This window comes from Oryx dammah, unplaced genomic scaffold (assembly GCF_014754425.2).
Source record: "Oryx dammah isolate SB20612 unplaced genomic scaffold, SCBI_Odam_1.1 HiC_scaffold_17, whole genome shotgun sequence".
Lineage (NCBI taxonomy): Eukaryota > Metazoa > Chordata > Mammalia > Artiodactyla > Bovidae > Oryx > Oryx dammah.
This window is the reverse complement of record NW_024070201.1, coordinates 52,295,635-52,436,142: the sequence shown is the minus strand read 5'-3', so window position 1 is coordinate 52,436,142 and position 140,508 is coordinate 52,295,635. Positions and strand designations below refer to the sequence as shown.

Below are 140,508 nucleotides of genomic sequence, written 5' to 3'. Positions count from 1 at the left end.
TGAAACAAGTTGGAGAGCACTTTGAGAACTGCACGACGTTAGGATCTCTGCTCACCTCTTCATCACCTGGTCAAATCCTTCCTAACTTTGGTCTTCCCTGGTGGTCCAGTGGCCAAGACTCCGTGCTCCCAATGCAGGGGGACTGGGTTCAATCCCTGGTCAAGGAGCTAGATCCCACACACCGCAACTAGGACCCAGAGCAGGCAAATAATTAAAAAATAAATAAAATTTAAAAATCCTTCCTAACATTAAGAAGCCACTTGGGACCATTCCGGCTCTGTCCAGCCTGTCATTTCCACTCACACCTGGCCTTGCACAGACACAAGAGGGTAGCAAAGGGCTGGAATGGGGCCTTTCAGGGGAGACAGAGGCTGAGGTGGCAGCCCAGCAAAGGAGGAAGTACCCAGCCCGGAAGTCAGGAAGCCTGGGTGCCGCCTCTCAGCCAGTGACCTTGGAAAGCCACTGCACCTCTCTGTGCCTTTGTTTCCTCACCTGTAACATGAAGAAATGAGCAGGATCTGGAAGCATCTGAGGGATTTCATTTTAAACAGGAAGAAGGTTTCCTCCGGGTGTTGGCTTGAGGAGAAATGGGTACACTCTTTCTAGAAGGCAGTTTACACTGGGAGCTTTAAACAGTGTACTGAATAACTCCCTGCAGCATTGTTTGCAATTGTGAAGCTTGGAAACAACCTTACTTTCCATCAGTAGGAGGTGGGAAGACCAGGAGAAACAAAAAGTGAGGAAGTTATTTATGTCTTGATGTTGATTCTGATCTCAGAGCTGAAGTGAAGGCAAGTCTTACTTAGATCAGTACAGACTGTCCCAGTAGTCCGGTAGAAACTGGTAACATTCCTTGATGGCCGGGGAAGGACTGGATGTGAGAGGGAGGGGTAAGGCTGTCTGCCATCCGGTATGAATTCGGAGGCTACGTGAATGCATTTCCTATTCACAAATGTTAAAGTTTTATTTGTTCTTTAGAAAATTTTTATTAAAAAAAGTAACTATATTGAAGCATAGCTGATTTACAATGTCATGTTAGTATCAGGTGTACAGCACAGTGATTCAGTGAGATGTATATCGGGATGCAGTTTTCCCTGGTGGTTCAGATGATAAAGAATCCGCCTGCAAAGCAAGAACCCCTGGGTTGGGAAGATCTCCTGGAGAAGGGGATGGATACTACTCCATAATTCTTGCCTGGAGCAGGCAGAGCAGCCTCGCAGGGACTACAGTCCATGGGATCACAAAGAGTCAGACATTATTGAGCAACTGAACACACACACATATGTGTATGGAATATACATTCTTTTTCAGATTTTTTCCCTTGTAGATTATTGCAAAATATTGAGTACAGTTCCCTGTGCTACACAGTAGGTCCTTGTTAGCTATCTATTTTACAATATATATATACTAGTAGATACCTGTTCATCCCAACCTCCTAATTTATCCCCTGCCCTTTCCCCTTTGGTAACCATAAATTTGTTTTCTATGTCTGTGGGTCTAGTTCTGTCTTGTTAATAAGTTTATTTGTATCTTTTTTATTTGTTCTTTGGGGAGAAAAAAACACTTTTGAGGAACATAGTATAAGGAAATTATTTTTTAAAAATGTGAGCGTAGATACATGTACAAGAATGTTCATTATGGCCTTATTTGTGCGTGCTAAATCATGTCTGACTCTTTGTGACCCCGAGGACTGTAGCCCTCCAGGCTCCTCTGTCCATGGGATTCTCCAGGCAAGAATACTGGAGTGGGTTGCCACGCCCTCCTCCAGGGGATCTTCCCGACCCAGGGATGCACCACCCGTGTCTGCTGTATCTCCTGCACTGCAGGCAGATTCTTTACCCACTGGCCCATCTGGGAAGGCCTGGCCTCGTTTGTAAGAGTGAGACCAGAATTAGAGACAATGTCAGTAAGGGAGGGAAACTGGCAGCCGAAATAAAGGTGGAAGCCATGTTAATCCTTAAGCAGAAGAAGAGAGATTAATGGACTGGTGGATAAAAAAATGGAACAGATTATAAAACAGCATGTTTGTGAAAATTCTATATGCAGAGGCACAGAACTGTGAAAGGGTGTTCACATTTATTTCACCAAAAAGTCAACTTCTGTTATTAGGTAATTTCCATCTGATTTTTCAACCATTTCTACTCTTTGGAGCTTTTTTCTCCATGAAAGTGAAAGTCGCTCAGTCATGTCCGATTCTTTGCAATCCCATGGAATTCTCCAGGCCAGAATACTGGGGTGGGTAGCTGTTTCCTTCTCCAGGGGATCTTCCCAACCCAGAGATCAAATCCAGGTCTCCCACGTTGCAGGCGGATTCTTCACGAGCTGAGCCACCAGGGAAGCCCATTTCTCAATGAATGTGTATTTAAAAAGGAGAGAGAGAGATGCGTAATATTCACTTAAAAAGGCCAGAAGGAAATACTCTTAAATGACTTAATACTGTTTATCTTTGGAGATGGAAATACCTTTTATTTCTGTTTTCAATTCTCTGTTTCTCTGAATTTTTTCAATAGCATATATTACTTTTATAATCAGTTTTTAGCTATCAGTAAATAGAGGGTTTCCTTGATGGCTCAGTGGTAAAGTATCTGCCTGCCAATGCAGGAGACATGGGTTTAATCCCTGAATTGGGAAGATCCACTGGAGGAGGAAATGGCAACCCACTCCAGTATTCTTGCCTGGGAAATCCCATGGACAGAGAAGCCTGGTGGGCTACAGTCCATGGGGTCGCGAAGAACTGGACGTGACTTAGCAACTAAACAGCAACGACAACAAAGTAAATAGACAAGCAACACTCAGTGGGAGATCAAGCTAGGTCTGAAACCATGTCTGTAGCCGCTGTGACAGGGCCTGGGCTCAGCCCCCCTGTTGCAGCTCTGTGGAAGCTGGGAGGCTGGGGCTGGAGCCCATCTGGGCAGCCAGGCATTTTCTACCCCCACAGGCTTTTGGCCCCAGGCTAAAATAAGCTGAACTGTAACAGGCTTTCATGGCATGCAGCCAGAGCAGGCAAAAGAGTCCTGACAAAGGTAACCATGTATGGGGACAGGAGTGTGTGCTAAGTCACTTTAGTCATGTCTGATTCTGTGTGACCCTGTGGACTGTAGCCCCCCAGGCTCCTCTGTCTGTGGGATTCTCGGGGCAAGAATACTGGAACGGGTTGTCATGCTCTCCTCCAGAGGATCTTCCTGACCCAGGGATCAAACTCATCTCTTATGTCTCCTGCATTAGCAGGCGGGTTCTTTACCACTAATGCCACCTGGGACAGAAGTGCAAAGCTGCAGAAAATGGCCAGGCCAGTCTCACAGGAGCTTGGGAGCCCCCCCCACCACCGGAAGGGAATTTAGTAGGACAGTGACAAGGTCATATTGGAGTGTTTAAAGGAGTTCTGTATCTGGTGAGCGGAGAGGGACAGAGGGAGGCCCGAGAGGAAAATGTCACAATAACCCAGCACAAAACGCTGGTGCATCCTTGGAACTTTGCTCCATGTTACGTAGCATCTTGGATGGGAAGGGAGTTTGAGGAGAATGGATATATGTATATGTATGGCTGAGTCCCTTCACTGTTCGTCTAAAACTATCACAACATTGTTAATCGCCAATATCTCAATGCAAAATAAAAAATGAAAAGAAAAAGAAGATGCTGATGCCTGGATCCAGGGAGGGGCCACGGGGCTAAGAGCATCCAGCAGTGGACTGGGGCATGGCGGCCCAGGGAGAAGGAGGCAGGGGGGCTCCCAGGGGTCTGGCCTGGGTCTGCAGGTCCTCTCTGAGATGGAGACTCTAGGCAAAAGCAATGAACTCCAATGAACTCCGTGGTCTGCAGACTGGAGGTGCCCAGGAGGCCATAGCATTGGTGAGTCTGGCCCTGAGGGGAGGAAGCCAGGCTGGAGAGGATAGTTGGGAGTCAGGGCACAGGAGAGTGACGGATGCCGTGGGATGGTCAGTGTCGGGGAGGGCAGGCACAGAGCGGGAGAAGAACGGAGGCTGGGGAGAAACAGGCCCTGCCAGGCAGAGCGTGGAATCCCTGCCACCGTCAGGAGGGAGAATCAAGGAGGAGTTGGCAGGGCCTAGGTATACAGGGAGGAAGGCCATGCTGGATGCAATAGAGCCAAGATGCCCTCCATCCCCTCCTCCCTCACAGAGAAAGCCGAGGGAGGACCAGACCATGCGGTGATTCCGTGGCGGGTGGGGTGGGTCAAAGCCGGGATCTGTACACTCGGCTGGACCCCATTGGCTGGCGGGCAGGAGCTGGCTCAGGGACAGGACCAGCTGATGCAACGTGGGCCTATCGTTGCAGGCCCTGCCGAGGGGATGCAGCTGTGCTGGCCACTGCCCAGAGGTTCCAGCGGGGAGAGCAGGGGCCGGCTCTCAGGGAAGGCTGAAGCTGTCTGTTCTGGGTCTGCTCTAACTCAGGAGGGAAATACGCCTTTCATGGAAGCACCAAGAGCCCTGGGCTCTCTGCCGGTGCCTGAGGTGGGGGAGGGGCCCCAGAGGATGCTGCTGCTTAGATGTCCTTCTCAGGCTCCGCGTTCTCCAGGCCAGATGGGGAGATGGGAGCCCAGGCTAGGCGAGCATCAGGCCCCGGGGTTTCAGTCTGTGCTAAGCCTCTGACGCTGTATGTGACTTTGGGCCAGTCCCAGATCCCTCTGAGCCTCAGCTTCCCCATCTCTTTTGCCAAGACAGAAAGTCGGGGAAAAGAACTCAAGGCTTGGGAGCTGGAGCGGGGGTGGGGGTCACCAGGGGCACAGCTGACCAGTCTGGGCACTCAAACTTGGCACAGAAGAAAGAGAATTATCATTTATTGATGCCCACTTTGTGCAGGGGGCCACTTCCATATGGCTCAGATGGCAAAGAATCTGCCTGCAGTGCAGGAGACCTGGGTTCGATCCCTGGGTTGAGAACATCCCTGGAGAAGGAAATGGCAGCCCACTCCAGTATTCCTGCCTGGAGAATTCATGGATAGAGCCTGGTGGTTTCTCTGGGGTCCATGGGGTCACAAAGAGTCGGACACAACTGAGTAACTAACACTTTCACTTTGTACAGGGAACTCTTGCATTCTCTGTTAACTCCCATATCCCTGCTAAGAGGCAGGCATTTTAACTCCCAATTTGTAGATCAAGAAACTGAGCCTCAAAAAGCCCAGGAATGATAGAGCCTGGATTTGAAGCCAGGTTTCCCTGCTTGGGGTCCAGGTTCTGTTTACTGCAGCCAACCAAGGAGTCTCAGACTAGCATCACTGACACCCATCAGAGCTGTTCCAGGCTGCTACATGCCTCCTCTTTGTTAACCCTGCCCAGGCCCCAGGGTCAGGCCCACTAAGAAGGGGGATTTGGACAAGTGATGGCCAGGTGCAATGGGGTCCCAGGATACAGTTGGTGATCTACAGAAGGGGTCCTCAACCTTTTTGGCACCAGGGACCAATTTCATGGAAAACAGTTTTTCCACAGACCAGGAGTTGGGGGACAGTTTCAGGATGATTCAAATGCATGACATTTCTTGTGCACTTTATTTTCTAATCTAATGCTGCCGCTGATCTCAGGAGGTACTGGTCCGTGGCCCAGAGGTTGGGGACCCTTGATCTAAAGGGATAGGCTTCAAGCTCAGGGACACGTAGGCAGTTCCCTCAAACTCCCTGACTCAGAAGCCCTGCCCTGAAAGACTGGCAGGAATGGGGCTGAGTGTCAGAAAGGGTCTCAGCTATAAATCAAGGCAAGCTTGGTCCCAGGAACAGGGCAAGAAGCCTGGTTATAGGAGCAAAACCATGAGCCCCTGAGGCCAGATGCCACCCAGCAGCTCAGCGTGGCTTGTACAGAGAACGATGGGTCAGGGACAGGCCACAGGCAGGGGCCATCACAGGGCAGAGACGAGGCTGCCCTGATAGCGAAGTCCCAATTGTGGGCGCGCACTGCCTTCCTCCATGTCAACAGCACTGGCCCATACCCACCTCCTGCCAGAGGTCTGCCCTGCCACCTGGAATGGGGCTGGGTCTCCCACAGTGTCTCGGGGGAGAGGTGTGGGGGACCAGCAGGCCCAGCATCCACACAGCTGGCTCTGCCACCACTGAGCATTTCCAGAGGGGTTTACTAAGGTCCTTCTCAAGACAGAAGGACTTGACAAAGGTATCCTATTGACATAGAATACCAAACTCCTCAGGTCACTCATTTTCACTGAAAACCAATTTTTCCGGAGCAACTCTTCTGAGCCAGGCCTTGTGCTGGGAACATGGAAACAAATCAAATCTTCTCCCCATCCTTAAGCAACAGAGCCCACATAGGGTGATCTGGGGTGTGACACAGGGGAGAAGGCAGAGAGCTGCCAGAGGCTATGCAGGGACGGGAAAGCAGGGAAGACTTCCTGGAGGAGGCAGCCTGGGGTGAAGAAGGAGCTCACATCAAGCAGAGAAAGCTTGGGGAGGGTGAAAAAAGGGAGGGGCTCTCCCCAGGTGCACAAAAGCCACAGAAATAAAGATAAGTAATATTTTCAAGCAATATTTTTAGAAGTCAATGTTAAAAAATAAAAGATGAACAAAATATCAACATTTTAATAAAGACAGGATCAGGGCCAACTTCATGGGCGTACAATCTGTGCAGTGTGACAGAGTTTGTTGCCATCTTGAAATTCAGAATAAATTTTGAAGGAGGGGCCCCACACACCACATAGCCAGTCCTGGATAAGAATAAAACAATACCGTGTCAAGTCATGTTGGAACCTGATAAGAAAAAAACAAAACTACTTATTTAAAATGTTGATATTTCATTCATCATGGATTTTTTAGTATTAATTTTGATTTTTTTAAAAATATTGCATAAAAAGATTTTTTTTATTATTGAGGTTTGGGGTGCCCCTTTTAATTTGCAGCCAGGGTGAATGCCTCACTCACCTCTCCCTGGTCCAGCTTTGAGAGCAGATGAGAAGGAAAGGGCATCAGACAACTAGAAAGAGGGCTGTCCAGCAGCTGGAAGCCTGCGGGGCCTGTGTCGGGAGGGAGAGGGGACAGGACAGCCTCAGGCACCTCTCAGATCCCACGATCCCTTGCCAGAGATGCACCTGGGTGTCTTCCCATTGTCAAATCACTGTCCAGAGACTCCATGCCCCCATCTGCAAAGTGAGAACAATGGTTCCTTTCGGCAGCCTGTGTTCCAGGTTGAGGGACAAAAGAAAAAGTTGCTGAATTTGAAACTGGAGAGCCGCGTCCACTAGAAAGTTCATGCACGAGTTCTGTGGTAGGGACCCTGCAGCGCCCACGGAAATGCAGGGATCTGGTCTCCCACCTCCATACCCCTCATTCCATCCTCCAAGCTCCCAAGACCCCTTCTGCCTTTTCATAGCCTCCCCCCGCCAGTCACAGCTTCTCCCCGCCCTTGCCTTCAATGTGCACAAGAGGGAGAGAGCATATTACGCCTGCTATTTTTTTGGAGGGGGTGCTGCATCGGGTCTTATTTGCAGTATGTGGATTTAGTTCCCTGACTGGGGACTGAACCTGGGCCCCCCTGTATTGGGGGTGTGGAGCCTTAGCCATTGGACCACCAGGAAAGTCCCTTAAGCCTTTTATTTTATTTATTCCTTCTTTCATGCAACCACCTTTTATTTTATTTATTCCTTCTTTCATGCAACCAATATTCATAAGGACTCAGGGTGCAAGGACAAAGGAGGGAACAAAAAGGACTTTGCTCTCGGGGAGACGCACATGCGGCTGGAGGAGGCAGGCTATACACTCAGAAACAGATCTGATCATTCCAGATAAAGGTAAATGCTATGAAGAAACCAAAGCTGGTGGTTGCAGGCAGGGAGCTGAGTACTTTACCACAGGGCCTGAATGATGAGAAGCTGTACTGGTTTCCTATTGCTGCTGCAACAAATTATCATCAACTTAGTGACTTAAAACAGTAAAGGTGTTATCTTCTTATAGTTCTGGATGTCAGAACACTAGAATGGATCAGCAGGGCTGCGTTGCTTCTGGAAGCTCTGGGGCAAGTCTGTTTCTTGTCCTTTCCAGTTTCTAGGAAGCTGCCTGCACTCCTTGACCCAAGGCCCCTTCCTCCATGCTCAACGCCAGGAGTGTATCATCTTCACAACTGCCCCTTTCTCTGATCTCTGCTTCTTTCCTCACATCTCTGTCTCTGACCCCTGTCCCCTCCTTGCTCATATAAGGACCTTTGTGTTTACACAGGGCCACCAGGTAATCTCTCTATCTCCAGACCCATCATTTAATCACATCTGCCAAGTGCCCTTTACCATGGCAGCCAAAACATGCAGGGATCAGGACCCAGACATCTTTGGGAGTCACTCTCCTGCCTACCAATAAAATTAAACCCCTGAAAGCCTTCGAGTGGAGGAGAGCGTCCCTAACAGAGGGAACTACATGTGCAAAAGCCCCAAGGCTAGAACAAATTAGGCATGTCCTCAGAATAGCAAGAAGGCCAACCTTCCAGAGAGCAGTGCTCCAGGTAGCCTGACTTTAATTCATTTCATCCGTGGGGCCAGTCTCACCCTTGCAGATGAATGTGGTGTGTTCCAGGAATCCTGAGCAGCCAAGACAGCCCTTAAAGAGCCTCCTCTCAGCACTGAAGGTCATCTCCTCTCTCCCCCTGCTTCTTGCTGGGTGACCCTTCACATGCTTAGCATAAGAGCCTTGGGTGTTTGAGGAAGGTGCCAACCCGGTGCCCACCTGGAGCTGGGGGCTAGACTGACTTTGGTGGAGGAGTGGGCCCAGCCCCTGCTACCTACATATAATCCTGCTCTTTCTTCCCTGCTGAAGGCCAGGATTGTGTGGCCGAGGGCTGGAGGGGGCAGGAAAGGCTGGACCTCGAGTGGTGGCAGCCGCCTTCAATGGCCATATTGTTAGCTCTGGGCTGCAGAGGGGAGGGCATCAGAGTTCGGCTGAATGAGGCATCTGTGCTCACGAGGTTAGGATGCCCAGGTCAGAGGCTCTCCTAGGAGATGCCCCCCACTCCCACTTCTGCCCAGACCCTGCCATTTGGGTTCCTGATACCTCAGGGACCACGGCTATCACCAGCTGGCTAACTATGCCATGCACTGTTGGTTGGTGGCCTTTCCTGTTAGGTTGTAAACTCTCTGAGAAGTCCAGCAAGTCCCAGTACCCAGCCCAGGGTTTGGATCAGAGAAGTTGTCCCGTAAATACATGGAATGAATGAATGAATGAGACTGTTGTCATTCTTGCTTTGTCTTATCACCTCTTCCTGGACCGTTGCAGCAGCCTCTTCACTAGCTTCCCTGTCTCTGGTCTTTCCTCCTGCACACCATTGCCAGAGGGTCAACAGTGAAGGTCTAACATACCATCAGTTGAATCCTCCCTGAGACCCTCAGGGTCCAACTAATCCCCCACCAGCCTGGCCAAGTGTTCACCTCCAACTCTCTTCCCCACCTCTGTACTTGTTCTTGAGAACACCTGATTTTTTCCAGCCTGAATGGCCTTGGACTTGTGGATTCCTGTTTGCAGAATGCCCTTACTCCTCTTCTTCCCTCCTGGGTGACCCCTCTCATGGTTCAGGCCTGACTTCCCCCAGCCTTTTCTATGTTCCCACAGGACCTTTGTGGTTACACAGGGCCTCCAGGCAACCTATCTCAAGACCCATCAGTTAATCACATCTGCCAAGTGCCCTTTACCATGGCAGTTAAAACATATGCAGGAATCCGGACCCAGACATCTTTGGGAGTCATTCTTTGCCTGCCAACGAAGTCACACCTCCGAAAGCAGTAGAGTGGAGGAGAGCATTCCAAGCAGAAGGAACTTCATGTGTAAGGGCCCCAAGGCTAGAACAAATTAGGCATGTTCTCAGAACAGCAAGAATCCACTACTCTGTGCTCCCAGCACCCTCTGCACCAATTATAATTGCCAGTTAACACCTCTTTCTCCCTAACCGGACCCTGAGCTTTTCAAGAGCAGACACTGAGCCTGACCCGTATTTTCATCACAGCCAGGGCCCTGGACATGGTCAGGCACAGAGCAAATGCTCAGCGAAGGTCTAAGCTCAATTCCAAGACAGTGAGTGCCTTTTGCTCCATCTGGTGGTCATTTTGTGTCACTGCACTTTTCTGGAGACCACGGGCTTCAGTAGAGAAATGGACACCTGAACTGTGATTCTCAGAATGTATACCCAGGACCAACAGCATCAGCATTACCTTGGAACTTGTTAAAAATGAAATTCTTGGGCTCCACCCCAGGCCTATGTGATTCAAAAACTCTTGAGTGGAGCCTAGAAATCTATTTTAACAAGCCTTCCCGGTGATTATGATGCAGGCTAAAGTTTGACGTTCCTTTTCCTAGGAGCCCCAAGTAATGGAGGAGACACCAGGATGCACCAGGTAGAGTTGCCAGCTAAAGTACAAGACTTCTAGTTAAAGCTGAATTTCAGATGAACAATGAATTAATATAAATACGTTTGGTGCAATATTTGCAAGTTCTATCTTGAAATTCTTAATAATTTTTGCACATGGAGCCCCGCATCTTCATTTTGCACAGGTATTTAGTCCTAGGAAGGACCCAGAACTCAAAGGTGGGAGGGGTCAGACCACCAGCAGCTGAGCCGTGTCTCTAAGTTTTCCCAGCTCCCCCATCTTTCATACTCCCCATTGCCTCTTTCCCAGAGGAATCAAACCTTCATCCCATCTCTTCAGATTCCAGGAACTGTCTCCTCACTGTCTTGCTCCTTCATTCCCACCCTTTCTATCCCACCTTCCACAGAGCAAAATGAAGTTTCCCAAATGCCTGCCCATGTCATCCTCGAAGGGTTTCCCAGGTGGCTCAGTGGTAAAGAATCCACCTGCCAATGCAGGAGATGCAAGAGACATGGGTTCGATCCTTGAGTCGGGGAGATTCCTGGAGTAGGAAACGGCAACCCACTTCAGTATTCTTGTCTGGAAACTTTCACGGACAGAGGAGACTGGCAGGCTGCAGTCCATGGGATCGCAAAGAGTCAGACACAACTGAGTGACTGAGGATGCTCACACATCGTCCTCAAAACTTTCCTCGGGGTGTCTCCCTGCCACTGCTTTTGTGATAACAGCCATTTCCCATTCAGAGCACTGAGTTACACTCTTGGCCCCATGTGCTCTGGTGTTCTGTGCAGTAACTGCCTCTGCCCAGTGCCCTGGGGTGGGGTCCTGTAAGCAGGACCTGCCTGCAGCCTTGGGTGGAGGGCTGAGTATCAGCTTCAGCTGATGCCCAAAGAAGAGATGCTGTCTAGGATGCCACAGAGGAGCGGGAGGAGGAGAGGCTCCAGAATGATTTATTGAGCACCTACTTTGTGTCTGGCACTGTTCTGAGTGGTGGGGACACTCCCAGCCAAGGCCCCAGCTCAGGAAGCTCCCAGGGCTTGGGGATGAGGAGGGAATAAATACCTGGTAATTAGAAGGTTGTAATGGCTCAGGGTCTGTGTGCCCACAGAGGTGGTAATGGGTCCTGGCTGGACCAGAGCTCTGGGGTGACCACCTGTCTGGGTTTGCCCATGATCAAGGGATATGGGACTCCCAGTGTTAAAAGAAGGACAGCTGTCACCCTGCAACAGCTCTGACCTCATGACAGCTCCTCCTGCTCATTTGATGCTTCTGGGCCCCGGATGAAGGACCTGAGAAATCCAGACCATGTTAGTGCACACAGGGAGGTCAACCTGGTTGTGGTCCCAGGGGCTGGTAGACAGAGTAGGGTCAGGAGTCAGGGTGCTCAGGGCTTGAATCTGCTTTGGCTTTGCACTGGCCGCTTGCCTAAGATCCCTGAGCCCCCTTTCCTCTTCTCTAAAATGAGATGTGTAGCATCCATTCAACAGCCCCTTTGTGAGGATGAACATGGGACAACACAGCAAATGGGAGGTATCATTGCAGGATTAAGGTCAGCTATAAATAACGGAGGGCTTCCCAGGTGGCGCTAGTGGTAAAGAACCTGCCTGTCAATGCAGCATACAGAGAGATGCAGGTTTGACCCTTGGGTCGGGAAGACCCCACGGAGAAGGGCATGGCAATCCGCTCCAGTACTCTTGCCTGGAGAATCCCACGGGCAGAGGAGCCTGACAGGCTACGAACAGTCCATAGGGTCGCACAGAGTTAGACACGACTGAAGCGACTTAGCACACACACACAAACAACAGAATCATTTTGGCTTCAACAAGAGAGTTTGTTTCTCTCTCCTATAAAAGTCTGGAAATAGATGGTTCAAGGGTGGCATGTGGGCACTGCTCTGCTACATTCTCAGGATTTCAGGCTCCTTAGCTCATGGCTCCTCCAACCCTGGGGTGTGGCCCGTGTCTTTAAAGACCCAGATGGTGGCTAGAGCCCCAGCCATCACATCTATGGGAGCTGTAGACACAGAGAAGGTATTTAAAGTCTTGCAATTGGATGAGCTTGATAAGGAAAGGGCTCCACTGGAGAAGAGAAGCCCCAAAACTGAGCTCTGGGACTCCCATATCTAAGGAAGAGGAGAAACCAGCAGCAGCTTCCCAGTCTCCAGACTTCTCTCAGCTCCCAGACATGCAAACCCAGCTGTTTGCCTAACATCTCCACTTGGATGTCTAAGAGACATCTGAGAATTCGTATATCCGAACCTGAATTCTGATCTGCCCCCTACATCTGCTCCTTTAGGCACCTTCCTCCGTGTCAGATCCTGGCAGCACCAGCCACGGAGGGGTTCGGTCAAACCCTTGGGGTCATAGTTGACTCTTTCCTTTCTCTCGCAACCGACATCCCATTCACTAGGAAATCCTGTGGTCATGCCTCCCAAGGACAGCCCAGCATCTGCTTACTTCACTGCCCTGCTCTTGCCCCGATCCTCTCATCCGATGCCACATTCCTCTCCCCCTGCTTCTACCCTCTGCCCCTTGGTCTATAACTCACAAGGCACATGAGGACACCCTCTGCTTGGAAATCTGCAGTGCCTTTTTCATTTCAATTGGAGTAAAAGTCAAATTCCTCACCATGGGCTCTAGATGCTTCGTGATCTAATCTCAGTGACGTTGCATATCATCGTTTACATCTGCCCCCCTCCGCCCCCCACCATCACTCCCTCCACCCCAGCCCTGATGGCCTCCTGGCTTGAATAGACCAGGTACATCCCACCTCGGGGCTCTCTGTACCCGTCCTCTACTTCAGGTTTTTACTCAAATGTCACCTTCCCTGACTACTCTGTTTAAGGTGGTAACCCCTTCACCAATACTTCCTACTCTCCTCTGTGTTGTCCCTTCTTTTATCCAAAGCATGTATCCCATCTAATATATACCTTTCTTTTTTAATTATTGTCTATGTCCCTGTACTGAAAAGTAAATTTCATGAAAGCAGAGATATTTGCTACTATATTAGAACATTAGAACTGGGTTTCCCTGGTGGTCCAGAGGTTAAGAATTCATGCCTAACCACTCAGTCATGTTCTATTCTTTGCGACCCCTTGGACTATAGCCCACCAGGCTACTCAGTCCATGGGATTCTCCAGGCAAGAATACTAGAGTGGGTTGCCATGCCCTCCTCTAGGGGAGCTTCCTGACCCAGGACTAGAATCCAAGTCTCCTGTGTCTCCTGCATTGAAGGCGGATTCTTTACCCACTGAGCCATGGGGGAAGCCCAATCACTCAATATACATGAATTTAAAGAATGAAGAAAGGGAGGGAGCAATGAATAAGTGAAGAAGTTACTCTCCCTGAGCAGGAGGTTTGGGCTGTCCAAGAGGACAATAAGACAGGGGTCATGACGACTGACCACCATTGTGTGGATCATAATCTACCCAGCCCTGTGCCAGGTGCTGGGTGTGGCCGAGTAGAAGCAGACACCTGCGCTGCCATCCACAGAAGTGGCTGGCAAATGAAAGGATGGAGGGAAACCCAGGGGCCTGTGGGAGCATAGAGTCGCTTCCACGAGGGGGTGACTCGCGAGCCCTGTCTGAAGCCACACCCTGCCAGTCTCCCCGCAGCAACACTTGAAGTCCAGTTTGAGTCGGAGGCAGCTGTGAGACTGAAGGGCGCAGATGTAACGGCAGAGCTCCCTGGGTTGCATATTGGCTGACCAGCTGGGTGACTTGGGGAAAATCAGGTGCCCTCACCACGTCTCACTTTGTTCATGTAAAATGTGGCAACTGCTGGCCTAGAGCTGCTGCATTCTTTCCAACCTCAAGCGTCAGTCAACTCTTGGAGGCGTACTGCTCAGCTCTCCCTTCAAGAGAGAGCTTGCAAGACTTCCCTGATGGTGCAGTGGCTAAGACTCTGCACTCCCAGTGCAGGGTACCCAGGTCAGAGAACTAGATCCCACACGCAACTAAAGATGCTGTATGTTGCAACTAAGACTCGGCACAGGCAAAATAAATACATTAAAATTAAAAAAAAAATTTAAACAGAGAAAGCTTGTAGGGTAGGGTGTTCTTAGCAACAGCCTCCTGCTGCAGCCCCTTTGGGATCCATAGCAGTGGTTGTGATGAGGTCACATCCTTCCTGGGCAATTCCCACCAGTGACTGGGCAGGAAAACAAGGGCCTGGCCATTTCTGACCAATAGGCTGTTTCCTCTAACAGGTAACTCGTGCTCCGGTCTTCCCACCACACTGGCAGGACTCTCTCAGAGCTGCCCTGCAGTCCGAGGCTCTTCCTATCTAATTCTTTCTTCCCTCTCTCCATTCACAGACCACAGGCCTACCTCACAGTCTGAGGGAGGCTCCTTAGAGGAGGCAAAGCTAGAGCTAGGTCTTCCAGGTTGGCCAGGGAAGAAGGCATTTCACGTAGAGGGTTCAGCAGGTGCCCGGAATTGGGGGGGCCAAAGGAGAGTTTTAATCAAGGGACTGATGTGGTCAGATCTGAGTTAGATGGAGTGGGAGGTGGGTGGAGAGGGCAAGAGAGGAGGTAGGGAGAGCAGTGAGGAGGCTGAGATGATGGGACCCAGCCTGCGGGGGCGTCATTATGGGAGCCACAGGGTCAAGGAATGGTTGGAAAGATGTTTAGGGACTTCCCTAGTGGTCCAGTGGCTAAGACCCTGCACTCCCAATGCAGGGGCCTGGGACTGATTCCCGGTCAAAGAACTAGACCCACGTGCTGCCACTGAGGCCCGGTGCAGCCAAATCAGTAAAAAGAAAGATGTTTAGGTGTTAAGAGACAGAAACTCCAGAGCTGGAAGGATGGAAATTCCAGTAGCTCTGGAGTCCCCCATTCTGAGTTCCATGAATGACTGGGTTTGGGGATCTGGCCTGGGCAACCAGGTGGATTCTGGGGCTTGCTACAGAGATGGGAAAGGGAGTGTGCTTAATGCCACTGAACTGCGTACTTTAAAATGGTTAAAATGTAAATTTTATGTTATGTCCATTTTACCACAATATATTTTTTTAACGAGTAAAATGTTTGGACCAAGTGTATAACACACCCTCCAGAGCAGACCCTTCTCCAGGTAGGGGAGTGGTCTTAAGATCCAAACTCTTTTCATAATGATCCTAAAGTGTCATTTGTCTTTTCACTGGGATGACATTTCACAGACGGGGCAAAAACAATGGTGGTAAAAACTGCTGGCATCTCAGCACAAATCAGAGAAGTGGTCCCATGTTCTATTAGTAGTCATTCAAACTCTCTGCCACCACACCCTCCCAGCAAATCCCTGCCAGTGTCAGTCAAGAAAGTCTCTGATGGAGACCTCTCTGGTGGTCCAGTGAGAAAGAATCTGCCTGCCAACGCAGGGGATGTGGGTTCAGTCCCTGGTCTGGGAAGATGCCACATGACTCAGGGCAACTAAGCTGGTGAGCCACAGCTACTAAGGCCCGTGTGTGCTAGAGTTCATACTCCACAACAAGAGAACCCACCACAATGAGAATAAGCACATAAAATGTATAAAAAGAAATTTGTATACAAATAAATGTATAAAGTTTATTGGAAATTCTCTGGTGGTCGAGTGGTTAAGAGTCTGTGCTGTCACTGCTGAGGGTCTGGGTTCCATCCTTGGTCAGGGAACTAAGATGCCCCATAGCATGGACCAAAAAAAAAAAAAAGAAAAAGTCATTGATGAAGCAATAAAGTTTATTTAATTTACTATATATTGACTCTTAAATGCACATCTTTTAAGTATCATGTGTGACAAAACGGTAAAGCCCTCCTTCTGTAGACCCAAACACAATAGTTTTCTCCAGAAACAGCATTTGTGAGGTTTGAATTGTGAGCTAAACTAGCCACTATTTTCATGCGACACCATTTTTCCTGGAAAGAAATATTGATATAAATTATGGTTATGCAAACTTGAGTATTTGGAGGACATTTTTCTCAAAAATGAATAAAATCTGTCATTTCAAGGTAAACTGACAGTATTTGTTGCTAATAATAAAACTCGAGCTTTCAGATAAAAATTAGAATTTTGGAAAGCTTGTGTTCACCAACTGTGAGCTTTATAACTTCCAAAAATTTAAAGACTTTTCTGATGAGATTGGTGGTAATAATGATGAGATTGGTGGAGTAATGAAATTGATGTTTAATATTATACATTGAAATTCATCAGTATTTGAAATATCTACATGACTAGGTGAACTGTTTTTTCCCCAAATGGCCATTGCATGCTTTCACAAAATCACTCATGGTAAAAGATACATGCAAAAGAGACCAATGGATTTTAATGTAACTGAGTAAGAAAATCTCATTGATATGGTTTCAGATTTTAATAGTAACAGAACTTCAAGAAATACATCAAGTTTAACTTAGTATCAAGTAATAGCCACAGTTATTTGAAAGGCCATTAAAATATTCCTTCCCTTTCTAATTCATATCACTTTGAGCCTGTATTTTCTTTGTAAACTTCAACAAAACAATATATTGTGTGACCGAAAGCAGAAGCAGGTATGAGAATCCAGCTGTCTTCTATTGGGCCATCCAGTAACATTTTTTGTAAATATAGAAAGCAATGCCACTCATTTTTGTTTTGGAAAATGTAGTTATTTTTCATTAAAATATGTTAACATTTACTAAGGTTGTTATTATAATTTTAAATTAATCACTTAAGTATTTTAAATGTCTCAGTTTAAATTTATAATACTGTAAATATCGATACAAGCCATATAAATAAAGTTCTATGGGAACTTTAGGGTGTGAAAAATGGTCCTGAGACCAAAAAGTTTGAGAACCAGAGCACTAGTGTTCAGTTCAGTTCAGTCCTGTTACTAGTGTTAGTGGTTAGGATTATTGTTCTGTACCAACAAGGATTATACAGTAGGGGGCAGCAGAGGCAGCCAAATGAAGGTATCACTTTTGCCTTTGTTTAGTGAAGGGTATTGTGTGCCCGTTTGTTGGGTGTCATTCATAAAGGAAACCAGTCCTGAATATTCATTGGAAGGACTGATGCTGAAGCTGAAACTCCAATATTTTGGCCACCTGATGCTGGGAAAGATTGAAGGTGGGAGGAAAAGTGGATGACAGAGGATGAGACGGTTGGATGGCATCACTGACTCGATGGACTTGAGTTTGAGTAAACTCCAGGAGTTGGTGATGGACAGGGAAGCCTGGCATGCTGCAGTCCATGGGATCACAAAGAGTCGGACACAACTGAGTGACTGAACTGAACTGAACTCACACCCTGTACTAGAGGATTCGAAAGTAAATCTCACAAGGATTTCATGGTCCCGTGGGTAAGAGCCCCTGACAATTGGTGGTGGTGGAGCCAACCCAGACACCGCCAACTTGAGAGCATCAGGAGGTACGGGTAGAGGTGAGCTTGGCATGATCATGGATATTCTCATCTGCTGGAAAGAAGAGAGCCCACAGGATCTGGGGTCAGAGAGGGCCCTGAAGTTCCCTGCACTTTCAAGACTGGAGCCTGAGGGACTTCCCTGGTGGTCCAGTGGTTGAGAGTCCTGCCTGCCAATTCAGGGATTCGATCCCTGGTTCAGGAAGATTCCACATGCCCTGGAGCAACTAAGCCTGTGCACCACAACTCCTGAAGCCCACTCACCCTAGAGCTGGTGCTCCGTGACAAGAGAAGCCTGCACACCGCAAGTAGAGAGTAGGCCCCTGCTCACCGCAACTAGAGAAAGCCCACACAGAGCAATGAAGACTCAGGGCAGCCAGAAATATTTGTAAATAAAAAAAGAGCCTGGAGCCTGAGCAGGGATCCAGGAGTACGAGAAGGGGGGCCTGGTATCATTTCTTACTTGACACAAGCATCCCCCGAAGCCGCCCCCAACCCACAGATTTCCAGCTTCCATCTCAGTCGAGTTTTTTCCTTGCTTTTCACATCAAGGCTCCAGCTTCACGCCACTCCCTTGGCTGCTCCATTTGGCCCTCACCTTGCCCCCTGCTTCACGTGAGACCCTAGCCCTGACCTTCCTCACCTGCCCCACCCCGACTCGGGTCCTCCCAGTCCCAGAAGTAAAGTAAAGCTGCCTCCCCTGCATCTCAGGCCAGTGCCTGCCTCGCTACCTTTACCCGTTACCTCCTCCTTGCATCTCTAAAAGCCTCCATCCTTGCCTCCTCCTCCAGCTGCTACCCAAGCATGCACCCTTCACAGCTACCCTGGGAGGGTGCCCACACCAACTTCAAATGCACCCCTCCTCCTGTCTCAGTTCCCATCCTGCCCCCCACCCTGGACCACCCTCAGTCCCAGCCACTGACCTCAGGATGCTTCCTTCTGGTCCTGCTAACCTCTCCTTTCTGCTCACTCTTCTCTTAGTGTTTGATTCCCCCGTTCCCTCCTCCTTTCTCTGACCAGTCCCTCTCTGGCTCTTTCCTGGGCCCCATTCCCTGCCAAACCCTCTCCCCGTGAGTTTCGCACTCCTTCCGTGGGGCCGCTGACCCTCTCCTCCCTGTCTCAGGCTGTAACCTCGGGCCCAGCCCCTCTCCTGAGCTCTGGATCCCTCTCACGCTCTTTCTCCTTTGCCCTTCAGAGACACCATCAGTGGCCTGCCTCTCCCCCTTTTCCCCAAAATGTTCCTGACCTCCCACCCCTGCCCCACAACAGGGGCCCAAATCAGACCCTCCTCTCTCCTTGTCACCCAGACTCTCAAAACAGTCCCCAGCCAGCCTCCCTGCTTCCGTCTCTTCTCCAGACAGTGACCAGTGCAAGCTCTGAAGAGCAAACTCGATCTTGTTACCCTCCGCTTAGACCCTCCCAGGGATCCCCTCTGCCCTCAGCAGAGAAACCAAACTCAGTGACAAATGTGACAAGTCCCCCTGCCGCCTCTCCTTCCATTTGCTTCAGCTTCAAGGGGCCATTCTTCTCATCTCCATTTCACTCATGGAGAAGCCTAGACATAGGGTGGGTGATGCCCAGGCCAGGATGCGTGTCTGGCTCCCGCGTAGTCTGTTGCATCAGGCCTCAAGTGCCCTATGTCCAACTTCACCTCCAGTTCCGGCAGTGGACTTTGTCCCTCTCGTCCATTCTCCACTCAATACACCTTTGGATCCAATCCCAACGTCCGTTGAGCCCAGCCAGGGCCTGGATACAAGGCCCTGCCCATAGGACCTGGGCCCCTCCTTGACCACCTTTGGCAATTATTGGGCCATAAACTTTCCTCAACACGTCAGAGAATTTTCTCTAGATCTGGCAATGATCTTAGGTTCAACATAGTCACTATCATATCAGATACTGAGCATAACAAGGCAGGCCATTCAGTGTAATACAGGCTCTGTTATTCAATCACTAAGTCATGTCCAATCCTTTTTTACCCCATGGACTATAGCCCACCAGGATCCTCTGTCCATGGGGTTTCCCAGGCAAGAATACTGGAGTGGGTCGCCATTTCCTTCTCCAGGAAATCTTCCCAACCCAGGGATCGAACCTGCATCTCCTGTGCTGGCAGGCGGATTCTTTACCACTGAGCCAGCGGGGAAGCCCCAGAGGATAGGATGGTTAGATAATATCACCAACTCAACGGAGATGAATCTGAGCAGACTCCGGGAGATAGTGGAGGACAGGGGAGCCTGGCATGCTACAGTCCATGGGGTTGCAAAGAGTTAGACATGACTTAGCGACTGAACAACGACAACGTTTCTTCCTGTATGTCAGGGTGGGGGTGGCCCTAGCCCCTACAGTCTCACTATAAGTGAGACTCTCGATATAAGTCAACTGATGCCATAGGGCCACTGAGGACACCGGAAGGCTGGGGGAAGAGGAGCAGCAGGCACGGCTGGGGGCCAGCTGGGTGTTCACGGGCTGGGAGGAGTGACAGTCCCCCTTTGCTAATGTTCTGGTGCCCTCTGGATATAAAGGCCAAACTCACAGCCCCACCTAGCATGGCCTCTGCTGGCCCCTCCAGCTCCATCCTGTTTATCAGACACTCACAGTGAGGCTTATCATGTACCAACACTACCCTAAGCTTTGATAGAAGTTAACTCTTTTTAATCCTAGATAGACTACAATGTAGGTAGTTGTATAAGCCTCACTGTACAGATGGGGGACCGGGGCGCAGAGCAATGACGAGTTGGTGATGGCAGAGCCAGACTTCAAACCCTGGCCATGTGGGTCCAGAGTCTGTGCTCTAGCCACGCCCTCAATTTCTTCCTTCCTGTGTCATTCCTGCTCCTCCAAACGCACTGAACTCCTCAACCATCACCTGTTAGTTCCCACTTTCATGCTTTTGGGCTCAACGCCCCCTCTACCTCAAGTGTCACCTTCTCAGCGAACCCACCTCAAACTCCCTGCTCCCCTCGCCCCCACTGAGTCACGCAACCTCCTCCATGTTCAGGGCACACTCTGTACATGTGCCTACTACAGACAGCCTGGGACTGGGGTTCCTTGATGTTCAGGGCGGTCCCTCCCTGACTGTCATATCCCTGGATGCCCAATATTTCACCTGAGACTTTATCCAGCCTAAGAATTATTGGTAAGAGACTTCCCTGGCCGTTCAGTGGTTAAAGCTCTGTGCTTCCAATGCAGGGGTTTTGGGTTTGATCCCTGGTTGGGGAACTAAGATCCCAGATGACGCATGGTGTGGCCAAAAAAATTAAATAAAGTAGGAATAATACATAAATATATTAATACATAAATAGGAAAAAATAAAATTTTATTTTTAGTAATCTTTCTTTCTTTTTAGGAAGAACTATTGGTAAATGTGGAATGAGCACAGGCAGGGGGCACAGAGAAACAAGATTCCATTCTTTACCCTCTAGAAGCTCACATTCCAGTGAGAAAACCGACCCATAAACAGCCAACATCTAAGTAGATCAGAGCCCCACGAGAGGCACAAAGAGCCTGCAGCATCACCAGCTCCGTTTGATGATGCTGTGCTCCCCCTGGGGGAGTCGGGCAGGCTTCTCAGAGAGGTCAACTTGCGTCCTGGGCCTTGGGGGATGAAGCAAAGTCCAGTGGCCAAGTGGGGCGCATGCAGGCGGGAGACCTGGGGAAAGGGTTCCAGGCTGGCAGAGGCAGGAAAACAGGATGTATTGTGAGCATGAACTAGTTCAGCTGAGCCTGCTGATCCCACACCAGACAGTGAGCAGTGCCTGCCCATGGTGGGCGCACAGGAGCGGTGTACTGAAAGCAGATCTCATGGGGCACCCTACCAAGAGAAAAAATGTGAAATTTTTAATGTAAATGTAAGCATCAAAGTGAATGTTTATTTGTATTGCAATTGGGAAGGCGCTTGCAACACAGTTGAAACTGCAGAAGAAAGTAAAGGTCAGAAGAATGTGGGAAGGGGGACTTCCCTGGCAGTCCAGCGGTTAAGAGGCAGGGGGCACAGTTCGACCCCTGGTCAGGGAACTAAGACCCTGCATGCCAAAAGACACAGCCAAAAAAAAGAAGAAGAGTGTGAGGAGGGTGAAGGTCCTTGGAGCGGGCACCAGGCTGACAAGGCTCTCCTTTCCTGTCAGCCCCAGGGGCTCAGATTCAATCACCCTCAGACAAGCCACCGTGATTGTGACCGTGCCTCTGCCACATGTCGTGAGCCTCTCTGGCCGCAGAAAGGCCTGATTCTCCTGGGTCGGGAGACTTCCTCCCCAGGGAGGGTAGTTAGAGGGCAACTGTGGGCGTCTGAGTCCTGTGTGCTGCTCCCTTCCTGCTGACCTTGGGCACTTGTCTCTGGGGCCTCAAGGATCATGGAGGGTCTGTGCTGAAAGCCTCCTTTTCATGCAGGCATTCTGCTCATCTGACCCCACTCTGGAGACTCTCACAGCAGGGGCGGCCAGAGAACAGCTTTGTGAGAGCCTCATTCATCTCCCAATGCTGAGGTCTCAGAAGGGTGCCAGGGTCTCTGCTGGGTGCTGGTGCATGGGGGCACACAGCCTCAGAGGTACTGCTGACACAGTGGGTCCAACTAGACACGAAACACCTGATTACGGAGCCTTCAAGCCAAGCCATTCCAGACTGAAGGTGGACTTCCTATGAGAATCCAAGGAAGGCTTCTCAGAGGAGGAGACACTTGATTTGAAAGATTGAGCATTCATTCAACAATTATGTACTGAGCACACACTACGTGCCAGACTATGCTAGGCTCTGGGAATACAGCAACAAGGAGGACAGATGGGCATTTGCCCCAAAGCTTCTTCCCTTCAGGTCAGCAGGGAAATAGAAATTAACTCAGGAGGAAGGGAGAACATGGCTCCCAGCCAAGCAGGAGCAACCACATGAAGGGAGAGATGTATCCTGCTTACGGATGAAGCTGAGAGAAGTGTGGTGTGAGGGGAGAGGGGAGTGATTGGGAGGTGAAGCCGGTGGGGTTGGCAGAGAGCAGCAACAGAGGGACCGGAACACCAGGCTAGGGAACGAGGTCTTGATCATGCTGGCAACTGGGAGCCACAGAAGGTTCTGAGCAGAGGGAGCAGTCACCAGGTTTCTTAGCAAAACAGCTTACAAGCCCTCCAGCCACACCACCAGTGTTAGCTTCCAGGGGCCAACCTCCCCACCCCCGACCCCTGGGCCTGGCTAGGAGAGAACACCTGCTTCTCCCCCTGCCCCCACACACGGCTTGGACTTCAGCCTCTGCTCACCCTTTTCCTTGTTCCCCAAGCCAGACTCTAAGGTGTACTCTGAAGAGGGATGGGGCAGAGCTCTGGGTCCAGGCCTCACAGAGGACTCCAACTCCTCATACCATCTGCCTCTTGTGGGCTTTACATGTTTTCATGGTATCTGGCTCCCCTACCTGTCTTTCCCATATCAAGACCTGGCTTTAAAACATCCCAGGACTCCCTTCTGATAACCAGTAAGAGAAGAATCAGGGGCTTCAAGGCTGGGGCCTCAGCAAAATCCTGTTGGGTTCAGGGCCAGAAGCAAGACTCTAATGGAGTTCTTGGCCCTTAGAAAAAAAGTCTGGGGAATTCCCTGGCGGTCCAGGCTTATGATTTAGTGCTTTCACTGTGGGGGTCTGGCCTTGATCCCTGGTTGGGGAACTGAGATCACAGTGCAGCCAAAGAAAGAGAAAAAAAAGGAAAACGTATTCTCCTGCTCCTGTCTAGCTCCATCTGCTTCTTCCATCCATTCTCCTGTGCCTTCTCTACGAGCACCAACTACCCTGAACTTGTCTGGATTCTTCAACAGAGCAGTGCTCTCCCCCACTTCCAGCATTTAGTCCAGGCTGGCCTTTACAAAGACAGAGCACTGTCCATTCCTCAGGGTTCCCTCCTAAGCTGCTGCTGCTACTGCTGCTAAGTCGCTTCAGTCGTGTCCGACTCTGTGTGACCCCGTAGACGGCAGCCCATGAGGCTCCCCCGTCCCTGGGATTCTCCAGGCAAGAACACTGGAGTGGGTTGCCATTTCCTTCTCCAATGCATGAAAGTGAAAAGTGAAAGTGAAGTTGTTCAGTCGTGTCCGACTCTTAGCGACCCCGTGGACTGCAGCCTACCAGGCTCTATTTCTGGGCTGAGTCTGCTTGTCACTCCCTGAGGGAAACCTCTCCTAATCCCCTCAGAATAGGTGAGGGATCCCCAGAGGAGTTCTTTCAGACTCCATGCTTTTGCACATGCTATTTCCTCTGCCAGAAGACCTTCCCTCCATCCTCTGAAGCCTGCTGCCTGTCCAGTCCTTGCTAAATAGCAACATCTTTATTTCCCTTTTACAGTTGAGGCACCAGAGGCTCAAGAGGTATCAAGTAACCTGTTTAGAGCCACATAGCTTTGCCCTAGAATGTGACAGTGACGAGTGGAAGGAATCCTGTGCCAGCTATATGGTCTTGGGAACATCACGTGGTGACACCTCTCTGCCTTTGTGGCCTCATCAGTGAAAGGGGGTACCTACAGTACAAGGTTGGGTGAGGCTTACAGAAATACCTGTACTCCGTAGCCTCCATCCTTTCCCTCCCCAGGCCAATTAATGGCTTTTACATGGCCCCTGCTGGACGTTCAACACTCAGTCATTTATACATCAAAACCCTCCAAGACTAGCTCTGTGCCTTGCCCTGTACAGGGAACCTAGTGCCCAGAGATAAATCAGACACAGCTCCAGCTCCAAGGCTCTGGGGGATGGATGGGGTGGGAGTACAGGACAGAAACTCAATACTACTGAGATGTCTGTGTGCTGTCCCTACCTAACCTCTGCTTTTAGCTTCTTATTTTTAAAACTGACAACGACGCCCCCCATTCCGTCCCCCTCCCCCGCAGATGGGCTCTGGGAAGGAGGAAATGTTAAAGACCCGCTTTTTATTTTCAAAAACTTATTTTTCATTGCTTCCAGAAACCTGAATATTTCACGGTATCCAAGTTGATCTCAGGCTGAGCCTTAGAAGCCAGAGAGGGAGAAGGATACTGTGAGGCTGTATCCCACCAGTCTCGAGGGCTCCACTATTCCTGAGGACTCCACTCGCCCCAGGATAACTACCCTAGTTTACATCCTGTTCTGTTTCCCACCCCGACCCCTGTTCCTACCCCTTGACTGTCCCACCCTCGGTCTCAGATAAACCAGCCCTCCCCACTCCTACTTCCACCCGGGTCCCCAGGTTACCTTCTCCCTCAGCTCAGCTCTTTTAAATCCCACCGTGCCCTCCCTCGTCCAGTCTGCTGCTGCACCTCTCCACTTCGGCCCCGCCCTCTCCGAGGTAGAGTCCACGTTCCGCTGAGTTCCGCTCTTTTCCCGCTCTCGGATTGGCTCCAGCTGCCCTACGGCGCGGGACCTGAGCCGGGTGGGGGTAGGGGCGGAATCTGCAGCTCGCCCCGCCTCTTGCTTGTAGCTCGGTTGGGCGGGGCCTCATACTGATCCCGCCCCTACTCGGGAGGGGCCGTGCTGGCAGGCGCTTAGGCACTGAGCGGCGCTACCCCGGCTCTCTCGGCTCCGGCTCAGACTGCAGCTCCAGTGGGGGTGGGCGGCGGGTATGACAGCGGTGGTGGCAGCGGCTGCGGCGCGGGACTGAGCGAGCGGCGAGCGAGCCGAGGAAAGAGGAGGAAGTATAGCCGCGGCCCGGAGCTCTGGAATCAGCTGCCGCGCCGTGGACCGCCCCATATTGCAGAGCCAGCCGAGTCCGGACCTAGAAAGACTTCCCCGCCGGCTCCGGCCGCCGCGGCTCCGCGCTCCTCGCCGGCGCCCTGCCCTGCCCCGCCTGCCCCAGCCCCGGGTTCCGGCGGGACGCTCCCTGCTCCGCGGTCCGGGGCGTGTAGCCCGGACGCCCCGAGCCCCCGACCCAGATCCAGTGCACCGGGACGGGACGCTCCTGGCCCCCCATACGGCTCCACGGTTACGAGCTCGCTCGCAGCCTTTCTGTAATGTGTGTTGGAGCCCCCAGCCCTCCGGCCAGGGTTAAGGCGGGGTGCACCCCAACCCCCTGATTGAGTGCAAAGGAGTCCGGACGCCTCCAGACTCTGGTTCCCCGAAACCCGGACCTTCTGCCTCCTCTGATACGGTACTTCGGACTTGGGATCCGTGCGAAAGTCCAGGAAGCCCCGGCCTGGTCCAGATCCCCGTGAGGGGTCCCAGGAGGGTTGGACAGTCAGACTGAGCCAGACTGGGTTGGTGCTGCGAGTCGAAGCTGCCACCTTCCTGCCGCCCAGACGAGGGGCTGAACGCTTGCCCCGAAGAGAACACGAGAGAGAGCCGAGAGCTGCAGGTGAGAGCCCCGGATGCCGAGCAAAGGCGGCCTCCGACCCCATCCTGGCAGCTCCGGGGCCACCTGCGGGTGTGCAAGGGGCGTAAGCTGCAGCTGGAACTGTCTAGGAGCGGGGCGCGGGAAAGGGAGGAGAAAAGGGGAGAAAACGGGCACTTATTGAGCGCCCATTGTGTGCGGGTCCGCGCCCCACCCTTGCGCAAAGGATCCCTCAAATGGCTCACTCCCACTGCGTGTGATGAAAGGTGTTGTGTGCTGTTAAGAGCGCTTACGGATGGGGAAACAGGTTCATCAGGGTTGATTGACCCTGCTCTTTTTTACTCTGGTGCTGAGACTGGGGAGGAGTGTTAGGCTGGAGAGGGAGAGGAGCAGAGAATGGAGAGGAAAAGAAAGGAAGTGCATAGCTGCCAGGCGGTGGGGGGGAGGGGTCAAGGTGGGGCCACCGAGCCATCCGAAAGCTGATCCTCAGGCTGGGAGGTGGTCTCTCCTGGCTTCTTTCCCTCCCACCCCGTTGTCATGTCACCTCCCAGGAAAGGTGACCCAGAGTTGAGAGCAGAAGTGGGAAGCTTACCAGTTTCACAGCTTCCCTCCCTGACAGCTGCCCCATCCCCTTGTGCCAGGATCCAGCGTCTCTAAGAGGCCAGGAGGTCCTGAGACACTGCTTATCTGCTAGAACACACCATAGAGGTCCCCAAGTCAAAGCCTATCAGAGCTGAAGGAGATGAGGCCCTCAGCACTCACCTGGCGCACATGCTTAACATTGGAAAGGGGGACACTGAGGCCTAGGGACAAGGGGGTACCAATTGTTGAGGTCCTAAAGCAAGTGACAGGTTGAGCCAGAATTACACTCGAGAAAAACCTTTGCAAACATCCTTCAAGGTATCCATTCCGCTTCCCTGGTTAGCGTCTTCTGGATGGGTGGCTGGGGTTTTCCCACCCCTGATGTAAGGTCTCAGTGACCACATATAAGGCTGTTGTGAGAATCCATGTGGTTGGTGCTGGGGCCTGAGACAGACCAGCAGCCCCACAGCCTCTGGCCCAGACCTGAAGTCTGACCGCAGCCTCTCCGGGTCAGGGGAACCTGCAAGACACCTCTGGTCCGTGAGAGCAGGGGTTTGCACAGGTTCCCAGGGTTGGGGCTGCCGGGGTGAAGGGCACAGTCCCAGGGGCCGGATTCCCAGGCAGGGGTCCTGTTGCCTCCTGGGGTTGTGCATGGAGATGTTGTGAAAGAGTGCTTGGCGTGGACTCCGTGGGCTCTTGTTCTTGGTGGGGAGGAAACGTGGCCTCAATAAGAGCCCTGGTGGCCTTGGCTGGGACTAGTTAACCCCTGCTGTGCCCAGCTTCCTAGAGTCAAGGGGAAACCACCTTGGAAAGCCCCTGGGAGGTAGGGGAGGGTGGAGCGGTCAGCTGAAGACAGGAAGCTCTCAGTCTCTGAGGGTGAGTGTCTGGGGGAACTGGAAGAGAAAGTGACTGGAGGGGCTTGGGACTCCCAGCCCCTACCTTCCCTGGGGGTTCAAATGCTCATAATAATCCCTCATCTAAACAAAGCTCCTCTTTGGTGAGATAATCTCACACCTGTGATCTCATTTCATGGTGGAGTAGAAAGGATCTGGAACACAGAGTGAGGCAGAAGAGGCTGGGGTGCCCCCCAGGGGCCTCTTGGATGCATCCGTGGCTCCACACCTCACCTGTAAAAGGGAGTCAAGGCAGGTGATATGTTACCTGCTCAGAGAATAGGGCCATCTCGTCCAGCCGACTGTCAAGTGCTAAAGAGTGGTGTTTGCCAAGACAGGGCTTGTTGCTAATGGCTACCTTGTGTGGGAAACTGAGGCTCAGAGAGGTCAAACTATCTGCGCAGAGCCTTTGAGTTTGCTTCAGGAACTGAGTGCTGACTGCCCAGATGCCCTGGAAGGTGTCCGGATGAAAAAGGGATTGTGGGGGCTAGCACTCAATGGGGCGGGCTGAGCGCACGGGCAGACAGCAGTGAGTCACACCAGGCAGCAGAAGTCTGCTCTGATTCCTCCCCCTGGCCATGTGGTGTTGGGCGAGTCACTTCACTCCTCTGAGCCCCAGCTGCTTCTCTGTGAATTAGAACTCCTCTTTTACAAGGTTGTTGTGAGGTTTAAATGAGATATAAATATACAGCACGTGGCCAGATAGCTATTTCCTTCCCTGTAAGAAAAGGAAGCTTGAATTTTTGACCAGGAAAGCCAGAGAAATTCTCAGACTTGCCTTGGGTAGGAATGGAGGCTACTATTGCAGGTTCACAGACCTGGATTTGCTCAGCTGTAAGGGTCAGGCACCCCTGGGCCACCGCCCTCATCCTATAACCCTTTTGAATCTGCTTGGGGGCCCTGGCAAGGGGGCTTTGGGTTCTGACCCCTCACCTCAGGGCTGGTGGCTCCCTTCAGGGTTGGGGGGAGTGGGTGTTCATTCCCTCTGTCCCACTGTCTGGCCTCCCTAGCCACAAAGGTGCAGTAAATAATTTATGGCTACCCTTGCTGGGAGGCAGCTTGGAGAAATTGATTGCTCTGTGTTCAGCTGGGTTTCTGAACCCCACCAGAGGAGGCAGGTTGTTCCTGTCAGTGCTAGATCAAGTCTTAGATATGGCAGAAAGGAAAAAAGTGACCTGTTGTCAACCCCAGCTCTCTTAAAGGGGGCAAGGTGGGCCTGCAGCAAACAGTGGAAACCAAGCTAGACGAACAAGTATCAAGCTGTTGGGTGCCTGACGCCAAATGGGTCAGGAGGGGTGGCTGGGAGAGGCTCTTGGGGACCAGAGTAACCTGGAAGGCTTTATCAAGGAGAAAGGTGTCTAGACAGGGGCTAGAGGCAACTTGCTGTAGAGGGTAGCAGTCCTGACATCAGCTCAAGGTTGAATTCTGGCTGTGCCACTTACTTATTGTGTGACTGTGAGCAAGGCACCTGCCCGGCCAGGCCTCTGCTCCCTCCTCTGTAAAATGAGGTTAGCTACAGGTAACTGTGAGGTCATATACATAAAGATAGCCTGATAGGCATTTAATGAAAGAGTGCCTGACTGTGAATGTGAGCCACAAGGTGGTCTAATGGCGGGAAAGATGAGCTGGTGTAATAAGCAGGGAGGTGGGGAGAACTTAGAGTGGTGAGGAATCTGTGGGGTCAGAGAGGGGTGTGAATAAGTGGGGTGGGTGGCCAGATGGTGGAGAGCCTTGAATGCCAGACAGAATTCACACTGCAGAAAGCATCACAGGGCCCCGTTGAGAACCCTCTGTGACTCCTCCTTACCAGTAAGATGGAGACTAGACCTCTTCGTGCATTCAAGGTCTTGCCCACCAAAACCACTGCATGGACCCCTGGTCATTGCTCACCACTGTTTCCTAAACACATCATGTGTGGCCCCTTTGTTTATGGGGTTCCTCCCATCATCCATGGGCTTCCCTGATAGCTCAAATGGTAGAGAATCTACCTGCAGTGCAAGAGACCGAGGTTTGATCCTGAGTCAGGAAGATCCCCTGGAGAAGTGAATGGCAACCCACTCCAGTATTCTTGCCCGGAGAAGTTCAGACCATGGGGTCGCAGAGAGTCAGACACTGACTGACTAACACTTTCACTTTTCTTCCCCATTGTCCATACCATCCTCCGCTCTGCCCTCTTCCCCATCAGTCAAGGCCCAATTCAGAACATAAATCCCCCCTCACCCCCACCGAGAAACATTCCTGGATTACCCAAGCCTCTGGGCACACTGCCTCTAAATCTTTCACACTTCATAGTAATAGTATAAACAATTCCTACCATTGCATCCCATTTTACAGTTGGTAATATGCATCCACATACTCATTTACTACTACTGTGATGGTGATATGAGCAATTGCTAATGCTCTTGAGTACTTGTTCTGAGCTAGACACGGTGCTGTTTTACAGACCCTCTCATTCACAACTCTGGGAGGAAGCTACTGTTATGCCCCAGAAACTAGGGCTCAGAAAGGCTCCTTGTCTTGCCCAAGGTCACACAGCTAGATGGTGGGAGGAGTCAGAAGTGCGCTGTTATCTGCGACTGAACAGACAGCACAGCAGCTCTTAGATGTCCTGCCTCTTCAACTCCACCCAAGTACCTCGAGAGCAAACTGCACATGTAAAAAGCCTGGAAAGGGTCCTTCTTCCCAGGGCCAGGGAAGGGCAGTGCTGGGCTGAGCAGGGGGCCCTGGACCCTGCACTGGCTGGCTGTATGACTTGGGGTGAATCAGACTCGTCTGTGGTCCTGTTTCCCCGGGTCTATGGGGAGGGGAGTGGGGTATCTGAGCTTCCAGAGCTCCAGCCTTCTGCAGTGTCCTTTGTGACCCTGGAAGGTAGGGGAGGAGACCACAGCATCAGAGCCAGAGGATGTGGTACTATGGGCGGCTGTGATTTTTGGCCCAGGCGCTGTCTGGACCAGCAGGCTCTGTAGTTAGCCGCTGCCTCCTCCCCTTGAAGGAGGGAGGCAGCCTGGGCTGCTGGAGCATGGTCATTAACTGGGCCGAGACGACCCTGTGATTGGGAGCCGGCTGGGCCAGGCCAGGTTGGCAGGGCTGGAGGCAGGCGGGCCTGGTCACAGTGGGGTCACTGGCAGGGCAGCTGGCTGAGCAGCTGCCTCTCCTCCCTTTGCAGCCTCCAGGGCAGGACCCACAGGGCACCAGAACTTTGTTGGCCAAGGCTTGCCCTTCTTCCTGTGGTGGTCATGGGAGTGGAGCAATGAGGAAGCGAGCCAGGCCTGAAGATGTCTCCTTCTAGAAGCTTCCAGGACTCCTCCTCTACAGATCTACAGCCCATACTTGCCTGCTGTGGTCTGTGGATTGGGTTTATGTAGGTCTGCTTCCTTTGCTAGCCAGTCAGAAGCAGATTCTCTGCCACCCAATTCTCCCGCTGCTCCCAGAGTGCCTGGCACAGAGTGGGTGCCTCTACCCCATCCCAGGAGAGACAGTACAAGCTGCCCCTTAAGCAAGTTACTCAATCTTTGTATCTCTGTTTCCTTCTCTATAAAATGGCACCGGTAATCACAGTGTTGTAGGGGTTAAATGAGACAATGGGAGGCAAGTGCCAGGCCTGACACACAGACTCCGTCAGCATGAGTCCCCTTGCCTGTCCCCTCAGTTGCTTCATGATCAAGTGACTCAGTAAGAAGCTGATGGAAGACCCCAGCCACTGAGGCTGGGAGGGAGGGTGTGCCAAGCAGCAGGGAGGGCTTCGCCCAGGAGGAGGCTTTGCCACCTGGGGAGGACTCTGGCAGATCATCCGATTTGGAGAACTGCCATTCCCACCACCCTCCCAGTAGGTAGGCCAAGTTCTAGGCAGAGGTCAGGACCAGGAGGGATGTCCAGGGACCTGGTCCTTCCCAGACCTTCACAGCAGGAATGACCCAGTTGGGAGGAGCCATCTGGAGTCCAGGTAGCAGATGCTGAGCAGAATGAATCCTTCCTTTAAGGGAAGCAGTGTTCATTTGGTCTCCCTCTCCCTCTGCACACACACATGATTACATATTACAAAACATAACATGACTGGAGATTTTGGTCCGTGGGGGGAACAGACATTCAACACGTAAACACAGATACAAAACCTCCAAATTGTGAAGACTGAGCTCCCAAGGCGGGGGCTGATCCCATGGACATCTGTGGATGGTTAGAGGGCAATGCTCAGATCACAGCCCAAGTGCACACTTTCTAGCCATGTGACTTGGGCAAGTGATTTAACCTCTCTGGGTCTCAGTTTTGCCATCTGTAAAATGGGGACAGTTATAGTTGTGGCGAGGATTAAATGCATTATTCATGTAAAACACTCAGAAAAATGCCTGGCACATAATAAGCACTCAGTGCATATGTGCTGTTGTTGCCTGTATCTTGAGCATCTTCTGGAGTCTGAAAGAATAGGTGCTCAGCATGGACATAGGGAATGAGTCCCAGGCACAGGGCAGCTGCCCTGGATAATGGATGAATATGCGGCCTCTTCAGGAGGGGAGAACGCAGAAGCAGTGGCGACACACAATGTGGCGGAGGAGGCCAGGGGCTGGGTTTGTTCAGTGCAGGGCAGAGGTGAGGTCCGAAAAGGCTTTCTGGAGGTGGTGCTCCTGGAACTGCGTTGAAAATTATCACTTAACACGCATGCACACACACTCACGGTATCACTGTGCGGGCAACAGTGGGCACAGGCTCAGAGAGGAGTGGTTCCCGTCCAGGAGGAGTCCCTGCCTGGGCAGACCCTGGGTCTGCTGAGCTCCACGGGCCTCCATCTTCCCCCTGCCCCACGCCATCTCGCCGTCTGTGACATCCTCCTGGAGGGCACCAAGGAGGCAGGTGGGAGGAAGTGTGGGCCGAGGTCTGAGAGCCTCAGCTCTTCCCAGGCCTGGGACCAAATCTCCACGGAAAAGAATAAACAGGCCTTGCTTGGAGTTCTTTTATCTTCTTGCTCCCAAAGCACAGCCACAGGCAGAGGTGGTCTTCCAGCGTTAATCCTACAGCTGTTTAGCTTTTGAATGAGTGAACTCTATGTAAAAGAAAAAAAGGCCTTGAAGAATTTGCCTCACCCTCCTACCCAGGAGGCTCAAAGAGAAACTTTTCTTCCACTAACAAAGCAGCCAGGACCCCCCAAGTATCTTTTAAAAAGTTCACCCCAGAGGCACCCTAAAGTCAGGGTCCCCTCACGCTGCCTGCACTCACAGCTGATGGTGGGCCCTAAGGACACGACCTTGGCCCTTATGTTTTGCCTGGTTTTTGCCTCTCTTGTAAAATGAGGTCAGAGTAACAAAGAAGCCCTTCTTTCCTTTATAAGGTGTAGGGTGGAAGAGGTTATAGTGAGCATCTGGGCCCGTGGCTCTCAAATTTGCTGCATACACTAGAATCACTGCAGAAACTTTTAAAAGTCCTGCCTGGTGCCCACTCCTAGGGCAAGACCTACACAACAGTAGTTTTTAAAGCTCCCCAGGTGATGGCAAAGCACAGCCGAGACTGAGAACCACCTGGGCACCCTCTGCCGTGCGCCTCCTACCGCACCCCAGGTGATACCCGTACATCCCTGAGACAAGGAGCTCATTGCCTCCAGGGTATTGCCCTCCCTGGAGAAACAGGGACTGGAAAGACTTAGCAATCTGATAAACCTAGATTCCAACACCCCTCTGATCCCTGCTTGACTATCTTCTCTGAGCCTCAGTGTCCTCATCTGAAAACAGAAATAACATCTCTCTCTGAAAGGACCATAGAGACCAAATGAGGCCACGTGCAGGAGGCACCGGTGCGGCACTGGCCATGCCAGCAGTGTGCAGTCGAAGGTCACAGACAGTGGCAGAGCCTGCTGGACTCTGGATAATGAGCTCCCTGGGCTCCCCCTGCACTGCTCCTTCTACTGACCCAGCCACCTGAAGCTGGGTCTCGGAGACGGAGGCTGGCGTGGGGCGAGATCAGCAGCCAGTCTTGGGGCCCTTCCCATCCCCCTTCTCTCTAAGAGATAAGACAAGGCAGCAAGCATTTTGTCTTGCTTGGTTTTGTTTTAATGGCCCAAGAGTCAAGCTCTCCTTAACAATGAAGCCTTGTCTGAATCTGCTTGTTTTTCCAACCCGGACACCCAGTTGCACCGCCTGCTTGGGGCCTCCGTCCCACCTGGGAGAACTAAAGAATGCCAGAGGTTTTTTTCTTTTTTTTTTTTTCATCTGGGGAGACATTGGAGGCCTCTGTGTGGCCCTCACCAATAATTGACCCCATTTAAGTCAGCTGCCTCTGTTGAAAGCCAATCCAAGAAAATTATTTCAGGGTGGTTACCAGGATGGGTTTCAGAAGCAGAGAAAGTCGCATTTGAGCCCTGGCTTTGTCACTTACTGGAAATACAACTCTGGGAGAGTCATTTCAGCTTTGCTTTTTGAGCACCGGTATTCTCTTCTGTAAAATGCGCAATAGGATGTGCAACCTCCTTGGGGAGGTTCTGAGAAGTGAGTGAAGTGCTTGGTGTATAGTACACAGTGCCTACCGTGTCATGAGCGCTCACACTGGCCATGGCTGTCCTCACTGAACTCTGCCTCTTGCCTTCATGGCCCAGTCCTGCTCCCAACCTGCTCTGAGTGCTGGCCCAGGCTGAGAGCAGAGGTCTGCACACTTATAACATGCCCCCCTGCAGACCCCTATTATGTAATCATTTGTTTCATGCACATTTAGAGGGGACTCTAAGAGGGAAAGAAAGACTGCAAAAAGGGGTCACTGGCAACAGTACCTGGTCTCTTCTGCTCTGGCCCAGCAAGGTAGGGTGTATGAGCCCAGAGTGAGCTGCTCAGACAATGGGATGTGGCAAACCAGCAAAGGGAGCACAGCTGCAGGGGGCCGGTTCTTGCCCAGGGCTGCAGGTGCCCCAGGAGGAAGTGGTCAGCTATCAAGAGAGAGGCTCTGGCCTGCAGGAGAGAGACCCAGGTAACCCAGGAGCCCCAGTGGTGGAATAAAACTTCCACTCCCTTCCTCCAGTCTCCCATTGGGGTTTCCCAGTGGGTGAACCTCCCAGAAACCAACAGCAGATAACTCAACACCTCAGCCTCCAGGGGCCCCGACGCAAAGTGGGCTGGGCCCAGAGAGGCAAACAACAAATGCAAGGCTTTCAGGCAAAACCTATGAGGTGTGCTGGACTCACCCTCCAAGGGATGCAGTTTAAGGCTCATCTTTGATACCTGAGTTTACCCCTTTCAAAGGGGATCTCAGCCCCCACCCCAGAGCATCCCATCTTCCACAATCCTCTCTGAGAGGAGTGCTAGGGGTACCCATCTTTCTATTTCTGCCTCACCAGCAGTGCCTGAGCACCCCTTTGAGACTGGTGCTCAGGCCCCTGGCTGCCATCCCCACCACCGGCCCAGCTCTGCTGCCACTGGTCCTCAGAGGACCTAGCTGTGAGTTTCCAGCGTGTGTCTCTGTCCCTTTTGGTCAGGAAGCATGGAATAGTGGTTAGAACACAGGCTCTAAAACCGACTTTCTCCTGAAATCCTGACTCTGCCGTAATATGGCTGGGGGATTAACCACTGCGTCCCTTAACCTCCCTGTGCCTGGGTTTCCTCGTCTTTGAACTGGGAATAGCAGAGACTACCTCAGAGGGTTGTTGTGAAGATTGATGAGTGAATGAATGGAAAGTGCTTGGGACGGTGCCTGGTGAACAGGAAGTGCCCAGGAAATAACGGTCTTTACCATTATCACAAATAAGACAGTGGGAGCCCAGTACTCACGATGTGGCCAGACCTTTAATGAGAGGATGGGGACTGTCACCGCCCTCAGTCTAGACTCTGCCCCGGTGACAAGGGCTGTGACCGTTCCCCACGGCCTGACCCTGTTGTGGACACTTATCTGTCAGTTACCTCCCCCCTCCCCAGGTCCTCCCCCGAAAATCACGTCCTGTGAGAAGTGGCCTCATTCTATTAAGGCTCAGTGTCTGAGAGCAGTCGCCAGTCCCCCCACAGATACCAAGGGATGACCGTAATCAAATAACTGATTTAATGTGATAAGTGCTCTAAGAGGATGTCCAGGGTGTTTTGAAAATCAATGGATATTTGGTTTTTTTCTGCTTGCAAATAAATGGCTTATTTGTCAGAAAAAAATAAATAAATAAAAGCAGTTGGATGAGATGTCCCCAAGTTCCACCACCAAGTCTGCATGAAGAGCTGGCAGGAAGAAGACTTGGGTGTCGCCACCCTGGAGAAGCCCCAAGGCTGGGGTGGCAGGGAATAGTTAGGGTGTGGGTCAAGTCTCTTCCTCACAGGGCAGGGCAGGCTGCTCTGAGCAGGATACAAGCAAAAACACAGGAGCTCAGAAGAGAATGAGAGAAGCCAGGGGGCTTCATGGAAAAGGGGGCATTTGAAATGAATCTTAAAAGATAGGCTAGGAACTCTACTGGTCTGAACTGGATGGGAAGGGTGTTCTAGGAAGAGGAAGCATAACGTACGTGGGCATGGCCCTAGGGGCTGCAGCAAGCAGAGCACAGGGAAGACACTCTGGGGTGGAATGATGCTCCAGGGCGGACACACAGGGCTTCTGGAAGCAGACAGACATAGGTTTGAATCCCTGCTCAGTTTCTTATTGAATTATTTCTTATTCTTTGACTGTGGGCACGTGGCCTGGCTGCTCTGGCCCTCTGTTTCCCCAGCAGTGGAACAGGGCTAAGCCCTCCCAGGGCCCGGCAGTGACTCGGAGATTGCTGAGCATGGCTGGAGGAGCCAGGCCTCCCTTTCACTTGTTGCTGCAGAGGAGGCAGGGACCTCGGGGCTCACCCTGGCCCATGCCTCTTCCCCCTAGATCAGGCTGCAGGTAGCTTCCAGGGTGGTCTTACCAGGGACAGCCTTATCTCAGGAGTCAGGCAAAGGCTACGGGGAGGCTGGCATCAGATGAGCTCAGGTGCATAGTCAGACAGAAGATGTATCAGGCCATATTGCGTGGAAAGTGTCTGGAGGCCTTTGGGGCGTGACGTTGTGGGGACGGCAGGGCAGTCCTAGAATGCAGAGCCCTCTCCTTAATAGCTGGCCACCACTGAGCACTCCCTCTTCTCCCGGATGGAAATCTCCAGCGTCTGAGGCTGAGGAGGAGCAGCGAGATGCCAGGGGTGGGTGTGGTCGTGCCTTGATCTCAACCTGCTGCCGTGTCAGTCCTGGCTTTGCAGCCCAGCTCTGCCTCTTTAGAGCTTTGAAGACATTGGGTAAGTTACTTACACTTTCTGAGCCTCAGTTGCCCACCTAGAAAGTAAGGGTAAGCAGAAGAAAAGGGTAGCCACACCTACCTTCCAGGTCTGTTTTGAAGCTAAAATGAATTCATGGATGGGATGCGTGCATGCATGTTAAGTCACTTCAGTCCTGTCCAAATCTTTGTGATCCCCTGGCTGTAGCCTGCCAGGCCCCTCTATCCATGGACTTCTCCAGGCAAGAATACTGGAGTGGGTTGCCATGCCCTCCTACAGGGGATCTTCCCGACCCAGGAATCAAATCCACATCTCTCACGTCTCCTGTATTGGTGGGCGGGTTCTTCACCACTATTGCCACCTGGGAAGCCCTGATGGATGAGATAGCATCTTGTATTTTTAAAAAATATGTATTTATTTGGCTCCTTGGGATCTTCCTTGCATCATGCGGCTCTTTCATTGCGACAAATGGACTCTCTCTAGATGTGGCATTTGGGCTTAGTTGCTCCAAGTCGTGTGATTCTTAGGTCCCTGGCTGGGCATCCAACCTGCGTCCCCTGCATTGCAAGGCAGACTCTAACCACTGGACACCAGGGAAGTCCAAGCATCTTGTATTTTAGAAGAGACTCCACAACCACTTTCATCCTGTTTCCTTTCTACCTGCACTGTCCGTTTCTAATGCTGCCTCAGGAAGTTCTTTCTTGTGTCTAACTTAAGTCCACTATGCTGCAATTGGAACCTCCTTCCTTTTGTTGAGGCCTGTGCAGAAGCAGGCTAAGCCCTTTCTGTACAGAAATGTGCCCGTCAGTACCTACAGTGAGAGAGGCAGGGAACAGCAGAGAAACTGGGTGTTGGTTTTCAACCTCTGTCTTGGGAGCCCAGTTGTCAATGGCCAGAGCCTACTGACCAGCATGATGTGGGGATGGGTGCCTCATCTTGACTGTTTTCACTGTTCTTCCTCTCTGGGTTTTATCCATGCTCCAAAACAGGGACCCAGGGGTAGTGGAGAGTGCTCTGGGCTAGGTCTCGAAGGCCTGGGTCCCAGCACCCACTTGACTCCTGACTTGCTGTGTGGCCGGAAGCCAGTTAGCAGCCTCTCTGGGCCACAGTAGGTCTATGAGGATGTCTGTGCCCAGGGTCCCAGATGTCTCCAGTAAAGATGGGTACAGTTCAGCTGAAGCCCCCCTTTCTCTTTCTCATTTACCTGGGCTCCCACCACCCTGGGAAGTCAGCAAATTAGGGTCCTGCTGATGGCAGTGGTGGTAGGAGTTAAGCTCACCTCTCAGGCCTGGGCATGTTTAAGGTTAGACAGGGAGTGGGGATGGGGGGATTCCTGGTGGGTAGGGCAGCGCCTGCCTCCTCAAACAGGGATTTTGAGAGCCTGGATTTCCTTCTACCCACCCAGTTAAACTCATCCCACAAAAGGTCAGTTATATTTGTCGAGTCCCTCCTCCGAGCAGATCCTTTCCCACGTGAGGTCTGTCTGCTTTAATCCCTCTTTTATGGGTGCAGAAACTCAAGGCTCAGAGAGATGAGGTGACTGGCTTGTCACTGGGGCCAAGGAGCTGCGGGGCTCTTGACTGTCCAGCCCCTACCCCGACTCACACCAGGCCAGGGCATCTAGTTCCTCAGCAGAGGAGGACCACACGGGTTGTCATGCGTGAGGCCGTTTCCAGTCTGGGAGGGCACTGCATGGGCTGTGGGAGGTTGCCCGGGGCTCCTGGGACTGCCGTTTCCCTGGGAAGAAGTTGGTCAAGGAGGTAGAGGGATCAGGAACCCAGGAGTTCTGGGTTGCAGCTAGTTCTCAATGCTCCTGTGAACTTCAGTGTTTGTTTTCCTGGAGGATCAAGACTGATTTCTCTTTGGTTTTGGTCACAGAATAGTTTACCTTTTATAAAGCAGTTTGCTATTCATGATGTCACCGAACCTTAGCGGCCATCTGTGAGAGGCAGCGTGGGACTTGCTTGGGAGGGCCAGAGAAGGGGAGCTCTGGAGTCAGGCAAACCTGGGTTTTAATTCTGGCTCCCACCAACTCTCTGCCCTCAGGCATGTGAGTAACCAGCTGAGCCTCAATTTGCTCATCTGTAAAAGGGACAATTGTTCCCCACCACAAATAGCAGCAGCTGTCTTGCTGGCTGTGTGCATTAGATAAGGTCTGTAACCACTGGTCCAGTTCCTGGTGCAGAGTAGTACTTTAACTGATTTTTTTTTTTTAATCTGCCCCACTTTTTGGATGGGAATGTAGAGGCTCAAAGAAGGAAGGTCACTTGCCTGAGGTCACATGGTTATTTAGCTTGGTCCTCCAGAATTCCTGTCTGTGGCTTTTTTCTCCAACACCTCCTTCACTATCCTCAAGTGACCCAACACTTCATTAGTCTATCCAGGTCTTCAATGTGTTACACTGTCGGACGAGGCCTTCCCCCCAGCGCCTAACAGCACTTACCTGGCACACAATAGGCACTTTCAAAATGTTTGTCAGGACTTCCCTGGCAGTCCAGTGCTTAAAATTCTGTGCTTCCACTGCTGGGGGATGGGTTCCATCCCCAGGGAGCTAAGATGCCCAAAGAAAAGAAGAAAAAAAGAAAAAAAAAAAGTAGTTTGTTCTGTGCATGAATATGTTGATGAGTTGGTATAAAAATGTAAAGTGTTAGTTGCAGTCATGTCTGACTCTTTGCAATCCCATGGACTGTAGCCCGCCAAGCTCCTCTGTCCATGAAATTTTCCAGGCAAAGATACTGGAGTGGGTTGCCATTCCCTTTTCCAGGGGATCCTCCTGACCCAGGGATCAAACCCAGGTCTTACTGCATTGCAGGCAGATTCTTTACCATCCGAGCCTATTTTTTCAGGCAGCTGAGGCTTGTGTCCCTGAGGCTTCCTCCTGCTCCCTGTTCCCTTTTAAAACAACCGTGTAATAGTTTGGGTTGGAAACCTTTTTGAAAAGGAGTGATGTCTTCCTTTCCCTGCACAAGGCCCACATGGTTAACTTCTTGGGACGGTGAACACTGTGAACACTGACTGCTTTGCTCGAAGAGCCGAGACCAGCTGAGACCCCACAGGTTTCCTGCACCCCATGACCCAGGACTGCTCACTTGTTCAACAACAGTTTCTGCCTTTGTAGGTTCCTGACTCTTCCCTCCCTGACCCTTCATTTGCTGCCCACGATCTGCCTCCAATGGTCCAGCACCTCTCTTTCCTCCCCTCTTGCCCCTGTGTGTATTTCCTAATTTGCTGCTTCTACCAGTTGGGGACTGAGAAATGGGACAGTTGAGCTTATTAGAATTGCTTCATTGATTCATTCACTCGTAGCTATTCAGCTAGAAATTTTTGTCCCTGGGTCTTGCATCCATCATTTATCCATCCTGATTGAGGACCTCTGCAGTGGCTTGTGATCAATCAAGACATGACCACACCCTCCCAGGAGCACACACAGGTATATCACGATGTACACAGTACAGGACTTTATAATCCACCTCTGCCTGCAGCACCCCCACTGCATTTTCACAGCAGCCCTGAGAATAGCATTATCTCTGTTTTGCAGACAGTGGAAACTCAGCTCAGCTGGAGGAGGTCCCTTGCCCAGTGGTCAGCAGTGAGCACAGAATTGCAGTGGGAATTCAGGTCTCCAGCCTGGCCTGTTACCTCTTCCCTCTCCTGTGCTCCGTTTGCAAGCCCTGTGATGCCCCATTCATTTACTGCTTCTGTCACAAAGCTGGGGCAGGATCATCTGCCTCTGGATTGGCCTGCGGGGAGTGTGGGCTTGCCTTTAGCACACATTCTAGTCCTGCAGTCGGCTTGGGCCCACCATCTGGTCCACACTGCCTGGACTGTGCTCTGCGGAGCCCTGATTCCCTGGGATGGTTCTGGGTCCCAGGACGCATAGATTTGGGAAATGTAAGGTCACATAGCTCAGAACAGGACTTCTCAGGGCCTTTACTGTGTTGATATGCATGAGAGATCCCCAACCTGTGGCACAGGTGCCACCAGCCTTTCCCAAGCTTGCCTGAACATGTGGCTGCTTTGTCGCAGAGCAGAGTCTGGGGGCTGATAGCCTGGAGAAAATACGGGGGAGAGCTGATCTGTATACCCTTACTTTCCAATTTGGCACAGAAGGCTTCAGCTAGAGCTTGTTTCTGCCCCGGGCAGCTGGCCTTTTGAGAGAGGATCTGCGGGAGGACCATTTGGCCCCAGGAAAGAGTTGGTAATAACGGTGGAGTTTCAGGCAACAGAAGGAAGTGAATGGTGGAGATATTTTGATTCTTTCATCCACCAAACACACATCTCTCAGACATCTTCTGGGTGCCAGGCACACAGCCAGCGTTTGGAAATGCCAAGATGCATCTGACTAAGAACCTTTCATTTCATTTCCTTGTGCCCACTAAGGGTTTTTAAAGAAAGATAAATACTAGCCCTAAAAGAAAGAAATGGTTTTGCTTTTGTTTTTTATTGTTAGGGGTCTTTGTGGGAGGTAGGTAGGTGATGCAGTTACTGCTGAGTTCAGTGGCTCTGTAGTTGCTGGTCCAGAGGTAGGTAAGGGAGATAGTTCCAGGAACATTTACCCTAGACAGAGTTAATATTGCTCCCATATTACAGATGAGGAAACTGAGGCTCAGAAGTCAAGTTGCTTACCCATTTTCACACAGAAGGAGTTCCTTGATGTTGTCAGGAGTGAGGGGAGGCTCAGAAGAGGGAAGGAACACTTCCCCTGGGCTCCGTTGGCCTGAGCTGGGCTCAGAAAGCTGGGGTTAGTCTCTGCACAGAAGAGCAGAGGTCACCGGGGGGTTGGAGGGGTAGACAGGCTCTGGCCAGCTGGGAAGGACATTCTTGGAAAGGCAACGGCCTGAAGCACAGGTACAGAGGTGGCAACCGGGTAGGTCACACCTTCTGGACCCTGTGTAGAGCCTGGGGTGATGGAGGCAGAGGGAGGAGAGGTGGGACATTGGAAATGGGGCTGGAGAAGTTGGCTGGGCAGTTCACAAGGGTCCAAACACCAGCTGAGTGGGAGCACCTTGAGGGCCAAGCCGTTCATCCCAGTGTCCCCAGCACCTGGCCGCTGCCCACCTGGAGGTTTGTGGACTGACTGGACTCTTCCATCATGGAATCTTGGACAAGTCCTTTCCTGCTCTGGACCTTGAGTTGCTCATGCTCATGGTTGGGCTCAAGGTCACCTAGCATGTCCTTTCCAGCTCTGAAGGGCTCTTGGGAATTCTTGGCATGTGTGCAGGGGAGGACCAGACTGTTTCTCCCCCAGCTTTGAGGTCTCCTGGGAAGCCCTAGCAGGGCACGGGCCAGACATTTGCCAGGGCAGAGGTCAGGCTGACTCGGCTGGAAGAATTCAGTCCTCATTCTTTCTTCCTTTCAGCATTCAGTCTGCTGAACTCAGGATGAAGTGCCATGGTGTCCTCACTGATGGCTCTTCTAAGGCCCCAAACTGGGTGGCAGAGGGGAGTTGAGCTAGACAGGGGTTGTGGGTTGCCTGCATGAAGCAGCTTGGTGCAGGATAGGGTGCTCTGCTTCTTCCTTCTGTGTGAAAATGGGTAAGCTACTTGACTTCTGAGCCTCAGTTTCCTCATCTGTAAAATGGGAGCAATAGTAACTCTCATACTGGGCTTCTATGAAGATTCAATGAGATAAAACTTGTGAAAGCATATAGTAAACTGACCCTCACCGCCCACAATCCCCCAGCCCTCTGGGGACTCACCCCTTTCCCAGAAGTGCTCCCGGGTGGCCACTCGCTAATCTCCGTGCAGGCTTCTGTAGGGTATACTTTATCCAGGCCAAAGCGATCAGAGCCCATGAATTATGTACATGTTGCACAGGCAGGCCAGGCCTGCGTGTTTGCACTCCTATGTATGTGTGCCTTCTGACAGGAGGAAAAGCAGTGCTAGGTCCTGGGACCAGACACCACCCCTCCCAGCTGCACCCCAGAGGCCTGCGGAGTGTTGAGTCTGGCCCCTGGGAAAGGGTGGGGCATGTGTCAGGAACGCTCCCTCCTCAACTTTTCTGTTCTGCTCACAGACTGGATCCAACAGGCTTGTCTTATCTGGGGGACTTTGGCCTGTGTCCCTGAGGGCAGAACAAGACTGTCACCCTCCCTCCCCTCTGCTTCCCAGGAGGTGTCAGTGGGAGCAACTCAGGTCTCTGGTGTGGCTGCTGCTTTATTTCAACAGGGCCTGGGACACCCATCTGGGGGCCCTGCAGCCTGTCACACAGAGTGCTTGGTCAAAGCCACCTGTCCAGGGTGGGGGTGCAGAAGTATAGGGCTGGGCTGCACCCAGCCTCCATTCCCCAAGAGCTCTGAGGGTCCCTCTCAATGCCCTTGTTCCTGAGTGGCTCCCAGATGGTGTTCTGGCCCCACCAGGGCTGGGGTTGGAGGTAGACAACTGGCATCACAGATGTTCCCTCTGCTTCCATTGGCACAGGGTTGGGGGCAGGGGAGGGGGCGGGCAGGAAGAAGGATATAGCGAGGGGGCAGCATAGACTTAAGGAGTTTATTGAAAAGAGAGCCCAGTGGACATAAACATCTATTCTCTCCCACCCCTCTGGCTTAAAAAGCCCTGACACACCTGGATTCTTGTCCCAGCTCTACCTCTTATGTGTGCAACCTTGAGTCTGTGACATGGCCAGTCTGAGGCTCGGCTTAGGCTATAAAGCTTTTGAGGTTGGTGTGAGGTCAAATCAAACTACCCAGCAGGAGGGACACCTTATGGTGCCAGGTACTTAGTAGGCCACTGATTTGCAGAAAGATTTAGTTCTAGCCCAGAACAAAGCAATTGGTTTTTTAGATACTTGGTCTGTGATCTCTCTCTAAGCAGGAAAGAGGAAATTTCTCTTAAACTCCATAAAATGATCAGTGCAGCTTAGATACATTCTCCACTCATGAGCCCAGCAGGGGAGGCTCTGAGTCCCCTGGGCATTCTCTCTGGGATGGGGCAGCCCTGACTCTGCGTTCTTGCCAGTGGCCTAGGGCGAGTCCCTGACCTCCTTGTTCCCGTAGAAGGAAGGTAAAGGACGCCTAACTCTCAGCATTGTGGAATTACCTATACAACTCTATTGAAGGACTTCCCTGGTGGTCGAGTGGCAAAGCCTGTGCTCCCAATGCAGGGAACCTGAGTTCAAGCGCTGGTCAGGGAACTAGATCCCACATGCCTCAACTAAGAGTTTCCATGCCACAGCTGAAGATCCCTCATGTTGCAACAAAGACCTGGAACAGTCAAAAAAAAAAAAAACAAAACCAAAAAACACACTCTATTGGAAAGCAAAAAGCACCACTGATACATAGTGGTATGTATGGTACAGAAAGCCAAGGCTGTGTTTGTTCCCTGTTCTGGTGACCAGCAGGCTCTGTGACGCCAGCTCAGTGAAGCCTCGTTTGCTTTCCTTAATGGGACAGCTGGTTAATTAGCCTCTAAGTATTTCTGACAAATGCCCCTGTGAACTGACCAACACTGGGTCAGCACTCGCCAGACCTTGTCACTCCTTGTGCTTAGCTGGCCAGCTTTGGGCATGAGGTCATGACCCACCATCCCATCCCCTGATTCTCAGCTCGTCCCTCAGATGACCTGGTGGAGCAGTTGCTGTGCTGGCGACGGAGAGCAGGACACAGCTCTGCCCCTGAAGCCTGGTTCCGGGTGGGCAGAAAGAGAGGATTTAGAGAAGGATCAGTGGCAGGGACCTGGTCAGGGCATGGGGGACAGTCAGTGGGAACAGTCCTGCTTGGCTCTGTTACCAATTCCCTGTGCCTTTGAGCACTTGACCTTTCTCTCTCTGGGCCTCAGTTTTGCATCTGAAAGAGCATGTTGGGGAAGGTGGACCCAGGAAGCTGTGAGCTAACATGAAGCAGTGTGAGTTGAGGAATGATCTCTGAAGCTAGCCAGGCCTGGAGTTCTCACCCTGGCTCCTCCACGTCCCAGCTTTGACCTTGGACAGATCACCTAGCCTTTCCAGACCTGTCTGACAGGTGTACGCTGGTCCTGCTGGCCCAGGGCAGACACTGATAGTGGACACCCTGCCCAGCAGTGTCTGGTGATGGTGGGCCTCAGGGCAGCTCCGGCTCGTCCCCACCTCCTTTCCCTAGGAGGAAGTTCCCTAGGAACTCTTGTGCCCAGCAGATCTGGCGGGGGGCGGGGAGTATTGCAGATCCCAGTGCTGAGTCCAGTAGGCTGTATGTAATGCTCGTGCCGGGGACTCCAGGATCAGGATGGAGCCAGCCATCCTCTGCCTCTTAAAGGGAAGAGTGGGGAGTGCATACTCTAAGCCCAGCCTCGGATCTTCAACAGCACCTTGGAAACTTGGTCATTTAGAACCACGGAATCTTTCTGTCCCCAACTGTTGGAAGCACTGAATCATGGAACCCTAGAATCTTGGCTCTTTGAAATCAAGACTTTGAGAAGCAGACTAGACTCAGAAGTAACCTCACGGATCCTCTGATTCACATCTCCCTCTAGCCCAGGCAACCCCTCTGTGGACCCCTGGTCATCCAGGGTCAGGGCGCCCTCATGCAAGCCTCAGGCTTGAGTTGGGTCACCAGGCTGCCCACCACCTCCTTGTGGTCATGACTGACCCCAGGCCCATACACCAGGGGCTGGTAGCACTGACAGGCAACTGGGAGGGAGCTCGGCGCTGCTCAGCTAAGAATAGAAGGCTTTGTGCGATTTAAGTAGCAGCCTGATCATATCAGGCCTCTCAGCCAGGCCTCAGAGAGCTTAGGAAGCAGGATCTGAGGCTACCGTGAGTCGCCTCTGGGTGAGAGAGGGAGACGGTGAGTTAAAGGTGCTGGGGCAGCCACTGGGCTTCCCGGGGAGTTCTCTTCCGTCTCCACGTGGTGATGATTTGACTTTCCATCAGGCGAAGCTCTTTGCTCCTCCCTTCTCCTCCCTGCAGTTGGCTGGGGAGCCTCACTCAGCGTTCCCCTAGGAACGCTGGGGAACATCTCTTCTGGGAAGAATTCAGACAAACAAACCAGCCTCTGAGAGGAACAAACAGATTGATGAAAATGCCATCGTCTGCAAAGAGAGCTGATGATGGCGGCCATTTATTAAGCACCTACTGTATGCCAGACCTTCGACACAGTGTTTTGTGTCCTTGCCCTCTCTGACCCTCACAGGGGAGGTATCTGTGTCCCCGAAATGCAGACGAGGACACTGAGGCCCAGGTAGTACTTGGTAGAGCTGGGATTGGGACCAGGGACCGTCCTACCTTGTCTGTTCTGGGGACAAAGTATTCCTGAGTTAGGGGAGAGGTGAGAGTCGGGGTTCTTGGAGAGAGCCCTGGGCATGGAGGGACTCTATCTCTCAGCGCGGTTGTGTCACTCCAGTACTGGATTGAGAGGTGGGATTGTGATCCTATCACAACATAGCAGGCACTGGCCCCTGTGTGTAGAGTTGGAATGAAACCAAACCCCTTCCTCTTTGAAGTGGGCAAAGGCTGCCTAGGGCGGAATCGTGAGGCTCCCGCTTCTTTTTAAATTTTTAATATATTTGTGTATTTGACTATACCAGATCTTAGTTGCGGCATGTGGGATCTAGTTCCCTGAACAGGAATTGAACCCGGGCCCCCTGCATTGGGAGCTTGGAGTCTTAGCCACTGGACCACCAGGGAAGTTCCAAGACTGCAGCTTCTGATTCTTGCTCTTTTGACCAGTAGTGTCCTGGTGTCCTTCTTGGCAGGTCACTGGTAGCTCCCACCTCCCCTCCCTCTCGCAGATTATTCCCAGTGAGAACTGGAAGGAATTCTGGGTAACCTTCTGATTGTACAGATGGGAGAACTGAGGCCCCTGGAGAACAGGGATGGCCTGAGGTCATGAAGTAAGTGGGCCTGGGAACATATAGTAGGTGTTTCTTCAGGCCAGGCCAATGCTTGTTCCCCTGTGGGGTGCTACATCTGTGTGGAGATCATGGGGGCCTGGAGTGGGCTGGGGATCTCAGCTGGATCTCAGCTGGATCCTGAGAGTCAGGAAGGCAAGGGCCAAAGGCCCCGAGCCTTTGCTGTATGCCCCAGACTCATCTATGCTTGCCCCAACCCTGCCCAACTCAAAAGTCCCCTCTTCCATGAAGCCTGCCTGGACTCTCCCCTCTAAAACCTCTCCTAATCTCCCTATCTAACCCAAGAGTGGGATTGTGGTTCAAAAAAACACATAACTTAAAATATACTATCTTAATGAATTTTAAGAATACTGTTGATAGTCTTAACTGTATTCACATGTTGCACAGCAGGTCTCTAGAATGTTTTCATCTCAAACACCTGAAACTCTATACCCACTGAATAATAACTCCTCATCCTCCCACCAGCCCTTGGCAACCACCATTCTCCTTTCTGTTTCTCTGAATTTGATTCCTGTAAATACCTCCTATAAGTGGAATCATGCAGTGTTTGTCCTGTTGTGATTGGCTTATTTCACTTGGCATAATGTCCTCATGGTTCATTCACATTGTAGCATGTGATAAGATTGTCTTCCTTTTTAAAGCCAAATAACATTCCATAGTATATATATACCACATTTTGTTTATCAATTTGTTTGTCAATAGATCCTTAGGTTGCTCCTGTCTCTTGCTGCTGTGGAAAAAGAGCAGGAGTTTTGAGGTTGAATGAGCCTGGGTTGGATTCCTGGTTTCTAGTACCAGTTGAGCGGTAAGTCTGCTATTGCTATTGGTTACTTGATATTGTACCAGATTAAATTGCTGCAAGGATTAGAAATGGTGCACAAGAAAATGCCCCAGCATGTGGAGAGCCACCAGTGAGTGGTAGGGGGATTCATTCTTGTTATTTGCTTTCCTCCTAGGCACAGATCCCTTTGGGGGTTTGTAGGACCCACATACTGAAGTTCACCTCAACCCCCATCCACCAGACCAACTCAGCATCTGGTGAGTCTTAGAACAATGTCACTGGAGGTGGCCTGGATGGGAGGGGAATTTGGGGGAGAATGGATCCATGTATACATATGGCTGAGTCCCTTTGCTGTTCACCTGAAACTATCATAACATTGTTAATTGGCTATACCCCAATACAAAATAACAAGTTAAAAAAACAACAACAGTGTCCTTGGAGAGCACCTGGGACCAGAGAAGGTCAGGGACTTGTCCAAGTTCACACAGCTAGGCCTTGGCCATGCCAGGGTAAAAATAAGCTCTTCCGCCTCCCAGCCTGGCACCTTCCCATTGCAGGCTCCAGGATCCACAGCTCTTGTTCTTAGGAGGCACTGACTCTCCAGGGTTGATCCTGCAGCATGCAGGGCTGAGGGAGGTGGGGAGCAGGGAGGCAGGCATCTCAGGCTCATCCATGAAGGGCAGAGGTGGGTGGCATCTGCCAGGCTTCCCTCATCACCGCCTTCTCCAGGTGACGAGGGGGTCATGTCCAACTCATTTGCATGGCTTGAGCTCATCTAAGGCCCCTGCCTTGCACCTGGAGCTTGCTCTGCTTTCATTCTCACTCACTCGGCTATTTGCTCATCCCTTCTCTCGGTCGTTTATTCCGCAACCACTCCCTGAGGCCTGCTGTGAGCCTGGAGACCAGTCGGACCTTGCAGGCCCTTAGTATGGCATGGCAGTGAATAGTGTGGACTCAGGCTAAACTCCCTGGGTTCAAATCCTGTTCTGCTGGTTGCTAGCTCTGTGACCTTGGGCAAGTTGCTTAACCTCTCGGTGCCTCAGATTCTTCTGCTTTAAAGAGGAGATAATGATGTTCTAGTTACTACTGTTATATAACAAATCACCCTCAAACATAGTGACTTTATGTAAGAACAATCACTTGATTACCACACTGTTTCTATAGCTCAGGATTTAAGATGGGCTCCGCTGAGCAGTTCTGGCTCGAGGCTCCCCATGTGGTCTCTGGCCTATGTTGCTCTCTGAGCTCATCTGTGCTTCCCCACAGTATGCATCCCATTTGATGACCTGGCCTTGGAAGTCTTGTAATGTTACTTTAGCCATCAGTGCTAGCCCTCCCAGATTCAAGTCGGGGGTAATAACGTAGACCCCACCTCTCCATGGCAAGAGTGTCAGAGTTCTAAGGAGAGTGTGTGGGCTGAGAGTTCTTAATGCCAATGCCTTTGGAAATACAGTCTGCCAGAAGTGTAAGAATAAGATGAATCAAAACACAGGAAATATCTAGAACAAAGCCTAGGCATTGTAAACAAATGGTAGCTATACATAGTCAAGGGTGATTTTGACCAGATGCAATTACTCGTGATATACTGACTTTAGGACCTGACTCCTGCTAACTGGCAGTATTTCCCATTTAGGTACTGAGGGATCTGTAGGAGTTCAACAAGCCAAGGCTAGTGGGAAGGCATTCCATGCAGAGGGAACTGGCTGTGTAAAGGTGTGGAGCTGGAGAGTAGAGTCCCTGGGGCAGGGACTTAGCCCCACTTGGCTGGGGCTCCCATGTGTGGGAGGCCAGGATGGTGAATTGAGGCCGAGTAGAGAAGAGTTCACTATTGGATTGGCCAAAAAGTTTGTTCGGGTTTTGCCATTTGGCCAATCCAACATAAAGGGTTTGTTTGATGCTATGGGTCCCAGGGAGCACTTGGGTGAAGTATGAGGGGCTGGAGTGCCCCCCCTTGGAGGAGCTGCTTCTGAGTTGGCATCAGCAGGACTGGGGGGGGTGTAGGGAGAGAGGACAAGAATGAGGGGACTCATACCCAGGTGTTTGCCTGGGGTGTTTGCATCAGCTTTGCATGTGCTGTGCACACCCACCCGGCTTGCTTTCCTACACCTTCCACTATACTGGATGCGTGTGTGTATGCACGCTCAGTCGCTCAGTCGTGTCCGACTCTGCAACCCCATGGACTGTAGCCCGCCAGGCTCCTTTGTCCATGGGATTCTCTAGGCAAGAATACTGGAGTGGGTTGCCATTTTCTTCTCCAGGAGATCTTTCCAACCCAGGGATTGAACCCGTGTTTCCTGCGTCTCTTGCATTGGCAGGTGGATTTTTACCCCTGAGCCACCTGGGAAGCCCGGTATATTGGATACTTTGCCGTTTAGTCTCTGCTTAGATTGGCTCTCCTGCAGAGGAAGGTAGAAGGTTGCCACCCTCTGGGGAGATGATTACTTTGGAGGAGGGTTCTGAAGGATCCTGGCAGCTGGCAGGGCCAAAGAATATCCAGTGGCCACCTCCTCTGTCCCCACGCCCTCATGGAGAACAGCCCCTGCACCCGGCATTGTCTCCCCTTCCTCCTCTGCCACACTGCCGGGTCCAAATGGAACTGACCCTGAGGGTCGTGGTCCCCAGCCCCGCTTACATCACAGGTGGGGAAGCTGAGTCCTGCTGATTTGCTCCACATCCCATAGCAAGCGAATGGAGGAACCCACGCTTGCCCTCCAAGTGGCTGTGGCCACGTTCGGGGGTCCTGGGGGCTCCTCCCTGCCAGGCCTTCCACTTGCCACTCCCCATCTGCCTCTGAGGCCAATGCATCCCCCTGAGGGCGGTCATGGCTGGGAATATGATTTCAAGGAAAAAAAAGAAGTCTTAGCAGCCATGTGGCCCTGTGTCACCTCGTCTCTCTGAGCTGTGGTTTTCTCATCTGTAAAAAAAAAAAGCGTGAGAACACTGGCCCCAGCTGGGTTGTCTTAAGGATTAGATGAGCCCCACATGCTGACCTCTTATCTTTCTGATGCTGGGGCTGCACCTGGAAGGGAAGCTGCCAGGGGTTACTCAGATGGGACGCTTGAGCTAAGATTTGGAGGCATGGCAGGGCTAAGGCTGAAAAAGGAGGGGACCTTGATCCTGAAAGCTCTGAGCTGTGATTGAGCTGTGCAGCCCTCCCCTGTATATGAGAAAGTGTCCAAGGGGAAGATTGGGGTGCTGTCCCCTCTGGGGGGCAGCCTCTTCCCCCTAGCACTGAGAGGAAGGATGTGATGAGGGAGGGCTTCCTGGACGAAGAGTTTGTGGAAACTAAGAGGGAAGGAAGAACTGAGGCAGATAGTGGTTCTCTGGGGTCTGGCCTTCCCCAAGTCCCTGCGCTGCAGCCGTGAGATCCAGCCCTGAGCCCTTGCCAAGCCAACCTTGACTCCTGGAGCCCATGATGCCCAGCGACGCTGGTACTCCAAAGGAGATAGTGGTCCTAGTCCATGCTGCTTCCAGGAAGCTGTGTCTATGGGGCCTGTCTGTGCATCTACACATACTTCTGCAAGCCTGTGTGCTGGTGCTGAGTACCCATAAGTATTTGCCTGGGAATGCACTCTTGGTGTACTTTTGTATGTCTACATGTATGCATTTGCAGGGCCCATGTGACACCTCCTTGTAAAAGCAGACAGGTTAGAATGCGTCTAAAAGGGGACAAGGAGATCAAACCAGTCAATCCTAAAGGAAATCAACCCTGAATATTCATTGGAAGAACTGATGCTGAAGCTCTAATACTTTGGCCATCTGATGTGAAGAACTGACTCATTGGAAAAGACTCTAATGCTGGGAAAGATTGAGGGCAGTACTGGGAGGCTCCTGGAGGAGGTGTCTCTACCCGGAGGGCTGGCTGCAGACAGCAGGGGTAGAGGAGATGGCCAGGTGGCAGCCCGGTGCCATCCTGGGTTCTGCCAGCCCCAGGGCCTCCATCCACACTGGGTGTGGGGAGGATTGGGGATCCTTACCTGCAGATACTTTTTTTTTTTTGCCTCATTGTGCAGCACATAAAATCTTAGCTCCCCAACTAGGGGTCGCAGCTGGGCCCCCCACCAGCATAGTCCTAACCACCGGACCACCGGGGAAGTCCCCTGTGAATACTTTTGACCTCCTAGGAGGCAGAAACCCTACAAACTCAGAACATCCTGGTAAACCAGGTCCCAGGTTAATGGTTGAAGCTTAGGACTGTGCAGGGTTGGCCTCACACTGTTTCGTCTCCATTGCTCACCAAAGTGACTTCATAGATGCTTCAAACCAGCAAGGCCTGGGAAGGTCAGGACATTGATTCGCTTGCTTCCGAGGGTCCATGACCAACCCCATCCCTGGACCAGCTCCCAATTAACGGGAAGTCCTTCCTCTGGATCTAACCTAAGTCTTTCCTGCTGTGTGCTCCCTTCTCGTGAACTTGTTCAACCCTGCTCTGTGGAGCCAAGCTCATCAGCAGGCCGCTTTGAGTGGCGGCCAGTATTTTTACAACTTGTTTTCATGAAGTTGGTTTGAAGTCTTTCTGCATTCCCAGAATGTCAGACCCGCCCTGATTCACAAGGATTGACCAAAACAGGATCTGTGCCAATGAGAAGAATCTAAGGACTTAGTCATCCCCCTTGGATCATCTTCATATTCTCCTGCTTTCCTTCCAGTAAAAAAATAAAAAGAAAGATTAGCTCAGATGGCCAGGAGGGATGTAAATAGACTCAGATGATACTGATGGTGGAGAGGTCAGTGTTCAGGCTTTGCAGGGGCCGGTAACCTCAGATATGTAGATGACACCACCCTTATGGCAGAAAGTGAAGAGGAACTAAAAAGCCTCTTGATGAAAGTGAAAGAGGAGAGTGAAAAAGTTGGCTTAAAGCACAACATTCAAAAAATGAAGATCATGGCATCTGGTCCCATCACTTCATGGGAAATAGATGGGGAAACAGTGGAAACTGTCAGACTTTATTTTTTTGGGCTCCAAAATCACTGCAGATGGTGATTGCAGCCATGAAATTAAAAGACGCTTACTCCTTGGAAGGAAAGTTATGATCAACCCAGATAGCATATTCAAAAGCAGAGACATTACTTTGCCAGCAAAGGTCCGTCTAGTCAAGGCTATGGTTTTTCCTGTGGTGATGTATGGATATGAGGGTTGGACTGTGATGAAAGCTGAGCGCCAAAGAATTGATGCTTTTGAACTGTGATGTTGGAGAAGACTCTTGAGAGTCCCTTGGACTGCAAGGAGATCCAACCAGTCCATTCTAAAGGAGATCAGCCCTGGGTGTTCATTGGAAGGACTTATGCTAAAGCTGAAACTCCAATACTTTGGCCACCTCATGCGAACAGTTGACTCATTGGAAAAGACTCTGATGCTGGGAGGGATTGGGGGCAGGAGGAGAAGGGGATGACTGAGGATGAGATGGCTGGATGGCATCACAGACTCGATGGACGTGAGTCTGAGTGAACTCCAGGAGATGGTGATGGACAGGGAGGCCTGGCATGCTGCGATTCATGGGGTCGCAAAGAGTCGGACACGACTGAGCGACTCAACCGACTGACTGAACTGACTGAGCTCACTTCAAGCCTGTGTTCCGCTGCCTGCCACCTGGGGGTCTTTGACAGTCTCTGAGCTACATAGCCTCATCTCTGAAATGGGAAAATGAATGGCACCTACCTCATAACTGTCTGGGGTTGGGGAATCCAGAAGCAGACTGTGAGACACGAATTCATGTGAAACTGAGTTACTAGGAAGTTTTCTGGGGGAAGAGGAAAGGGTTGGGAATTACTAACAGAATAAGAAAAGTGGAACCAGAAACAGAAGGAGCAGCAAGAGCGTGACTTCAAGCCAAGCCCCTGGGAGGGGAACTTGGCTGAGCCCCCAGAGCTGGCTGCCAGGGGCGAGGTCGCTGCAAAACTTACACCTTGCCCGGGGGGGTCCCTGGTAAAGGACCCCTGAAGGGCAGCTGTGCCCACAGGAGAGGGGATTTCGGCAGTTCTGATGGCAGTTCACCCACACGTCTTCACAGGTGCTGGCTCTCGGGTGGAACAGAGACCCAGGATGGTGAAGGGGTCTCAGGGATGTGTGTGGGGACAACAGAGGCAGAGTTCTCCAGGCACAACCTGGCTCTGAGGAAGCACTGTTAAGTGTCACCTCTTCCCGTCTGTTAGAAAGGGGTACAGAGTGGGTGCTCCGGGATCCTGTGGTCAGCAGCCCGCAGGATCTTCTGAGAGCTGCCCTGTGTCTCTCTTCTGCCTCCAGCCCCAGGCACAGTCCCTGTCCCTCAGCACCCAGAGGCAGATCCCTCAGAGTGCCCCAGGACTCTCCCTGACTGCTTGACTTCAGGCAGTGGCTCCAGCCCTGCCAGGGCTGGTCTGATGCCCTGATGTCACCCCTTCTAGAAAAGTCTGCCTCTATGCCACCGCCACCTCCAGCCCCACCTGTACTGCAGCGGGGGCTGGGGATGACTGGGAGGCTGCACAGAGCCGAGGAGCCCTGAGCACCAGGGAGGAAGCTGAGGCCAAGGGGCCCATCCCCCACCTGAATTGAATTCGGCTTTTCTTCCCAGCCCAGCCCACCCACTCGGCTGTGTCTACTGGACTTTTTCCATAGAAAGTGCTCAGGGATGGCTCATGGAACTCGTGTGGGTCAGCGTATCCCAGGAACAAATAAACAAGTGGTGCATCCAGGACTCTGACTTTGATGGCTTTACCTGGTGATGTCAGCCTGGGTCGGCCCTGATGGAACTTGTCCCAATCGTTCTCCTGCACCTGTGATAGCCCAAGGGATGTCACCCTAAGCTGGCCTCTCCACCCTGGCCTTTGGGGGTCTAACTCCACAGAGCATGACAGGTCTGGATTCTAGTCTGACTCTTTCACCTGTTGTGTGACCTTGGACAAGTCACCTGCCTTCTCTGAGCTGCAGTGTCCCCTGTTTCTCACCAAAGTTTTATACACGCCCACCTAAAAACAGATGGTTTCAGCATGGTTAATCCCTGCTTGATTCATACCCTGAGAGGTGGAGTGATTTGCTCCTGCTCGTATAACAAAAGGAGGTGAGAGGGCCAGGATCCACTCCCCCCAGCCTCCCATGCCTGTTTATCTGAGCACCTTGACCAGCTCTGCTGTGGTCCCTACCAGCTCCAGTCTGATTCGAAACCTGAGCTAACCTCCCACTGGCCAGGATGAACTGAGCCAGATACCAGAGTGGTCAGTCACTGCTGTTTAGTCAATTAGCCCCTCATACCACCTATGATATAAGAGGTTCCATGCTCAGATGGGCAGGATCCTGATTCACCGGGCTTAATGTCTAGTCTGCTGCAAAGCTGCGCCCCCATCCTGAAGCTCGGGGGACCTGCAGACCCTAGGGGTGAAGGTGGACATAGGATGGAGGCCCCAGAGGAGGTGGTGGCCTGTAGCTCCTGGTCTCGGGAGCAGGCAGGAGGGGCTGACGACTGGTGGGTGCAGGGGAAACAAGGCTGCTTATTCTGCCTAGGCTAGGCTTGGGGGGTGGCTTTGATCCACTGCCAAGGCCCCCATGGCCCTCTGGCCCAGGCCTCCCGGGGCACACTGGAAAGCTCAGGAAATACGTGTTGGTGACTGGATTTGTGTTGTCTAGACGCTTGGGAGTCAGATAAAGTATGAATCCTGGCTCTGCTGCTTGCTTAGCTGTGCCCTTGAGCAGGAGACCTAAAGCCTCTTGAGCCTCTGCTTTGGCATCTGTAGAATGTGCTGTAATGCGAGGTTAAGAGGGCTAAGTGAGAGGACAGACAGGGAATGTCGGCCTCATGCAAAGCCGTGGCAGCCCTCCATAAATAGTGGACGGTGTCTTCATAGAGGGACTCCGCATGCACCAGGCCAAGTAGGAAACACAGGAGATGAACGAGGCCCCATCGCATGGTTTGGAAGTTTGCAGTTTACAAAGCCCAGTCAGGTGCTGGTCACTGGGTCTCCCCTAAATCCCACGAGGCCGTCTGGGCTGAATTGTGGCATCTCCATCTGACAAATGAAGACCCTGAGCTTAGAGATGAGACCGACCTGTGTTTCAGTTGCCCGGCCACACCCAGAACCCAGGTCTCCCAACTTTCACTCTCCTGCAGGTTCCTCAACCTTCCCCCCTTTAGAACCCAGGTCCTGCCTTCTGGAAGCTCTTCATGAAAGACGCTGGGAAGGTGGAGGGCAGGGAACAGGGAGAGTTGTCAGCTCAGATGTCAGGGAGCTGAGGGTGCATACTGGTGGCTTTAGCCCAGAGTGGGTCACTGTGACCGGTAGGCCCAGAGTGAGGGGACAGGAGGGGGTCATGGGTAAAAGTAAGCTGAGGTGAGTGCAGAGAAGGAGAAAACCAGTGGTGGAGTCCACAGGTCATTCCCTCAGTCTGAGCCAGTGGGCACTCCCAGCCTGGTGAACCAGCAGCAGCTGGACCCTCCTATCCAGGTCCCTTTGCATATGGGGCTGGAATGTAAGGGACTTTAAAGAGTACCGGGTCTGTGGGAGATGGCCCTCAAGTCATAGCCTCGGCCCTTGAGGGTGTATGAGTCAGCTCCGGAAATAAGGCCGACATCTAAGCATGGGGACCTTTCATGTGAGGAGCACTTTCTGAAAGGCAGACTTAGGAGGACAAGGCTGACTTCACCACCCAGCTGATCCTCAGCGAGGAGGAGCCACCAGCTCAAGTGGCCTGAGCCCCACAAAAGTGAGCTGGTGGGCAGGGAGTCAACAGATAGGTCTGGTCTAGACTTTTCCAGGCCTAGGACAGAAGTACAAATGGAGGCCACACAGTGTCATATATCGGGAGGTTACAGAACAAACCAAGAAACTATTGAGTAAGATAGTTTCATTGTCCTGCTTTGTAAAGTTATGGTTTTATATTACTGAAAGGAACCAAATTTCAAGGAGGATAATTGTTCTTACACATCCGGGTGTTATGTTGGTGGGCTGGTGGAAATTTGGATGAGTAATAAGACATATTTCATATGTTATTTATTTCATAAAATATATTTTGTTGTCTTCATGTTAGCAAGATCACTATAATTGTTATAATCAAGATTTTCACGTCATTTGAAATTTGTATATTGATGATAGTAATCTAAAGGATCAAAAATAAAATGCAGTTATATTTAAAGTATATAGAATTTGAATAATTTCCATAAAAAGTGTAAATTAAATGTAAAGAAAGGAAACTTTATATTTTCAAAAAGTTATTTTATTCCTTGAAATTATCTAGGAAATTAAAACTATATGCATCATAATTAATGAATATCTAATTTCAAAAATAATTATTTAAATATATGTGATATAGTAATTCAAAGTTTTGAAAATTTTATAAAAATGAAACTATTCATTTGTAATGAAACTATTCATTTTTGTGTTTAATGTCCATCTAGTTGTAAAGAATTAGTATCACATTTCATGTTACATTAATCTGAGTAATATGAATTGTTAAATACTGCAAGATGTTTCTCAGCTGCCACGTGCATTTATTGTGAATACCAGACTAATTCATGAGTACTTTTAGAACCACAAATTGCAACAGGGAGACAAGCCAAAAAAAAAAAAAAAAAGAGGATGCTCAGCATTACTGGGAAATGGATATTTTGTTATGTAAGAAGTTGCCGCTCTCTGAAAGGATCAGACAAGTTTGATTTGTCTGCCCCCCCACAAGCATTCTTGCCACTTAGTTCCCTTCCCCCTGCCAGTAGCATCCTCTTTCCCTCCCCTTCCCTCCCTCTACCCTACTCTCAACCCTGTCAGCAACTGTGCATCCCTCAGACCTTCATCTGGACAGAGTCACCTTTTGTTCCTCAAACCCCAGGAATGAAGAGTTTCTCTGGGGCCTGAGCAGTGTTAGGAGAGCAGATTAGGCTTGCGGTCCCATGGATGATGTGTGACAGAAGCTCCTGTATGTTCTGTAATATATTTGTAAGCATGTGTTTGTGATATGTGGGGCTCAAGGCAATGACCCTTCTTTCTTGAGCCTAAGGGTGATACAGGAGATGCCTTCTTGCCAATGAGATCCCTGCCCTGTGCTAACGATAGATAGATGACAGTGCTTACACCACACCTGGAGCTTGAATCTAGGTATTGGCAGCCACCGTTTCATCTCTTTCATATAAGCTTTTCTTCATTGATTTAAAACCTATATTCACATCCTCCGATCCTTCATTTCGTTGTAGAATATCAGGCCCTAGGGGTCTTGCAGTACAACCCTGTGATCCTCCAGGTGAGGGAGGGAGTTGAGCCTCAGAGAGGCACACTGGTGTCCATAATATCACACAGCAGAGAAGCTCTCTGACCGGGTTTCCCAGTGCAGACAATGGGTGTTGCACTTGAGTTTCAGTTAAGATCTGAATAGGTGTCGCTTTGTCCCAGTCAACTTCCCTTCCTTCATCAGACTCTGCCTGGGGAGAGTCTTCCTTCATCAGCACCTGCCCCGGGGAGCTCCTGTTGGGGGATGAGGGTTCTGTTAGAAGAGCCACTTCCTGTTGGGGCCAGGCACTTCCTTCAAGTGACTCACAGGCTCCCGCTGGCCCCATGCTGGGAAGCCAAGGTTGGGGTGGAGATGGGCCTGGCCTGCCTCCTCCCTTGCCTGCTCCCCGGGCTGGGTGACCCTGAAATGAAGCAGTGCCACAGAATGGGTGTAGAAGATGGGTGATGGAAGGGGGATGCTAGACCGTTCTCATCCAGCCTGGCAGGCAGGGCTCTGAGAGTGAGGGACAACTCAAGCTACAGTGGGCACAAGGGCAGCCTCCACACGCAGCCTCTCCCACACACGTCAGGTTCTCAGGTGCCCGCTGCCCAGTGGAGCTGGGACCCCCACAGGGGGAACTTGGGATACTTTCTCTGTCTTGCAGGCCAGTGAGGTGTGATGGAAAGAGCAGTAGGTCGGGGGTCATGGACTTGAATTTCTGAATCAACTTTCTAGTGACCTTGTCAATTCCTGGCTGCTCTCCAGGCTTCAATATCCATGTCTGTCTGATGGTGGAGGGCTTGATGGCTGTGACATGTTGTGGCAAATTGTTATTGCAGGATTTATATTTAACAGATACAGGTTTGAATCCTGCCTCCGCCCCCTTGCTGAGTGTGTCCATCTTTCAGAGCCTCCATTTTAAAATTTGAAAAGATAATCATCACTTTAAGCAATTTACATAATTTAACCCTCACATCAACCCTATGGGGTAGGTTTTATTATGATGATTATTGTTTTATACATAAGGAGATTGAGGCCCAGAGAGGTTAAGTAACTTGCCCAAGGTCACAAAGAAAGAGCCAAGATTTTAACTTAAGCAGTCTGACCCTAGCGTGTGTGCCGTTATCAACTATGTTCTTGCTACTTAAATTGTGGTCCCTGGACCTGCAGCATCAGCATCACCTAAGAGCTTATTTAAAAAAAAAAGAGGGGGGGGAGTAGAATCTCAGCCCCCAGCCTAGACCTACTGAGTTGGACTGCCTTTCAACAAGATCCCTAGGTGATTTGTTTGAGAAGCCCTGCTCTATTTATATCCATCTGTCACTTAGGCCTTAGGATCATTGTGAGAGATAAAGAAAATAAGTGTTTTATAAACTGTAAATTGCAGTGCATTCAGGGCTCTTTGAGAAACCTGGGGGCTGGAAGTGGAGGCAGGACTCGTGGCACACCAGGAGTCCATCTCCCAGTAGCTGGATGTCATTTCAAAGCTGTCTAGGAGCCCAGTTCTGTCCCCCCACCCATCCAAGGCTGAGTCTTGGCAGTGCTTCTAGCTGGTATGTGGCTCCAGGCCCCGATTGGGTTGGAGAAGCTCCTCATGTCGGCTGGGTGTTGGGCTGGACACCAGCTTGAGCTACCCCTGCCCTCAGTCCCACCCTGGCTCTGGCTCTGACTCCTGGGTGACATAGGCAGACCTCTGGCCCCACCAGCCTCAGGGTCGCCTACTGGGCAGTGTGGCAGCACCCTCCAAAGCCTGTGGTGCTGACCCAGCACCCTTCTCCTCACTCCATGGCCTGTCACTACCAAGTCATCTCCCCTCCCAGTTCCTGGGCAGGAGGGCTGAAGGAGCTGGCGATGGGGGAAGCGGTGCGTGAGTCAGAAGTCAGCCGCATAATTGCGGTGCTCCAGATCCCGCCTCCAGCCCATCCAGCCCTCCCTCAGCGGCTGCCTTAGAACAGCTGGTTTGGCGTCTACCTCCAAAGAAGCAGGTCTCAGGGCAGCTCGAATGGGCCTCTGCCTCCCAGGAGCCAGACGCAACCCCAGGTTTCACCCCAGGGAGGCTGGGCCTTAGATCACGTTTCTGTGGGTCCTGGTGGGGGCAAGAGTGGTTCCGGGAGCAGGCTGTACTGGGTTAGGGCCGGTCTGTGGGCAGCACGTGTGGAGGTGCTTGTGTGGGATCTCACAGTCCACCACCAGATCACGCGGGCTCCACCACCAGATCACGCGGGCTCCCCCACCCACTTGGCGGCTTCCCTAGAACAGGAACGGGATGCAGCCCATCCCTGGTCCCGTACCCAGCACAGGGTGGGCGCAGGTTCAGGGCTCACTAAGGGTCCAGGGGAGGGGAGAGGCAGCATGGACGTATGTGTGATCTGACTGGGTTTGTCCCCTCAGCTCTCCCACTGAAGTGACATCACCACCTCCATGGACAAGACGCCCCTCCCCCAGGAGCCCAGCTCATAGACGCTGGTACCTTCTTCCAGGTAAAGGAAAAAGCAAAGAAGGAGGCAGGCAGAAAGGAGTTGGAGGCAAGCTTCAGAGAACAGCCCACTGGGTTCCAGAATTGATGTTCACTCTCACAGGAGTGGTGAGCTGCAGTGCATGGAAAAAGAGGAAATAAGAATTATTATTCCATTTTATAGGCAAGAAAGAAAAAATAATAATATTCTGAGTAGTTATCTGTTGCTCTCTGCAGTAGACTAGATACTTACCTAAAGCACCTTATAGGTATTAGCTCATTTAATCCTCACAACAGCCCATGAGGCTGGTGCTATTATCTCCATTTCACAGATAAGGAGGCTGAGGTGTGAAGCATTAAGGAACCTGCTGAGTTAGTAAGTGGTAGAACTGGGTTCCAAACTCAGCAGGCTGGCTCTGGGTGCACATTCCTAACCCTTTTGATTTATTGCCTCTCTAGAGCAAAGCATTAAACTGAGTTTCCTTGACTTTCAGTTTAGAGGTTTGATGGATTCCCATTTCCAGGGGAGATTTGTATTTTTAAGAACGAATCCTGGAGAAAGTGATGTGTCAGCCAAAGGAATGAATAGTAAATGGTGGAATTAGAGGCCTGAATCATGGAAGGAGCATGAACCATCAGGGTTTCCTGGGCCAGCCAACCCCTAGGGCTTTCCTCCTCAGCATTTGAGCAAGGTCAGAAAGGAAACCTGGCTGTCTGAAAGAGGGGAAGAGAAGCTTAGGCCCCAGGTTCTCAGACTTGCCTGGAAGTAGCCCAGCTTGTGCTCCTCTTGGAGCGCTGTGATGGGGAGAGATGCAGGTGGCAGTGAGGAAATCAGTATTCTGTGCTAACTCTGAGGTCATCTTGTACTAGACCTGGAACACATAGCAGAGGGTTCAGAAAAAACTGTGGGAGAAAATACTTGAGACTTTTTTTAGTAACTTAATTTTTTCTGTAAATAGGGAAAAGGCTAATTATTATTCAGAGGCAGATTTGGGAGCATACTCAGAAGTGGCTTTACGGTTGGGTGGTTTAAGAGGCTCCGATATGGTCCTTCGTTCCTTCGTTTGCACATTTAACCAGTGCAAATGGGAGCTTCCTTCCTGCTGACCTCGTGCAAGAGCATGGGTCCTCTGTGCAGTGATTCCTCTAGCAGGGACAGGGGCCGGGGGGAGCTCATGTCCTGTCCCTTGCAGGGTCACAGATATCATCTGCAGACTCTTCAGGAGAGCTGGGCCAAATGGATGAGAAATCTCCACCTGGGGAGGCTCTCGGCCTGGCGGGCCAGGCAGCCACGGAAACAGATAATTACCATGCACAGAGGCCTGTGATCATGTCTCAAGAGCTCTGCCTGGTGATGGGAGGACAAAGAAGGAAGCAATGGGCTTCTGCAGGGGGGATCAGACGAGGCTTTGTCCAGAGTGCATTTGTTAAGATGGACGGAATTTGGGGCGGGGGTGGGAGGGCACTCCTGGCAGAGGGCCCAGCACCGGCAAAGGCTTAGGGGAGCAGGGAAGACTGCAAGGTGCTGTGTTGCTTGGAGCATAGTCGTGTGAGGAGGTGCAGGGGCAGGTGAGGTGAGACAGGTAGGTGTGAGGGGAAAGAAGTAAGAGAGATTCCTAAAATGGCAGGACTTGCTTCTCCTCCCATCCCCAGGGCCTGCTTCGGAAGGTTGTTTGTATAATAACTCTGCTATTTTGCATAAATAAATAAAATAAATCATTGCTCACCATTCCTTCAGGGAGCAAAAACCGGGCAGAGACAAGTTTGCTCAGGGCCTGTCTCTGCCAGACTCCACTTCCGCCTGCCCTCCTCCTGTTCAGGGCTCCCTCCTTCCAGAGACTCAGGGAGAGGCATCGGAAAAAGCCAACTTGGTTCCTGTGACTGAATCACTGGGCGCCTGGGAGGGACTGGGGCGTCCACCAGGGAGGGAGGAGAGACTGGGGAAGCCTCTCGCCTCACCAGGCCCCAGGCTGGCCCGTGCTCACTCTGCCTGCTCCTGGGGAACCTGTCACTGCTGCTGGGGGAGAGGGTGGCTGGGGGCAGGCTGCCCCTCTTAAGAGGGCCTACCTTCTGTTCTGGTTTAAAGAGGAACCTGTCGGCCCTCCAGGGAGGGAGGGGCCTGTCTAGAGGCATATACAAGCCTATGCAGGCCAGTCTGCTGGGGAACCACCACCAGCTGTACAGGGTATTTCTGCAGGACTGGAAGGCCAGAGGGAATAGCTCTAGGTCTTCCCTGGTGCTGACATTTGATGACTGTCATAGTCTGAAATCCAGGGCTAGTTTTGAGATCCCTGTTGGATTGCACCAGGATTCTGTGATTGTACGAGCCTTGGGGGAGGCGATTCTAAGACTCTGGTTAGCGAGTATGTGGGCTGTTCTGGTGACTGCTCAGCCCAGCCCACAGCCCTGATTTGGGGAAGGAGAGACCCAAGGAGAGGTCCTTTCTATGCCAAGGGAACCCAAGGGTTCTGGGCAAGGTCCTGAGCTTGGCCCCCATTCAGCTACCCAAAGCTTTCCTCCCAAAGAATGAACTCCCATGACAGGGGGCTGCTGGCCCACCAGGCCCCAAGCATGCAAGTCAGTCCCCCAAGGGCCTCAACCAAGGATGCAGCTCAGCTACCCTCTAGCAGCCTCAACTTCCTTGTCCATAAAATGGGGATCTGGTACTTGCCCGTGGAGTTGGGGGCCATGCTTCAGTAAGACGATGTGTGTGGAGACTTTGTACACTGTAAAGTGCTGTGCGTGTGGTTATAATCGTAGCTGCTGTTGCTCTGATGAGGTTGTCTCCTTGGAAGGAGGAGCCACCTGATTCTCTGTACATCTCTCTTGGGTCCCAGCATTGCAGAGGCTTCTGAAACATTTACCGCATGAGCTAGAGAGCCTTGGGTATGGAACAGATAATTCCAGAGACTGTGGTTCCGAGGAAGGAGGAGAAACAGGGAGCACTCGCTACAGGAGGGGCAGAAGCACCCACATTTGGGGTGAAGCCAGCCTGCTGGGAATTCCCCCGGAGGAAGAGCCATCAGAAATCTTCTGGGACAAAGTGTTGGGTAAATAGGAGGCCCTGGCACCACGGTGAAGAGATTAATAGTGATCCTAATTAGGGAGTGGTTGATTCTTTGATGGCTCCTGTTGAGCCCCAGCCTAAGCCACCAGTAGCTTTTCCCCCAAAGAATGAGTGGTCATGACGGGGGTGGAGTGGTGGGGAGTGTGCTGGCCCACCAGGCCTCCTTCCCAGGCCCTCCTAACCCGCCCGCCCCCTCCACTGGCAGCTGCTTCAGTGACAGACTTCCTTCCTGCCCTCTGTCTGCCTCTTTGCTGATTTCATTAGAATCTAGGGCTTTCTCTGAGGCCCAGAGAAATAGAGTGACTTGCCCAGGGCCACACAGTGAGATGTGGCAGCCCACATCTCTCAGTTTAAGCCATCTGACGAGGCCCGGGCAATGGGGAAGATAGTGGCTTTGAGCATTCCTCAAAAGCTAAGCACAGGCGAGCAGTGGGGAGGAGCCTGGAATCTGCTCGGCACCCCCATCTCCAGCCGCAGCTCTGTGGCCGGGGACTTGTTCTGTGGGTTTGGTGGGTTGTTTGGGGAAACAGCCCAGCTGTTGAGCTGTCTGGGGATGCCTTGCTGCTGGCCCCCTAGGGCCCCAGTGGCCTGGGAGGCTACTGTTGGCAGCAGACACCACGGTCACCACCAGATGGAACCGACATGGGGCTTAACTTCCTGCTGGAGCCCTCAGTCCTGGGAGAGGCCCTGCTCACCCTCCCTGTCACCACGCTTTCCCTATGCTGTCCGCCTAGCAAGATCCCTCTTGTGCTAGAAGTCATCCCTTGTTTCTGAGTTCTCGTGACATCCACCCTCTCCAGGAAGCTGCCCTGCACTGCTACTGGAGGAAGCACAAGAGTTGTGGGTCCAGAAGAGACCCTGACCTGGCAGGGCTGGGTTCCTGGAGGAGGGGCTGCTGCACTGAGATGAGTAGATGGACGGAGTGGCCCCGACCTAAGGTGGCTTCCCAGGTACAGCTGCATTGGGAACAGGGGATGGGCATGCAGCGAGGAAGGACCACAGGGAGGCCCTGGTCTCGCTCCAGGGCCATGTTCCCCAAGCACTATAGGGAGGAGTCCCCACTGCCTTGTGCCGTTTACCCCTTGGGTTTCACTCTAAGTCAGGTGTGGAGTCGTCACTGTGAGTTATCCAGGCCATGACTATCTATACCTGGGTTCCTGTCGAAGATGGTGGCAGCCCCTGGGCAGAGATGGGGCCCAGGATGACCAGGCTTCTCCCTTTGTCACAGGCCTGCCTGCAGCTTTCATCCTGATCTTGACTGCTCCAGCCAGGGGTGGGCTCCTGACTTCCAACCGTGGTTCCTGGGGTTGGAGGAGGCTCTGCCCCATCAGACCAGACAAGGAAGGACTGGGAATTTGTCCTTCCATCCTCCTGGAGCAACCCCATCTCTGCTTATCTCCTGAGAATGAGGAGAGAGCAAGTGGTTAAAATGTTTTAGAAGCTGGGTGTTAAAAAGTCCCCTAGAGATCATCGGATGTGGTTTAGACCCTCCCCTGATACAGACAGGAAAGCTGAGGCCAGAGGCTTGTGGAGGTCACCCAGCCTGCTGGTGCCTGAGCTCAGTTTCCGCCCACCAGCCCTGGGGCTGGGCTGGGCTGGGGTTGACACTCTACGAGGGCGGCCATAGCCAAGGAGAAAGGGTGATGGTTCCTTCTCCATGTGTATGCCCTGCCTCCTTCCCTGGGGGCTGGAAGGCTGCTGGAGGGGGACGTCAGGTCTCTGCCTCCCCCAGCCCTGAGCCCATGGTGGGGGTGGGATGGGGGAGTCCTCTCTCCCCCCCAGAGTTCTTGGCCCCACTCTGTGCCCCTGCTGCCCTGGTGCCAACCAAAACATTGAACTTGGCCCTTTGAGGTGCAGTTTTCAGTGACACATGCTGTGGCTGTCATAGACATAGAGGGTGGTAGAAATAAGGACAGACAGACCCTCTAAGGCTAGTGCCTTGGAAAGAATGGGCTTTAGACTTGGCAGCCCTGGCTGCAAATGCTGTCTTCTCCACCGTTAGCTGTTTGGTCTTGGCTGAATCATGTAATCTCTTAGGACTAGATTTATTGATCTAGCTATCTATCGATCAATTGATATAGATATTTAAATTAAATGCATATATGTTTGATTCTTGGACTTCCCCTGTGGTTCAGTGGTAAAGAATCTCTCTGCAATGCAGGAGGCACAGGAGACGCAGGTTCAGTCCCTGGGTTGGGAAGATCCCCTGGAGAAGGCCAGGGCAACCCACACCAGTATTCTTGCCTGGTGGGCTACAGTCTATAGGGTTGCTAAGAGTCAGACAAGACTGAACCAACTTACCATGTATACATATTTAATTATTAGATGATTTTTTTGGTGAGAGTTTTTAATTTCTTATTTATTTTTTTTAACTTCAGTTCAGTTCAGTCTCTCAGTTGTGTCCGACTCTTTGCGACCCCATGAACTGCATCACGCCAGACCTCCCTGTCCATCACCAACTCCCGGAGTTCACTCAAACTCACGTCCATTGAGTCAGTGATGCCATCCAGCCATCTCATCCTCTGTCGTCCCCTTCTCCTCCTGCCCCCAATCCCTCCCAGCATCAGAGTCTTTTCCAATGAGTCAACTCTTCGTAGGAGGTGGCCAAAGTACTGGAGTTTCAGCTTTAGCATCATTCCTTCCAAAGAAATCCAGGGCTGATCTCCTTCAGAATGGACTGGTTGGATCTCCTTGCAGTCCAAGGGACTCTCAAGAGTCTTCTCCAACACCACAGTTCAAAAGCATCAATTCTTCGGTGCTCAGCTTTCATCACAGTCCAACTCTCACATCCATACATGACTACTGGAAAAACCATAGCCTTGACTAGATGGACCTTAGTCGGCAAAGTAATGTCTCTGCTTTTGAATATACTATCTAGGTTGGTCATAACTTTTCTTCCAAGGAGTAAGTGTCTTTTAATTTCATGGCTGCAATCACCATCTGCAGTGATTTTGGAGCCCCCCAAAATAAAGTCTGACACTGTTTCCACTGTTCCCCATCTATTTCCCATGAAGTGATGGGACCAGATGCCATGATCTTTGTTTTCTGAATGTTGAGCTTTAAGCCAACTTTTTCGCTCTCTTTCACTTTCATCAAGAGGCTTTTTAGTTCCTCTTCACTTTCTGCCATAAGGGTGGTGTCATCTGCATATCTGAGGTTATTGATATTTCTCCCGGCAATCTTGATTCCAGCTTGTGTCTCTTCCAGTCCAGCATTTCTCATGATGTACTCTGCATATAAGTTAAATAAGCAGGGTGACAATATACAGCCTTGACACACTCCTTTTCCTATTTGGAACCAGTCTGTTTTTCCATGTCCAGTTCTAACTGTTGCTTCCTGACTTGCATACAGATTTCTCAAGAGGCAGGTCAGGTGGTCTGGTATTCCCATCTGTCTCAGAATTTTCCACAGTTTATTGTGATCCACACAGTCAAAGGCTTTGGTGTAGTCAATAAAGCAGAAATAGAAGAAATAGATGTTTTTCTGAAATTCTCTTGCTTTTTCCATGATCCAGCGGATGTTGGCAATTTGATCTCTGGTTCCTCTGCCTTTTCTAAAACCAGCTTGAACATCAGGAAGTTCATGGTTCACATATTGCTGAAGCCTGGCTTGGAGAATTTTGAGCATTACTTTACTATCATGTGAGATGAGTGCAGTTGTGTGGTAGTTTGAGCATTCTTTGGCATTGCCTTTCTTTGGAATTGGAATGAAAACTGACCTTTTCCAGTCCTGTGGCCACTGCTGAGTTTTCCAAATTTGCTGGCATATCGAGTGCAGCACTTTCACAGCATCATCTTTCAGGATTTGAAATAGCTCAACTGAAATTCCATCACCTCCATTCATATCTATTAGGATTTTCTAGGCATGAATACTGGAATCGATTGCCATTTCCTTCTCCAGGGGATCTTACTGACCAAGGGATTGAACCCAGGTCTCGCACATTGCAGCCAGACTCTTTACCATCTGAGCCACCAGGGAATCCCGGTGAGAGTTTTTAAAAATTGATTAGAAAATGCAGAATTCCTACATACTCTCTTTCCCCTACCCCACAATTTTCCCTGTATTAATATCTTAGGGGGGTTCATTTGCTATAACTGATGAGCCAGTGTTGATACCATATTATTAACTGAAGTCCACAGTCTATATTAGGGTTTACGCTTTGTGTTATATATTCTATGTGGTTTGACAATTGTGTAATGACATGTATCCATCATTATAGTATCATACAAAATAGTTTCACTGCTCTAAAAATCTACCTGCACACTCCACTTCCAACCCCTGGCAACCACTAATCCATTTACCACTTCCATGGTTTTACCTTTTCTTGAATGTCATATGGTTGAAATCATATAGTATGTAGCCTTCTCTCATTGACTTTTGTCACTGAGCAATATGCTTTTAAGGTCCCTTCATGTATTTTTATGGCTTGATAGCTCATTTCTTTTTGTGAAAAGTGAAAGTGCTCAGTCATGTCTGACTCTCTTGGACCCTATGGACTATAGCCTGCCAGGCTCCTCTGTCCATGGAATTCTCCAGGCAAGAATACTGGAGATCTTCCCAACCCAGGGATCAAACCTGGGTCTCCCGCATTTATTTTTACTGCTGGGGCTCCAAAATCACTGCAGATGGTGATTGCAGCCATGAAATTAAAAGACGCTTACTCCTTGGAAGGAAAGTTATGACCAACTTAGATAGCATATTAAAAAGCAGAGACATTACTTTGCCAACAAAGGTCCATCTAGTCAAGGCTATGGTTTTTCCAGTAGTCATGTATGGATGTAAGAGTTGGACTGTGAAGAAAGCTGAGCACCGAAGAATTGATGCTTTTGAACTGTGGTGTTGGAGAAGACTCTTGAGAGTCCCTTGGACTGCAAGGAGATCCAACCAGTCCATCCTAAAGGAGATCAGCCCTGGGTGTTCTTTGGAAGGAATGATGCTAAAGCTGAAACTCCAGTACTTTGGCCACCTCATGTGAAGAGTTGACTCATTGGAAAAGACCCTGATGCTGGGAGGGATTGGGGGCAGGAGGAGAAGGGGACGACAGAGGATGAGATGGCTGATGGCATCACCGACTCGATGGACGTGAATTTGAGTGAACTCCGGGAGTTGGTGATGGACAGGGAGGCCTGGCATGCTGCAATTCATAGGGTCGCAAAGAGTGGACACGACTGAGCGACTGAACTGTGCTGAACTGAATATTTCATTATCGGGATGAACCCTATTCCTCCATTCACCTGGAACCCATATTTCTAACCTGTAAAAGAAGACTGTCAAGCTCTACTTTGGACAGTTGTCATCAGAAGATGACGCGGGTACAGTGCTCAGCATGGTGCCCTGCAAGCCACACCCTCCACCTTCTGTCACTGGCTTCTTTCACTTTAGCATGATGTTGTCAGGATTCATTCACGCTGTATTAATGGCAGGTATCAGTGTCTTATTCCTTTCTATTGTAACCTTGGGTTCTTTTTGTGCTGTTCCATCTAGTGCCCATTCCTCAGATAGGTAAAATAAGTCTCCAAGGTCACACAGCAACTCAGTAGAAGGAGACCAGGCTGATAGCCAGGCACTGACACCGGGCTTGAGACTCTTTCCACTGTCAGGAGAGCGCGCAGACCTGGCACCAGAGGCAGCAGGGTCTGGGGGCAGTGAGGGCCTGGCAGCCGGCCAGTCGGGGGGAGGGATGAAGAGCCAAGGAGTGGGTGAGGCGCATTCCCAGGGTATAAGGGTGGGCGAGGCCCCTGGAGGTATGCCTACCCCCAGCATCCTTCACCCACTCCATAGCAGACACTCACTCCATCTCCCGCCTGACTCCCTTCCCTGTGCAAACAGGATGCTGTGGAAGTTCAGGTGAAGAGGTGACGGCTTTCTCTTGTCCCAGAGCCAGCAGGGCTACAGGCTGGAGATTTCTTTGGAACTTGGCTGATAGCAGCAGCCCTGGGAGGTGACTTGGAGAACCAAAAGATGGGAAGTGATGCCATTAGTCTGGGCAGGAGCGGGACAGGTGTGGAGAATCTGGTCTCTGGGGATTTGTACCAACCACTCAGGGTCTGAGCAGCATGTCTCTGTTAGCAGAACTTTCGGGCCTTTTCAGAAGTACAGTCCAGGAAGCCCCCAGGACTGCCTTGTGCTAGCCACTGGGGAAATGGGAGTAACTCAGGTTGTTCCCTGGGGGAGGCAGGTGTGTCATCTGTGCTCCCACAGGCAGCCCAGGAGGGAGGAGGGACTCCTGGAGCCCTCTCACCCAACCTGGGTCTCAGGGAAGGCTCCCCAGAGGAGGTAACATCTGAGCGGAGACTTGAAGCGTCAGGAAGTATTAGCCAGATGAAGGGACAGCAAGTTCTGGAGTGGTGAGGCTGGAGGAGTCAGATCCTGGGCATTTGTCTTTTAGGAAGCTCTCTGGCTGCAGGTGAGAGCTTAGATTGGCCAGGCCAGGCCTACCGCAGAGATTCCCCACCCTGGGGAGAAATGAGACCTGGGCAGCGGCCAAAGGGCTGGTGAGAAAAAGGCCTTGAGGGATGTTACAGACACGTTAGGGGTGGTGAGGTGGTCACTATGCCAGTGTGGGTCTGGGTGGCCCCCCTGGAGATAGCAAGGAGCCACTGGCGATCTTGATGGCCCCAGGAAAATGTGTAAAGGAAAAAGAAGTTTACCTCTCAGAGATACCCCTGCACTTATGAACAGAATGAAAATTCACGGCAGGTGGGGGGTGAGAGGGGAACAGTTCCAAGAGCCCCAGTCAGCCAAGTCCTGGGCTGAGACCTTGGTGCAGACAGTTCTGTTTCCCTCTTTTCCAGACTTGAAATGGAAATTCCATTCCTGGGTGGGTTGTAATGCTCAGTTGTGGGGGGGTGGGGGAGCAGAGGACACATGGGAATCGGTCCCGGGGTTGGGGGGTCCTGGGAAAGGAATGTGAGGGCAGGGCTCCTGCATGCAGAGTGCCCGCCTGCTGTACCTCTGCCATTGCAGCCGTGTGCCCCGCTGCCACCAGCCCTCCCTCCCCCCCAGGCAACTGACCTTTTTTCGGAAGTCAAGACAAAAGCTTCGACCAAGGCTCAGGGAAGAGCCCTGAGGGGCTCTGGCTACAGGTCAAGTCATTGGCCAAGGCAGGGTGAATCCAGTTCTCTTTCTACATATACCAGCTGCCTTCCCCATTCCTGGGGAAAGTGTGATGGCCAACCTGACAGTAGAGGTCCTCATTTGGAGATGCACAGGGTAAGATGTGGTTCCCTGGCTACGGATTTTGCTCTTTTACCTCCTCTGGAAGGCTGTGGATATGGGAGTCCGTATATGAGTACACACTCCTTTTTTTTTTTTTTTTGGTTGCGCTGCATGGCTTGTGCGATCTCAGTTCCTCCATCAGGGATTGGACCCAGGCTCTTGTCAGTGGAAGCATCAAGTCCTAACCAGTGGACCACCAGGGAATTCCTACCCTGACACACTCCTTCTGGAGAGGAATAAAGGAAAAATGAGAGGGTCTCCTACCTGCTGACCGCCCCCGCCGCCCCCAGGCCTCCCAAACCCCATGGGAGCTAAGCTGACTGCAGCAGCATCCCCATCCAATACTGTTGCCTTGAGCCCTGGACTTGGCTCAGCTCAGAGAGCCCCCAGCATCTGTTCTGTGTCCACATGCCTCCCCAAGGAGACATGGGCACAGGCTGCAGCAGACAATTCCCAGCACTTAGGTGGCTGCAGGTCAGTCAATATTCCCAGCAAGCTCCTAATTCATCCCTGCACTTGCAGTGGAGGCTGTAATCCCTGTGCTGAGGTTAGCACTTGGGCAGTGGGGGTGGTGGGGTGTTGGGCAGAGGCCCTGAGTAAGGAAGGCCCAGACGTGGAAGTCGTTGGTGGGCCTGAAGCCCAGTGCCCCTGGGGAGGGGAGGGAGCTTCAGAGGGAGAGAGGGAGCTCATCCTGCAGGCCTCCACTCAGCGCCGTCTCTGGGAAGCATGCCCTGACCCTCCTGTCCTATTAAGTGCCCACGGCACCCTTTCCTCTCTCCACCACATGCTGCACTTATGATCCCGCGTCATGAACCACTGTGCCCTGTGGTGGCAGGGTCAGCAGGCTTTCCCTGTAAAGGGCCAGACAGTAAGTACTGTAGGCTTTGTGGGCCCTGTGGTCTCTGTTATAACTCTGCAGTTATAGTCAAAGCAGCCGTAGACAGTGCATAAATGAAGGAGGAGTCCTGTCTCCAATAAAACATTTTATGTATGGACTCTGAAATTTGACTCTTGTATAATTTTCACAGATCAAAATATATTTTTGTTTTGGCTTTTTTCCTCCCAACTATTAAAAAATGTGAAAACCACTCTTAATTTGTGGGCTGTGTAAAAATGTGTGGCTGGTTGGATTTGGTCATGAGTTGGAGAAGGAAATGGCAGCCCACTCCAGTATTCTTGCCTGGAGAATTCCATGGACAGAGGAGGCTGGTGGGCTATACAGTCCATGGAGTCACGAAGAGTTGGACACGACTAAGTGACTCACACTTTCACTTATAGTTTTCTAGCCCTCAAGTTAAAGCCAGACTGCCAGACTCTGCTGTGTGACCTTTGGCAAATTGCTAGACCTTTCTGTGCTTGAGAATTCTCACCTGTAAAATGGGGATGATAATGACCGTACTTTGAGAATGTAAAATCGTACAGCAGCTTTGAAAAACAGCTGTTGGCAGTTCTTCAAGAAGTTAAACATAGAGTTATCATATGACCTAGCTACCCCATCCCAAAGTAGGTACTCAAGAGAAATAAAAATATACCTTCACACAAAAATGTGTTCATAGCAGAGTTTTCATGACAACCAAAAAGTAACAACCCAAATGTCTATCAACTGATGAATGGATATAGCGGAACAACTAAATAGTTCCTCATAAGAAATGCAGTACTGATTCATGCTATAACGTGGATGAACCTTGAAAACGTTAAGTGAAAAAAGCAAAACATACAAGGCCATATATCATATGATTCAGTTTATGTGAAATGTCCAGAATGGGCTACTCCACAGAGACAGAAAGTAGGTCAGGTCGCCAGGGAATGGGAGTAGGAGAGTGACAGCTAAGGGGTTAGGGGATTTCTGTTGGTTGGTTAGGTCCTGGGTGGGCGGCAGGGGGCTGCGAAGGATAGGCCTCTGACTCCAAGTGAGCCAAGGACCCACCAGGGCTCTGAGCGGAGGCTGACCCTCCCTGACCTGGGCTGCAGAGACCCTTGCTGTGTGCGGACTGAGTCCCCGGCCCTGCCCAGCCTCACAAACCTGTGCTTCCTCCCACAGGACCAGCTGGGGGCCTCCATGGGCGCCTGAAGGCAGGGCGCCAGGGCCGCGGGCACGAGCATGGTGAGACACCAGCCCCTGCAGTACTATGAGCCGCAGCTCTGCCTCTCCTGCCTCACGGGCATCTACGGCTGCCGCTGGAAGCGCTACCAGCGTTCTCATGATGACACCACTCCGGTGAGCTGTGCTGGGGCAGGCCCCAAAGGACAGGGACAGGGCAGGGGCGGCGGGCCTCAGCTCTGTCACTCTGCTGCTGTGGCCTTCTGGTTTTAGTTTCTCCTTCTGTAAAGTGGGCCTGTGGAAGTTCCCAAATCTACCTGAGTAGGTGGGCAAGGCAGTAGGCCATCCTGTCATGGGTGTAGCTAGTTGTTGATGCCCTCCTGACAGTGTGGGGGCTGGGTTGCTCGTGGAGCCCTGGGCAGGGTGGGCTGCTCCAAGAGGGAGGTGTCCCCCCTAGGTGAGCAGAAGTTCTCAGCTTCCTGGTGGATCCCGATGGGCAGGCAAGCAGGCAGGTGGCCAGAGGGGAGGGTGGGGAGCTGGGCCAGGCCATCAGGAGCCTGGGAGCTGGCAGGGCCATGGGCTGGCACCAGGGCCCAGTCACCTGAGCTGCACACGCCTGCCAGGGCTGGCAGCAGGTGCTCAGCCGGATACAGAAAGCCTCCTTCAGTGTCCGGCTCCCCAGGCCAGACCCCACACTGCACTTCCGTCCCTGAGCCACCGTCAGCCGGTAGATCTAGTTTCTTCTCTGAAGGAACCCAATTCCTTCAGGAGGGGACGGAGAGAGAGATAAATGGTGTTTATCTAAGAGCTTTGCTGCCTGAAAAACAACTTTCTCCTCCCTCCTGCTTGTCTGAACAAAGAGGCTAGCCTCCAAAATCAGCCAGTCCCAAAACAGGCTGGAGTGACCAGGGGCGGAGGTCAGAGGCCAAGCATCGCTGGGCTACCTGCATGTGGAAGTTGGAGAAGCTTGTCCGCCTGTGTGCCTTCCTTCCCTGCCTGTGATGGTAGGGACGAGGGGACAGGGTGCTAGACTCACCCAGGAACCTGGGCTCATCACCCTCAAATGGTGAGAAGCAGGTACCACCTGGTGGGCACCTGGCCTGATTCACTGCCATGTCCCCACTCAAGCACACAGGAGACAGTACACCCAACTGAGGCAAGGGAGAGGATGGCCCTGCCCAGGGCAGCCTGGCCGTCTTCTCTGCTTTGCTCCGAGCTCTGTTCTTCCTGAGACAGTGGACAGAAGACAGCAGGGCCTCCACGTGTCAGGAAGGCAGGAGCTCACAGTGCGCTGGCACCCAGGTGTGTCTGTCTGTGTGCTGGGTGCTAAGCTGAGCTTGGACACGCAGCCACCCCTGTTGTTCCCAAGCCCATGAGCTAGATGTCATCACTACCACTTCCCACCTGGGGCAACAGCCAGGGAGGTTGTGACCAGGCCAAGGTCGCAGAGCTGGTGAGGGGCAGAGCTCAGATCTGGTCTGCATGGTGTGGGTCGAGCACTCTCGGTGGGGCCGGGGTGGAGTGGGAAGACAGCTGAGGCTGAGGAAAGGAGGAGAAGGATGGCTGGCCTCCTAAGAAGGAAGCACTTGGCCATCAGACACTGGAGGAAGCCGCTCTCCTGGGGGACCTCACACCTCTTGGTGGGCTCAGGGCCAGCCAGTCACAGACTGTGTGGAGTCAGGAAGTGATGGGTCTTGGCTGGGGCTAGCACAGGGCCCAGACTGGGGGAAGTGGTGGGTGAGGCCAGTTTTGAGCTGACTGGGGGCCCAAGCGGTGTAGGTTCCATAGATGCCAAGGCCTGGGTGCCAGGTATGGGGCAATGGCAGGAGGCTGCAGGCCAGGAGCCAGCTTGGCAGCGAGAGGGGAGAGGGTTTGCAGCAGCTCCAGGTAGCAGGGCCTCTGCAAAAAGGGCTGAGCTCACCTCAGGCAACCCGAGCCTCCCCACCCACCCCACCCCTCCCCAGTCAGCTCCTGCTTCCCCACCTACTTCCTGGGTTCCCACCTCAGCCCACTCTCTTCTCTCAGCCCCTCCCCAGGACTGTGATGGGTTCCTGGCCTGATGCAGTGAAGGACCGGTGTCTCAGACTCAGGCTGGTGCAGAGAAGCTGTAACCTAAGTATTGTTGAACAGCTGGAGGCCCAGAGTGAGCCCTGGGAGTGCAGGCTGGGGGGTGAAGGAGAACCCCTGGGGTCTAGGGGGTGGGGGAGAGGCCTCGGCCAGCGGAAGAGGGTCCAGCTTCGGGCCTCATCCCCACCTTCCCCTCCTCCTTTGGGCACCCCTTACCACCGCCCCCACCCCTGTTTCCCCCTCAGGACCTCTCGGGGGAGCCTCTTGTGTCTCCAAGTCAGGGAACCTAGGGTCAGGTTCCTTGGTGGAGCTGGACCTCTCGGGCCTCATCTGTGAGATGGGGTGACAGACAGGTGGTGAGTCACGCAAGCCCTCGTCCTCAGGCAGTAAATGAAGTGTGAGAGTAACAGTTAATGTTTGTCGAGCACGTGTTGTGTGCAGGGAGCGGATGACTTCTTACAGGCACGGCCCTGTTGATTGTGGGGCATGGCAAACACCCCGTGGGGCATGTTTAACTGTTGTGCCCTGATTCTGGATGGAGAAATCAACGCTTGAAGCCCTGTCCCACCTGGAGTCCATGATAGATTTGCAGCAAGAGTCTCAAGAGTTGGAGGCTGCCAGGAAGACAGGCATGTTTTGAGTCTGGGTGTGTTTAAAGGAGAGCTTTCAAGGATGTTATAGCCAAACGCTTTGGGAAACAAACTCACTCAGAAGGACGACGTGGATAGTGGAGTGCAGTTTATTACACCAGCGGGTCCGAGGCAGAGTTTCCTCTTTAGCCGGGGACCCCCAACCGACTTCTGTTGAAAACCTTATATGCCTTTAAGTGTACTGCTCAAGCCCACATCCCCAAATTCCTTAAACCTAGCTTGGAAAGTATTAAAGGGAGATACAATCAGGTTACAGCCATGATTCATAATCAGAAGGGTCAGCTGATTATACATTGTAGCCTACCCCAGTGGGTGCCATAAAGATTACAAAGGTGATTGACGACATAGGGGATTATTACATTCTTTTTAGCGACCAGAAATCTTGGTATGGAATCTGGTGTTTATCAGTCCAGGAGGCCAGTTCGGCCGTAAGTATGTCATCCCCATGGCTCCCAGGCACATGGTCCGAAGCTGACTGAAAGTGCAAGATGGAGTTTCCTTCTTTTTCAAGATGGAGTCAGCTTGGCCTGTTCCTTCCCTCCCTCAAGGAGAAAAAGGGGAATGAGAGGACTTGGGAGGCTGCCTGATAGAAAGAGCACAGGACCAGGAGCCTCTGGGACAAGCTGATGAGTGGCTGGAATGCCAGACTAGGCACCTTCCGTGCTTCCCTTAAGAGCTGACCCTGCAGTCTTGGGGTAGATCCTGGAGATGGAGGAGGGGGGCTGGGAGCCTGGGAAGGCTGCCCCTCCTCTCCATCCAGGCTTTCTTCCTTCCTGCCCCTCTTCCACATTCCCACCTCCTCCAACCCTCCCCCCAGGACACATACTTGACAAATAAGGAAACAGGAAACTGAGGACCAGAGAGGTGAAATGACATCTTCTCCCTCCTGCCAACACCGAGGGAGTGGAGGAGCCTGGCAGCAGGAGGCCAGCTCACTCGACAGCTAGGAAGGGGAAGCAGAAGCTTTTTATAACTGGGGTAATTAATTGGTTGTTGTCTGTGACTCATTAATATTGCCAATTAAGGACGGGATAGGACACAAGACGGTTCTCAGGCCATCCCCAAAGGGCCCCCTGAAGACTCTGTGTCCGCAGGAGGCAGCACAGTGTCAAGACCAGATTCACTGTCATAAGAGGGATATAGGTCAGAGGCCTGGAGGAACTTCCGTCTGAGACATTGAAGGAGACAGACAGTGACAGTCTTGCACTTCTCCATTTGCCTTTTCAAGGGTGTTCCAAGCTTTTCTGCCGTCCTCCATTGTATGGATGGGGCTCCAGGAAGAGGAAGTGATTTATTCAAGCCCAGGAGTTGCAGGCACGGCTTGCACTGCCCCTGCTTGCTGCCCCAGTCCTGTGCCTTCTCCCCTGTTCACTCCAGTCTTGTCTGGGATGCATTGGTCAATCAATGAACCTGTCCTGACACCTGCCCTGAGTATATCAAACCTGGTGCCTCCCCTCCCCCGGAGGGCTCCCGGGTGGGTGGAGAGCAGACCAGAACTGACATCCAGACCACCCAGGGTGATCACTGTCAAGGCCCAGGGACATCCTGGGCAGGAGAGCTTGTCTGAGCTGGTGTCAGAGAAAATCAGCTGTCATGTCATGCCAGCGTGGGGAAGGCAGGGCAGCTGCATGTTACTGCAGCTGAGTGTCTTGTGTTTGGGAACTGAAAGCAATTTGGCCTAGTGCAGCTCTCGATGTGAGGAGGAGAGGCGCATGGCCAAGGGGACCTGAGCCTGCGCTCCATCCTGGGAGGTGGGGGCCCAGTCGGATTCAGACTGTGCAAGGACCACTCTAGTTCCATCATGGAGAAAGTGCTGAGGGACCTTGAGTGGAGGTGGGGAAGGCAGGGAGCCAGAGAGAAGGCTGAGGCCTCAACTAGGGGGTGGGGTCCACAAAGCAGCAGCTAAGGGAGGGATTCTAGAGACACCTAGACAGTGTCATCAGCTGACTGGCTGCAAAAGAGTTTTGATGATGCCTCCCATCATCCCATGAATTCTACCTGGCTGGATGAGGCCGTTCCTGGGGTCAGGAGTCCATGCTGTGCCCAGGGGTGCATGAGAGGGGCCGCGGTCTCAGTAGAGTCCAGGAATAGTATAGTGGACAAAGAACACAGACAAAATAAATCCCCTTCCCCGGGCCTGCCACTGCCTGCCTCTGCTGATGGGAGCCCCTCCCACCATGGCAGGAAGACACCCTCTGTGGGGGAATCCATCGGCCCCCTCTCACCTGCACACCCAGGGTAGCCTACTTCACCCCCTCCAGCACTGCCCTCTGCTCCACTCTCCCCCTTGCCTGGAATGCCTTCTCTCTGGTCTCTGTCCCTCAAAGCTCATCGCAAATGTCTCTTCCTCTAAGAAGTCTCTACTTCAAACAAAGGGGTCAGGCCTCATCCCTCCCCCTCCCCTTCCCCTGGACTCCTGCACCTGGAGCCCTGGGCCGCCCAGGTGGGTGGTGACTGTTTCTCAGAGGAGGGCCTTGGGCACAGGAGGGGGAGGATGACTGAGCAGGTGAGTTGAAGAGCAAGTGAGGAAAGCAGTTAGGGTGGGCAAGCTAGATCCCTGATGAGTCCCAAGTGAGCACCCCAAGGAGCACTGGGTGGTCTGGAGAGTGTGGGCACACACTGTGTTCCGGTGCCCCTGGCTGTGGCTGGCAGAGAGCAGTGCTAACCCAGCCAAGGGACCTCCCAGCCCACGCTTGGGGCTGGGGTCAGGCTCTGCCAGTAGGTAGGAGGAGGGGGTGAGTCTCCCGGCTCCATGCCTTCCTGTCCTATTACACCCTGTGGGCCTCTGACAGGCATACAGGGCAAGGAAGAATGGCTCTCCCTCAGGAATCAAGATGGGTTCCCTGGAGGAAGCAGCCTTGGGAATGGGCTCAGGGGTGTGATTAGAGTCAGCCAGATGCCCCTGGCTAAGGGGCTGTAGCCTGAACTCTACCCTGCGTTCTCCAGCGACAGAGTGAGTGACCTGAGGCAAAGGCAGACCTCTTCTGGGCCTCAGCTTGCTTGTGAATTAGGTGGAGGTACAAACCCATGCCCCACGGGTCCAGTTAGATAACAGATATCTGAACAGTACAGACCACTGTTCCAATAGGGGAAAACGTATGCTCCCTACCAACTTTTAAAGGATGGCTGTTCCCTTCTCCAGTGCTTTGGGGGAAAGGGACTCAGCAGGTCAGAAAGGAGCCCTCTGAGCTTCAGCTCTCCCAGGTCTAAACTGGAGATGATAAGACCCATTTAATCCTGTGAACCCTCCAGGGTTGCCATGAGGATAAGAAAATGGGCGATGATATTATTGCATCCATGAGAGAGAGAGAGGAGAGGCTGGCCGAGGCTCTTGCAGTGCGCGGAGCTGAGGATTTATCGCTGTAATTAAAGCCCGGCTGTCTCTGGCCTTCAGGAACCACCCCCACCCCCCACCTCACACACCGCCCTCCCCCCAAACCACACTGAAGGGGTGCCTGGCGTAGTCATGCCGCACTCCAGGGCAGACAATTAAGCTCTTGTTCATGACCTCCATGACCACCTTGAGTGCCTAGGGAGCATGGATCGGGTGGGAGGTGATGGGCATCCGCAAGAGGTTGTGGCCTCGGCAGCGCCCTCTGCCGGGCGTGGGGATAATCCCTCGAAGGGCCCCCCAGCTCTTGCTCTCCAGTCTCCACACTGACAGATGCAACCCCCAGGGTGGTCTGGAGGGAGCGGGTGCTCCAGGCTGAGCCGGGTTTCATTCTCCTGCCTAATGAGCCATTCTGAGTGCACCGCGGCAGAAGTGAGGGCAGAGGCCTAATTGCCCAGCTCTTTGTAGCCAGAAAGATAAATCCAGCCTCTTACACTGTCAGGAGCTGGCTGGGGGTGGGGATTTTAATCCCTTTCCCTTCTTCGCCCTAATGCTGCCATCCAGCTCAACCCTCCCCAGGCTGCCCCCTCCCCCAGATCTCCTGGGTCAGAGCCAGAGTAATCCTGCTAGGGCTGCCCAGCTCTCTCTTCTGGGAGTTCCCCACACCCTTCCCAGCTGACATTCACCCATCTCCCCTTTAGGAACTTGATGAGGATGAAATGGGCTGATGATGGGAGGAGCTGGTGTGCCCCAGGTGTAGCCTGCAGGTGGACAGACTCGGCGGAGAGGCACCCCTCAGTCGCTGTCCAGCCTCTGCTCAGGGCTGCGTAGTGCTAAATTCACAGCTGGACTCTGTCTGGAAGCCGAGGCGGGACCGCAGGAGTGGCATCCGGAGCAGAGCTCAGCCACGCGGAAGGAGCCGTGCCAGGCGGAACCAGCACACGGGAACACAGACTAGAAAGCCTAGAAACAGCCCACGCACATCTGAGTGTGTGCTGTGTGGTGGACGGTCGGGGAAGTTATTGCAGAGATGGCAAGCCGAGCAGGGACAGCTGAAGCATCCATTTGGTGAAAGTAAAGTTAGATCCCTGCCTCTTACCTCAAATCCAAAGAAATTCCAGATGGATTAAAGCATGTTTTTTTCTTTTTTTAAGCTCTTTTTTTAAATTTTCTATTTAGGAAGAACATATTGAGAAAATTCAAACAACTCAGGAAGATAGAGAGTAAAAGAGATTCTCATCTTCATGCTTTAGAGGAAAGGCTTTCAAACCTCTCTCCATACACGTATACACACATACGGAGCTATAGATGGATAGGTGAACTACAGATTTAAGTGTCAACAATGAGAAATTATCAGTGTAAAATATAAGCTAAATATATAATCACGAGCCACCTTCCCTAAACACGATACCAAAGGCAAAAGCCTATAAAGGAAAAGAGGGATAGATTTGACTGCATAAAATTTTAATTTTTTATATAAAAAGCATGAAAACCAAAATTAAAGTCAACTGATAAAATAAGAAAAAATAGATAATCTATACGAAAGTTAATACTCTTACATAGAGGAAACTTTAAAATTTCATTTTGATATTTAGTGATTTTTTTTCAATGTTTATTTATTTGGCTGCACCAATATTTGTTTATTTATTTAGTTGCAGTACGTGATATCTTTAGTTGCAGCATGTGACCTCTTAGCTGTGGCATCTGGGATCTAGTTCCCCAACCTGGGATCTAACCTGGGCACCCTGCAATAGGAACTCGGAGTCTTAGCCACAGGACCATCAGGAAAGTCCTGACAAAGCTTTTATAAACCTGCCAGAAGCCAGTTATCCCAGACAAAAGCCACCAGGTTCTGTGTCTTTGCACCTTCCACATCCTCCCTTACCTTTGTCATTCCAAAAAGCCTGTTCCTTTCAGCTTTGCTAAAAGCATCTCTTCCTCCAGGAAGCCCTCCAGACCATCCCTGCCCCCATAACTGGCAATGTGCTCTGTAGCAGCCCATGCTTGCCCCATTCACCATACTGGTTTTTAGAACTCCAGTTGCCTCCTGGCTGGTCAGTCTTCTGTGCAGGTTGCTCAGTGTGGAGTCCAGGCTTTATCTCTCAGTGTCCAGGGCTCAGTATGTGTGTAGAATGATTGGAAGAGAGTAGTGGCTCAGATGTGAGGGAGATGCTGGAATTTAGTTTGCTGTGAGGTGTAAGGTAGGAGTCTAATTATATATATACACACACACACACACACACAAGGATGTCCAGATGTCCCAATATAATCTGTTGAATTCTCCGACCTTTCTGTGTACTGATTTACTTGGCATTCATCCTGTGTCCATCCTTCCAGGCCATTCTCTGTCTTTGGGTCTCATTTTTCTCCTGTTCTTAATTGGACCTTTAGTGGATGAGGCAGGATGATCTCTGAAATCTTCTCTAATGCTGAAATCCCAAGGCTCCTCCTCTGGCACTGCCTGCGACTTTCCTCCTTGGTCAGACAAGGATAATTACAGGCCCTGCTTCTTGTTGCTTTGGGATGGTTGAAGAAGCTGGCGGCACCCAGACCTGGGTGTGAATTCTGGCTCACGTTTGCCCTTTGTGACCTTGGGCAGCCCACTTCCCCTCCCCTCCCTTTCCTCTGACTATTCCTGCTGCTTTGCAGAGCTATGGAGAAGATGAGATGTGATGGAGCAGGTAGAGGGCTGCTAGGAGTGCCCTACCCCCAGCTTTATGAAGTGCTCTTGCAAGGCTGTCTTCCGGGGCAGCCACATGGTTCTGTGAGCCCAGATGGGGCAGCTGCTGTGCCAGATCAGGGTCTTCTTCCTTCATCTGTGCCGGCTTCTAGGACTGCAACCTGCAGAACTGAGCCTGACCTCTGCGTCCCCCTGACCATGGCACCTGCCCTGGGCTGGGAAGGGGTGATCTGCTTGGCTGTAAGCAGCTGGGGAAATTTGATGTAGAGCAGGGGGCGGGGAAGACTTGATCACTGTCTTCACATAATTAAAGGGCTGTCAGACATGAGATGATAATTATAGGAACGATCGTGGATTTGGCGACTTACAGCTTACATCTGTAGTCACATTCAGGCCTGGCAGCCCTCCCGTGAGGTAGAGGTGATGTCATCTTCAGGAATAGACGAGGAAGCTGAGGATTGAGTGAGGTTCTGAGCAATTGGCCCGCAGCCACACAGCTAGCAGTAGGAGGGCGGGGAATGAAAACCCAGCTCTTGATTATATTGCCCCGTGCCCTGGTCATTTGACCCTAGTGTTCCTCCCTTTGGCTGGACTTGTTCTGAGTGGTATCAGAGAACTGGCGGCAGGGCAGCAGCCGAGGAGCAGACTTCGGGAGGGATGGAGGCAAGAAAAGCAACTCCTGACACCCTGTCATTGCCAGGCGCTTCTGTCCAACATTGCCATCCCCATTTTACAGAACAGGAAGTCGGTGGTCGGGGAGGATAAAGGAGTGTCTTCTCCAAAGCCACCATTTAGTATCAGCCTGTCTGGGACTCTCACCCAGTGTTACAGGACTCTGCCCTGCCCCTGTCCGGCCACTGTCTCAGAAGGGAGAACTCTCAGCCCAGAGGAGGGCCAAGCAGCATGCAGACAGGAGTACCCATCCCTGGAGCCGTGGGAGCCAAAGCAGGGGCGCTTCTGTCCTGGGGACCGCAGGGAATAGGAGTCCTGCCAGACAGCTCTGCCTCCGAGGGTGCGTCTGAAGTCCATGGTAGTACCAAGGGCAGGGAGGCGGCTCCCACTCAGGTGCCATCCTGATGCAGATTTCAGGCTCCAGGTTCTATTTGGAGGTGCCCCAGATGCTAGGGGACCCCAGGGGTGCACCCGCAGCAGTGTCTGTGTGTAGAGTTCTGGCCCAGGGCACAGTCGGGCGGGCAGCACCCAGCAGCAGCATGGCCTGCACTCACACATCCTGCACGGGCTGGGGTCTGTGGCTGCAGCGCTGTGTGACCCTGTGAGCACAGCTGCTGATAAGCTGTTTCCGCACGCATGGTCTCCTCTGAATGCAGAAGGCTGCAGGCGGGACAGAGATAAGAGGGATGAGGAGAAGACGTGACAACCAGCAGGAAAAATTGGTGCGCTGCTGCCAGGTGTGGGATCGAGGAGGGTGGGGGCGAGAGTGGAGGAGACAGGATGGGGCCGGGGCCTCTGGGACGCTCCCCCACAGCCACCCCTGTGCAGGGAGGGAGCCGCCTGCCCGTCCCCTTCCCCGGCTGCTCTCAGCCACTTCCCTGTGCCTCTAGCCCGTCAGGAATCACCTGACCTTTTTCCTGCTCTCAGGCGGCTGCTAGACTTGGAAGGGAAGGGGCTGGGGTGTCACAATGGGAGTTCCTTTCCTTGGATCCCAGGGGCCCCTGGGCTTTGCCTGAGGATAAACCCAGGGTTGGATGACATCCTTGTCCACTGGTGGCCCTGAGGCCTCCCTGCACCATGGTCCTCCAAGGGCTGTGGGCTAGGTTGCACAGATACCTCAGCCATCCCTGCGCAGGAGTCCGCAGCCCAGTGAACTAACTGCTCCTTATTATGCACCTACTGTGTACCGCTTGATGTACATCACTTCATTTAACATCACCCCTCCAGAGTACGGATGCTATTCCCTTTTTACAGGGGAGGAAACCAAGGCTCAGTGGTAACTTTTACCCAAGTGGCAGAGCCAGGTCTGTCTCCCTCTTGAGCCTGGCTTCTTTCCAGGTCAGGTTGGTGGGTACCAAGAGTCTGTGCAGAAGCAGTGAAGAAAGGGAGGTTCTGGGACTTCCCTGGTGGTCCAGTGGTTAAGACTGCACTGCTAATACAGGGGTCATGGGTTTGATTCCTGGTCAGGGAACTAAGATCCCACGTGCCATGCAGTGGGGCCAAAAAGAAAAAGGAAAAAGAAAGGGAGGTCTTGGGGGCTGCAGGGATGGGAGGAATTCCTGAAAGAGAAGAAGACTTGGCCCAGGGGATGGGCCCCAGCGAGAGAGGAGAAAGGAATCTTAGGGAGCTGAGCTGGGTTTGGGATCATCACACTTGTGTCCCAGAGGGCAGAGGTGGGTTTTGAGGAGAGCTATGCAGGGCTGGTTCCCAAGGGAGCTGCTGAGGGTTGCCTCCTACCTCCACTCCTCCTCTACTTGGTCACCTTGTATACGTTGCTCAACCTCTGACTCACTACCACTTACCCACTTTGAGCCTCTGTGCAAATAAGCAAAGGGTGCCCCTTCCGCAGGACTTTTGACCATTACCTGCTGGAAAATGTGTCATGGCAAGCATGCACGTCAGTGGTGTGGCCATGATGTGAGTGGCGCCTCTTAGCACTGGGGCTCTACAACTTGCTCAGCCTGTATCTGTGGCTGCCCTTCTCCGAAACTTGGGATCTTTGTTTGCTCTGAGATGGGGATAGATACCCGGGCATTGTGCAGGCAGTGGGAGGTGATGGAGGGGCAGTGGCTGAACCGCCCTGGCGCAGAGCCAGGCTGGCTTGTCAGGGGCGGGGCTGGCTCAGGCCCCTCCCCTATAACCTGCCCAGACAAGGACCAGTCGTGTCCCTGGAGCCTCTTTGTCAGTGGAACTTCTCCCTAGGCCACTTCCTCCCCGAGCTCCTGGCCTTCCCTCCCCTTTCTTCCAGCCCCTGCCATTCGGTTTTTTCCTCTGATTGTTCTGAGTGACCTGCTGTGGACAGAGCCCCTTCACCTCCATCTACAGGCTCCCTGTGGCCATAGGACCTCTGGCTTTCAGCTCCCAGTACTGTCAGCCTTGGGCGGCCCCCAACCCCAGCTCATGCCTTGTTCCAATAATGGGGTTCCTAGTCCTTCGTTGTGGGTTTCTAGGGGTAGGGAGGGGGTGCCCCTCCTTCTTGCCCCATTCTTCCTGCCCCATTGTCGGGATCCAGCCCAGTGAGAACAGTGACCCTTAGTACTCAGGACCCCTGTCCACTGTGGGCCCTCCTGACACCTGCAGCCTTCCTGATCTCCTGTCAGAATTGTCACTGGGTCCTGTGTCACGCGTCACCAAGGACAACCCCTCCCAGCACCTGTGGCCAGTTCTCTCCCTGTCACTGTCCCTGATACTATTCCCGATTCCCACCACCTACTGACCTCCATGCTGCTGGCCTGGGACAGGACTCATCATCGGCCGAGGCTCCCCCCTCACCCAGGCCCTTCTCGGAACCTTGTCCTCTGGCCAGAGGCCTTATACCTACTGAGGGATAGTGATCTCTGTGGACAGAGGGCCGCTCACTACTGCTGGCTCGGCGTTCACAGAATACCAAGGGCTCCTCTTTGGAGGGGGTACTAAGTTGGTAAACCCAGAGTGAAATCTCTCCTGGGTGGGCATACTCATGCCAGCGTCGGAGGAGTCTTTTCTCATCTGCCATCTCACTATCAAATCTATCTTAAGTTGCCACTCATCCTAGGAATATGAAGACCACCCAGACTTCAAGGTGGTTACAGTATAGTGAGGGTGGGGTGAGTTCCTGATATACAGTGGGACAGTTCTAGAACTGCAAGGGTTGTGTCATAACCGACAGGGGTGCCACAGTTATGGAAGCTCTGAGGAGATGGAATCCCTGCTGGGATGGGGAAGGCCTTGAGGAGGAGGAAGAGGGTTGTCCGGTGGACCTGAAAGGGCTTGCTTTCTAGACAGAGACATCGAGAGGTTAAACCGGGCTTAGAACCGTCGCTCCAAGCTGGCTGTGTGGTGCAGGAAGGATCAGAGATGCCAGCAAAGCTGCAGGGGGCCCAGGCAGTGGCTGGATGAGAGACGCTGAGCTCCTCCAAGCCCTCCAGCCTCTCAAGGTGGGGGGTGGTCTTGGGTCTCTCCTGCACTGACTTCCCCTCTGAGCTGTTGTTTGTGCTCATGATCTCAGCTGTTTCCCAGAGAGCAGGATGTTCCAAGCTTGTTGTGCCTCTGAGATAAGGGGACGGATGGAAGCAGGGGTACACCCGAGGGCCCAGCCGGAAGTGCCTGCAGACCTCTGGGGGAAGCAGCAGAGGTGGCGTCAGCAGGACCCCCTCCATCCACCCCACACGCAAACTGCCCCCACCCCCACCCCCGGGCCCCATGAGAGAGAGGGGCTGACCCCTGGTGGGGGTGGTAGAATGCCACATTTCTTCAAGTCTAGAGGCTGGGCACTGCTCTTTAATCCTTCTCTAACTTGCTGTGTGACTCGAGCAAGTTGCTTCACCTCTCTGGGCCTTGGTATAGCAGGGGTGGAGGTGAGGAATGTGACCCACCGGACCCGGGATCACCCTCCCAGTGTGAAGGCTCAGGCAGACGTGGCCTTTGGTCCTGGAGACGGGCACACACAGGAAGGGCCTCAGGCTGCAGCACTAAGGGCCCAGCTCTGGGGTGGACCCCCGACCCTGCCCTGGTTCCCCATCATTTTGTGACACCGGGCTTGGTGATGTTGGTCAGATCACTCTGCTCTCTGAGCCTCAAGTCCCCACCCGTGTGAAGAGGGGCGGAGAGCACTGGCTAACACGCCCCAACTCTGCCCCCAACTGGTAGTTGGAACTTGGGCCTCAGTTTGCACACCTGTCAGTGGGCGAGTTCCTACTGGAGCTGGGGGAAGTTCCCCTCCTCCATGCCTTCCACTGTTTGGCACAGGCAGGCCATGAGGGAGCGAGGGCAGGGGGTGAAGGATAGGTGCCCTTGTGCACCCAGCCTGGTGGTGGGGCTGCCACGGGGGAGGGGTGGGAACGTTCTGGGCGGTGGTGGCCCGAGGGCCAGCCTTGCCCCCACTGACCCCTGCCCTCGGTCTGCCCCTCCAGTGGGAGCGCCTCTGGTTCCTGCTCCTGACCTTCACCTTCGGCCTCACGCTCACCTGGCTCTACTTCTGGTGGGAAGTCCACAATGACTACGATGAATTCAACTGGTGAGTGGGGACCGGGGGGCGAGGCTGGGGCCTGCGCCTCTGGTGGCTGAGACTGGGGTCGGGGGTGAGGGATGGGTTTGAACCTCTCTCCCAGGCTGGTCCTCAGGGCCTGGCCACCAATGGCCACCAGCTCTCTGTGTAATCTTTGAGGGTGTAATCTTCTAGAGAGAACAGATGCTTAGGGGAGCTGAGACCAGCTGGGGAGAACAGGAAACTCCTTCCTGCTGCTGCTATCATGGAAATAGGGATGTAAGACAGGGCAGGGGCTCGGCTGGGAGCTGGGACCTCTGGACCCCTTGTGGACAAGGACTCCAAGGCCCAAAGAAACCAAGGCCTCAGCAGGGGAGGTGGTCCCCAACCCCAGGCCTCCTGCCTCCCTGAGCAGGGCCATGGGCCGGGCTGGCAGATGTTGTGGTTCTAGGAAAGCTCAGGGTCCCTTGTGGGCAGCAGCCTCAGGTCCAAGGACATGTCTGGGGCTGGGTGCACAGGGCACCTATCCTTCACCCCCTGCCCTGGCTCCCCCACGGCCTGCCTTTGTCAAACAGTGGATGGCACGGAGGAGGGGAAGGTCACCCGGCTCCAGTAGGAACTTGCCCACCACTGACAGGTGTGGAAACTGAGGCCCAAGTTCAGACTACCCATTGAGGGCAGAGTTCGGGCTTGGCAGCTGGTGCTCCCTGCCCCTCCAGTGCTGCCTTTTCCTCTTGGTTAGAAGTTCAGCTCAGTGTGACCATGGGCACAGGAGTGTGAGTCCTCTCTCAGGCTTGGTGTCCTCCTCTGTAAAATGGGATAGCAGAGTGCTAGCAGATAGCAGGTCTTTCTGAGGACAAAATGAGATGATGGATGTGAGAGGGCTCCAGGCTCCCCTAAACCCAAGGTCGCTTCCTGGGAGGCTGAATCTCCAACTGGAAGGTGGTTGTGATGTTAGAATTTACAATTTCTGGACTCTGAGCTTCTGATGGGTTGTGGTTCGAGGATTTTGTAGTGATTCTAAGACTCAGTTCAGGGAGTCTGGCATTCGCTCCCCTCTGCATGGCACCAGGCTGTGCTTCTGTGATTAATGATCTCAATAAAGGACAGGCTGCTACCCTGCCACAGCCCGGTGAGATGAGCCGGGGCCCCAGCCGAGTCCCAGAGGTGGCCTCTGGCCGTTATTAAATGCCATAAATAAATTATTCATCCTCGCAGGTATCCAAAGCACAGGCACTGCTGTGGGCAAGTGGGAGCTTTCCCCTGTGGCCCTTCCCTGAGGTCCTTGGATGGCTCTGCTGAGCTGCAGGGCTGCTGACCCAGTGGTGGCCCACCCTGTCACGTACAGAAGGAGCAGCTCTGGCCCGGAGAGGGAGAGGACTCCCCTGTGGCCGTACAACCAGTTAGTGCCAAGTACACATATTAGGACAGGCCGGGAGACTGGGGCTCAGCAAGGTTAAGCAGCCTCTCTGTAGTCACACAGCAGGATGCAGTCAGATCTGGGACAGCGACTTAAACTACCTGACTCTATCACGTGGCCCACGGGGCCACCCCGCTCTGCCCAGAGACTGAGCTCCCCATCGCTGGGCAGCTCAAGCAGAGGACGGATGCTATGTTGGGGAGGCCACAGAGGGAAAGCCTGCCTGTGCTCGGGGAGGGTCTGGGGACCTGCAGCTCCCTCAGCCAGTCTCCTGGTTTCCTGGAGTTGTGCTGGGATTCAGGAGCCCCTGGCCTGGCCCTCAGAGTACAGAGAGCCTCCAGGGATAGCTCATGTGGTAAGAAGAGGCGAGCAAGACCTGGGTGGTCAGGGCTGAATGGGGAAAGCCAGAGAGGGACTGGCTGGGCTATTACTGTCAACAGGGAATTGGGGGCAGGGGGTCCCTCCCAAAAGGGAGAGGCACGTGGAGCCAGATGCTTTGCAGGAGTAGTTACCAGGGCCGGGGGCTGCCTTTTCTTGGGTCTCAGTTTCGCCTTGACTAAACTTGCCCTCGAATTCTGAGGGTGAGGGCCAGGGAAGAGCATATACCCACCCCATGGTGTCTTCCTGCAGTCCTCCCAGCCCCAGGAGGGTAGCAGGCCTGAAGCTGCCTGATGCCAGCTCATTTTCTCTGATGACCCTGTGCACGTTGCTTGCTGCCTTCTCTGAGCCTCAGTTTCCCCACTTGTACAGGGAAGATGTGGGTAGTTCAGTCTTTCTGGAGAGCAACTTATCAGGCTCTAAGAGGAGCCCTAAAAACAGCTCATTCCCTTTGGCCCTGTGATTCCATCTGTAGGAGTCTCTCCTAAGGAAATAATTGGTAATGCAGAAAGGTATGTGCCAAAGAGTTTTTGTGTTAATTTATAATAGTGAATAATTGGAAACTATTAATTGTCATTATAGGAAGTTGGCTTCATGCGGTACATTAGTGCAACAGAAAACCGCATGACTCTGAGAAAAATCCCATTTCCTCAGGCTTTTACTGACATCAGTGAATGCTTATGTTAATAAGAAGCAGAGAGTTGAGTACTTACCTTGTTCCTCACATAAACTGCATCCTCAGGAAACCTTAGGAAGGGCACTTTGTTATTCTACCCTGTAGATGAAAAAACTAAGGTGCGGGGAAGTCAGGTGTCACATGTCATCAGTCCTAAGACCTCATCTTTTCAAACGCTGATGTTGAAATTGAGATGAATGTCACAATCAATAGCATCTTAGCATCAGGAAAGTCTGTCACCTCCCCAGCGTCCTGCAAGCCAGGGGATTTGAATCTGCAAGTGCTTCCCTCCAAAGCCTGAACTCTGACCCCTGTGCTATACAAAGTGGGGTCTCGGCTTTGCTGTTTACAAAAATATATAAGCAGAGCGGGGCACCCACCGGAAGAAGGCAGCAGAGTTTTGGTGATGGTTACTTCTGGGCAGTAGAATTAAGGGAAATTGTTTTCTTGTTTATGCTTCTTGCCACACCCAGGTGTCCCCCGAGAGCCCTCCACAGGCTGACCGATGACCGGGGAAGCAGTGACCTCCTCCCTGAAGGGCCAGAGTCTAGTACCTGAGCAGGCCGCCTGAGAGCTGAGAGCTGGCAGGCCCCAGGGAGCATCCAGGCTCCCTGGTGGAGGTCTGACCCCTGCCCCTTCTCCTCCTGGCAGGTACCTCTACAACCGCATGGGCTACTGGAGTGACTGGTCCGTGCCCATCCTCATGACCACAGCAGCTGCCTTCACTTACATCGCTGGCCTCCAGGTACGTGGGGCTGTCTCAGAGGGAGGTGGCCCTGTTCCCAGGGGAAGGGACACCTGGCCTGTGCTGGGCTGATGGAGGGCCCCACCCTGGTTTGAGGAGGATGGCTAGCTTTTCTCCAGACCTCTGGGGCTTGGTTCCTTCAAGGTGGGAGGTCCTCTTGCTTTGCCCCATTCTGGCATGTTTTCCCCTGACCCCGTGAGGACATCCTACTGTTTGGCCCCACTGCAGACTTCCTCTTCCAATAAATTCTGCTTTGGTCCTTGCTTCCAACACGGTGCTCCTTCAGACTCAACTCAGTCCCCAGGCTGGCCTGGGAGCCCCTGGGTGTGTGTTACTTGCTCAGTCATGTCCAACTCTTTGTGACCCCGTGGACTGTAGCCCACTAGTCTCCTCTGTTCATGGAATTTTCCAGGCAAGAATACTGGAGTGGATTGCCATTCCTTTCTCCAGGGCATCTTCCTGACCCAGGGATCAAACCCAGGTCTCCTGCATTGCAAGCAGATTCTTTAACCTAGTGAGTGAGCATCAAAACAACTCTCCAGGCTCCTGGGGGACAGGCTCAAGTCTTCTTCAGAATCCTGGGTCCTGGAACTCCCGAAACATGAATTGGGCAGCCCAAGGGCAGCAGGGCCCAATGAGCTCTTGAGGGAAAAACCCTAGAGGAGAAGGAACCTGGAGGAACCTGAAATAACCTGGAAGGAGGCCAGGCTTAGGCAGGGCTGAGCAGGGCTGGGCATGAAAATGGTTTGCTGGTTAGCTGACTGCTTGAGCCGGGCCTGGAGAGCCATGGGGAGCAGGGTGTCTGGGGAACTGGCAGGAACCTGGGTCACACGTGATGCCTGACTCTTGCCCTCTGGGCCCTCCCTCAGGTCCTGGCACTATGCCACATCGCCGTGGGGCAACAGATGAACCTGCACTGGCTTCACAAGGTAAAGGCTGCCTCCACAGGGACTCAGGGAAGAGGGGAGAGGCTGGAGGCCACAGCTGCAGAGGAAGGGCCGGACACATCTTCCCTCCCCTGGATCATGGTTATAGTTGTTCTAGGAGCTAACACTGTACTGTATTTACTCATTTACCCCCTCGGCAGCCCTACAGCATAGGTGCTGTTATCATCCCATTTTGCAGTTGGGAAAACTGAGGTACAAAGAGGTTAAGTAACTTGCCCAAGGTTTCCAACTTAATAAGTAGAGAGTCCAGGCTCCTAGATCCACAGCCGTGTGGTTAACCAGCATAGGTCACAACTCCAGCTCTCTGGCTGGCTCTGACTTCAGTCACATCCTCTCTTTCTCTTCAGTGAGCTCATCTTAAAACTCTGATTCAATGATATGACTCCCAGTTTAAAGCCCTTCCCACAGCTTCCATCGCTCCCAGGATGATCCAAGCCCTCCCTCCAGATATGAAGGCCCTGAGCAGGTTGGCCCCTTGCTGACCTCTCCCAACTGCTGTCATGGGACCGTCACCCTTGGCTTCTGCCACACGAGACATCTCAGGCCCTCCCAGCACGCCTGGCTCTTCTCTGCTTTATGTTTTCTCTCCTGCCTCCCTTTCTCTCTCTTTTGGACCCTTCCTTGGTTTTCCTCCCACCTACACAAAGCTTCTCAGGCTCCCCCAGTCCCCTAAGGCTCCCTGGCCACAGTCCTGACATCTCATTGTCCATTTCCATCTGGCTCCCTGGCCCCAACCCTCCCTAGTCTAGGAGCTCCATGCAGAGACCAGAACTGACTTTCCATCTCTGTGTCCCCAGTGCCCCATGCAGGGCTGGACCCAAAGCAAAGAGACATCATACATTCCAGAGCCTTGACTCTCTGGCTCACTGTTCATGGCACACATGGTGTGGAATGCACATGGCTGATGCCTCCTGCTCTTTCTGAGACCCCAGTGGGCTCAGGAGAGGCCCTCCCTCCAGGAGCACCAGGGCCCCAGAGAGAGGGCCAGGCCACCTCTCTTTCCCCAGAGCCTGACTCCATGGGCTGGCCATTCAGGAAGAGGCAGAAATGTCCAGGAATAATCATGAGCCCATGAGATGGGTCCAGAGTGACTCTGAGGGGAGGGGCTCACTTCCAGCTAAAAGGTTATAGAACGGGAACTGGAAGAAGGATGTGGTGAGCTCCACTTGGGCTGCATGCAGTGGGAGGTGCCTGTGGGCATCCAGGCATGTCTCCAAGGTCTGGAGCTGGGGAGTCAGACCCAGGTGACTAAAGTCCTGGAGGGATAAAGAGCAGTGAGCTGCCTCTGGTCCCCTCCCACCTTCCTCTTGCTCATCACTCTTTCCTAAGATCTCCTCTGCACTTCTGAAGCCTTCTCTGTGAGGGACTTTCTTTTCCCAGCTGCAAAGCTGACACTTGAAAGAACGACAACTGTGGGCACCCCAGGTGGGGCTGGTGCACACCGCGGCCCCCTCCTCTGGGGCCTGCCTGGCTCTCAACAGGCCAGGGCACACCTGCTTGATCCCAGCAGAGAGACATCTGGAGGCTCAAGCCAGCCAGGGCAGCAGTGCCGCGCAGGGAGTCTTCTCCTGGGGTCAGGGGGCTTAGATCCCTTCATCTGCACCCGTGCCAGCTCCTAGGGTGCCAGCCCTGCCTTCCTCTCCCCTCTGATCCCTCCTAAGAGATCTCAGCATGAGGAACGTCCTTCCAGCTGATGCTTAGCTGGATCCACTGCACCAGGAGGGAAGGAGCTCCCTGGGGCTCAGTAGTCAAGTAGGGCCTGGATTCTACCTCTCTGTTTGCAAGGCTCTATAGTTTTATTCTAAGATTTTAAGGAATTGTTATTTGCGGGGTGGGGGTTGTTTTAACTAACTTTTGCCCATTAGTACATTGACACGGTTCAACATTACAAAAGAAGTACAAAATGTAAATCTCCCCATTGTCTTTCCAGAGATATTTTAAGCACATGCAGATGTGTGTATGTACACACACAGACACACACATTCCTTTTTCTTTAAACACAAGTGGTAGCCTATTATACCCTCATTTTGCATCTTAACATTTTTTTGGTAGTTTTTTTTTTTTTTTTTTTTTTGCAGTATAGTTTATGTATGGGCTTCCCTGGTGATTCAGCAGTGAAAGAATCCACCTGCAACGCAGGAGATGTGGGTTCAATCCCTGGGTCAGGAAGATCCCCTGGAGGTGGAAATGGCAACCCCCTCCAGTATTCTTGCCTGAGAAATCTCATGGACAGAGGAGGCTGGCGGGCTACAGTCCAAGGGGTCACAAAGAGTCCGACATGACTGAGCCCGCACAAGCAAGAATACATGATTGTGCCTATAAAGCCACCCTTGCCCATAAAGCGTTCAGGCATTTCCGGGCTTTGCCATTCCCAGTGGGTGACAATGGTACCTCGGTGTAGTTTTTTTTAGTTGATTTGCAATGCTGTGTTAGTTTCAGATGTACAGCCATGCGATTCAGTTCAACATGTGTCTACTCCTTGCAGATTGTTCCCCACTTAGGTCATTACAGAATACCGGGTATAGTTCCCTGGATAAGAACCGACCTATACAGTAGGGTCTTACTAGTTACCTATTTTATATATAGTAGTGTGTGTGTGTATATATATATATATATATCTCAATCCCAATCTCCCAACTTATTCCTCGCACCCCTTTCCCCCTTGGTAACCATAAGTTTGTCTTCTATATCTGTGACTCTATTTTGTAAATAAGTTCATTTGTGCCATTTTGGTTTTTTAGATCCCACATATAAGTGACATCATGTGAAATTTGTCTCTGACTTACTCCACTCAGTTTGACAATCTCTAGGTCCACCTGTGTTTCTGCAAATGGCATTATTTCATTCTTTTTTGAGGCTGCCATTGTTGTTTAGGTGTTAAGTTGTGTCCGACTCTTTGCAACTCCATGGACTATAGACCTCTAGGCGCCTCTGTCCATGAGGTTTCCCGGGCAAGAATAATGGAGTAGGTTGCCATCTTCTTCTCCAGGGGAGCTTCCCCACCCAGGGATCAAACTCCTGACTCCTGCTTCTCCTACGTTAACAGGCAGATTCCTTACCACTGAGCCACCAGGGAAACCCATGCCCACTTTTAAAAAATTATGTTACTAACATTTGTCTGCAAAGAGTGGGACACGTCTGAGCAGCTAACACAACATTTAGTAAGCACTGGTTATTCTGCTGCCAGCCATGGTGCTAAGCATTTCACTTGCATGTTCTCATGTATCTTTTCAAACCCCTTTCAGGCAGGTGCTCACTCTCCCCATGTCTGCAGCTCAGGAAACACGCTCTGAGAGGGTAACCACACCATTAGGCACAGTCACCAAGGAATGTGACATGAGTGGGTCCCTGAATCCTGGGCCAACCATCTGTGACTTAAGCCACACAGAACCCAGATTCTAATCACCTTCCCAAGAGGCCAGCGTGTTGGCAAGGCTGGTTTCCAACTCCTCCCAGGTCCCAGCACCCAGGCAGGGCTCAGTGAATGAATGGACGTACCTCCTGTATCCTCCATCCCGCCAACTGTTATCACGAACCGCAGTGCCTCCAGCACGACAAACCAAAGACCACTTTCTCCGAGGCTTCCCCTGGGCTTTCCCCACTTTCTGGGTGGGATGTATCCTCTGCAGTCAGACTTGAGGAACAGCAGTCTAGTTGTTAGGAATCAGTGCTGTTTCCATGGCTGCAGGACACAGTGTGTGTGGTAAAATCCCACAGGCGCTGACCACTGCAGTAATGCTGCATAATGGTTGCCACTATGACAACTGCCGAGTTCAGAGAGGATAAAAATGTTCATTGCATTAGGATCCTGGGAAATCAGTTTTATCACAAGTATTTCCACTAGCAGTTATAAAACACACTCACGGAGTGAGCCTCCAGAGATGCTCGCTGTGCCTGGAGCTGGGGGCAGGGAGCCTGCGTGTTGGGGTGGGGGGTCGAGAGGATGCTCCCCGGGCCTCCCTCTGCTTCACTGTGAGGGCGGATCCCCAGAAAGAGCCTGACCTCCAAGACAGGCAAAATGGGGGTTGCTTCTGACTCTGCCCCGTCTAAGCTACATGACCAAGCAAACCCTTATGCTCTCTGAGCCCCATTTTCCTATGTGTAAAATGAAGACGATAACATCCTGACTGGGCTTTCACAAGGATAAACACGAGGGAAAAGCGAAGGGGCCTACCACAGACCCAGGGCACACTTGGGCCCTCCACGGACCTTCATGTCTCTTATTCCCATGTCTTCTGGGCCGGCCTGTCACAGCCCATAAGGGTTCCTACCCATTTCAGCCTTATTACTGCTTCTTCTTAGAACATTTGTTTCCAGGCTGATGGGCCAGAACGACAAACCTCCAAAGGAAACCTTAATCCCAGACAAGAATGAATCTTCCCTGCTTGGCAGGGAACGAAGATGGATCAGCTGCTGTTTTTGCTCTCACGAGCCAGAAACTCAATTTAGAGCCTGTTTGGTTGTTGGAGGGCTCTGGGAATGCTGCTGCCACTGCCAGAAAAGGCCCTGTAGAGAGAGAAAGAGGGCGAGAGCCCTGTTGGCACAGAGAACCACTGGGAGCAGGCAGTAGGGAGTCAGAGGTGGTGGTCCTGGCTGGCCCTTTGTGGAGCTGGGGGCTGTGGAAGGCTTCAGGGTAAAGGCATGACCTGAAAGACCAGCCTGGTGGTGCAGAGATATAGATCCAGGGCCCAAGGCAGGGACCCTGGGGGCTAAATAACCAGAAGCTAGGCATCGCTTAGTGTGGGGAAGCATCTTGTGTTACGGGGCACATGTCAGATCGCATCTGTCCCCACAGCTTTCTGTCCCACAAAGGTTCCGTCAGAGCTCCACTCCTTACTTTCTCTGGGAGGGCAGCTCCTATAACTCGTCAGAGGCTGGAAGCTGGGAGGCTGGGACTGAGAGTGCGCCTTGGTGGTAGGGCGCATGGGGCTGCCCCCTGCCTCCCCTCTGCTTGCTCCTGCCTGAAGGCCAAGGGGAGGTTGGACTGGCTGTCAGGCTCCTGCACAGGACCCGGCTCCTCAGCCTCCTGCCCTGTGACCTGGGCAAGTCACCCTTCGCCCCAGCTCCGGGGGAGCCTTGATATCTTCACCCATCACGCAGGAGGAAAGGTGGCTGGGAGGGCAGGCAAGGCCTGGAATGGGACCTGCTGGGCATGGGGAGGCCGCCGTTTGCTGAGTGTCTTCCCTCCCCACACCCTGAGCCCTGGGGCCATGTCCCAGCCCAGCCCACCTGTCTTCTCTCCACCCTCCTGTCCCTTCTTCGCCGGGCCCACCCTCCTGCCTCCTCCTGCCTCCGTCTCTCGCTGCCCTGCCAGGCCGGCCTCTCCTGCACATCCCACTCTCCCCGTCCATCCGTGTCTCGGCCCCTCCCTCTGTCTCTGCACCTCCGCTCTCCCTCCCCCACACACGGGGGACCCTTGGGCTGTCCAGGCTCTGGCGCCCCCCTGACCGTCTGGTGCCTCATCCCCTATAGATCGGGCTGATGGCCATCCTGGTAGCCGCCGTGGTGGCCATGTCGGCTGTGGCCCAGCTGTGGGAGGACGAGTGGGAGGTGCTCCTCATTTCCCTGCAGGTGAGTGGGGGTGGGGGCCCACGGGCTGGTTCCCCAGGACCCTCAGTACAAGACAGCGCCTTTAGGTCATTCCTCCAGACTGAAGTCCAGAAGGCGGGGTAAGGGTCCACATCACGGAGCAACTCAGAGACAGGGAGGATTCTAGCACCCAGGGTCCCAGTGTCCTCCGCTGAAAAATAGAGACAGCTGCCTGCCCCACGGATAGAGATAGGCCGGGAGGATGCTGGGTCTGGGCATGGCTGGGAGCTGACAGTCTCCCTTGTCCCTTCCTGTACCCAAGGGCACAGCACCGTTCCTGCACGTGGGGGCCCTGGTGGCTGTCACAGCGCTCTCCTGGATCGTGGCAGGACAGTTTGCCCGTGCAGAGCGATCCTGTAAGTATGACTGGGCAGGACTTGTCCCCACCCATGTGCTCCAAACATCAAGGCCAGCTTGCCCTGCCCCCACCTGGACTATACCTGGGCAACCCAGGGATGCAGTGGGGCCCTTGCTCTTAACATGGCGAGTCCTAGTTCAGAGTGGCCTGCAGGTTGCACAGAGGTGACAGCCTCAGCCTTGCATGTTCCCTCCTCTGTGTCTCTACATCTGTGTGTGAGTTAGAGGCCGGGTTCACTTTTGCAGCAAGAATGAGGAGTCCTCTTGGTGCAGGGTCCCCCTCAAAGTGTCAGGGTCCAGATCGGTGGAGGGAGGAGGGCTCTGGCATGCCCTGCCCTGCTGCCTGGGGCTCACGGTTGTGCCTCTGTCTGCAGCCTCCCAGATAGCCATTCTCGGAACCTTCTTCACCGTGGTGTTCGCCCTCTACCTGGCCCCTCTCACCATCTCCTCTCCCTGCATCATGGAGAAAAAGGACCTGGGCCCCAAACCTGCCCTCATCGGCCACCGCGGGGCCCCCATGGTGAGTGCCACTTGTGGGCCCTAAAGACTGGGTGAGGGGTGGGCAGAGCTGCCATTCCAGAGGGAGACAGGCAAAGACCTATCTCCTTGCAGGGAGGAGCTGGCAGGGAAATGGGTATAATAATAATAGCAACGATTTTTAGCCCTTCTTGGTGATGATGTGTGTGTGTGGGGGGGTGGGGAGTGGCATATGGAAAGAATTGGTGTAAAGACTAGAGAGTTTCAGTTCAGTTCAGTTCAGGCGCTCAGTCGTGTCCGACTCTTTGCGACCCCATGAATCGCAGCACTCCAGGCCTCCCTGTCCATCACCATCTCCCGGAGTTCACTCAGACTCACGACCATCGAGTCAGTGATGCCATCCAGCCATCTCATCCTGGGTCGTCCCCTTCTCCTCCTGTCCCCAATCTCTCCCAGCATCAGAGTCTTTTCCAATGAGTCAGCTCTTCACATGAGGTGTCCAAAGTACTGGAGCTTCAGCTTTAGCATCATTCCTTCCAAAGAAATCCCAGGGTTGATCTCCTTCAGAATGGACTGGTTGGATCTCCTTGCAGTGCAAGGGACCCTCAAGAGTCTTCTCCAACACCACAGTTCAAATGCATCAATTCTTCGGCGTTCAGCCTTCTTCACAGTCCAACTCTCACATCCATACGTGGGGTCAAGTCCTGAAGAGCCTGAAGGCATCTTGCTTAAAAGATTTCACTTTTATCCTGAGGGCCCTAGAAAGACATTGTGAGGCTGTGGGTTAGGAAGACCCAAGAGAGAGAGATGCTGGTTGTGGGGAGGGGAGCAGGCTCCCAGGGCCGGGATGAAGCAATAGGAAAACCCTCCTGTGGGCAGCAGAGCTGGGCGCAGCCCCAAGCCCACTGCTAAAGGAAAACATTTGCACCAGGGTAAAACAGGGGAGGAAGGCATCAAATACAGCACCTGCTCCTTCTCTGCCACTCCTGTGACCCCACAGTAGGCCCTCCCTTCAAAAGAGTGAGTATGGTCCAGAGCCAGGCTTCCAGGCACCTTGGCAGCTGTGGGAGTCAGGACCAATTCCATCTTCACTGTACCTGTTTTCCCCATCTGGTACCCCAGGATGATGGGAGTGCCTGCACCATAGGGCCACGAAGAGCAGGAGTCTGTTAGCACGTGTGATGTGCCTAGATATGAGTCTGGCTTACAGAAAGTAAGAGTTACACTTTCCTGTTTGCTTGGGCAAGCCCTCCTGCTTCCTTAGGTTGGGTTTCCCGACCTACGGAAGCCTTGAAATGCGGTTCTCAACAGAGGCAGTACCTCTCCTCACCACCAGAGGGCGTTTGAGGGCTCTTGAGAGCTTTTTCTTGGTTGTGAGGGTCTTTGGGAGGTCCACCGTGTCACCGAATTTCAGGGTAGTTAAGGGAGCCTCACAAAGGAAGCATTTAAAGGAGGTGTCGAGTCTGACAGGGCTGCAAATCATCCTGAAGGTCCTACACCCCCTGCATATGGGGGTATTATTGTGCCCATTTCCTAGATAAGGCTGAGACCTGTGCCCCTGAGTTGGAGTCTGGTGTCCTCCCATCACACCCTGTGCTGTTTGCTCCCAGCACCTGGAGGCAGCCAGCTGGGAAGGCCATCGCTTCCTATCAGAGGGATCTGGATTTGGGGGTCTAGTTTTGCCACATGCTGCCCATGTGTCTCAGGGGGTTGCTGATCTCCTCCAAGCCTCCCGGCTGCTGGCTTTTGTGAGGATAAATTAGAAGCACAGCCTTCCAGGAAGCAGGGCCCCAGCTTATAGCTGCTCTTCTTTCCATGGCCCCTATTACTCATCCCACCTGTTCTGGAGGCCATAGGACAAAAAGGCGTGCTGAGGCAGGAAGGAGGGGGCAAAGGGAAGGAGCGAGATGGCCTTGTGCGGGTTGTTTTTTTTAGCAGAAGTGGAATGAATAATATAGTGAATCCAATAGCACCTTTACTTAGCAATATTTTGCAATATTTTGCCATTCTTGTTTCATCCATTTCCCTGATTTTTCTTTCCCCTCTCCCTTCCCCCCACTTTAATATTTGAAAGCAAATCCAAAACACTGTATCATTTTACCCATACTTACTTCAGGGTGTATCTCTAATGCATAAAGACTTTAAAAATGGAACCACGACCACAATGCCACTATTACACCTAACCAAATTCGTGATTATTCCTTAATAATACTGAATCAGTGCTCAGCTTTCCTTTACTGTCTCTAAAATGTCTTTCTGTAGTTGAAAGTCAAGTGAAAGTTGCTCAGTCGTGTCCAACTCTTTGTGACCCCATGGACTGTACAGTCCATGGAATTCTCCAGGTCAGAATACTGGAGTGGGTAACCTTTCCCTTCTCCAGGGGATCTTCCTAACCCAGGAATCGAACCAGGATTTTCTACATTGCAGGTGGATTCTTTACCAGCTGAGCTAAGTATCTTTTGTGCTAAGTTGCTTCAGTCGTGTGACTCTATGAACTATAGTCCATCAGGCTTCTCTGTCCATGGGATTCTCCAGGCAAGAATACTGGAGTGGGTTGCCGTGTCCTTCTCCATAAGTATCTTTTAGTCTATAATAATCTTCTTCCCTTTTCCCCCATATGTTTATTTGTTGAAGAAACTTGAGTCATTTGTCCTGTAGAATTTCCCCATTGTGCATCTGGCTGATTGCATCCTAGTGACGCTCCTTAAGAGGCTGGTATAGGTGTCTTGACACAACTCTTTCTTGTGTCACTGTGAATGCCTGAGTATCAGTGTCTACACCTGTATACATCGGCCTGGGGGGGGGGCGTTCACACATCTATGTGTGGTAAGCCCAAGTGCTCCTCCCTGTCTTGGAGATGGCATCTGGGTGTCATTCCTGTTGGGGGCACCTGTGTGTGTGTGTGCATACTGTAATATTTGGTCAGACTGACTCCAGAGTTGAGCCTCTGAAGCACAGTGGTCCACCATGAGTCTGTGCCGACCACCCCACACTCGCACATTTCTGACAATACACCCCATCTGCATTTCGGCCTGAGGCAGTGGGAACCCTCTTTCTCCAGGAAGCCAGCACCTAAGCTAGAGAGACCTGAGTTTAAAAAGCCTCCAGAAAAGAGACTTGGCCCCACCCAAACACTTCCTCTAGAGTCTCCATAGCCACTGCTATGCTCTTTGTGTCTACCCACAGTCTACCTCCTGCCAGTACCCCTCCGGTGGTCATTTGTGGGAGGCCTGACGCCAGGGCATTTGGAAGTGATTGAGTAGGAACTCCACCAAGTCCACATCTCCCCTTAGGGGCCTCTGTGGAGTCCTACACAGCCCCCTTAACTGGGAAACAGGTAGCACCTCCCCCAAGGCTCCTCTGCCATGCAGAAAGGGGAAGAAAGAAGCACACCTTTCAGAGACTACTGACATCTGTTACCTCATCTATGAGCTTGATAACATTAACCCACTTGACAGCTAAAGAAACTGAGGTCCAGAAGGGGAAGTGATGGCCCAGGTCGGTGACTGGGAAGAATTGTTCCACCTCAGCTCCAAAGCCTTTGCCACGCCAGGCTGCTTTCCAGAAGAGGGAGTGTGTTATGTGCTGGGAAATGGGAAAAATATGGCCACAGGGAGAAAAGATGGGAATGAGCATGTCTTGGTGAGGAAGGGATGAGCCATGGGAGCACTTTCCATCCATCTTCACTGCCGGAAGTCTTCCCAGTCTTCCATCCTAGCACAACCCTTGGTATGGTGCTGACCCCTAGTGGCAGAAAAGGGTATGACAAGAATATCAAACTAAACTAGGGAAGGAGACTCAGACCTCCAACTCCCCCAACTGGAAGGACCCTCAGAGAACACTGTACTTATACCCTCAAGGAGCAAATGGGGAAACCAAGGCCTATAGGATAAAGAGATGCACCGAAGGCTACAAAGCTAGTTAAGGACAGTCAGGACTAAGACTAGGATTTTCTGATGTATATGCTGTAGGGTAACAGCTGTCATTTAGTAAGCATTTACTGGATATCAGGCAACATGCTTGGGGCTTTTAATAACAGTCTAAGAGATGGTGTTTTCATGTCTTTATAGATGAGGAAACCAGTCACCCTACTGAAACTGTGCCATGCTATCTACCCTCTCCTCTCCCTTGGGGATCTCTATCGGACTCCAAGTATAAACAGGAGGAAACTTGGCATTCAGCTCAGCCCAAGACTATATAGAGGCAGAAGACTGTAAAAATATCCTCTGACCTCCACATTTATATTCATCAACATTAACCACCCCTGTTTCCCTACCCCCCCCCAAAAAAATCTGTGAGACAGGCATGGTTTAACAGATAAGGAAACTGAGCTTCAGAGAAGCTGTGTGGATGCCCAGGGCCCCACAGCTACTGCTTGAAGGAGGGGGGTTAGAACCAGGCCTACCCAGCCTCCCGGCATGGAAGACTTTTGTTGGCTGGGGAGGGGCACACCAGCTAAAGCCTGGCTTTCCCCTCACCACCACCTTCCCCCTCAGCTGGCCCCAGAGCACACGCTGATGTCCTTCAGGAAGGCCCTAGAGCAGAAGCTGTATGGACTCCAGGCTGATGTCACCATCAGGTAGGTGTGTGGATTGGGAGGACAGCACCTCTTCCCCTCCTCAATGCATCCACATCCAGGTCTCTGGAGAAACCTCTGGTCCCAGAGTCTTGGGGATGGGAGAGTGGAGGCTTGTGTTACCCACTGCAGGGCAGGCACCATGTTCGTGCAAGTAAACACGCGCTGTGTGTGTGTGTGCTAAGCTGCTTCAGTCGTGTCTGACTCTCTGTGACCCTATGGACTGTAGCCCGCCAGGCTCCTCTGTCTATGGGGATTCTCCAGGCAAGAATGCTGGAGTGGGTTGCCATGCCCTCCTCCAGGGGAGCTTCCCAGCCCATGTTTCTTATGTCTTCTGCATTGACAGACAGGTGCTTTACCACTGGCACCACCTGGGAATCCCCTTGTGCCATACTCCAGGATATAAAATATGTAGAGAACAAAACAGACTATCTTGGTTCAAGCAGAGTGGAGGTAGGGACCTGGAGTCCTGCCACTGATCCACTTAATGGAAATATTAGATCTGTATGGCTCAGCAAGATGGAGCACAAACACTCTGATGAGTGAAATCAGCAAGTTCCTGAGTGATCCATTCACTGTGATGTCAGTTATATTTTTAAAGACCAGATAAAACTGATTGATACATTTTCTACATGTAGATAAATAAGTATGTATTAATATTTATATAAAGGGCAAGAAGAATCCATACCAATCTGATGACATCATCTCTGAGAAGAGGAGGGGGCAGGGTATTGAATTAGGGTACCACAGTATGAAGACACCACTCCCATTGTAGACATTTTGGAATTGTGTGTTTAGCAACTCTTCCTAGCAGATGGTAGAAAAATGTCTTGAGGATGGGGAGCACGGAGGCCTTTTACTGTTCCATACTGAGGCACCTTATGGGGCCTATGGCCAGCAGTGGGGGAGACCAGGATGATAGTGGGATGGAATTTGTCAAAGGAACCTGCATTTTCCCTCTTCTCATATGGCATCACATGGACTGGGTTCTAAGCCAGGTCCCACCACTCACTGGCTAGTAGGCCTTGAGTTAAGATACTTCTGTCTCCAGCCTCAGTCTCCCCATTATCAAATGAGATAGCACCTGCCTTCCAAGGTTGCTAATAGGCCCAGCCCTCCCTCCTCAGCTGTCGCCACCCCTGTCTGACCCTCAGAGCCAGAGGGAGTTGCCTATCAGTCCACTGACTTCCCTGTGCAGTCAGGACACCTGAGGCCAAAGAGGGGCAGAGCCTTCCTGAGCCCCTTGGTAGGCTGGTGTAAGTGGGTGGGCAGGAAAGAGAGGAGCAGGTGAGGGACCCGGGTGGGCAGTGACTCCGTGGCCCCACCCTCCCGCAGCCTGGATGGGGTGCCCTTCCTCATGCACGATGCCACCCTGCGGCGCACCACCAACGTGGAGGAGGAGTTCCCGGAGCTCGCCCGCAGGCCTGCCTCCATGCTCAACTGGACCATCCTGCAGAAGCTCAACGCCGGCCAGTGGTTCCTGAAGGTCTGGCAGCACCTGTCCCAGTCCTAGGCATGGAAAGCATGGGCGGGATTCCACAGAGAGGACCGGGGGCCGCCCGCAGCTCAGGCGACCCTCACAGGCCCAGCTTCCCTGACTCACAGCCAGGCTGGTTGGTGGCCTCCTTGGCTCATGCCGCTGCGGCCCAGATAGCATGGCTGTCACTGCTTGTTCCGGTTCTGCCTCCCCTACCAGGAAAAGTTGATGGTGGTAGTAATAGTTAAAACTGTTAGCACTGTAAAACTCTAGACAAAGTCGGTTCTCTGATCTGAAATGGTACTAAAGGAGAAACGGACTGCGGTCTGGGAAATGTTCCAAGAAAATAATTCTTTTGGTAAGTAGACTGGGATAGAGAGGTTAAGGTTGGGTTAATCTAGAGTTCCCATGGGGCCACAGCCTTCAGTTTGCCTCACTTGCACACGCCAGCAGACACTGGCAGCTCAGGGGTCTCCAAGTTCCATAGCCAGGAAGGCATGTGGAGGCCCCATAGGACTGGTGAGGCCACCATGTGTGTCCCTATCTCTGATAGACGGACCCGTTCTGGACAGCCAGCTCCCTGTCACCCTCCGACCACAGGGAGGCCCAAAACCAGTCCATCTGCAGACTAGTGGAGCTCTTGGAGCTGGCCAAGGGCAATGCCACGCTGCTGCTCAACCTGCGTGACCCGCCGCGGGAGCACCCCTACCGCAGTAGCTTCCTCAACATCACGCTGGAGGCCCTTCTGCACTCAGGCTTCCCCCAGCACCAGGTGAGGCCCTGAAGCGCACCCAGCCCCTCCCCTGGGGAGCCCCGCCCCTCGGGAGCCCCGCCCCTGGGAGCCCCGCCCCTCCGCCCGCTGGGAGCTCCGCAGAGCCCCGTTCTGGCTGCGGGGAGACCAGGCCTGCCTGGAGTTTAGTTCCAGCTATAAACTCCTCTTCATACCTCAAGTTTCTACGTTAGTAAAATGAGGGTAGCACACCCCACACCTTCCTGACAGGGTCACCGTGGGGACGAGAAGGAAACAAAGAGGTCCTTTAAAATATACATAGGGCAGGAGCAGGGCCAGGTTCTTGGGAACACAGTACACCCGTGAACTGCTGCCCACATCCTTGGGGTGTAATACTTGGGAATCAAAAGAATCTGATACCAACTATGGCAGCACAGTAGACACTGGTGTCCGTGTGCAGAGTAGTGGACGTTTGGGGGGTTATCGATCTTGTCCTGACTAGGGTCTGGAGGGAAAACTCCCTGAGGTGTCGCTGGAGCAGTTCCTAGCCTTGGCTGGGAGCACATCCTCTGGAGATGGTCCAGAGGACCACCTTATTACCTGTAGGCTTTCAGTGTGTGCCAGGTCGCGCCTCTTTTAACCCCTCCAGGTGCTCCAGGAGGGATAGACATGCTTCCCCATTTATAGAAGAGAAATCAGAGGCTGCCTCTTTCCTGCCTGCAGGTCCTGTGGCTGCCCAACAGGCAGAGGCCCTTCGTGCAAAAGGTGGCTCCCGGCTTCCAGCAGATGTCAGGCTCCAAGGAGGCGGCCGCCAGCCTGAGGAGAGGCCACATCCAGCGGCTGAACCTGCGCTACACTCAGGTGTCCCGCCGGGAGCTCAGGTGCCTACCCTACCCAGCCAGGCTCACCCAGAGGACTGGACACGCGGGCGCCGGGCTCAGAGAGGAGAGGTGGAGAGCATCGGGCAGACCTGGGCTTGTGTGTGAGCTTGGCCCTCTGGGAGCAGAGGTTCCTTCCACCGGTTGTGAGCATGGTATGGGGGTGTGAAGGACCAAGCTTTACAGGCTTCCCGCACAGGCGCAAGGGCTGACCGGCCTCTGTCGCTGCCCCACAGGGACTATGCGTCCTGGAACCTGAGTGTGAATCTGTACACGGTCAACGCCCCGTGGCTCTTCTCCCTGCTGTGGTGCGCAGGCGTCCCGTCCGTCACCTCCGACAACTCCCACACCTTGTCCCAGGTGCCTTCCCCACTCTGGATCATGGTGAGTTGGAGGATTACTGGGGGTCCGAGAGCTGCCTGTGACTCCTAGGAGCGGGGAGCAGGCTCCACACCTGGGGCTCTCTCTGGTGAGGTGTCAGGGGTAGAGGGAACACTTAGGGGGACATGAGGAAGATTCTTCTGACCTAAGGTCAGGAGATACTGGGAGGTGGGAGGAACCTGGGCCTGAGCCAAATGGGAAAAACACCAAGAGCCCTAGAGAAATGAACAACTACTTGAGTTTTCTGTTGGTTTTGAGGATTATTACATTTTGTTTTAAAGGAAGGAAAGTAATTGAGAAAAGAGGGCAACATGAGGGCAAGAATAGGAAATGCTGAAATCTACTCAGAGAGTATAGCCAATGAAACCAGATTTCAATTGGTCGAGCAGCTGAAGACTGGCCCGAGTGCTAGTCTCAGCTCTGCCAACCAGGGGTCTTGGGGAGCCCTTGACCTCCATCCATTGCTCCCACTGCCACTTCCCTGAAGTCATGAAAGGCAGATGGAGGGTCTCATTATGGCTAAGACATTGCCAGTGTCAGTGAGTCATCTAGGATTTGGGTGCTTATCTTTATCCACCCGCCCATTGTCCTTGAAAATCTCCAAAGGCTCAGCTCGGAATGAGATGAAATAATTGATATGGCAAGCAGCAGCTACGAGTACACTGATTTCCAGGCCATAGGAGCTGACCAACAGCAGAAAGTGCATCTGGCCCGTCCCTGCCCCTCTTCCACAGTTCCCCTGAGATCACAGGGGTGTGGGGCCTGGCTCTGCTGGCTTTGCGTTCCTAGGCACCTCCCTGGCCCCCTGGAGGGGAAGCTCCCACACTCCACAGCCTACAGTGACACGTACCCTCCCATCCGCATGATGCCACATCCACCCACACTCACCTGTGCACCCGCTCGTCACATCACAGCCTCTCACTCAGCTGTTTGCCTTTCATATTTTGACTCACGTGTTAAGCTCCCTTAAGCACATAAATCCTCTAGGGTTAGCACACACCACCACCTCTACTCTGACTACTGCGTGGCTCTCTTTTATCCTACACACCCACACACACACACCCCAAGCCCTTCCAAGTCCTCCTCTGCCCCTCTCTGAGGGTGACATGTGGTCCTCCTGCCCATGGGCCCTTGGTCTGGAGCCCTGGTCTGGACCACTCATGACTGGAAGCTGGCCATGGGCCGTCTGTCCACAGCCCCCGGACGAGTACTGTCTCATGTGGGTCACCGCCGACCTGATCTCCTTCACCCTCATCGTTGGCATCTTCGTACTCCAGAAGTGAGTAGGCCCCGACCGCCTTCTGTGGTCTTCCCTGCCCAAGACAGGCCAGTCCCCACCCCAGCCAGAGGGTCCCATCCTCCTGAGCCTTTGGCTGGGAGTCATCCTGACCAGACCGCCCTGTTCAGGGGAGAAGGAGGCCTCCCAGTGGCCCCCAGCCCGTCCCCCTCAGCCAGAGCCCAGTGGCTTCTGGAATGAGCACCCAGCAGGGAGCCCAGAGCCAGGCTGGATGGAGATTTGCTGTGTAAACTCCTTGGTGAGTTTCAGCTCCTGTCTGGGCTGGTCTCCCCACTCCCCCCATGTCACCCAGGGCCTGGGTTCCCACAGTTCCTGTGCCAGCTCCCCCAACCCTTCAGGATGACAGCTGGGGTGGTGGTCGCAGTGGGAGTGGGCTGGTCCCGGGGAGGAGGGGTTTTACTCTTGACTGACGTTCTCTCTCTGCCCCATACCGCTCTGATCCGGCGCATGTCCCTCCTCTCTCCCCTCTCCCCTCTCTCTGCTGCACTCTTGGCATCTCACAGCTATCACTTGATCAGGTAATTCTGGTGTGGTCCTCCTCCTCCTGTTCCTCTTTCTCCCTCTTCCTAACCATCCCCTTCTCCACTTCCGTCTGAAAGCCTGCCTCTCGAGGAGCCCTAGGCCCAGGTCCCCCTCCCAGGCCCTGGCCCTGCCTGAAGCCTCCTCCCTTTCCTCACTGCCCTCCTCTCCCCTGCAGCCCTCCCGCTCTCTCTCCATCTTCGTGTGTGTCCCCCTGCTCTCTCTTCCTCCCGCAGACATTTCCTTGCAGGTTGTTGACCTGGCATCTCTCAGCACCGAAGTGTCTCCCTCTGTAGAGGGGGTTCTGCCTGGGCAAAACCCCCCTGCACCTCCCGCCACAGCCTGGCACTTTGGGCGAGGCCTTCCCAACGCCCGGAGCACAGCCTACCAAGTTCTGTCTCTCCCTGCCCACCTGCTGCCCTCCTGTCTCCCAGTTTGCCTTTTCCACTGCTCACTCTGTTTACCTTTCTCTCTTATCTCTTTCACTTTCTGTCTCTTGACTGTGACCCTCCCCCTCTCCTCTATATGCACCATCTTCCCAGCTTTCCCCTGGGAGGAGACCCCAGTGGTTGAACTTCCTGTCCTAGATGTACCTCGCTGCAGAGACCTGGGCCTGACACTTCCCTCCTGGGTTTAATGTTGATTTTCAAGATGAGAAGTCCCCCTTGGGCAGGTGCCTCCTAGGTCAGGCACCTTCATTGACCAGCTTCTAGGAGGAGGAGCCCTGGGCTCCCTGACTGTGGGGCTGAGCCCAGAGAAGGGCCGTTTACCTGGGATTTCCACCATCCTCTCCATGGGCAGATGTCCACCCGGGCTGGCTGGTGCTGTGCTGGGCCTGTGGCAAAGAGTCGGGTCTTCTGCCTGGAGCCCCAGGGTGCTCCGTGGGGATGCTGGGCCACTCGAGATACCGTCAGGGCGACATGATTGTCTTCCTGGGGGTCAGGCGAGGCCTGATGGAGGAGAGGACCCTGGGGGAGTAGATCATTTCCCCGTGGGCCTCATTTTTCCCTTCATTCACTCAACACTCCTTATAGCACCCACCACACAGCAGGCATGGGAGTTGGTGCCAGGCACGCAGTGATAAATGAGACCCTGCTGCTGTTCTCGAGCACGTGTAGGGTGGCCAGCCCAGCCAGAGTGCAGGCTGCCTTCCCCTCTGCCTCCTGCTTTCCCCATGTCTGTCTGCTCTCTTCACCCACCTGTCTGCCTGTCCATCTGTCTGTCCATTTCGGCTGCGCTGATCCCATCTGGAAACAATTGATTTCTCGTGGAGTCTGGGCTCCGTCCACCCACTCCAGCAGGGTTTAGGGCCCCGGGGGAGTTGGGTTTTGTTTCCAAGCTGATCCCCCGCTTCCCTGAGTGTGGGTGGGGGTCCAGTGAGTCCTTCTCTCTTAGATTGCAGGAAAAATCTCTGTTCGGAGGCCAGGGATTTGGGGCTAATTCAGAGGAACTGTAACAACCAAAACTGCTCTGGGCTGGACCAAAGAAACTGAGTTATCCTGGCTCCACCTGGTCCCTGCATACCCCATGCAGCCCCACTGCAACCCATTCAATTAATTTTGCTCCCACCTTGCCCCAGCTGTTAGAGGGATAACACTCCAGCCTGCCCCTTCCTGTTAGGGGATATGCACCCCCACTCTTTCAGGGCTGTAAGAATGGAGCAGCAGCAGGCCCCACCCCAAGTCACTCCAGCACCCTTGCCTTGATCCCCCCGTGAAGACAAGATCCCCGCTGTCTCCCCTCTCCTCCTTCCTTTCCTTCACTTCCTCTCTGGGGTCCCTTACTGGCTTCACTCAGCCTGGTCCTGATGGTGGAGCTATAGGTGACATTAGCTAGGACTCCCCAGGATTGGTTTGTACCCCAGGGCAGGTCATCAGTCATTCCTGTTAAGCCTGCACCCCAAAATTTGTCCTATCCAAAGAGAGCCAGGTGTATAATTGGGGGCATCTGAGACATAACTAACCAACTACTAAGCATCCTCCTGGGCAAGGGGAACGGATGTAGGGTTCTGGAGGTAAGAGGGCTGGAGAGCCGTGGCTGAGAGTCAGTGGACTCTGATCAGGCCCCAGCTCTGCCCTTCTCTGGGCTTCAGATTCCCCACAGATTCTATACAGTCAGACAAGATTCCTGCTGGTCTCTCAGGCCAGTTCCAGAGAGTCTGTGGAAGTGGGCATGATCCCTGCTCCAAGGAAGGGTGGGGAAGGACCTGATGCCCACGGGGCCGTCTCTGCAGGTGGCGCCTGGGTGGCATCCGGAGCTACAACCCCGAGCAGATCATGCTGAGTGCCGCAGTGCGCCGGACCAGCCGGGACGTCAGCATCATGAAGGAGAAGCTCATCTTCTCAGGTGTGCAACTCCACAGACAGATTGAGACAGGCTCTGGGCTCTGTTCTCTGCACCCTGCAGGTTCACACGGGTGTGTGTACACACAGTTCACATGCAGCATGTACAGACAGGCACATGGTACAGACATACGTATACCCACCTGGCTTCATGTCACAGTGACATGGAAACACACACACACACACACACTCCCCTCCACCTGCAGCCGTCAGCTCCAGGTCCTGTGGCTCAGTGTCAGCCCCAGGGGTGGTGGGCTAGGGTGACATGCTGGGGTTGGGGGAGGAGTCTGCTTTGAAGGTCCATCCTGCCATATGCCTGGTTCATACAGGAACCCCACAAATGTTGATTCCCTCCCCGCTGCTTGCTGCCTGTTGACATTCCCAGACTGAAGGAGGAAGCAGCTGTACAAACAAATACATGGAGAATTAGATATAACAGATGGGGATGCAAGGAGGAGAGGGGTTCAGCACTCCCTGGGACAGTGAGGAAGGTTTCAGGCCCACTTTGTAAGGAGTGATGTTGTTGAAATGGAAAGGAATGATAGGAGGCGCCTGGGTGATGGGTTTGAGGTGAGGGCTGTGCAAGCAGAGGGAAGGAAGGGCACTCCAGGCAGGAGCAGCATGTGTTCAGAGGCAGCGAGGAAGGCCTACTTGCTGGGCACCAAGAACTACAGGTCACTCCACACAGCTTGAAGGGAGTGCCTCTGGCTGGTTCACCCCAAGGTGGCACTGGGGAGGCACTTGGGCCTGAGTGTGTGGTCAGGAGCTTGGGCTTTGTTCTGGAAGCAGAGGAGGGTCACAGATAGGTTTGCCTTTGTTACAGTAGGGCTTAAACGCACTTAAAACAGAGATGTATCGTCTCACAGTTGGGAATGCTGAGTCCACGATCAAGGTATCAACAGGGCTGTGAGGGAAAGATCTGGTCTTGGCCTCTCCCCTTGCCTCGTGGATGCATCTCTGTGTCTGAAGCTCTCTTCTTTGCAAGGACACCAGTCTGCTCTAACGACCTCACCTTAACTAATTACATCTGCTGTGACCTTATTACCAAAGAGGGTCACATGCAGAGTGTAGGAATATAGGAATTTGAGGGGAACACAATTCAACCTCTTTTTTGGGGGGGTGGGCACACCACACAGCTTATGCGATCTTAGTTCCCTGACCAGGAATTGAACCCATGCCCCCCTGCAGTGGAAGCGTGGAGACCTAACCACTGGACTGCCAGGGAAGTCCCCACAATTCAATCCCTAACAAGTGTGGAGGGTGGTAGGTTAGAACGGGAAGCTGAAAGCAAGGAAACCAATAATTCAGATGGGAATCGTGGGCATGGAAATGGGAGAAGAAAGATCTGAGAGGTATTTACAAGCCAGATGGCCCTGGATTCAAAGCCCAGCTTACGCCCCTAGCTGTGTGAACAAGAATGTGTTACCTAACCTACCGCAGCATCAGACATCTCATCTGTGAAATGGGCGAGGTTTCCCTCACAGAGTACTTGTGAGGGTTAGTGCCATGCCTGGCCCAGAGGGGTGCTTGGTAAATGCTGCTTGAATGAACCTGGACCCAGAGTGGGTGGTTGTGGTTTTAGGGGGGCTGGCTCCAACGACTGTGTGCACATCCACTCATTCAGTCACCCCTTTATTCTCTCTTCTTTCAAGGCGTGGCAGGCACTGCTCCAGGTGCTAAGGATATGCAGATTCTTGCCTCTGGGGTACTTGATTCCTCCTACCCTCACTCAAAACCCGCCTCCTGGGAGCCTTCCCTGAGCACCAGAGCTGGGTTGGAGGGCCTACCCTAGTGTTCCACAGCTCTCTGGCAACACTGAGGAGCTCCTGGAAGGAGGAGCCAGAACAGGGCATCTGGGATCCTCGGGATCCTGCGCTGTACCTGACTCAGAGAAGCCAGAAAGGGTGGGTAGAATGAATGGAAGGCAGGCCAGCACTTGGGCCTGTCAGATCCTGCACCCCACCCCTCACCTCTCCTGCAGTGCCAAAGGCCATTCACTTAGCACCTTCTGGGTGCTGGCCCTGAGGAATCAACCACAGGTCTTACCCTCTGCCCATTCCTGGTTGAGAAGTCCTCTCTAGGGACCGTCAGCCCCACCCAGGCACCTGGAGTCCCCTTGGGCAGGCTTCGCTGCCCTCAGCAGACCTTTTCTGAGGCTCTGCTGTGCGTCCAGCACTGCACCAGGCCCTGGGAACACTGATGCCCAGGCCTCGTCCACGTCCTTGAAGTGCTCCAGCTGAAGGGGGCCACAGATGGTGAGGGAGCAGGGGGGGCAGCAGGGGGCAGGGTGAGGAGGCCCCCTCCCAGCCTGGGGGCAGTAACAGAAATGAGAAGAATTTGGCCAGATTTTAAGTAAAGGAGGTGATGTTGGGAGGTCGTGCCCAGGAGACAGGCCAATATGTGCAAAGCCCCAGGGAGAGTAAACACATGGGTGCCACGCTCAGGAGGGTGCAGGTAGTTTTCTGTGGCTTGAGGGTAGAGTTCCAGGGGAGAGGAGAATGAGGCGCAACCAGAGTGTTTGCAGAGACTGAGAAGGGCCTTGAATGCCAGACTCACACACCAATACCACACCTGAAACCTGAGGTTGCATCAGCCTCCAAGTGCCTGCTCGGGAGTTGCTACAGGCCACGCCTCCCCACTGCATCTGCCAGCCCTCCTTATGTGCCCCCTCTCCTCCCTGCACTCACATCTTGCCTCTCTGTGGCCCAACAGAGATCAGCGATGGCATGGAGGTCTCCGATGAGCTCTCTGTATGTTCAGACAACAGTTATGACACGTATGCCAACAGTGCCACCGCCCCGGTGGCCCCTCGGGGGATCGGCAGCCGTGCCAAGACCCTCACAGACCGGAGTGGGCGTTAGCTGAAGACCCGTCTGTCCAGCTGTACCTCGTGTGGAGACAAGAGAAGCCCACAGGGCTGGCAGAAGCATGCTTGGGGCGCTAACTCCACAGCCTCCTCATTGGCTCCGGTCCCTTGTCAGCCATGGCCTCTCTTGGAGGGGCTCCCCTCTAGCCTCTCAGATGCCCCTGCAGGCCTGGGGCTCCGTTTTCTGGGAAGTCTGGGGCCTGGGGCCTGGTCCACTCCCTGAGGCCCTCCTTGGCATCCTTACCTGGCAGCTGTGGGGGGTCACTGGGCTGTGCCATGCCTGCTGCAGCAGCAGAGGACGTGGAGCCTGCGTGTGCCCACGTGTGTCTGTTCTCCTGTCCGTGCTGTGAGGAAACCGCCTTCTCGGTGACTCTCCTGCCTCAAGGGGCTGGGCTGGGCCTCTGCCCCAGCACCTCCACTCTTCCGTCAGTCTCAAAGCACAAGGAAGCTTGGCCCAGGAGGAATGCCTGCTCCAGTGGTGGGGACACTTGTCCTCCCCACCCAGCTTCCCGCTGATGCTGGCCATGTCCCCCAGGAGCCGCTGGAGATGGCAAGAGCAGGCTCAGGGCTGCTGGATCCACACCCAGGAGATCCACACTGACATGACCTCAGGTTCCCACGTCAGTGGCAAGAGCAGGGGCCACCTGGGAAAAGTGTTCAGGCATGGTTGATGGTGGGTGTATGACCAAGGAGGCCTGCAGTGGAGGGAGCCTGAGGGGCCTTGGGCAGGATGATTAAAGCTGCCATCTTGACACGTCTCATCTCTGAATTATCGGTGGGAGGGTGGGGTCAGAGCCTGCAGGGTCTGGGATTCAGGTCCCATGACTGAGGAAGAACCATTCTCGGAAGTGAATGGGAGAGAGGCAGAGTGGTGGGCCCCTTCCCCGCCTCACGTGGCACTAGGGCTTCCTTAAGAGTCCTGGGGTCGGGGGGGCCAGTGTCCCCATCCTGTGGTGGGGGAGACAGTCTTGGAGAGGTAAAGTGACCATCCCTGGCCACATAGCTTAGTACAGCAGAGCTAGAACCCCACCCTGGCTGTGGACCTTCTGTAACCAGCTGGGAACGGTAAGGCAGATGGGGCGGGCTCCTGGGCCCACTGTAGGACTGGGCAGTGGGACTAGCAGTCACATGAAGGGTTTCTGAGCTCCTGGCCTATGGAGGAACAGGCCCTTTGTCAGGATATGCCTCTCCCCGATGGCAGAGGTTTGGCTTTGACTGAAGAGGCCCACTCCCATTCCTGGCACAGGGGGGCACCTGGGTTGAAAGACAAAATATAGCCCCTGGGATCACAGATGTCCTTGTCTTTCAGTCCTTGGACCCCTGCTCTCTGCCCTCCCTGGGAAGATGTCTGTAACTCCCATATTTGTCCTAAGAGTCTGCATGGTCTTGGGTGTGTCCTTAGGGGGAACGGGGAGGCTGAACCCCAGTTCCAGCCTGCATTAAATAAACATGGTGCTTCGTGGGAACCAAGGGCTATGTCTCTTCTCCAAATGGGGGCCTGCTGAATAAAATTCTTGGGGTCTGGAGGCTTCATTCAGAAAAAGAAAAGAAAAATCTCTCCCAATGCTGGAAACCAGACTGGGCCCCCACACTAAGCTCTAGGACCGTCCCTCTGGAAACTGTCGGGGGACTCTCCCTCCTTTCCCCTTTTCAGACATCTGCCAAGTGCTCCCTTCCTGGGGCAGAGGTCAGCTCCAGCTTTCCCTGGGCATGAGGAAGTATGAGTGAAACCTGGACTGTCTGGGTCAGCAGCAGGGCACACTGCCCTACTCAAACGCCCCAGTAACCTCTCCAGTGTCTGGCAGGCCTGCCCAGGAAAGTGGAATCAGTCTTTCATGCCAGCCCCTCCCTGTCCAGTCAGTGCCCCTAGGTCCCCTGGCCAGCATGTTCCAGGCTCCTGGCCACACTTGGGCAACTTGAGTTAACCTACAGCCTTCAGGAGCAGGGAGAAGGGCCTGGGAGTGCTGAGTGGAACAGCCAGTCAGCATCCCACTCTCACCAGGGCCCTACACTGGACCCCTGCACCCCCCAACACAGAGGCAGTCTGGCTGCCTCCCCTCACCCCAAACAACGGGAAGATGGAGGCCGTCCCCCATCTAGGCAGATGGCTGGGCCCCTCTCCACCCTCAGCTGAGCCTGTGCTCAACCCTGGCTCCTGTCCCTTGACCTGGGGGGTTACTGAGAAGCCCACCTTCCCAGTGCCCTCCTCGTAACCTCCCCGTCTGTGGAGGACAACCTGAATGCCCTCCACAGGGAAACGGGAGACAGGGCCCCTCCCTCCGGCCATCTCTACAGACCCACTCCTCTCTTGCTACCTTGGACCTTACTGGGTGAGGTCTGTCCAGGTTGAGCCTACCCGCCCCCTCCAGCGCCCTCTCTGGACCCTCTGTCCCCAGTATAATGGTGCCAGAATCTCTCACATCCTTTAACATAGAGCAACATGTACAATCCTTTCTTAGGGGGAAGCAAGATACACCATTCCCTGGAGCAGAGTCCCTGGAACAGACTCCCCCAGGCCTCAGGACACATGCTTAGCCATTGACCCCTCCCATTACAATTCCTTCCACTAACTCAGCCAGCCTGAGCGTTGCTGGGGCAGGTTCCAACGGGATCCCAGTTTCACGCACTCCACTCCACATGGCACATGGCTTTCACAAACCCCTCTTGATTTCACAGCACCCTGGTAAGACGAAGCCAGAACCACAACTAGACTACCAATCCTGCTGAAATGAAGAACCAAGGCTAAGGGTTGGGCAGTTATCTGCCTGGAGCTGCACGCAGAATCCCGGCAGAGCCAGGGCCAGGTCCCAGGTGTCCTGCCCCACCCAGGTTCTTGTCAAGGCCACCTCCCCAGAGTCTGCTGCCCTCTTCCATGAAGGCAAATGCCCCTTGCCTGCCCCAAAGACACCAGGCCCAATGGCCCTGCATAGAGGCAGCAAATGATCAGACACCAACCCAGGGCGCCACCTCTCTCTGGCTCCAGGACTCCAGGCTGGCCCAAAGCTGCCTTGTTCTGTCCCCCACACCCACCACGCCTGCCTGACTGTATTCCAAGGGTGGGTACACTGTTGAGTGAAAGCCATCTCAGCTCATACCATACCACAGAGCCAGGGACCATACGCTGTCCACACACACAGTCCACGAGACACAGCCCCCTGTTGTATGCAGACAGACCCCTGTCACAGAGGTGAACAATCACACAGAGATGCAGACAAAGACAGGGACATGCAATGCCTGTAACCAGATACACAAAGTCCCACAATGACATGTCTGCTGTAAAGCAGGAACACAGACACTGCACAGTCACAGAGGCAGGAGGAAAACCTAGACCTCTAAGCTGCGCAGGTACATTCTTAGTCACATCTACCCCAATGCCACACGGTCACCACATCCCCATGCACTCCCACACACACATACAAGTACCCTGGAACACCTGCATGCACACACACACCCTCACATCCACCTATCACTCCAGGGCACAAGCAGCGCCAGATCACCCCCAAGCTGGGCACATGGATCCCAGAGTTGCACAGTCAGTCTTACACCTACTCCCGGCTCCTCCCTTCTCCCCCTCTCAGGGCTGGTCCAAGAGCAGAACAAAAGCCCAGTGTCCCCTCCTCCCCTTCCCCCTTAACTCTCCCCCCCCCCCCCCCCCCCCCCCCCCCCTCCCCCACCGACCAGCATCCATCCCCTTTGTCCTCCTGCAGCTGAGCCTGAGCGAGAGTCCAGGCAGAGTGGCAGGGACATTGCACCCAGGCTGCCAGGGCTGCAGGCGGCAGGACAGTGCAGGAGCAGCAGCCGCAGGGTGCCCAGGAGAGGTCATGGCCAGGTAAGTGCCAGGTACAACTGGGAACTTAGGCAGCAGCGCTGCCCTGGCTGTGTGGTGTCTACAAGTCTGAGTGTGTGTGTGTAGGTGTGGGTGTGAGTGTGAAAAAGAGGGTGACATGTCAACTTCTATGGGCTGGGTACCTCTGTCTGTGTCAGGACCCTCAGTTTGAGGTACCTAGACTCTTAGCCGGGATGAGAGAAAACTGAATCAAGCCCTACCCAGGGAACCCTACCTTTCATGTTCCAGCGGGGCGTTCTTCAGCCCCCAGACGGGAAATCCCTAGGGCGGAAACTCGGTCTGATGTGTCAGTGTGTTCTAAGTGCCAGTGCCGTAAACAGTAGGAAAATGAATGAAAAAAAAAACTGCTGCACTTCCCCCAAGGGGACTCCCTCCCTCTCCCCTTGTGCCAGGACGTCTCTGCAGAGAGAAGTCCTTCCTGACGCTGATGAGATCTGCCTTCTTGGATCTCAGCTCAGAGTGTGGCTGCCTTCTCAACCAGTGGAGAACAGAATGAGGGCAGCGTGCTCCCATGACCCCTCCCAGCTCCTGCCAGTGTCTCAGGCTGCTCCTGAGACATGCCCCCACTTTGGCAAGTGTGGCTGAGCCACGGGGCATGCAGAGTGCGTTCAGGGCTCAGCCCCTCTACTTGGGCAAAGTAGTTAACTTGCTGGGACCCTGCCCACCATGGAGCTCATTTCCTTTGATGCTAAGACAGGGGATCCACCAGCAAGGATGGCCCAGGCATAAACAGTGAAAGCCAGACTGACTACTAAGCAAGATCTGACTCCCAGGCCAAAGCAGGCTCAGAGGAGGCATGGCAGCTGGGATCAGGAGAATGGAGGGAAGGGCAAGGAGCAGAGAGCAGACATCTGCTCCCCTAGAGTAAGTGGCCACATAAAGGAGTGAGCCCCCTGTCCCCGGAGGTATGCAAGCAGAGGCTGCATGTTCATAATGGCCAAATCATAAGCAATTTGTTACAGCCCTTCAGGCTACAGAATGCTTTCACAGACACCCCTCCTTTGACACTCACAGCAACCTCTGAAGGGCAGGTTCTATCTATGTGACTGCTTCCTCATGACAAACTTAAAAAAGAAAAGGAAGAGTCTAAAGAAACTTCAGGTTTTTGAAGATCAAATGAAATTATGTACATAAAAGCAACTAACATATGTGATGTGCTCCCCTCCTCCTGGGTAAAAGCATGTAAGGAAACATTTGTTCAGTTGGTACTGTGAACCTAGCACTTCTCATACATTCCATTTAACAGTCACCAGGTCACAACCACTGCACAAGGGAGGCATTTATGACCCTGTTTCACATGAGGAAACTAAAGGGGTGTTGCACAGGTTGCACAGCGAGTGAGTCAGTGGCAGAGGCAGGATCGGCACCTGGATTAGTCCTTAGAGCCAGTGTTCCCACCACCCGCCACGGGGCTTCCTAGAGAACAGAGAACTTACTAGAAAGAGGGTCAACTTCCCTCCCAGGCTGGGCTCTTAATCTCCTGCCTTCTTTCCCTCTGGGTCTTTGCACAGGCTGTTCTCTCAGCTGGAGACTTCCTCCCACTCCTTTTCCTTCACCTGGCTAATTCCATCTATTCTTCTGTCTCTTCTCAAGGATGCCTTCCCTGACTCCCCTCCAACTGGGTGCAGTGCCCCTTCTTTGCTCCCCTAATGCTCTGTATTTCCTCAGGGGATCCCACCTCAATGGAAGCTCCAGGAGGGCAGGGACAATCTTGTTCACTGCCTTTCACAGAAAAGAGCTCTCAATAAACACCAGCTCAATATATTCACTCGACCTTGAGCAGGCACTAACTGAGCACCTACTATGGGCCAGATCCTGTACTCTTGGGGGAGGGGCAGATATTAACTAGAATAATCAGTGTGTGGTTAATGGGGAGCACTTACAGAGATCCCTAGGTGAGCAGATGAGATGAGGAGAGGGGGTTAGTGCCTACTTCCCCCAAACATACTGGATCTTTGTGAGGTCATCAGAATTCCTTGACCAAAGGCTGCAGCTCCTGTCAGAGGGCTCAGACAGGTATTTTGTATAGTTTCCAATAACCTCCCAGCCCTCTGCCTTTAGACCTTGGAGAGGTAAAGTCTCCTGGCTGTTGGTAGCCACGTGGCATTGCTTTATCCTTTGTAGGAGTCCCAAAGCACTGCCTATGCTTTTGTAAATCCTTCCTTTATTAGAGTCTTCTTAAATTACCCCAGTTAAAAGTATGCCATCTGTCTCCTGCTGAGACTGACAGGGAAAAGCTTACCGAGCCTGAAGCACAGAAAGAGCAATATGGCTGAAGTGAGTAAGTGGGGTTGGAGATGGTACAACTACGGGTCTAGCCCGTTGGGTAGGCAGGGACTAGCTCTTTGAGGCCACCTGGAATCTCGGTGGGTTGGAGGGAGGGAGGGGCGCCGCCAGGATTGGCGGGGGGCGGGGGGGGGTGAGGGGGGACACATGTTAAGATCGTGTGCACCTGCCTGGGTAAACTAGTGAACTAAAGAAGGAATGATGGAAGAGGGGCCTCTTGTCCTCTAGCAGGGCCCCAGCCAGGTGGATTTGCCGACGCTGTCTGTGTTTTTTGCCCGGCAGGATGCTGAAGGGCCCGATGTTGGAGGAGTCGGAGTGGGGCTCCGAGGCGCCATGCGCGGGGTCCTGCCACGCGCAGCGTGTCCTGCAGACCCTGAACGCGTACCGGCGGAGCGGCATCCTCACCGACGTGGTGCTGCGAGCCGGTGGCCGCGACTTCCCGTGCCACCGCGCGGCGCTTAGCGCGGGCAGTGCCTACTTCCGTAGCTTGTTCGCGGCCGGGCGGCCAGAGCGTGGTCTGGCCGTGGTGCCCGTGGTGCCCGAGGCGCCAGGCCCCGCCGGGACAGCGGTGGCGACGGCCCTGGCCGTAGTGCTCGACTACGTGTACTGCGCGGGCGTGCGGTTGCGCGCCGAGGACGAGGCGGCCGCGGTGCTGGCGCTGGCTGAGCGGCTGGGCGTGGCGGGCCTGCGTGAGGCCTGCGCGCGCTTCCTCGAGGGTCGCCTGCGCGCCGCTAACAGCCTGGCGCTGCGCCGCGTGGCCGCCGCCTTCTCCCTCGCCTCTCTGGCTGAGCGCTGCGGCCGCGTGCTGCGCCAGGCGTTCGCCGAAGTGGCGCGCCACGCTGACTTCTTGGAGCTGACGCCTGACGAGGTGGCAGCGCTGCTGGCAGACCCGGCGCTGGGCGTGGCGCACGAGGAGGCCGTGTTCGAGGCGGCCATGCGCTGGGTGCGCCACGACGCGCCGGCCCGCCGCGGCCAGCTGCGGCGCCTGCTGGAGCACGTGCGACTGCCCCTTTTGGCGCCCGCCTACTTCCTGGAGAAGGTGGAGGCCGATGAGTTGCTGCAGGCCTGCAGCGAGTGCCGCCCGCTGCTGCTAGAGGCCCGCGCCTGTTTCATCCTGGGCCGCGAGTCTGGCGCACTTCGAGCCCGGCCGCGGAGGTACGCCTCCCGCCCCTTGCCCCCCGCCCCGCCTTACTCAGGCATTCTTCAGCCGCTCCCACATTCCTCCACCATCCTTTAATCCTATCACTTGATCATGCCTCTTGAATGAGATTCAGTCATACATTCAACAGGCATTTCATAGGCTTGATTCTGGGTCCTTGAAAAATTCTCATGTACGAACTGTCCCATGTAGTCTCCAGAGTGATTTGAAGACACCCTTTAACCTCAGGGAGCGCGGTCTAGTAAGGGGTTAAAATAGGCTGGGGGAAAAAATGAAAGAGGCATACTCCCACCCCTGGAACATCAGACCAAAGACTTTGGGTGGAGTAGTCAGGATGGTCTGTCTTACTCATCAATGTATCTCCAACAGTAAGCTCAGGGCCTGGAACAAGAGTCCAAGATGTTCAGTATTTGTCAAAGGAATTGGCTACAGGGTTTGATAATTCTGGTGGAGTCAGAAGTCTGAGGGGTCAGTGGGAGGGGAGAGGAGAATGCTTTGCTAAAAGGGTGTGTACCTTGGTTCAGTGGATTTCGTGATTAGGGGATGGGTTTAGGAGATGGTATGGTTATAGGAGGAGGGACACGGCAAAATTACTCCCCGATGGAGGTCAAGAGAATGGGCTTGAATTCTAGCTCTGTTACTTTCAGCTATATAACCTTTGGAAAGCCAAAGTCGATTAAACAAGATAACCTTTCTAAGTAAGGGTGAGGGCTTTGTAAGCATTCTTTTCCTGTAACTTAGAGCTCAGCAAAATGGGGTCAGGAGTACTGATCCTCTTCCTCTCAATAGCCAGAGGGGAGATTGAAAGTGGTAGAGTCCAACATGGGGAGGATGGGGAGCAGAGGGGGAGCAGAGGGGAGCAGGACCACATAGTGCAGTCCATGATTGGGTGAAAAGGCTGAAACTTGGGTGTAGCTTAACCAGCATTGGGTTTGTCCCCCTGCCAGATTCATGGACCTAACTGAAATGATCGTGGTCATCGGTGGTTGTGACCGAAAGGGGCTCCTGAAGCTGCCCTTCACCGACGCCTACCATCCAGACAGCCGGCGCTGGACCCCACTGCCCAGCTTGCCCGGCTATGCTCGCTCAGAGTTCGCAGCGTGTACTCTCCGAAATGACATCTATGTTTCTGGTGAGGGCGGAGGCCATAAATGGAGTCCCACAGGATTGGCTCATCATTTCGCACCCTCTGTTTTTCCTCCAACCAGATCCTTTTGATAACCTACAGTTGTTGATACTGTAGAGGTGGGCTTCCCTCATAGCTCAGTCGGTAAAGAATCTGCCTGCAATGCAGGAGACCTGGGTTCGATCTCTGGGTCAGGAAGATCCTCTGGAGAAGGAAATGGCAATCCACTCCAGTATTCTTGCCTGGAAAATCCCATGGACAGCGGAGCCTGGTGGGCTGCAGTCCATGGGGCCCGACTTAGTGACTAAACCACCACCACTATGCTGTAGAGGTACTGCAGAACCAATCACTGGTGTGACTCCACCCTTCTTTATTCAGCAGTGTTTACTTCAATTCAGATTAGTATTAACCACTTCTCTTTATCTAGCCTACCATGTGCTGTGCATTATGCTAAGCAGCTTATATTAGTTAATTCCCATGACAACACAGTTTTATAGGGAGTCAGCAATTTCCCTGTTGTCATGGCACAATGGCAAAGATCAATTTGATACCAGTGGACTGTGCCCTCCCTGAGATTTGGGCCCTAGAGATTCAGAGAATAAAATACAGCCCCTGCTCTCCTGGAGTGCCCTGGGGATAGGGGATAGCAAGAGGGCCTGGGGACAACAGCTGCTTCTCTCCCCCTAGGAGGCCACATCAACAGCCGTGATGTGTGGATGTTCAGCTCCCATCTGCACACCTGGGTCAAAGTGGCCTCGCTGCACAGGGGCCGGTGGAGACACAAGATGGCGGTGGTGCAGGGGCAGGTAGGGGTGCCTGGCCGCTGCCACCCTGGGCCCAAGGCAGAGATCTGTGGCCTTCTTGGGGAGGGCCCTCTAGGATCCTCTCTTTTTAAGAAGGGATCTAGGGCACCTAAAAGAAAAAGAACTTGCTCCAAGTTGCTCAATAATGGTAAGGCTAATAAAAATAGCAATGACAGTACAGTCTGGTAGTCAGGAGGTCAAGGGTGTGGGCTCTGAGGTCAAAGAACCTAGGTTTGAATCTTGACTCTGCCACTTAAGACCAACCAAAAAAAAAAAAACCTGCCAATTATCTTTATAAGTTACACCCCAAGTTCAGAAATGCAAATAAAATGGGTCAGTTAAGTGGTAAACCTTTAAGAAATTATTAGCTATTTTTATAGTATTTCTATAGTAATTTTTATAGCTGTCCATAAGCATTAACTTGGTGCCAGTTATTTTGCAGATCTTATACACATTCGGGCTTCCCTGGTGGCTCAGAGGTTAAAGCGTCTGCCTCCAATGCAGGAGACCTGGGTTCCATCCCCGGGTCGGGAAGATCCCCTGGAGAAGGAAATGGCAACCCACTCCAGTATTCTTGCCAGGAGAATCCCATGGACGGAGGAGCCTGGTGGGCTACAGTCCATGGGGTCGCAAAGAGTCAGACACAACTGAGCGACTTCACTTCACTATCCATATTCAATACCCATCCTAGGAACCAGTCCCCATTAATAGAGGAAAATCTAAGGGAGGATCGGTAATGGCCGGGGCAGAGGCGGAGCCAGGAGCTGGGATGCTCCCTGGGTGGGACACTTTCTCCACACCCAGCCTGCGGCTGTGGGGCGGAGATGCAGGCAGCCCTGACTCAAGGTGACCTCCTCATCCACAGCTGTTCGTAGTGGGCGGCTTCGATGGCCTGCGACGACTGCGTAGCGTGGAACGCTACGATCCTTTCTCCAACACCTGGGCGTCGGCGGCCCCGCTCCCCGAGGCAGTAAGCTCAGCCGCTGTGGCCCCCTGCGCCGGCCGGCTCTACGTGATCGGGGGCGCTGGGCAGGATGGCGTCAGCACCAACAAGGTGGGCCAGCAGAGCGCGGGGGAGGCCTGCTGTGTGCCCAGAGCAGAGCTACCTCTTTCATGTCTTTGTCCATTTTCTTGATTTAATCGACAGCACCGAGTCATCCTCCCCATATTTCAGGCAAGGAAATGAATTCAGAAAAAAGACTCCAAGGTCACACAGTAGGTCTGGACCTGAATGTTTGGCCTGGTGCCATATGGGTTTCAGAGATTTAAAAAATTAAGTGAGGGCAATGGTAGTTAAAATGCTCTTCCTCCATTTGAAAATATAATACACTTATTATTGCAAATTTAGAAAACAGAAATAGAAACCATAATCTCATCAGGTAAGGATAACTACTGCTATTAATATTTGGTACATTGCCTTCCAGGCTTCCTCTGAATTAACTTTTGCTTTTCTGTTTCAATTTTACATTCCACTAGTAAAATTTTCTATCCTGCTTTTTCTTCTTCAAAGTATAAGTACTTCCTACATGCTTAGAAACTCTTCACAGCCATCATTTCGATGTCTGTGTAATAGTCTACTGGGTGGCTGAATCATAGTCTATCAAATTCTCCATCTATCAAAAAATGTACAAATTTTGTACATTTAGGCTTTTTGTGAACAAAACATTGTGGCAGCTTCCTCCCTGCCCTGATGGCCTCACAGGAATGTGGCTCTAAGATCTAACTTTCCAACACTAGGATTCTCCAACACTTTATTTCAGTTCCACTCCCACACACCTTCCTGCTGTGCTTCCTGGGCTGGCTAGGGGAATGCCCTTTAGCACCTTCTTGTGCAGCAGTTCGAACATTCAGAAATTGTGGAGGGCATAAACACCTGTGGGCCTAGGAGGCCTATAGACAGCTATGGGAATGGGGGCGGCAAGACATCCCAGCTGGAACCTTGTCACGACCTCAGCGCACCAGAAAGGAGAAAGAGGGTTGACAGTTTGTGCAGCCAGGAATGCGTCTCCACAGGGGACCTGCTCTGAGAACACTTTACAGTGCTAATGCAGGCAGTACTTCTACCTCCTGGGACACAGACCTCTTCCTGGACCTTGAAAGATGAGAAAACTTTTGACAACAGGAGTCCAGGGAGAGGGGCTAGAATGTGGAACCAGGCAGAGCACACTTGAGGGGAGGGACCCAAGCTCAGAACTGGTGGACATAGGCAAATGTGCTGAATGAGCGCCCTCAACAGAGAGAAGTGAGAGGTGTGGGCAGCGGGGCAGTTAGGGGCTGAGGCCTCACCACTGCCACTCCTGCTCCTCAGGTGCAGTGCTTTGATTCCAAGGAGGACCGGTGGAGCCTGCGGTCACCGGCTCCCTTCTCACAGCGGTGCCTTGACGCTGTCTCCCTGGAGAACACCATCTATGTGGTTGGTGGCCTTATGAGCAAAATCTTCACCTACGACCCTGGCACAGATGTCTGGGGGGAGGCAGCTGTCCTCCCCAGCCCTGTGGTGAGTGGAGGCTCCTGGGTACAGCCCTGGCACTGGTTCCATTGAGGAGGGTAAAGACACTTCTAAGGATCTGGATCTCAGAGGTAGTGAGTCTGACTCCATGTTAGGTGGTTTTACATGTTCTCTAGTTTAGTCCTTACAATGATAATCAGCCTTGGGCTTCAAAGGTAGGAAGACTGGCCTTAGAGAGGTTGAGGCCACCAGCAAGGCCACGTGAGGCAGAACCTGGAATCCCAGCCCCGAAGTGCTGTAGCTTTGGATGGGGAGCTTGGTCTCAGTGGCCCTGCAGTCTCTCCTGCTCTGTAGGCCACTACCTGGTAGCTTCTTGTGGGAGGAGGCAGGAGGCGGAGAGGGGCCTTGCCAAGTTCCCTTGCCTCATTGGTATTAGAGAAGGGAGGTGCTAGGCCCTTGGATGCTCCACCTCTGCATTCCTTGCCCCTCCTCACTGTTCTGCTCCCTCTCCAAAGCCCCTGAGAGTATCTAGGGATGTGGATGGATTGGTGGTCCTTGCCAGTTCTGATCTCCAGTAATTCTAGGAGCCTAAGATTTCTGGCTTCTCTGAGATCCGAAGATGGTGGTGGTGGTAATTACTGTTATTGGAGTGCTTACTATATTCCAGGCACTACGTAAAATGCTTTATGTGCTTTCTCATTAAGTTAAAGGAATGTTATGAAGAAGGTACTGTTATTCTTACTTGGCAGGTGAGGAAACTGAGGCTCAGAGAGGTGCAATGACTTGTCTAAGGTCATTCATTTAGTAAAGGTCAGGCCAGAACTTGAAGTCAGGTCCATCCAATTCCTACTTCTCTACCATCCAGACTGTCTGCTCATACTCTGTGGGTCAAGGTTTTGTCGTCTGGCCTAGCCAGTTAGGGACAGAGGGAGCCCCTGGCCGGACCACGTAGCTAATTGTCTTTTTGTCTGTCCACCCAGGAGAGCTGTGGCGTGACTGTGTGTGATGGGAAAGTCCACATCCTCGGCGGGCGGGATGATCACGGGGAAAGCACCGACAGGGTCTTCACCTTTGACCCCAGCAGTGGGCAGGTGGAGGCCCAGCCGTCCCTGCAGCGCTGCACGAGCTCCCATGGCTGCGTCACCATCGTCCAGAGCCTGGGCAGGTGACTCATACTTGAGGCAGGAGGTGGGAGGGGAGGGAGAACTCAGGCTCGCCACTGCTCCCCTTATGACACCTCCATGTAAACAGCATCTTAACTTACTGCCCCTTTTCTTGTAGAAATAAAACCTTCTTCAAAGGTCGAGTCTGTGTTCCAGCTCAAGCCTCCTTTGGCTGGAGAAGTAATGCCCAATATCTGCTCCCTGCTATGACTCTTTACAAAGCACTTCAGCACTTCATGTTACTTCATTTACCTTCATAGTAACAGTATGGACATTTTAAAGAATCATGAAATATTTCATGCATAAAAAGAAATATATTTTGTACAGTTTAAGAATTATAATAAATATCTGTGTTCCCACAACTTAAGAAATAGATCATTACAAATGCCTTTGTAGGTCCCCCTATTTCCCAATCCATCCCTTCCCACGTTCCTCCCAGGAATAGTCACTATTCTTGTTTCAAATTGTGCTAAGTCACTTCTGTCGTGTCCGACCCTTTGTGACCCTATGGACTGTAGCCCACCAGGCTCCTCTGTCGATGGGATTCTCCAGACAAGAATACTGGAGTAGGTTGCCATGCCCTCCTCCAGGGCATCTTCCAGACCTAGGGATCGAACCTGCATCTCTTATGTCTCTTGCATAAGAGATGTGGGTTCTTTACTACTAGAGCCAACTGGGAAGCCCATATTTCAGATTATCAACAGTTAAAAAAAAAACAAAAAACTTTTAGTCAGCTAGTTACTAATATCTGTAAGATAAGAAGGCTCTCCCAAGGCCACATACCTAGTGGAAGGCAGAATATATAGCCCACAGATTTCATGAAGCTTCAGAATCTAAGAGGAACTTATGGTCAGAATGCTTCTCCCTTTCTAAACCATCCTCTCCAATTTAACCACCTAGCCCTGCTAGCTCAGATGGTAAATAATCTGCCTGCAATGCAGGAGACCCAGGGTTCGATCCCTGGGTTGGGATGATTCCCTGGAGAAGGAAATGGCAGCCCATTCCAGTATTCTTGCCTGGAGAATTCCATGGACAAAGGAGCCTGGCAGGCTACAATCCATGGGGTCACAAAGGGTCAGACATGACTGAGCAACTAACACTTTCAGTGATAGATAAAATTAAGAATCAGACAACTAAAAAGAGGCATAAGCTCATAAGTAAGCAAACATGTCTGAGGACCAGAAACAGAACTGTAAAACATAAGGCAGAAGCTCAAGCTTTTAGATTCAGACTCTGGGATAAAGGTGTTAAAAACAGATCCCAAACCCAGGCTCACTGATATAAGCCTGGGCCAAGGTGGGGCTCCTCCATTCATGAAATAAGCTGAAACAAAACAGACTCTTGCAGAACCCTGAGCAGACTTGGGGTCAAGGCTCACAGCAAACCCAGGGTAGTGGGCACCAGTGCCACAGGCCTCTGAGACACCAATGAGTCCAGCTCTGCATCTGGACATGCCACCGCCCCGGCATAAACGGGGGTCACAAGCTCTTGATGCCATTATAAACAGCTGGGTCGGCTGGGGCTCTGGGGCAGCAACATAAAACTGTCGGGTCGGGAGGGGTGAGCCCAGTGGAGGATAAAGAGGGAACAAAGGATGGACGCCACAGATTCTGAGGCAAGGCCCAGCTGAGCTGGCAGGCCCCATCTGGGACTCCCCTTATTTGCACTCAGATTGCCTTTTGAAGAGCTATCATCTGCTCCTCTATCCCCTTCAGTACAGGGCAGCCCCATGCTGTTCACCATCTTCCAAAGCCCCAGGGTCCTGTCTGCATGCTCTCTCCAGCTGGGGCTGGCCCATCACACCCAGCACAAAGGCCTGGGTCCCAGCTGAGCTCCTACCCTCCGATTATCCCAGATTAGGGACCCTGTGACCATCTGGACATGCTGATAATGGCAAAAGGGGAGGGCAGTGGGAGAGAGGCCTAGCTTCAGAGCCTGCCTGCTCCCACCCAGTGGAAAACACCAGAACCCAAAGAAGGTGCTCTATTGCCTACCCAGGTAAAAGCCAGGGCAAGCTTTCCCCAGAGACATGGGCATCTTCCCCAGGCTAAACAATTCTGTCTAGCTAGGCAGACTGCCCAGTTTCTCCCATGATGGCCATTTGTCCCAGTGCTTGCTTATGCCAAGTGCCAATGCCCTTTCCTGCTGTTGAGGAGGGTGTCAGGCCTGGGCAGACCTAACACCCTCCACCCCAGATAGGATATTGTCCCTGATCTTATCGACTTGGAACTTGACGAGGGGAGACATAGTGCTTATCCCTGGAGAGGCTCACAGGAACACAAGCAAAAGGTGACAGGCACAGCCACGTGTCCTAATGTCCTAGGACGACTGGTTAGACCATACATACAGGGTCCCCCAGCTCTGTGTTCCCAGATTGCCTGCCGAATGTGAATTGTTACCATTCAGTAAGCTCATAACTGGAATTCTTAGTGGGCTTCAAAGGAACTAGGAAAACTTCATTTACTTCATACACAACAGAATAAAACTTGATATCACACAATCACTATATGGACTCATTGGATTCTTTATTGATGGTTGCCCTGGGTCTTTGTTGCTGCACCCAGCCTTCTCTAGTTGCAGTGCATTGCAATGGTTTCTCTTGCTGTGGAGCACAGGCTCCAGGCATGAGGGATTCAGTGGTTGTGGTGCACAGGTTTAGTTGCCCTGCAGCATGTAAAATTTCCTGGATAAGGGATCAAACGCATGTCCCCTAATTGGCAGGTGGATTCTTACCCATTATACCACCAAGGAATAAAATGTATCTATGCTGCGTATTTACCCACCCATTAGTATAGGAAAAAACAGTAGACAGTTTCCCAACTGCTGTATCAGGCACCCCTGGAGGGCCTGAAGTGTATCCGCTGCAAATAAGGGATGTGCATGTGGAGGTACTACTGTACTTAGTTGTTAAAGAAGAAATAAAAATTTCATAAAATGTAAAAATCTTGTTTCTGAGGGAGAAAATAGAAAAAAATTACCTTCTGAGATAGAAAATGTCGACTGTCTGTTCGTTCAGTCGCGTCTGACTCTCTTGTGACCCCATGGACTGCAGCATGCCAGGCTTCCCTGTCCGTCACCAACTTCCAGAGCTTACTCAAACTCATCCATCAACTCGGTGATGCCATTCAACCATCTCATCCTGTCCTCCCCTTAACCTGCCTTCAATCTTTCCCAGCATCAGGTGACCAAAGCATTGGAACTTTACCATCAGTCCTTCCAATGAATATTCAGGACTGATTTGTTTTAGGATTGACTGCTTTGATCTCCTTGCAGTCGAAGGGACTCAAGTCTTTTCCGACACCTCAGCTCAGCTCAGTTCAAACACTACTATTTTCAGCAACCACCTCTCTTGACCCTTTACAGAAAACTTTCTTCAGCTTGAGAAAGTACTCACTCCTGGACATGTGCCACCACCGAGTTAACGAGAATATCTTGGTATTCAGGCTCTAGTTCCTAGCCACAAGATGAAATATACATACGTGAGCCCATTCCATGGAACACAGTAAACAGTGATTAACACAATAGCTATTCCAGTGGTTGGAGAATTCTAGAGGGGAGTACTTTTACCACTGAGACATGGTTTCAATTCCACTAACACTGACAAAAACAACTAAGGTATTACTGTCTAGCCAGTAGAAACATCCAATGCTCTATTAAAAAGGGCACAACAGATGTGAGTATGCTCTCAACATAATTCACCAGCTTTAGTCTTGTAGGATTTTCATGCCAGCCTGTCCCTCATAGTCTCACCTGAATAAATGAAGACAATCCAATTTCTTATAAATACATACCAGTATGTTGCTGCTGCTGCTAAGTCGCTTCAGTGGTGTCCGACTCTGTGCGATACCATAGACAGCACCCCACCAGGCTCCCCCATCCCTGGGGTTCTCCAGGCAAGAACACTGGAGTGGGTTGCCATTTCCTTCTCTAATGCATGAAAGTGAAGTCGCTCAGTCATGTCTGACTCTTAGTGACCCCATGGACTACAGCCTACCAGGCTCCTCCATCATGGGATTTTCCAGGCAAGAGTACTGAAGTGGGGTGCCACTGCCTTCTCCACCTATCAGTATAAAACTCTTTAAATCATCAGACTGAATGGTAGTTAATTTAAGTACCCTTTATACTTTCCTAGAGGATAATGGTTAAGAGAATAAGGACACAGAGATGTAGATTCTGATCACAGCTCTATGCTTAGGTGAACCTACTTCTGAACATCAGGCTCTTCAGCATTTGCTTTCCTTTAACCCCGAATTTCAAGTTGAGGCAATCAAGGTGCTGTCTTGTTAATATATTATCAGCCTTCACCATCACCAGATTTACTCCCCACAAGGACAGGGTTACTTTGGTTACTTCTGCTTGGGTTCTCTCATTCTGCCCCTCTCCTCACACTGAAACCAACAGGATTTTTAAGGAAAGCACAGAAACACTGTGAACCAGGCAGTCCTAAGAATCGATCAAGCAATGCTCCCACGGGGTGACATGACCCTCAGCCTGAATCCTAGATGCAGAGTCTGGTAGGCCACATGTCTTTTAAAAAGATTTTATTAAAGGTCTTTGCAGAGCAACATTCAGATTCCAGATCCAGCGGCCAAGGAGACCTAAAAGCAAACAAAGTACAGTAAGAACAGGAAATTCACCTGAGTATCGGGTTTGCATGGAAATCAATACACACAGAATATCTAGGAACAAACACCACAGGCACTAGGCATAGGTGAGGCCTGTCACCATTTTAACGGATTGTGGGAGGAACAGCTAATTACTAATAAGAGTGACCTGAAACTTTTGAACTAAAGAAGACAGTGCAAACACTCTTCCCAAAAGAATACCAGGGGTAAATGAATCCCTGGCTCCAATCTGAGTCCTCTCATGTAAAGCAAGTGAAACCTACTTTTTATTCACTAGGTGGAATACTGTTCCATTATGCCCCAAGAGGCCCTTACAGACATACCTATTATGCTGTGGGTACCGGCTGGGGCATGGCAGGCGGCTCTGGCTTCCCACCCTTCTGTTCAGAGATGGGAGTGGTGGGCAGTATTTCATCTTTGGGTTCCACAATGCTCACATGATCAGGCAGAGGCTTCTTAGGGCCAATCTTACCAGTTGGGTCCCAAGGCAGCATGATCTTTACCTTGATGCCCAGCACACCTAGAAGATGCCACAGTTAAGACCTACCTATAGTTCCACTGCCCCCCACTACACAACAGAACAGAGCAGAAGAAAAGAACAGGTTACTCAAGCATCCTGTGTCTGGCCCCTTCTCAGACAAATGCCTCTAATCAATCAATGAACAGGACACTTTGCAAAAGGAAACCATGCACAGCACCACAGAACGTGGCACCGACAAGGACCGAGAGCAGAACGTGCCTTTTCTGACTCGTCATCGCATCATCACAGAAGGGTACACCAGTGGCTGAGACAAGGACAAACCAACTCTCTTCAATGAAGCAAACGATGAGCCCAAAGAGAACAAACATGTTCCACTGCATCCCAGATTCCCCAAACACTGGAGAGCGTATGTGAAACCACGCCTACCCATTTAGGCCCACGGCGCCAAGCACTCCTGGCTACTCACCCTGTCTGAGCAGCACATGGCGCACGGCGGTGTCAACATAGTAGTTGACAGGGTCCCCACTGTGGATCATGAGGCCATCCACAAACTTCATGGATTTAGCCCTCTGTCCTCGAAGTTTCCCAGACACCACGACCTCGCAGCCTTTGGCCCCACTCTCCATGATGAACCGCAGCACACCATAGCAGGCCCTTTGGGTGCACAAGAGACAGAGCGCCGTGTGTGTGATCACCAGACATGCCCATGCAACCCCACCCCCTTCAAAACAGAACTCAGCCTGCACGTGACCGCTGTCAAGGTTCCTTTAATGTGAGTAAGTGTGACCAGAGCCTGACCCAAGAGACAGAAACCTTCTTCCACTCCCACCACACACCATCTTAGGGAATTCCTTAGGGAAACACGTCTCCTTCTAATCAAGCGCTTTCCAAACTCGGCTGCACACTACAGAATCGTCTCAAGGTCAAAATGAACCACTCAAACTTCAGTGTGTGCAAAATTCACCTGGAGGGCTTATGAAGACATGTTGCTGGGCTGTATTTCCCCCACTCCCCAATTCAGTGAGTCTGGGTTGGAGACGGAAAATGTTTATTTCTCATCAATTCTTACTGGCAACACTGATGCTGGCCCAGGCCCCAAACTTATCACCATGGTACGTGGTGGAGATGGCAGTCAAACCAGGTATGCAGTCTTCTGCACATCCTTGCCTACAGCGTTCCTCCCATGGGAACCTGTCTACAGCACAGCTTTCACATCCCTCCTCTGTTGAAAAACCTCCCAAGGTTCTGCATTAAGGACTAATGAATTCCCAACACCCAAGCAAGGCATTTCATTTACTCCAAGCAGTGAAATTACTTAAGGAACTGCCAGCTGAAATCTTATTAGCAAGCCCAGCTCCGGGGCCCATCTAACCACCTCATGTCCTCTGTTCCTCACATTACTATCTATAAATACCTACCGGGCATACCTGACTAGATTTTAAGCTCTCTTATCAGCAATGAGTCTTCTCTCTTGAATCCCCAGAGTTACCACCACACAATGTATGTGAATGACTTCAACATGAACCCAAACCATTCCCCACCCCTATCCTACATTCTACTCCCACGGTGCTCTACTAACACCACTCGCTTTTTTAAACACTTGTCTTTACCAGTCTTTCTAACTAGGCTGCAACATGGATCGACAATGTCTTATTGTTAAAGCCCTCAGAGACTAGCTGAGCCTGTCACAGAGTCCACTTACTAAATTAACAAAACAGCTGATATACTGATTCACAAAAGGACACAATTCATAAGGACTCTTACCTCCGCACAGCAAGGCCTCCTAGGAGTTTGTAACGCAGAGACTCTGCCTGGGCAATGGCACACAGTCCTCTTGTGGCTACCTTTTCAGCATAAAGCTTTAAAGAAAACAAGGCACATTCTTAAACTTGTTACACTCACCACTGTTTCAACTAAAAATCAGCACATTCATGATTCAAGCAGACACCACTCTATGTATCACTATACTTGTTCTCATTTAGTGGATGAGTGTGCAACCCCATTGGCTACAACCCACCAGGCTCCTCTTCTTCTCCAGGCAAGAATACTGGTATAAGTTATCATGCCCTCCTCCAGGAGATCTTCCTGACTCAGGGACTGAACCCACGTCTCCTGCATTGGCAGGCAGATTCTTTACCAGTAAGCCACCTGGGAAGCCCTTCACTGTACTACCCAAGTATTAAAGCACTTCTAATGCCCACATCTAGCAAACACTCAGGGACGTAGACTGAACTGAACCATTCCTCATTTTTCTCCCACCCCCACCTCTTTCCACAGCCAAATCATGGAGATCAATGGGCAGCCAACCTCTCCTATGTATCACTACTATTTCCAAGATGGGTATAAACTGCTGCCAACTGCTTATTTAAAGACCTTCAACAAAATACCAATCCATTTGTAATACTCACTGATCACAAGTAAGCTTTCAGGGTGATAATATGAGTTTTCAGAAGTACCATCCTAAAGAGGGCTTCCCTGGTGGCTCAGATGGTAAAGAATCCGCCTGCAATGTGGGAGACCTGGGTTCAATCGCTTGGTTGGGAAGATCCCCTGGAGGAGGGCATGGCAACCAGCTCCAGTATTCTTGCCTGGAAGAATCCCCACAGACAGAGAAGCCTTGGGGCCATGGGGGTCACAAAGAGTTGGACACGACTGAGCGACAAAGCACAGCACAGCACCATCCTGAAGAACCATTTCTAGCTCCAGAGTAGCCTCTGGCACAAGCCAGGATCACTCACCTCTACACTGCCTTCAGGGAAGCCGAATCTCTTCTGAACCACAGCAGTCAATTCCCGGATCCGCCGGCCTTTCTCACCAAGTACATTCTGTGTCCTGGGGAAAATGAAGAGTGACAATTCACAGCTCTCATAACATTACAGATGTAATTTTAAACCTTGCACATGTGTGGTAGTAAAAATCTAATTCATCTGACACAAGCAAGTATAAATTTTGGATGACAAGACCTAAGAGATTATCATTTTTTTTTAATGCAGCTTAAAAACTCATTCACTAAGAGTCAACTGTTGTTCTGCTAAGTTTACAGAAGAAATCACCTTAGTGCAGACAACAATTACAGGTGATGGCCAGAAAAATGAATTTTTTACCTGGTGGCCAAGATAATGATCTCTGTCCTGGTTGGTGTAACTCGGACCTCAACTCCAGAGTACCCATCTTCAGCCAGCTCCCGAGTGAGAAACTCGTTCAGTTCAGCTTTGAAGATGCCATCAGCGACAAACTAACCAAAAGTAAAATGAAAATCAGGATCTGGACATGGGCTCAGGTTTCTGGCCCAGTCAATGCAATCCTAATCAAAATTCAACACCTCCAACCAACGACCCATCATAAATTATTTTGCCTTGTTCCAGAGAAAACATAGCAACCCTTCTCAGACAAATGCCTCTAAGTCATCTTTTGGAAGCTAACTTTGACCCAGGCCCTTAAAACTGTGCCACAGAACGTGGCACAGGGTAGAGGTCACCTGGACAAAGAGAACACCTCCAGTCAGACTCGTCATCTCATCTTCATTGAAGGGTTTTAAATTATCAAACCGTTTCCCCCAGACCCCTTCCCTCTATTTCCCCAGAACTTTTCCTTGACCCCAAGATAGAACAAGAAATTGTCAGTAACCTTCCAAACTGAGGTCCTTGGGGTCAGAAGCCTGCACCCAGACACGCCTAGGAAGAAGGCAAGCAAACACTGCTACCTTCCTTTCTCAAAGCTATCATTCGATAAGGGAAAAGGCTCATGCATTCAAAACATCACATTTAGTAATTTTACTAACTACTGACTAAGAAAGGCTCACAAGCGCTCCTCCACGGCAGGAGGAGCCCTCAGTACTCGTCTCTGCTCTCCGCCCGGAACCGGCAGAAATCCTCCTCTCCTATTCCAGCCATACTGCTCTCAGCAGCCACGGGCCTGCACTCAATCCACCGCCATCCGCAGCCCACGGGAAAGCGACACAGTCCGGCCGCTGCCCCGGGTATAGCGAAGAGCTATACGTCTCGCAATAGCACCCAGAGAGGCTCCTGACCCGCGAAACGCCACTTCCCTGCAACCGGGCCCCGCGATCTCACCTTCCTCTTTTTGGAAATTTGCACGGCCATCTTGCCGACGCGAGCCGCCGAAAGGAAAGGAAGTTGCAAGCGGGCGGAAGTGCGTATAAAGGGCGCTGTGCGACGACAAAGAACTGCGCGACGTCGACGCCTGTGAGCGCTCATGGGAAGTGTAGTTTTCACTTTGGTAAAAGGAAAAAGTGCGGTGCAAGGGTTGATGCTTTTGAACTGTGAGGTGTTGGGGAAGACTCTTGAGAGTTCCTTGAACTGCAAGGAGGTCAAAGCAGTCAATCCTAAAGGAAATCAATCCTCAGTATTCATTGGAAGGACTGATGCTGAAGCTGAAGCTCCAATACTTTGGCCATCTGATGCAAAGAGCTGACTCATTGGAAAAGACCCTGATACTGCCTTTAGAAAGACTAAAGTAAGGAGGAGAAGGGGAGGACACAAAGGATGAGAAGGTTGGATGGCATCACCGACTCAATGGACATGAGTTTGAGCAAGCTCCGGGAGATGGCGATGGACAGGGAAACCGGGCGTGCTGCAGCCCATGGGGTCGCAAAGAGCTGGACACAACTGAGCGACTGAACAACAACAATATCCAGAAACCTGGGGCTTCCCAGGTGGCACTAGCGGTAAAGAACCCGCCTGCAAATGGAGGGGAGAGAGTGGTGAGGGGTCGATCATAGGGATGAGGGGTCGATCTCCAGGTCAGGAAGATCCACTGGAGGAGAGCATGGCAACCCACTCCAGTTTTCTTGCCTGGAGAATCCCATAGACAGAGGAGCCTATCTCAATCAGAGCTTTAAAAATTCAGAGAAGTTTAGAGTCCAGTTCTCACCAGTTTAATTAGAGCCCAGTTCTCATCAGTTTAAAACCAAGTATAAACACACACTTATCTGCTCACTTTATTCTTTAATGAAATAAAAGAATAAAAAAATAAAAGCACTTTTGGGCTGAAAGCCCTCAAAGAAATTCACTGAGGCACTTATCTCTTCCAATTTGTGTCCACTTCTTCTGTTGCAAACTGATATTATATATATAATATGTATTAAATATTCTAAGGACTGTTTTAGGACTTTATGTTATTAATTCATTACCTCTACCTCATGTTCATAAAGTCTGTGACAGCTTGTAACAGAAGTCACGATAGTGGCTCGCAATTCTTTTTCAATTAAAAAAATCTCCCCTTACAGATTTTATTACAAAAAATTTCAAACATACAGAAAAGTTGGAAGAACTGTACAGTGTACACCCATATATGCATCCCTTAGGTGCTGCAGTTAACATTTTTTTTCTGTATTTGCTTTATCAGATATTTATCCTTGCCTCTATCCACCCAACAATGCATCTTTTGATACATTTCAAAGTTACTTTCAGGCATCAGGACACTTCGCGCCTTAAACTTTCCCAACAGTTTTTTTTTTTTTCAGTTTTATTGAGAAATAATTGATATACATCAATGTATAAGTTTAAGGCATACAACATAATGGCTTGATTCACTTATATCATGAAATGATTACCACAAAAGATTCAGTTAACATCCATCATCTTATATAGATACAAAAATAAATTGAAAAAAGAGAAAAAGTTTCCTTGTAATGAACACTTTTATTTTAAATCTGAAGTTTGTTTCTTTTTAAAAAATTAGAAAATTTCTTTATAAAACTGTTTTACATTTTTCTTAAAAATATAGAAATACCTAGCAAAATTGTGGCCCCACATTTCCTCATACCAGCACTCTCCTTTCCCGCTATATGGGAAAGGGTTTTCCAATGTGCCACGGTTCCTGACAGCTTCACTCGCTGGTTGTCTGGTCCTAGAAGCCATCTGAGCTTTTGCCCAGCACTGAAACACCTCTGATGCTGAGATGCTCTGATCCTATAATCATGGCCTTAACAGAGTTCTGGGGGGACTCTGTACAGAGGGACCAGGGAACATGGAAAGAAATGGATGAACCAAAGAGACTTGCTGTGGATCTAATGTACCTTGGTGGTAGACTGAGGTTGAGGGGAGAATTGAAAATGACATCACAGCTAGATGCTTAGTGACAACCCTCACTGAGGTAAGGAAATCAGGAAAAGGCTTTTTCTCCATGTCATCTCCCTCTGTCACTTCCTCTTCTAGCTGTTCCCATAACTAGCACACTCACCTCACTGGGTTGGAGTGGCCTATTTATGTGTTTCTCTTACTAGACCGTAAACTTCCTAAGTGCAGAGACCAAGTCTATTTTGTTCATTACACCCAGAGTCTAGGATATGGCCTGGCTCAGGCCCAGTGTCAATCAAAGTTTGATTATCAAAGAAATTAATTAACAAATTCTGGTTTTAGATCAGTTCTTAGTAGTGTGGCTCATATAAATTTCCTTGCATCTTACTGGGATACCCACAAAACCAAGTTGTGGAGATTCAAAGCTAAGGATCAGACCATGGAGAATTCTTTGATGTAAACACCACCTCTGGAGTCTCCATGGTAGTTCATCTCCTGCCCCTTCCCAATGATGCAAGAGGATGCTTGCCTGGGTATTGTCCTCTGGTCCTAGGAGAAAGCCCATGAAGGAAGCCTTTATCATGATGCCTTCCTCTTTATCTATTATAAGAAGATATTATATCACTCCAAATGACACTGTAAAAATAATAGTAGTCACAATACACTGAATTCTAATTAAAAATAGGGAATGTCCTGGTTGTCTAGTGGTTAGGACTCTGCTTTCTCCCAAGGGCCCAGGTTCAATTTCTGATCAGGGAACTAAGATCCCACAAGCTGCCCGACATGGCCAAGAAAAGAAAAGATATCTGACTTTGGGACTTCCCTGGTGATCCAGTGAAGACTCTGTGCTTCCACTGCAGGGGTGCAGGTTCCATCCCTGGTCAGGGAACTAAGACAAGGCATGCCCCACAGTGAAGCCAAAAAAAAAAAAAAAAAATGTTTGGACTGTTAGAGTGAGTTGTTAATCTCTTCCCAAATATCCAAAATGTAAACAGGGTTTACTCAGTTTGGCCGTTCATGCCACAGAAGTGTACCTGGAACTGTGAAGAAAGGGCGATGTGTCTGTGAGGGCCACACAAGTCTTGTCCTGAAATTCCTAGAAATCAAAGGTGAGGCTTGCCTGGTTGAATGAATATAGCCCACAGTTTTGGAGAATAGTGTAGTTACTTAAAGACCAGCCCAGTGGAATCTCATAGAAAGCATTTAGCGTATGTGGATCCAACTAGAGGAGCTTGGCAAAAAAAGAAGAGAAAACTTAGAGTGAAACTGGGTGTGCCTGCCTCCCTGTTCCCTGAGCATGTGAGATGGAGAACTGAAGAGCCCTTCTGCTTAGCCAGGCTGTGTAGGTCTTGCTTCCCTGGGGGCCTGCTCTTCCCGGAGGGTAAGCATCTAGCTGGGCTGAGTGTTCAGTAACTTATATTTTTTTCTACAAGACCCCTGAATAAGCCAACAACTTTTCCTAGTGTTCAATAAAAGAACCAGGGATCTGTGCGAATCCTGAGGGAACACTGGATTCACAGAGAGAGGGTACATTAGTCTCTACTAGAGCCTCTCTTAAGGGATTGCTGTTTGAGGATAAGATCCACTCTATTTGGTCATCGCTCTTTTGTTTGTTTACTTATTTGGGGCTGCGCTGGTCTCTGCTGCTGTGCATGGCCTTTCTCTAGTTGCAGCGAGCAGGGGCTACTCTTCACTGCGATGCCCAGGCTTCTCATTGCTGTGGCTTCTCTTGCTGCAGAGCCCGGGCTCTAGGTGCTCGGGCTTCAGCAGTTGCAATGCATAGGCTTAGTTGCTCCAAGGCGCATGGAATCCTCTGAGACCAGGGATCAAAACCATGATCCCTGCATTGTCAGGCGGATTTCCAACCATTGGATCACCAGGAACGTCCCAGTCATCAAGTACTTTAGATAATAAGACCTTCAAGTGAAATATGATGATTTCATCGCATTTTTAATGATTTGAATGAAATTCATCAGTGACTCACTCTGAACCTGGAACTGAGTCTCTGACTATCAATAGAACAATATTACAGAATAAATTTTAAAATAGTTTTCATTATTTTATTTTACTTGGCCTCGCTGCGTGGCTTGTGGGATCTTAGATCCCCAATCAGGGATGGAAGCTGGGCCAACAGCAGTGGAAGCACCGGATCCTTACCCCTGGATCACCAAGGAAGTCCCCAAGAATTTTTAAAATTTACTGTTTTATATCATTTCTAAAAGGCTCACTCTACTGATACCCCTGAAAAAAAAAAAAAGTGAAAGTATTAGTCTCTCAGTTGTGTCTGACTCTTTGTTACCCACATGGACTGTAGCCTGCCAGTCTCCTCTGTCCATGGAATTCTCCAGGCAAGAATACTGGAGTGGGTTGCCATTCCCTTCTTCAGGGGATCTTCTCGACCCAGGAATCGAACCCAGTTCTGTATTGCAGACAGATTCTTTACCATATACCCCTATGTACAAGAAAAATAAGATCCAATGCACAGAAGAGTGTGAGAAAGAGCACAGCCTCACCCTGGAGTTGGGGTGTAATGTGAGTTTTCTTTGTGAAGGCAGCTTAGTGGTACCTCCTACTTTCACTTAAGAGGTCGACTCCCTTTGGCCCAGCAAATATGTTCATTTTTATCTACTGAGAAAAACACACAAATGTAAATGAAAGCAGTGCAAGAGTGCTTATTATGGTACTACTAATAACAGTGAAAACACAAATTTAAAACAATCTGACAGCCCTTCAGTAAAACAATGGTTATGGGATACTATGCAGTGCTTAAAAAGAATGAGGTGAATCTGTGTATGTACGTGACAAGAGCACCAAGAAATATCACTATGTGACGAAACTTTTTGCAAAACAATATAGACTGTGTAATATATACAATAAAATAAAATGGATATACATATAAATATATAGGAGGATCTGGAATAGTATTGGAGAAGGTTTAGGGACAATTTATTGCTTGACTTTTCTTATAAGAATATTTTCATGTATCATTTGTGAAATTTATTTTTTTTATTTTTTGGGCACACCACAAGGCATGAAGGATCTTCCCTGGCCAGGGATCAGACCTATATCCCCTGTATTGGGAGCACAGAATCTTAACCACTAGACCCCCAGGGAAGTCCCACTGGTAAAATTTAAAATGTATAAAAATGGGAAAAAAATGGAAGGGCCACATAAACATATGGATTTCTGATCATGTGGCCACTTGTGAGACACTGTGACTGTCCCAACCTCCAATGCCAAATCCTATAATCCTTTCTTCTGGAAGCTCAGAATAAAGAAAAGTTTATTCTTCTAATCAGACTATAAATCTATACGGTCCCACATGGCAGTCACTGGCCTCACAGGGCTATTGAGCACTTGAAATGTGGCTGGTCTAAGTGGAAAAGTGCTGTAAGTGTAAACATACTCCAGATTTCAAAATATATTTTTAAAAGACCATCTTATTAATAATTTTCATATTAGTTACATGGTGAAACAATAATTTTTAGATGATGGTGGTGGTTTAGTAGCTAAGTTGTGTCCAACTCTTGTAACCTCATGGACTGTAGCCTGCCAGGCTCCTCTGTTCATGGGATTTCCCAGGCAAGAGTACTGGAGTGGGTTGCCATCCCCTTCTCCAGGGGATCTTCCTGACCCAGGGATTGAACCCAGGTCTCCACTGAGTTAAATAAAATATGCTATTAAAATTAAGCTCATCTGTTTCTTTTGCTTTTTTTTTTTCAAGTGGCCACTAGAAAATTTAGTTACATATGTGGCTTCCGCTCATGACTCTTATATTTCCTTTGGATAGTGCTGCCCTAATCCCTTCAACCCCAAAAATCAATGACGTCTTACTTCTCTCTTTCCATGAGATTAGGCACAGTGGCAGAGTGTAGGCACTTATTTCCCAGATTTACAGCTGAATTATGTGCCAATCTTGTTTTCCTGTTTGCTTGGGATGCTGGGAAATTCAGAACTGTTTCATGCAAATTCCTGAAATCCTACTCTGACCCAGATCAGCTCTGGACAGGAGCTAGGGTGGAGGAGGCCCCTCAGGCAGAATTCAGTTTTGTTCCTGAAGCCAGATAAGTGAGACTGTCACAGCGCTCTCTTCCATATCCACAGGGCCTTTTTCTTCTATAAAAATGAGTCCCCTGGTGGTCTAGTGGTTAAGGCTCGGCACTTCCGCTGCAGGAAGTGTGGGTTCAGTGCCTGATCAAGAAACTTAGATCCTACATGCCACACAGGGTGGCCGAAATATAAAAATTAAAGTTAAATGGGATGGAAATAATCTCTAACCCACCCATAGGATGGTTGTGAGATTAAATTAATCAATACAGGCAAAGTATTTAATACTTAGTACATAGTAAACATAGTAGTGGAACATAATAGTGTTACTGAAAGTTGGGGTTTGGCTGCTTGACACTCAAAAGCCAACAAAGAGGCAAGTCTGGTGGAAGTGAAAGTTTGCTTTACTTTGGAGGCTGCCAACCTATGGGGAGGGCAGCCTCCCATCCAAAGACTTCCCACCACTGACAATCAGTGGGCGAGAACTTTTATAGATGAAGGAAGGGAGCTACACTCAGAAACAGCACAGTCAGCTTTAAAAGTCATCTTGAAATTGGGCTTGCAGGGCCCTGAGCAGGGTCATCTTCATTGTTTTAAGTACAGTGAGTCTTTAGTTCCAGGATCTGTTTGTTCCCGTTTCTCTGAGCCCAATTCTCAAAGTCGTGGCAGTTTATATCTGGGCTACGCTCTGGTCATCATGTAGTTAACTTCTTCCACCTGGTGGGGGTTTCAGTCTCTGTGAGACAGCTCAAAGGCTCAGAATATTAACTATAGCCCTTGAAGAGGAGCTAAAGGTCCTTGACTATGCTTAATGACTAAACTATTACCATTTAGTCTTGTTGGACTATTTTCCTTTGTTTCATCATTTC

At 51.9% G+C, this 140,508-nt stretch overlaps 3 protein-coding genes and 2 non-coding genes across 7 annotated transcripts; 2 read left to right on the top strand and 3 right to left on the bottom strand.

Annotated features, from left to right (window-relative positions):
• The first annotated feature begins 25,078 nt into the window (after positions 1–25,078).
• GDPD5 (glycerophosphodiester phosphodiesterase domain containing 5) lies at positions 25,079–113,078 on the top strand. Of its 3 annotated transcripts, XM_040258826.1 has the most exons (18): positions 25,079–25,912; positions 47,319–47,400; positions 72,093–72,269; positions 85,884–85,987; positions 89,083–89,176; positions 90,046–90,105; positions 95,596–95,694; positions 95,975–96,068; positions 96,444–96,589; positions 101,043–101,125; positions 102,458–102,608; positions 103,153–103,371; positions 104,053–104,210; positions 104,444–104,591; positions 105,785–105,867; positions 106,389–106,403; positions 108,638–108,750; positions 111,459–113,078. In XM_040258826.1, exons 3-18 carry the CDS (start codon positions 72,153–72,155, stop codon positions 111,605–111,607), a joined length of 1,833 nt encoding a protein of 610 aa, XP_040114760.1. In that variant the 5' UTR covers positions 25,079–25,912; positions 47,319–47,400; positions 72,093–72,152; the 3' UTR covers positions 111,608–113,078. The 3 variants fall into 3 exon arrangements, with proteins under 3 accessions (XP_040114760.1, XP_040114762.1, XP_040114761.1); XM_040258828.1 differs by lacking the exon at positions 106,389–106,403; XM_040258827.1 differs by lacking the exon at positions 47,319–47,400 and having other exon boundaries at positions 25,116–25,912.
• A 4,950-nt stretch (positions 113,079–118,028) lies between these two features.
• KLHL35 (kelch like family member 35) lies at positions 118,029–124,451 on the top strand. Its single transcript, XM_040258833.1, has 6 exons — positions 118,029–118,900; positions 119,852–120,036; positions 120,718–120,836; positions 121,699–121,887; positions 123,142–123,330; positions 124,263–124,451. The coding sequence occupies exons 1-6, from the start codon at positions 118,029–118,031 to the stop codon at positions 124,449–124,451; spliced, it is 1,743 nt and encodes a 580-aa protein (XP_040114767.1).
• A 4,518-nt stretch (positions 124,452–128,969) lies between these two features.
• RPS3 (ribosomal protein S3) lies at positions 128,970–133,760 on the bottom strand. The gene is made up of 7 exons (XM_040258877.1): positions 133,625–133,760; positions 132,656–132,786; positions 132,290–132,383; positions 131,316–131,410; positions 130,018–130,205; positions 129,394–129,590; positions 128,970–129,043 (listed from the first exon to the last, which is right to left on the bottom strand). Exons 1-6 carry the CDS (start codon positions 133,652–133,654, stop codon positions 129,397–129,399), a joined length of 732 nt encoding a protein of 243 aa, XP_040114811.1. The 5' UTR covers positions 133,655–133,760; the 3' UTR covers positions 128,970–129,043; positions 129,394–129,396.
• LOC120877164 lies at positions 129,699–129,842 on the bottom strand. Its single transcript, XR_005724287.1, has one exon. It is a non-coding gene; the product is annotated as a small nucleolar RNA SNORD15 (small nucleolar RNA).
• On the bottom strand, positions 132,932–133,081 carry LOC120877165. Its single transcript, XR_005724288.1, has one exon. It is a non-coding gene; the product is annotated as a small nucleolar RNA SNORD15 (small nucleolar RNA).
• Positions 133,761–140,508: the final 6,748 nt, after the last annotated feature.

Bases quoted from the DNA above. Each gene is read 5' to 3' on its own strand.
- GDPD5 (XM_040258826.1), top strand. From the start codon at position 72,153: ATGGTGAGACACCAGCCCCTGCAGTACTATGAGCCGCAGCTCTGCCTC. The intron at 96,590-101,042 runs GTGAGTGCCACT...CTTCCCCCTCAG, and splicing joins GCCACCGCGGGGCCCCCATG to CTGGCCCCAGAGCACACGCT. The intron at 102,609-103,152 runs GTCTGGCAGCAC...TATCTCTGATAG, and splicing joins CCGGCCAGTGGTTCCTGAAG to ACGGACCCGTTCTGGACAGC.
- KLHL35 (XM_040258833.1), top strand. From the start codon at position 118,029: ATGCTGAAGGGCCCGATGTTGGAGGAGTCGGAGTGGGGCTCCGAGGCG. The intron at 118,901-119,851 runs GTACGCCTCCCG...TCCCCCTGCCAG, and splicing joins CTTCGAGCCCGGCCGCGGAG to ATTCATGGACCTAACTGAAA. The intron at 120,837-121,698 runs GTAGGGGTGCCT...CCTCATCCACAG, and splicing joins TGGCGGTGGTGCAGGGGCAG to CTGTTCGTAGTGGGCGGCTT.
- RPS3 (XM_040258877.1), bottom strand. From the start codon at position 133,654: ATGGCCGTGCAAATTTCCAAAAAGAGGAAG. The intron at 130,206-131,315 runs GTAAGAGTCCTT...GTGCACCCAAAG, and splicing joins GGAGGCCTTGCTGTGCGGAG to GGCCTGCTATGGTGTGCTGC. The intron at 129,591-130,017 runs GTGAGTAGCCAG...GGCATCTTCTAG, and splicing joins CCATGTGCTGCTCAGACAGG to GTGTGCTGGGCATCAAGGTA.